This window comes from Lemur catta, chromosome 16, assembly GCF_020740605.2.
Source record: "Lemur catta isolate mLemCat1 chromosome 16, mLemCat1.pri, whole genome shotgun sequence".
Lineage (NCBI taxonomy): Eukaryota > Metazoa > Chordata > Mammalia > Primates > Lemuridae > Lemur > Lemur catta.
The window spans coordinates 16,254,053-16,398,231 of record NC_059143.1 but is presented as its reverse complement, the minus strand read 5'-3'; the positions used below and the strand labels follow the sequence as shown (position 1 = coordinate 16,398,231).

General features: G+C 43.3%; 2 protein-coding genes and 1 non-coding gene across 16 annotated transcripts in view; 1 reads left to right on the top strand and 2 right to left on the bottom strand.

Moving 5' to 3' along the window:
* Positions 1-20,524, bottom strand: part of RIOK3 (RIO kinase 3) — a 24,714-nt gene extending 4,190 nt beyond the window's left edge. The window contains exons 1-9 of the mRNA XM_045527547.1: positions 19,868-20,524; positions 13,219-13,334; positions 11,817-11,962; positions 11,616-11,723; positions 11,302-11,411; positions 9,912-10,055; positions 8,906-9,033; positions 2,986-3,183; positions 1,706-1,865 (exon numbers count right to left, since the gene is read on the bottom strand). Coding sequence (XP_045383503.1) covers positions 1,706-1,865; positions 2,986-3,183; positions 8,906-9,033; positions 9,912-10,055; positions 11,302-11,411; positions 11,616-11,723; positions 11,817-11,962; positions 13,219-13,334; positions 19,868-19,930 — 1,173 coding nt within the window. The 5' untranslated portion in view covers positions 19,931-20,524. The remainder of the gene's footprint in view (positions 1-1,705; positions 1,866-2,985; positions 3,184-8,905; positions 9,034-9,911; positions 10,056-11,301; positions 11,412-11,615; positions 11,724-11,816; positions 11,963-13,218; positions 13,335-19,867) is intronic.
* Positions 20,525-33,896: 13,372 nt separating this feature from the next.
* On the top strand, positions 33,897-142,462 carry TMEM241 (transmembrane protein 241). 14 transcript variants are annotated; one of them, XM_045527533.1, is made up of 16 exons: positions 33,897-34,009; positions 38,828-38,874; positions 42,804-42,881; positions 57,783-57,864; positions 69,210-69,287; positions 75,620-75,645; positions 78,686-78,737; positions 80,220-80,268; positions 81,105-81,150; positions 81,506-81,634; positions 82,322-82,357; positions 86,427-86,461; positions 93,231-93,300; positions 97,793-97,886; positions 131,221-131,285; positions 141,939-142,462. In XM_045527533.1, the coding sequence occupies exons 1-16, from the start codon at positions 33,938-33,940 to the stop codon at positions 141,997-141,999; spliced, it is 1,020 nt and encodes a 339-aa protein (XP_045383489.1). In that variant the 5' UTR covers positions 33,897-33,937; the 3' UTR covers positions 142,000-142,462. The 14 variants fall into 14 exon arrangements, with proteins under 14 accessions (XP_045383489.1, XP_045383491.1, XP_045383488.1 ...); XM_045527535.1 differs by lacking the exon at positions 141,939-142,462 and adding an exon at positions 141,271-141,493; XM_045527532.1 differs by lacking the exon at positions 141,939-142,462 and adding an exon at positions 131,800-131,888.
* On the bottom strand, positions 109,204-109,265 carry LOC123621971. Its single transcript, XR_006729349.1, has one exon. It is a non-coding gene; the product is annotated as a U7 small nuclear RNA (small nuclear RNA).
* Positions 142,463-144,179: the final 1,717 nt, after the last annotated feature.

Genomic DNA, 144,179 nt, shown 5'->3' with positions numbered 1-144,179 from the left:
AATGTCCCATAAAGACCAGTATGTGGTATATACAATTCTAAGGTGAAAAGTACTTCCTGCCAGACATAACAAGAAAGAGATATTTTTTATTTTTATTCTTTTTTTTTAGATACAGGATATAGTTCTGTCACCCTGGCTGGAGTGCAGTGGCCCAATCATAGCTCACTGCAGTCTCAAAACTCCAGGGCTGAAGCCTCCCAAGGAGCTGGGACTACAGGTGTATGCCACCACACCTGGCTAGGGAAAGAGATATTCTTATACATTAAGTGGCATTATATATTTATTATTGATGGTGACTCCCTAGTGTTATAGTATAAATCAACATTAATGCATTTGTTTGCCTGTCTTAATAGAATTAAATAGGAAAAGTGCATCACTACTTCATCTCTTTCCCAGCCACCTCGCCTCCCAAAGAAGCCAGAAAAATGGACTTGATTTTCCTTTCAATGTTGTCCCATTGGAGGCAGGAAAAGACAGATCATCTTTCTAGCCATATCTTTTTTTTTTTTTTTTTTTTGAGACAGAGTCTCACTCTGTTGCCCAGACTAATGTGCTGTGGCATCAGCCTCGCTCACAGCAACCTCAAACTCCTGGGCTCAAGCGATCCTCCCGCCTCAGCCTCTCAAGTAGCTGGGACTATAGGCATGCACCACCATGCCTGGCTAATTTTTTCTATTTTTAGTAGAGATGGGGTTTCACTCTTGCTCAGGCTGGTCTCGACTCCTGACCTTAAGCAATCCTCCTCCCTCGGCCTCCCAGAGTGCTAGGATTACAGGTGTGAACCACCACACCCAGCCTCTAGCCATATCTTAAAAAATTAATTTGATTAACATTTCTATATTCACATTAGCTGCTGCATGACAAGACAGCTTGATGCAGAGACTGCATAAGATGCACATTAAGTTTCTGCAGTGTTCAAGTTGCTGTTTCAAAGCATGACTAGTTTCCTCAAGATTCCTAACATGTGCCTTCCAACTCTAACACTTACACTTCCTACTATTTTCAATTTTCATCACTTTCTTATAATGAGAGCAAATCTGCTTCCCTTCCTTCACTCTTAGAGCCAGAGTATTCAAGAAAGCATACAAACTAATGAGGCACTATATCTGCTAAATGTAGTAACATCAAATTTTACTTAATGAAGTTTTGTGACAAATAGCTTCATGTTCTATGTCACTAATGCTAACAATGAAGCCTTCTCTTGTTCCTTAAGTCTAGAAGTTTTCTAAAACTACTCAAGACACGTACATATTGATATAAAGACAACTCTTCAATGTTTTTTGTTTTGTTTTGTTTTGTTTTTTGAGACAGAGTGTCGCTTTGTTGCCCTGGCTAGAGTGAGTGCCATGGCATCAGCCTAGCTCACAGCAACCTCAAACTCCTGGGCTTAAGCAATCCTACTGCCTCAGCCTCCCGAGTAGCTGGGACTACAGGCATGCGCCACCATGCCCGGCTAATTTTTTTCTATATAGATTTTTTAGTTGGCCAGATAATTACTTTCTATTTTTAGTAGAGATGGGGTCTCGCTCTTGCTCAGGCTGGTCTCGAACCCAACTCTTCAATGTTAACATTCCTTCACAAACTTCAGTTTGTCCTTGTTGTAATACCTTGAAATAGTACTATTAATATTTGAGGACATTTTTTAAAGTTTAGAGGAAATGTTTTTCAAAGTCAGTGTGTGAATGCTTTTAAAGGCACAACTTACATGAAGAGTTTGATAGTAGGCTTCTTTCATTTCTTCACTACTGAGCTTTACTTCTTTTAATTTAGGGGCTGGAACTTGATCATGGCCAATAAAAGACATAACTAAAATGTGTTTCTTGAGTAGTACAACTGTTGGACAAGGAATTCCAGCTCTCTGCATTCTACACAGAAGAAATGATCAAGAATGCAAAGATCAGAAGGAGAATATATGTCATTTATTCAACAAATATCTACTCAGGGCCTGCGATGAGTTGGTACTAAGTTCTACACTGGCAACATGGGAATACAAAGACAGTAAGACACAGCCTCTGCCCGTAAGGAACCCACAGACTGGTGGAAATGACAGAGAAGTGAGGAGACAATCACAGTGCAGTGTGACATCCACGCTGCCAGAGGCATGGCTAGGAGCTATGGGAGTGGACAGCACCCAGGAAGACTTCTTAGAAGAGGTGGGAACAGGAATTAGCCAGATTGAGACAGTGGGAGGAAATGCACTCAAGAGCACAATCCGTTTGGGGAACGTAAATCAATCAATACAGATGGACCTGTGAGTAAGATGAAGGGAAATATGAGTTTAGCCTACAGAGACAGGCGAGCTCCATATCACAAAAGGTTTTTGAATTTACACTAAAGACTATGGGAAGCTGTTGAAGAATTTTAAGAAAGGCAGAAATGAGATGTCAGTAGGAAATTATTCTACTTGGAAGTAGAAGAATTTTGCAACTAATATATATGGATAATTATTTTTGAAAGTAAACATCTTTAGAAAAGAACAAACTAAAATCAAGCTTTTGACAGATTAAGATAATGGGAAGATTTATTAATGGGAAGGGTTATTACTGAATTTCTTCGTTGATAAACCAAATTCTTTGATAGAAAATAAACTGCTTAGAGAATTGAGAAATGAGTCTAATAAATTAAAGCAAAATGCAATTTGGAACCCCCAACAAATTAACAAATTAGGTGTGCTAAACAACATTTTCTGAAACAAAAAAGGGAAATTATATTTTACGCTAAGCCTAATTAGATGCTGGAAGTTTTATTTCTTGAGAAAGACAATTTAAAAGATAGCATATCTTAGGGAGAAAATGCCTTAGTTTCCCTCAAACTTCACTGAGGAAGAAAAAAGGAAATGGCTTTTTCATCATAAGTATGAATTCAGGTTATATACATGGCCTTTCATTATTTCTATACATGAATTTAAAATAAAGCATAGATTTTTTGTCCCAATACAAAAAGGTATTTACCCAAGACTATTTCTAGCACAATGATTTTCTTTACCTTGTGAGATTGTGCATTTCTTTTTCTGCCCACATGCGGATGATCTTACGTGGATTTAGTTTACTGAAGCGATCTTTAAACCTGAAATCATCTTTAATATATTTGTCACGATTCTTAAACTCATTAAGGGTTGTTTTAAATACCTTGATGGCACATTCTGTAGGTATAACTTTACTATCTTCCTTTTCATCCTCCATGCTAAGTGGAAGAAGAAAAATTAAGTCAGTACAAGTTGCCAGCTCACAAGTAAGACAATTTCAAAATAAAGATTTTGTAACACTAAATTAGATCTACCTTTTCTAAGAGTGTCAAGTCTCATCTTTTTTTTTTTTCTTAAGCCTTTAAGTTTTGGATCTTAATAAAACCTTAGGTTTTGGTTTGATTTTTTTTAAAATAAAAGATACTTTCAAATAAATTGTCAACCAGTTTTCTACAGTCCATAACATAATGTTCTTCACTTAATGACTATGGAATCATGCTTGAGATACAATGTAGACATACACTTTAAAACAGGCTACAGTCTACCTGGGATGGTGTTGGGGCAAATTCAATAAAAACAATAAAACAGCTCATTTTAAAAATAACTCTTTTACTCCTAGCAGATATAAAGGTGAGTAAAGGGGTTGCTGCCCTGTGAGTCTATGAGGAGGGGACAGGGAGGATAAAAGCAGAATAGGACGGGCCTGTTTTATTGGAAAGGTCAGGCAAGGCTTCGTGGCGCAGGTAGCATCTGAAACAGAACCAGGACAACAGGTAGGATTTGAACAGTATTAACAAAAGCAGAGGTAGGAAACTGTAGGACATGTCTGAGGAACAACACACACTACACTTAAAACTTGGCTGGACAGAGGGAATGACACAACTTGGAGCCAAAGGGACAGGACAGAGGCACATGTGCGAAGAGCATGGACGAATTCCCAGGTGGTGGGAAATTTCAAGGGCTTCTGGGCATGGCACTCTCAAAGACACACTTCATGAGGATCAAATAAGGTAAGGTCAGGAGGGAAGGGTACAGGGAGAGGCTAAAGGTGTGGGGCCCACTTGGGATACTACTGCAATAGTCTGCCAATAGTGAGATATTAAAAGGCTTGAATCATGGTGGTGGCAGTGACAATGAAAAGGAGGTGAATGGAATGAGAGACAATATTTACCTTTAAATAGCTGAAAGGATGTTAATCTGGAAAAGGAAGGAACTATATATCCAGAGGACAGAATCTGAATCAAACTACCAACCTCTTTCTGTACCATATTCTCCCAGCTGACTCCTCCTCCTCCATTGAGTCTCTCCAGCTGGTTCTGAGACAACCCCACTCCCCAATCTCTTCCTGGGCAATTTCCTTTAGCCCCACGGCTCTAAATACTATCTGTATGTAAATAACTCCCACATTTCTATCCCAGTCCTGACTTTCCCTAGACCTCCAGGCCCATTTATCCAATTCCCACTTGACATCATCTGGATATCTAGCAGGTGTCTCAAATTTAACAAGCCCAAAACGAAACTCTTGATAACTGTACCCTTAACCCTACCCTTCCTCAGGCTCTCACTTCAGTAAATGGCACCACCACCAGCTGCTCTGGCCCAGAACCTATCCTCTCACACCCCACATCCAATCCAATGGCACGTGCTATTCATTCTACCTTCAAAACACACACCGATGCTCTCCTACTCTTCATTTCCATGATCACCTCCTTAGTCCAAACCTCCACCATCTCTCATTTAAACTACCATGATACTTTTTAACTGATCTTACTGCTTTTTCTCTTGTCCTCCTATAATTCATTTTCCACACAGCAGTCTAAGTAATGTTTTGAAAATAAAAATCAACTCAAACCTTGGGTTCCCACTACAGTTAAATAAAGAGCAGACTCCTTACCCTGGATTATAAAGCCCTACCTGATCTAACCTAACCCCCCACTTACTTCTCCAGCCTCCTCTCTTCCCTTCACGTACTCTGCTCCAGGCAGACTGGTTGTCTTTTTTTTTTTTTTTTTTTTAGGTCGGTCAAGTGGAGCAGTGGCAGTGGAGAAGGAACGAAGGAATCTGTAACTGGTTGTGATCAATTAGTTGTAAACACCACCGCACTCGGACCAACCAGACTAGCTGTCTTACATTCCCTCAAAAACACTAACCTTGTACCTGTCCAAAGGCATTAGCACTAGTCGTTCTCTAGTCCAGAATGCCCTTCTACCTGATCTTTGACGTATCCTAGATGTGTCATTCAAATGCCACTTCATCAAAGAAGACTTCCCTGTCCTACTAATCAAAACTAGTTAACCAGTCACTATGACATCACCTTATTTGCATAGCATATACCTGATTTTGTTTATTTGTTATTTTTATTTATTGATTGGTTGAGATAGAGTCTTGCTCTGTTGCCTGGGCTAGAGTGCCGTGGCGTCAGCCTAGCTCACAGCAACCTGAAACTCCTGGGTTCAAGCGATCCTCCTGCCTCAGCCTCCCGAATAGCTGGGACTACTGGCACGTGCCACCATGACCAGCTAATTTCTTTCTATTTTTTTTAGCAGAGACAGGGTCTCGCTCTTGCTCAGGCTAGTCTCGAACTCCTGAGCTCAAGTGATCCTCCTGCCTTGGCCTCCCAGAGTGCTAGTATTACAGGCACAAGCCACCATGCCCAGCCTATTTATTTTTTCTTTTTCTGAGAGCCTCACTCTGTCACCTGGGCTAGAGTGCCATGGTGTCAGCCTAGCTCACAGCAACCTCAAACTCTTGGGCTCAAGCGATCCTCCTGCCTCAGCCTCCAAAACTGCTAGGATTACAGGTGTGAGCCATCGTGCTCAGTCCTTTTTATTTATTATTGTCTTGGAAGTGGGTTGAGGGGAGGGGGAAGCACATTCTATAAGAGCAGAGACCTTCCCTGCACCATTCATTACTGTATCTCCAGCACCTAGAAGAGTACCTGGCACATGGTAGGTGCCCAAATACTTGGTGAATGGAAGACTCGATTTTCAGGGAGACAGACTAGACTCTATACAGGGAAGAAATTTCCAGTAATTTAAAGACATTATGACAGAATAGGATAGATTTTAAAATGATAAGCTCCTTGTCATTGGAATAGTTTAACCATATAGTAGGTGACACCCTATCAAAAATACCATAGGAGAAATTCCTTACTTGGAAGGTCTCTAGCATAGAGTCCAATTTATAAAATTCACCTTGTCATTCTGCTGAAAAACATCCTGTTTCTTAGCAAATGACATCCTGTGTCTTAGCTTCTGCCTGGCTTTTAAGATCCTCCTTACCAATTTCCAGTTTGCTTTATACAGCTTTACTTCCTGTTATCTCTAAACACATACCTTCCAATCTTCTCAGTGCCTAAACTTCAACACTCCCATTCTTAGCATTTTTCTTAAAGAATTACACGTTACAGATAAAGCTGAAGTTCCCTTTGATTATCACCCAGGTAGTTTCATTTCCTATCCCAACTCGCCAGAGGCAATCACTATCATGAATGCTTTATTACTAGTCCTTTTTAAGGATAGATATATAAGTATATATATGCATAAGCATCTATAAACATCCATATACATTATTTTCTATATGTCTTTAAAATTTTAAATAGATGATACACTATATTCTGCAACTAGCCTTTTGCACTCAACACTGGATTTTTTTAAACCTATTTTTAAAATCCAGGTTGAGATCTAACTTCATCATGATGCTTTCCCTGAGTGTGCCTGGCAATGATCTTGTTCTGTTCTCTATTCCTATCCCCTACAAGATCTCCTTTGCCTAACTGTTTTCTCTATTATGTAATTATCTTATTGACCATAAAAAGATTCTTGCTGTAATGTTCTCCTCTTGGCTACAGCATAGGCTCTTTTGAGAGTAGAAAACATGCCTTATATTTTATTCCCTGAAAAATCTAGTACAAGTTACTATTTGAGTAATTGTTAATTGGTTGGCCAACCTGAGAGTAATAGAAACCAAAAGAGTTTTGTGGGAGGCAGAATTATAAGATGGCCTCCAAGATCCCAGGCTCTGGTGTGCACACCGTGTATGCCCCCCTCCCCTTAAGCATGGGTGGGATAGCCACTTCCTGCATTAGGTTATGTTATGTGACAAAGGTGATGGTCTAGTCATTCCCGTGATTACATTTCACTAAGACTCAGTCTTGGGGAGGTGGGTGAGTAAAAAAAAAGACTCAGTCTTATCAGTCTGGAATGAGATTCTCATGCTGGCTTTGAAGGAATGAGCTGGCACGTGAAAGGGTCTGTGAGAGGGCCCCATGGCAATGAACTGCAGGGCCTTGAGGAGTTGAGAGCAGCCCCGGACTGACAGCCAACAGGAAGTGGGACCTCAGTCCTATAGTTGTAAGGAACTGAACAGTGCCAAGGGAAGAGGATGCCAAGCTCCAGAAAAGAACACACAGCCTGGCCAACACCTAGATGGCAGCCATATGCGAGAGAGAACCCAGCCAAGCCGTGCCCAGACTTCTGGTCAACAGAAACTATCAGACAATAAATGAGTGTTGTTTTAAGCTGCTAAGTTTGTAGCAATTTGTTATGTTACAAACAAAACTAAGAAACTTTTTAAAAGCATTTACTTTCAGTTGTAGAAAATGGAAAGCTCTCTAGTTTTGTTAACTTAGAAATGCTGAAATACAGATTACGATACCAATTCCACCAGAAAGATCATTCATTATATAGAATATCATGGGGTATAACACAAAATGGAAAAAGGATAAACGAGACAGTTGATAAGAAATACAAATGGATAATAAAGCACTTGAAAAAAATGTACAACCTAATCATAAATAAATGCACACCAAAATACCAAGATGTTACTTTTCATCTTTCACACTGTCAACAAACATTAAGTTTGATAATACTAAGCACTGGTAAAGATGAGGAAAAGAGGTTCATACTGCAAGTAGTAGTATAAATTGGATAACCACCTCACAGGGCAATTTGGCAATATTTACTGACATGCAGAATATACACAACCTGGGATTTGACTAGCTCATAGGGAAAATGACATTTGCCCTCCTATTAAATGATAAACACAAATTCAAGATTTTGGCCTTTTACATGACATATGAGAAAAAATTTTCTAAATTTTAAAATAAATTTTTAAAAAATGAAAGAAATCAAGAAACATGCTTGCTACAATAGCCAGCTCAGGGGCCCAAACAGTGAGCAAAATCAGCCATCCCTCATTCCATGAGGCCTTCCATTATTTAACAAAAAGAGGGAAAAAATGCATATTAGTCTTTGTCCCAGCAATTCACTGTTAGGAATTTAGCTTAATGATCTATTTGCAAAAGCATACCAAGATGTATGTACAAGGATAGTCCACACAATGGAATGTACTATTTTAAAAACTGGGGTGGCAAAAGCTAGTAATACAGAATATTAATAATATTATAATAATATATTAACTGAAAAAAACTAAGATCCTGAATGTAGAGTATAATCTCTTTTGTATGAACAAAATAAAGGATATATGTGTAAAAAAATTCCTAGAAGACAAAGGACTGTTAATAGTGCTTACCTCTGGAGAAAAGATCTATGAGGTGAGAGTAGGTAATATGAAAGCTATTGCTTATTTTAATCCTTTCTGTAAAGTTTTAATATACCACCATGAATAATCTTTCATTTTAAAATAATTTGTGCTGTTAGTATTTGTCTGGTTTCAGGGAACCCTTAGGTGGGATTTGAAAAGAGGGAAAGAAAGCTTAAAAGAAGAAATAAATGTTTATTAAGATTAATATATACCAGGTACTATCCAATGTGATCTCATTTATCCCCACAAAAATCATATGAGATGAGGTTTAGTAACTTGCTCCAGATCACACAGTTTGTCTAGGTTAGACTTTCCACAGTAACACTCAAAATTACTCTGCTTGCATGCAGCATTATCTTTGGGAAGAAAGGATGGTATCATACTGTGCTCATTTACCTTCCTCCATATGCATGAAAGACAACAGATTCCTTTCCTGTACTAATACAGCCAGTAATTGTCTCCAACATTCCAGAGTTGACCATTTTATACATAAGTAAACGTGTCTTAGGATCAACTGCTTTTTCCTGCAAAAGATAAAACATTGTAAGTGAAAATAACTGTTAATCATAAAACATTTTCTAGACCATTTCCAATGCCTAATATTTAAAACATTTACTTTTTTTTTAAAATACAGTGTCTCGCTTTGTTACTCAGGCTAGCCTCAAACTCCTAAGCTCAAATGATCCTCCTGCCTCAGCCTCCCAAAAACCAGGACTAAGGGCTCGAGCTAGCACACCCAGCTTCAAAACAAATATTTACTTTTTTAACCTTTATTATTTAATTTACCTAGATGTATATATAACAGGCTCTTAAAAGAGTGGTGTCAAGATAAAATTCATACCTATAAATATAACTCTGATGTCTTTGAAAGTGAAAATCTCAAAGAACCATTAAAAGTCACCCCTTAAACACATAAAATTATTGTCAATTTATAAAAGAGTCAGACACTAGCTTAGTCAAAATCAAATTTTATCTGCAGTTTAAATAGTTCTAGTGTTCTTATCGTTAGTTTTTCTAAATCTTTAATAAATTAGTTTATTCTCAAGATATTAGACATGCTCTTCATTAATGTAAAACATTAGTCTATTAAGTTATAAATATGTCAGTAATGTAACAGGAAACAATTTTTTTAAAAATCTGGGAACATTTCAGCTGCAATGTAAATGATATACTCCAATTAACTATGACCACTAAAATATTAGGTTTGAGTAAGTGATTAATAATCAACATATTAAATCTGAAAAGTCAAATAGCAAAGCCACTTGGATTTTATTTATATTTTTGATTTGAAAAGCCAGTCTCATAAAAAAACATCAAACATGAAGTTTTGTTTTTTCCCCAAACATAAAGTTTTCTAATCTGAATCTTTCCATTAAAGAAGAAGAAAAAAAGGAATCCTTACTGCAGTAGAATGTTCCTTTTTCTCATGAAGGCGGGCACTTCGACGTTCTTCAGAGTAGGCATGTTGTTTCAAAGCATTGAAAACATGGTTTGATAGTTTTAAATCCATTCCAATTCCATCTCCTACCTGAAACCCAGGAGCAAACTGCCAAAAAGAAGAATTAGCATGATATACTTTTAAATGGGGACAGTAAAAAACAAACAATCAACAATAAAATTAGTCTTCACTTGGAACAGGTTTCTTACTCAATAGGTGATCATGCTACAAAATCAGAATCCATGGGTACTACAGAGAAAAAATAAAATAACTAACAGAAAGAGGAGCACTGCTACATAAGAAATAGTGACCCAAAGGAAGGCATTTATTCTATGCATAGAATATAGGTAATCACATCTAAAACTAAGGTCTTTCAGCTATGCAAGGTACATATGCTTTGTACCTTGCTTTTACATCAGCCAAAGGATGTAATACTATATTGTAAAGGCTGTATCAAACCTTACCAAAGAAATAAAATTTCATAATTATTTTTGAGGAGTGGGTTAGCATATCAAACTATGCCCATACCATGATAATTATGTTCTAGAGCTGTGCAGCCCAATTAGGCTGCAGGCCAATTAGGCACAGGCCAATTAGCCACTAGCCACATGTGTATATTTCAGTTTAATTAATTTTAAAATTCAGTTCCTCAATTGCATCACCCAAATTTCAAGTGCTCAATAGCAAATGTGGCTACTATACTGGAAAGCAGATATAGAACATTTCCATCATCACAGAAAGTTCTACTGGACAGCAGTGTTCTAGGGTCAGATCTGGAATATTTCTAGAAATGATATAATTTAATAATATGTTTACTGAACAAGATTTGTGTTCTAAAGTCTAAATGTTTTATGTTAACCACAATATTTATGAAAGAGTTAGAATGCTGTATTTTAAAATCATACTTTATTTCTGATTTTGCAGGAATAGTTCAGGAGTAAGATAAAAAACTCAAAAAGCATAAAAGGGCATATAGTAAAAAGTATTTCTCCCTCCCATTCCTATCCCCCAGTCACCACTATTATCTGTTTCTTGGATAGGGATGCTATTTTATAGAAAATAATACGCTGAAGAATGAATGTTACATTCATAAGAACTATTTCTTAATTTTAGAATCAATGTAAATCAAATTAGTTTTTTCAACATTGCTCTAGAATTTTATTCCGAAGTAATTTATATTCTCATTAGTGGCTGAATTTTCATGGTATTGCTATATTGTTATCTAAAGCATCTTTAGAAAGGAAGAAAGATGTTTTCAGAAATTTAAGATACTATGTTTATTTAGAATCTTATGTTTTTAAAACTTATGCAAACAAAACTCTCAATTCAGAGATAGATACTTTCTGTAACTTACATTTTCCATTCTTGCTGTATTCTTTCTCCCACATACTACTTCATCATGTTTGGTGGTGATGTCTTTTCCTTTTCCAATAAAACCCTTTTTGGGAGTGGGAACTGGTTTTGCTAAAGGCGATTAAGACAAGCCAAGTATATAAAAATAGCAAAGACTAAATTGCTGCATTCAACATTGTCTGAAGAGACATTTGAATCTAAGAGTAAATTACCAAACGAGATTCAAAGGAAAATAAAAAACTAAAAGGGTTCATTGGAAATATTAGTCTTCATGTACCTCTATTCTACCCCCCTAGAAAATGAATGCATTGATACCTGGTCGGTAGGGATCATCGCGAGTATCCTGCCAGTCAACCTCATCTTCAGAGCTATCGCTGTCTTCATAAGGATGCACTTTTCGATAATTTTCAAAGGAAATGGAAACTTAAAAGGCAAAAACAATTGAAGATTTCTTTAGGAGCACATTACAAGCATTTTTTACTGCTCAATGAAGTTGTCACAATAAGGTTATAGTACCTTTGCTATCTCCATTAAATTTTTTTTCTTCACGCCTAAGCTGTGCATCATATTCTCTGTCAAATTCCATCTGTAGCATCTGAGCCAGCATTAGGTCACTGGAAGTGTCAATGTTTTCTCCAGTAATAAATGGTCCTTCAGTAACGCTATTCAAAATAAAGCAACATAAGCTTAATATAATGCATTTGTGTAAACAGAGGCTACCAATTATGAGAGAAGGAGGTGTCTTTTCAGTGTTAAAACTGTACCAAACTATGGGAAAGAACTCTATGAAACCATTCACCTTCTCCTGCCCAACTAGGCTCAAGACTAATGGCATGCACGTGTGAGAGCACCAACTAGGACTGAGAGAGCTGGGAGGAAAAAGCTAAAGGGTCTATAATAAAATTCAAACTGAGACCCAGAGTTTATTTGTTCTGTGTTCTAATCATAAGAGAGATAAATATTTATGAAAAGATAACTACAAACACTTGATCAAAGTTGTACCTCATCTAGTTCAACTGCTGTATTAATATGAAATCACTAAAACCCAGAGAATTAGTGGTTTGTCCAAGATAATGAAAACCAATCACAGACTGAGGTCCAAAATTCAAATATCAGTAGACTCCTGGTATGGTGCTCTTTCTACTGTACTGTTTTTCTTTTTTAGAGACAGGATCTCGGCCGGGTGCGGTGGCTCAGGCCTGTAATCCTAGCACTCTGGGAGGCCGAGGCGGGTGGATTGTTTGAGCTCAGGAGTTCAAGACCAGCCTGAGCAAGAGTGAGACCCCATCTCTACTAAAAAAAACAGAAAGAAATTAGATGGACAACTAAAACTATATAGAAAAAATTAGCCGGGCATGGTGGCGCATGCCAGTAGTCCCAGGTACTTGGGAGGCTGAGGCAGGAGGATTGCTTGAGCCCAGGAGTTTGAGGTTGCTGTGAGCTAGGCTGACGCCACGGCACTCTAGCCTGGGCAACAGAGTGAGACTCTGTCTCTAAATAAATAAATAAATAAATAAAATAAAAAGAGACAGGATTTCACTCTGTTAACCAGGCTTCAGTGCTGTGGCATGATCATAGCTCACTGCAGCCTTGAACTTCTGGGCTCAAGTGATCCTCCTATCTCAGCTTCCCGTACAGGCATGTGCCACCATGTCCAGCTAATTTTTTAATTTTTTGTAGAGATGGGGGCTAGCTATATTGCCCAGGCTGGTCGTGAACTCCTGGCCTCAAGCTATCCTCCCGCCTCAGCCTCCCAAAGGGCTGGGATTATAGGCATGAGCCACTGAGCCCGGCCCCTACTGCACTGCTTTTCTAAATGTATTTCTTACTCAGTTGTCATGATAATCACTCATCAAATCCCAAAACTTTGCTATAATAAGGTGCTAGATAAAATAGAAACTTTGTGAATTTTACTTACACAACTTCAGGAAAAGCAGCAGCTTCTTCTTCTAACTGCAATTCTTTGGCCAACTGTTCACTCATTACATCAGCCAAAGAACAAGATATTGTATTTTGAGGAGTAGCCCATGGACACTACACGCATATAAAAAAAAAGAGGGGGGAACAGTTCAATTCATAATAATGAAATACTTTCCAACTTATAAATAATTTTACCTTTTGAGAAATAAACTATGTAGTTAAAAGCCCAAAATGAATAAATAGCTATTTGCAGAAATCATCTCAAAAGTAAAAATACCTCTCAGGTCAAATTTACTCCAGGATAAATGTAAACTAAAATAGCCCAAAGCACTTTCTAGGCTGCTTGGTAGGTATGTGCTTACAGCTGAGGGGAAACACCAGGCTACTACAACAGACAATGAGTTCATATAACTCTCCTTGTCCCAATTCCTTGCTCACCAAGCTACCTTTTGCTTATAATCTGGCTTCCCAAGTAGATTTTCTTATAGGAGTAGACTATATCAACTAGCACAATTCAAAGCCAACTGAGAAGTTATGCCCCATTCTAATTTAAGCATTAAGTCTTCTAAATGTACAAAGTATGTCAGCCCCTCTCAAGACATCTTAGGATATGCTAAAATAAAACCAAGAACAATGAAAATTATATTTCTGAACTTTATAAGCTGAGAAACAAACTCAATACATTTGCCCTTGACTCAGAGTAAAAAAATAAAAGAATACAAATACAGCAAAGAAATATTCTGTGAATTCAGTTGGCCTTTCTCAATGACATCCACTGTCTCAGCCTTCTTGAAATAGAAACTGTAGGTTTATTTCACAATTCATAATTTTTGAGAGGGCAAGCCACTTTACTTAGCAGCAGCAATTGATTACATTTTATAGTCTAGTGATTAAGACCATTAATATTAAGATGTCTAAGCATCTCTTGAACTTGCCCAGCTCTCTCCATCCCTCTTCCGTGATTCTACACTGAAGTATCTGATCACTGGGCTACTATTAGAGCATCCTAACTAATCTTGCTGCTCCCAGTCTTGCTTGTTTTCATTCTCCACACAACACAATGGTTTCTCTAAAATGCAGATCTGATTGGTTCAGTTTCAAAGGAAAGTGAATCAAAATAAATCTCTTATTGTTACCCTGCCTTTAGGATAAAGTCCAAACTCATTCCTTAACTACGATTGAGTGTCTAATTTAGGGTATAGAATATGATGATATCTGTTTTAGCCACAAAATTATTTAACCAAGTTTTAGCCAGTATAGGCTCTCCAGCTGGTCTAATGGCCTTTTGGTCTAAGGGCCTGTTGCTATGACTCTTGGAGACAACTGGGCAAGTGACCTTTGTTCAGGTTACACAGCATGTGACGTTCAGGAATTTACTTGGTTCAGGCTGTTTGGGTGGAGCACCTAAGGGTGACAATTGATAATTATATATTCATGCCTAAATGAATCAGAATCAAGTTTTATCTAGTCTCATCCTGAGTTTGAGGACATGCACCTGACCCCTAGCACATACCTACATTAGCCTATTGCAGAATTGTTCCAGCCTTATATAAGGTTAGGCCTGGAGATAACAGGGAGGCTTCCTGAAGGTCTGCAGTGACTTTCATTCACTCAGAGCTTATCAGCAATTGAGCACTCTCCTGGTGAGATTTTAAGGTCTGGAATCTTGCAGCTCTGTAATCTGGAGAACACAGCTAATCTTTTGGCCACATGACTCTGCTGACTTCCTTCTGTATCCTCTAGGTAGAAGATACAGCCTAGAAATGCTTCATCTGATCAGTTCCGGAAGTCCAGGTTCCAAAAGTCTGTATTGTATTCTCTGACTCAGAATTCTCAATCGATTTAGGCAAATGACTAATAGCCACCTAACAGACATTTGAATATTCACTATATTTAAGTCATTTGGTAAGTATACATAACTTACATAGACTATTTAAGTCACACAACAACTGTGTAGTTGGAAATATCATCCCTACTTTATAGATTTAAAAACTGAGACATAGAACTTTTTTTTAACCCAAGGTAACACTGTAGCAGAAGTGCTGACATCTGAACAAAGGTAGTAGGGCTGGAGGCTGCACTGTTAGCATTTTGACTGCCTAATCACCTCACTCAGGAATGTAAGAAGCAAACCGTCCCACTGTCTGTAATATAAAATCCAAATTCTTCAGCAATGAATGCCCTTCACAACTTATCCTAATTTATCCTTCCAGTCTCAACCTTCATCCTACTCTAGTAATACTAATTACATAACAAATATGGTATGCTTTCAGCCCCCCATGTCCTCACAAGTTCTTTTCTCTCAATGGTTTTTCTCCCTTCTCTATTCACACTAATTAAATGTTAACTCCTCTATAAGGCTCAATGTCATCAGATGGATCCTCTTCTTTGTGTTCCCATCCCACTACGTGAACACTGTTAGTACAGGACCTATCACTGTTATAGGGTTAATGCGTCAGCCACAATACAGCAGGAGCCCACTGAAGGGTGAGGTCTTCTCATCCACAGAGCCCAGCACAGAGCTTCGGACATAAAGAGGGATTCAAGTATTTACCGAATATGTGCCAAAAGGAAACACTGGAGCTACTGAATGGAACTGCCAGGGTGCCCCTTGGCTGCAGAGGCCTGATGTCTTCCTACATCCCTATTCTCCTAACATCCTTTCCTCCATCTTGAAGTCTGCCCTTTTGCCTACCCACTTCTGAGGCTTCTAGTCTTTTGCCATCTGTCAATTAATCCTGCTAAGGTATTAAATAAAGTATTAGCTGACAATTTCTCAGAAGAGGCAAAAATGACAGGCAGTAATTTTTATTTTGAGGCAGATTTGCCTACTCCTTGACACAGTGGATCAGGAAGGGAAATATGAAATACGTAGAGACCACAAATAGCACCAAGACACCCTAACTGCCACTGCTACCAATCTTAGACTCTAGACACCACACTGTCCTGTATACTACTGGCCAGCTCAGCTGGGCCACTTCACACTGAGGAAACTTCCTTGGGAGAGGCAAATAAATAAAGATTTCAGAAAGGTTGCCAACTCCCATACTTTGAAATCAAATCCAAACTCTTCAAACCAGCAGTCAAAACCCCTCCATAAAATGTTTCCAGGCTGTCTGAGGGACAGTTTCTGGGCTGGGGCAGAACCCCTTGTGCCTTCCCTGCGGGCACAAGTGGTTCACCACCACTAGGGGGGCTTAGAAAATTTACTGGACATTCCTGCTATGAACATGTACCACAAGGTGTGTTTAAGGGAATCCTCTGTCATCGTCTTGTGACTCTTCAGTAAACCAAACACTATTTTTAATAGAGAAATTTTATTAAATGTTGAAATAATAACCAAAAAATCTAATGGGGTAGGGAAAAAAGCCCTCCATAATCTTGCTCTATCCTAGCTATTCAAAGTCATTTCCCACTATTCCATTCATCAACATAAACTCCCCAGAGCATCATAATCTGATCAGAAAACCCCACACAGTCCTTTCCAGTTAATTATTTCAAAGGATACCCATCAAGCCTATAACCAGCTCCCTGATTCATTCTTTCCTGTTGCTAAAGAACCCTAAGACTCATGTTTTCCCCTTCTTTGTGAAACTGCCACCAGTGAACTGTGTTCCCTGGGGTTCTTCACGACTACCACATTCTCCCACATCGGGCTGGCTGCAGATTGGAGGGAAATCATCCCCCTTTCCTTCCAGATCCTAAAGATGCACCCTTTGCTGCCTGTCCCACTTTTTACTACGGACAACTATGGGGAAAGAATCAAGTAAAATCAAAAGCACCAAGCATGACACAGGCACATAACAACAAAAATTATGTCCTCTACCTGAAGCGAGTCAACAGAATCATAACTCACAGGAAGGTCCCTCTTCTGACCATGCAGCTAGAATACATAATCTAGGCAGAATATTGAAGTGAGTAATTTTACATCTCAAGACATGGGTCTCTGGAAAAAGTGATCGGAGTCTACATAACATTAATCCATTTTTTAAAAAACGTTTTAGGGTAGTTTTGTATTTACAGGAAAAAATTGCAAAGATAGTATAGAGTTCCCAGATACCATACACTCAATTTCCCCTATTATTAACATCTTGTCTTAGTATTATACATTTGTCACAATTAACAAACCAATATTGATACATTACCATTAACTAAAGTCCATACTCTATTTATACTTCCTTAGTTTTCCCCTAATGTCCTTTTTCTGTTCCAGGATCCCATCCAGGGCACCACATTATATTTAGTTGTCAGGTCTCCTTAGGTTTCTCTCAGCTCTGAGTTTCTCAGACGTAGCTTTCCAACAGAGCTACACACTTCCTTACTTTTGCCTACACAGTTTGCCAATCCTCCCTTCCTGGAATACCCTTTGAAATTCCTTGTCCATCAGCAGTTTGGCATTTTGTAACTGGCACCCTGGTACCCTGGGAGAGGGATCCCCAAGACCCCTTCAGGGAGTCTGTGAGGTCAAAATTTTCATAATAAGACATTTCTGTCTTTTTTACTCTTATTCTCCCAAGAGTATGGAGTTTTCCAAGTCTACATCAGATATAATGACAGCATCGCTCTGACAGCTAATGGGATGTGTTGGGTATTCTTGTTTTCTAAAATTTTTAAGGTGGTAGATTTACGATATAAATGTATATTTTTAGAGATTAACTCAGTCTGCTGTCAGTATTGCTGCTGTGCTCTTATTACCCATCTTCAAATTATACCTCCTATTATCTACATATCTACGAGGATGAATTTTCTTCATATACTTCCACCGAAACTTATGAAAGAAAAAAGGAGAGATAAGAATCCAGCTATCTTCTATTAAGTCACACATTAAAGAGATTTGCAAAAATGTAAAACGATGTTATTCTCTTCACTGATTTTTGTCTTGGAAAATAGTTTTATTTAAATACAAAAATGTTATTTTTGTCAACACATGACTTTTAAATGACTTAAAAATTTTCAATTTCTCAGTTTTAATTTCTGATATGATAAATATCAATAGATATAACCAATGTAAACAAAAGTTCTTTGGGGTCCTCAATGATTTTTAAGAGTATAAAGACATCTTGACTAAAAAGTATTCACAATCTTTTTATTTTTCAAGACCCTCCTCAAATCTCCACATCCTCCATGTAGGCTTCTGTAATCACTTTGGTCTTCCATGAGGTTAAAGGAAAGGATTAAGTAGTATTTTCAGCCTCTTTCTCATTATTTTTCCTGTCGAAACACTGTTCTCCCAATCAAGCATCAATAAACCCCAGAAACATCTTTTTTGTTGAATGATGAAAACAGAATTTGATAGTGCTGATGACGTACACCTAAATAAGAATATGACTGATGTAAAATATGTCATTGTTGAATTAGTGTTTTTTAAAAATTATTTTTATTGTAGAGATGGGGTCTTGCTATGGTGCCCAGGCTAGTCCTGAACTCCTGGCCTCAAGCAATCCTCCCACCTCAGCCCCCCAAAGTGCTGGGATTACAGATGTGAGACATCATGCCTACCCTATTAGTTTTGTAAGTGAAATTTGTTCTGAGTTGAGGATGTATTCCTAGTGAAGTTTGCCTCATTTAACGTTTTTACCAGCTGTTGTTGATACTTAACTGGAGGTCTTTAACATGTAAATATCAATTAGTCACAATCTACTGATTTATCCTTTTATGTCTTATCTTGACCCTGTAAACAAGGCCTTAACAAAAAATGCACAACATGTAGATGTAACTGCGTTTGCCAATGGAATATCTCAGATTCTTCTGACAGCCTATGAGAACTTTTATAAAATTAATTTTCCTTTACTTAAGAGGTGATTATTTACTCTTTTTTCTGTTAAGACCAAATCCGAGATCTATTAAGATTAACAGGCAACCCTTCAAATGGCGCAAATATTCTGTGTGAGCATGTAAAGAACAATTATGAAGCTAAAAAAGCTAGATTCCTTCACAACCTTAGCTTGTGGAACAGAAACCCAATGGAAGCACTCTACTCTCAAACAAACCTTCAATAAAGTGGCAGAAAAGTCTTTTCATCCTTTTAATGAAAGTATCATGAGAAGGAGCAGCCTGGAGAAACCAAATATGAAATAAACGTTTTTAGTTTGCCATTCTAGAAAAAAGTTTAAACGTTAAAGCCCAGGCAAATCATGAACCGTTTTACAGTATGTAGTGTACACTTGAGTATTAGCGTCGAGGGAGGAAGGGTGCTCCTGGGTTTTATCTTTTACCACTTTCAAAACAAGACATTACTGAACAGGGATAACCACACTTGTTAAATTAAGGAAACAGCTTCCTAAACCAACTTTCTGTCTGGCTTTCTGTTTGTTCAGCTGACTCACCTGGCCCGTGAAAACAAGACCGTGCTTGTTCCCCCTGAAATGTCAGCGTCTGTAAGCCAGTCCTGCTCAAATATATGCCACGGAGATTCAGAAGGTAAGGGGAAGAATTAAAAACCTAACCACCCAGGGTGGCCTCCGCAGCCTTTTTCCACTCCCTCTACGCCCACCCCGGCAGCCCCTCAGCCAGTCTCCCACTGCCGAGGTCGCCGGCGTCCCGTCCCAGAACTTCCAGAGTCGCCCACGAAGTCGCCCTCCCCCGGCCTTCGCAGAGAACCAGCATAGGTAGCCAAGACAGGTACGCCATTCCCGACTGCCATTCACCTTGCTGGGTCCCCAGGCCGCTGCCGGCCCGGGCTCAGGCGATGCCACTCCGACCAGATCCATTGGGGGAAGAAGACAGCGATAAGAACAGAGCAGAGAGGTGGCAGGACAGGCAGGAGGCTCCGCCGAGGAGACAGAAGGGGCCGGGGTGACCGGCGGCTAGTGCCGGAGCTGAGGTGACAGATGGCGGCGGCAACGGCGGCCGCGTCCGGAACTAGACCGCTCCTCTTCCGCCCTTACCGCGAGCACAGTCGTTTTCGATTGGACGCCCGCCTCTGGCTCCTCCTTAAGGCACCTTTCCCCGCCCACATCCCTGGGAGCCACTTCCGGTCCCTGCTCTCCGGGCCGGGGCTGTGAAGTCCCGCAGGCGGTGGTTGTGCTCTCGATTGGCAGTGCCGGCAGGGGCTGGGTGTGGCTTCCTCTGGCCCAGGCTCTGCCCTCTCCCCGCACTGCCTTCCCCCTGCTTCCTCCCTGGCAGCCCCAGATAGCCGCTACGTCTAGTTAAACTAGATTAGACTGCGTGGACTATAAATAAACAAACCAGCCAGGCCCTCTGTGTACATTCATTATTTCCCGGCGTAATTCTAAACCGCGATGGTTTGGGAGATGGAAATGGCAGATTTAGAGAAGGGAAAGGGACTGAAGAGGACGGTCGGATTCAGTTGTTAAGAGGTGGGGCGTGGAATGCGGAAATTTGTAAAACGTGTTATGTAACGTTGAGTCCTATTTTTATAGGACTCAATAATAACAGTTTCTATAATAAAAGTTTTGTTTTGTTTTGTTTTGTTTTTGAGACAGAGTCTCACTCTGTTGCCCCAGCTAGAGTGAGTGCCGTGGCGTCAGCCTAGCTCACAGCAACCTCAGACTCCTGGGCTTAAGCGATCCTCCTGCCTCAGCCTCCCGAGTAGCTGGGACTACAGGCATGCGCCACCATGCCCGGCTAATTTTTCTGTGTATATTTTTAGCTGTCCGTATAATTTCTTTCTATGTTTAGTAGAGACGAGTCTCCAACTCCTGAGCTCAAACGATCCATCCGCCTCGGCCTCCCAGAGTGCTAGGATTACAGGCGTGAGCCACCACGCCCGGCCTAATAAAAGTTTTGATTCCTTATTTTGTAGAGAGAGTCTCATAAACTGACCTAATAAAAGATAACTAAGCACTACATTTCACTTACTATTATATATCCATGCACCGTGCAAAATACTTTAACTCTTTAGTCCTCAAAATAACCCTGAGGGGGTAGATTCTGTCATTATGTCAGTTTTACGGATAATGAAGCCGAGGCACAGAGAGGTAAAGTAACTTACTTGAGGTCTTACTGTTAAGTAGTGGCAAAGCTAGTAAGTGGTGAACCCAGGCAGTCTGAGTTTAGGGACTGGCTCTATACTGTCTATATGTTCACTATTCAGACATTCTAGAAGTACCTACTGAATAACTGTTTTTCCTAACTCTCAGTTTTGAGTCAGGATCTCGGCTGTCCATACATGAAAGTCCTGGGATACTGATCCTAATGATTAATGATTGGCATACAATCCCTGCAAGCTACTTTCCTTCCAGGTCAAAACATGTTCTGAATCCTCCAAACACTCGCACTAAAATAAGCCAAACTATAGCTATATGATAGGATATAGACCTATGCTTGGCAAATGTTGTCCATATATGTGAATGTGTGGAAATTGTGTTCCCTCTTAGTGTTCAAAGGATTATAACTGGAGTATAAATAGTTGAGGAAAAATGGGAGTAACCAGAAAAGAAACGGACTTCTCAATTCTGGATAAGAAAAATATAGGAGAGAGGATCAACCAGGAGAAGTTATTGGAAACTCCTATTAAATTAGCCAAGAATTTCTAAAGAAAAGATTAAAAGGAAAAGAGCAGACAAGAAAGAAAGGCTGAGATGCAGTGTATGACAAAAATGTACCATTGGGGGCATATCAGAAAAGGTCAGGAAGTTGAAAATAAAACTAAGAATCTGAATATTCTTTTTAGATCATCTATTCAACAAATTTCTATTGAGTGTTTGCTTAAGTCCCTAACGATGGAGTAACAAATATGAATAAGAATATGCACCTGCCTTCATGTACCTTGAGGTCCTAAACACAGGTACAATTAAGTGTTTAAGATGTTATGACAGAATCCTGCGCACAGCCCAGTGGACGTAAAGGAGGGAGAGGTTAGATCCGCCCAGATGCTCAGGAAAGGTTCCTTATAGTAGATGACACTTGAGCTCAGCCTTGCAACATGACCAGGTATTGGTGAGATGGACTATGAGGTGAGGTGGGGACTTCCACACAAGGGGAGCTGTCTCCAGGGTGCATCAGAAAAGGGCAACGGTTTGGCATGGCCAGACCCAGGGTTCAACGGGACAAAGTGAAAGATCGGGTTGGAGAATGCAGAGAAGGCCAGGTCCAAGTGTTTTTACTGCTAAGGACTTCAGAGTTTAGACAATAAGGAGTCATTAAAACGGTAGAATACTGTTTTCAGATTTTCTTACTAGAAACATCGTTCTGACAGCTGTGTGAAGGGTAGATTGGGAGAGGGTGAGGCTGCAGACTGGAAAACCTGACGGGCAATTGATGAAGAGGGTTTTTTTTTTTTTTTTTTTTGAGACAGTGTCTCACTCTGTTGCCCGGGCAAGAGTGAGTGCCATGGCGTCAGCCTAGCTCACAGCAACCTCAAACTCCTGGGCTCGAGCAATCCTCCTGCCTCAGCCTCCCGAGTAGCTGGAACTACAGGCATGCACCACCATGCCCGGCTAATTTTTTCTATATATATTTAGTTGTCCATATAATTTCTTTCTATTTTTAGTAGAGACGGGGTCTCGCTCTTGCTCAGGCTGGTCTCGAACTCCTGAGCTCAAACGATCCACCCGCCTCGGCCTCCCAAGTGCTAGGATTACAAGCGTGAGCCACCATGCCCGGCCGACACGTTCTTTAAATGTGTTAATACTTTCCATCTAATTTCAAGCCTCAGAAACTCTTTTTTTATTTCTTTAAAACGACTTTCAGTATTCTAACTCTGATCTCACTTCTCTTACTTCCGAGATTTGGTATTGGGGTTTTGGTGCTGGTGTTGGTAGTGCCAGGTGAGGGTAAGGTGGAATGCAATGCAGGCATCTCACTGGGGATCCAGAGGGCTAAGACGATGACTTCTGCTTTCTTTCTGTTTTTTTTTTTTTTCGTTTTGAGACAGAGTCTTGCTCTGTCACCCTGGCTAGAGTGCAGTGGTATCATCATAGCTCACTGCAACCTGTAACTCCTGTGCCCAATTGATCCTCTTGCCTCAGCCTCCCAAGTAGCTGGGACTATAGGCGTGCACCACCACACCCAGCTAATTTTTTCTATTTTTAGTAGAGACAGGGTCTCACTCTTGCTCAGGCTGGTCTCAAACTCCTGAGCTCAAGCTATCCTCCAGCCCGGCTTCCCAGAGTGCTAGGATTACAGGCATGAGCCACAGCACAGCCTGTTTGTTTTGTGACAGGGTCTTGCTCTGTCGCCCAGGCTGGAGTGCTGTGGCATCATCATAGCTCACTGCAACGAAGAACTCCTCTGCTCAAGTGATCCTTCTGGCTCAGCCTCCTGAGTAGCTGGGGCAATAGGTGTGTGCCACTATGCCCCAGCTAATTTTTCTATTTTTTGTAGAAACAGGTCTCACTGAGTCACCCAGGCTGGAGCACAGTCATGTGATCATAGCTCACTGCAACCTCAAACTCCTGACCTCAAGTAATCCTCCCATCTCAGCTTCCCAAAATGCTGAGATTACAGGTGCACACCACCTTACCCAGCTGATTGGTTGTTTCTAATTCAGGTATATACCTGATACCACCAACTATGTACTCCTCTGAAATAAAGATGGAAGGACGTTCACAATATTTACAAATTTTACACCTGTAAATGTTATGAATAGGGAAAGTGCGGTTTACCAATAACATCATTTAGTCCTATGTGATTTCCTAGTGAGCCCGTAAATGAGGTAAGGGCCATTTTGCTGTGAGGTAGAGTAAGCACATATTTGCAGGGTTTGGCTCCAGCTTGTATATCCTGTCATCTCTGCAGATGAACTCACTGGTGCTCAATAGCAACAAAACTATTCGAGAATGTGCTCTGCCTAAACACATGGAATCAGCAGATTCTTTGGTCTCTAAAAAGAACAGAAATAAGGCTCTTTAGTCTTTAATATTGAAATAAATTAAGTCTATTTTGCAAATAACTGTTTCAGGCCATTAATAAATATTTATTAACTGCCTGGGATACCCCCAAAGTCCTGTGGGAGAAACAAAGAACCATAAGGTTATAATAGTTGGGGAGATAACATATTCATACAGCAATATTAAAGATCTGTATTTAATAAGGTTAATACATATTAGTATTTAAATATTTATATTAAGTAAATGTTAATAATATTATACAACACTTCTATCTCAAAATGGTGCATGATTTATTTCCAAGTGACAGCTAGAGACAACAAATGTTTCAGGATACATTGCAGGTTGGTGAGGTCTGGAAAGGATTCATGGCACCAAACTAGGCCCTGGAGGTCAGGGAGATGCTATAAAGCTAGTTTGGGTAGAAGAACAGCAGAAGACAAAGCATAAAAGCAGGATAGTCCATGTATGTTTGTTTAGTGACTTCTGAGTATTTTTATAAGGTTCCTAGAGTGAAATGTTATGAATATAGTTCAGTTAGGGTCAGTTGGGACTCACTGGTTCTTAGGTCCAAACTATTGCCTTTTTTTTTTTTTTGAAACAGAGTTTCACTCTGACACCTGGGCTAGAGTGCCATGGTATCAGCCTAGTTCACAGCAACCTCAAACTCCTGGGCTCAAGCAATCCTCCTGCCTCAGCCTCCCAGGTAGCTGGGACTACAAGCACGCACCACCACACCCAGGTAATTTTTCTTTCTTTCTTTCTTTTTTTTTTTGAGACAGAGTCTCACTCTGTTGCCCGGGCTAGAGTGAGTGCCGTGGCATCAACCTGGCTCACAGCAACCTCAAACTCCTGGGCTCAAGCCATCCTTCTGCCTCAGCCTCCCGAGTAGCTGGGACTACAGGCACGCACCACCATGCCCGGCTAATTTTTTCTATATATATATTTTTGGCTGTCCACATAGTTTCTTTCTACTTTTAGTAGAGATGGGGTCTCGCTCTTGCTCAGGCTGGTCTCAAACTCCTGAGCTCAAGTGATCCTCCTGCCTCAGCCTCCCAGAGGGCTAGGATTACTGGTGTGAACCACTGTGCCTGGCTATATTGCCATTTTTTAATAACAAATATTTTGTTTTGCTTGCTTTACCACACAATATCTTTTTTTTTTTTTTTGAGACAATATCTGCCTCTGTTGCCCAGGCTAGCGTGCAGTGGTGTGATCATGGTTCACTGCCACCTTGAACTCCTGGGCTCAAGCAATCCTCTGACCTCAGCCTCCCAAGTAGCTGGGACTATAGGCAATGCCTGGCTAATTTTTCTATTTTTCATAGAGATGGGGTCTCACTCTGTTGCTCAGGCTAGTTTCAAGCGATTCTCCTGCCTCGGCCTCCCAAAGTGCTAAGGTTACAGGTGGGAGCCACTGTGCCCCCAGCTCACAACATCTTTTTAACTTGATAGATAAGGCTCTGACTCTGAGGGATAAATAAAAGGAAAATAGTTTTTAATAAAAAGTACGTATTTGATTCCACTTACGTGAGTTATCTAGTCAAACTATTAGAAACAGAAAGTGGAATGCTGGTTCCCAGCGGCTGAGGGGAGGGAGGAGAGGGGAGCTGTTGCTCAATGGCTGGCTACAGAGTTTCAGTTTTGTAAGATGGAAAGGTTCTAGAGATCTGTTGTTCAACAATACACATACAGGTAACACTACTGTACACTTAAACATGGTTAACATGGTATATTAGCCAGGGTTCTGCAGAGAGAGAGAATCAATAGAATATATACAAATAGATATATGAGAGGGGATTTATTAGGGGAATTGGCTCGTAAGATTAAGGAGGCTGAGGCTCCCATGGCAGGCCAGCAGCAAGCTGGGGCCCCTGAGGTGCTGGCAGCATGTCTCCAGGGAAGCCAATGGTGCAACTCTCAGTCCCAGGCCAAAGTCCTGAGAACCTGGGTTGGGGGTGGGGGCTTGGGCTTGTGTAAATCCTGAAGTCCAAAGGCCAGGGAGCCAGGAGCAGTTGTCCAAGGACTGGAGAGGAAGAGCATATCCAAGCTCCAGCAGAGCGATGACACAGGACACATTTGCCTTCTCTCTGTTTTTATTCTCTCCAGGTCCCCAGTAGATTGGATGGTGCTGGTACACATTGAGGTGGCTCTTCCCCACCTAGTCTACTCAGACTCACATGCTAATCTCCTCTGGCATCACCCTCACAGACACACCCCGAGATAATGCTTTACCAGTCAATTTTTTTTTTTTTTTTGAGATAGAATCTTGCTCTGTCACCTTGGGTAGAGTGCAGTGATGTCATCGTAGCTCACTTCGACCTCAAACTCCTGGGTTCAAGCCATCCTCCTGCCTCAGCCTCCCGAGTAGCTGGGACTACAGGCACATGCCACTACACCCAGCTAATTTTTCTTATTTTTTGTAGAGACAAGGTCTTGTTATGCTGCCCAGGTTGGTCTTGAACTCCTGACCTCAAGCGATCCTCCCTCCTCAGCCTCCCAGAGTGCTAGGATTACAGGCGTGAGCCACCTCGCCCAGCCTACCAGTCAAGTTGACACCTAACCATCACAGATGGTAAATTTTATTTTATGCGTTTTTCCCACAACGAAAAATATGTATTCAAATATGTAGATATGTCTAAGAGTGGATGTCTTCCATTTGGTTTGGTTGGAATTCATTGTCCCTACTGTATCTGAGCATTTATGCCTTATATTAGTTCTGGGGAAAAAATGCCTCTCACATTCTCTCTATTCTCTTTTTATGTAACACAAATTAAATGTATGTCAGGTCTTCTCATTCTTCCATGATTCTTAACCACTTTTTCATATTTTCTTTGTATCTTTGTGCTATATGATTTTTATGGAAGTAAAACTTACAATATAATTCATATACCATATAATTCACCCATTTAAAGTGCACCATTTAATGATTTTTACTATATTCACTAAGTTGTGCAACCATCAACACAATCAATTTTAGAACATTGTCATCACCCTCATAAAGAAACCCCACACCCATTAGCAGCCACTCTTCATTCACACTCCCCCCTTCCTGCCCCCGGCAACCACGATTTTATTTTCTTTATAACATCTATAGATTTGCATCAATTGGCTTTAAATGCGAGGGTTTACTTTTGGGCTGTCAGTGCTATTCCATTGAACTATATGTGTATCCTTATGCCAGTACCATACTGCCTTGACCACTGTGGCTTTGTGGTAATCTCTGAAATCAAGAACTGTGAGTCCTTTAACTTTGTTCTTTTTCGAGATTGTTTTGGCTACGCCAAGATTGTTTTGAGTTTCTTGAATTTCCACATGAATTTTAGGATCAGTTTGTTAATTTCTGCAGAGAAAGAGAAGTGAGCTGGAATTTCGATGGGGATTATATTGAATCTGTAGAACAATTTGGGATTATTGCCATATTAACAATATTAAATCTTTGCATCCATAAACATGGGATGTTTTACCCTTTATTTTTGTCTTGTTTAATGTCCCTCAAAATGTTTTGCAGTTTTCAGAGTATAAATTTTGCATTTATTTTGCTAAATTTATTCCAAAGTATTTAATTTTTTGATGGTATTTTAAATGGAATTGCTTCTTTAATTTCACTTTCAGGTTGTTCATTGCAAGCATATAGAAATATAATTGATTTTTGTATACTGATCTTATATTCTGCAACTTTGCTGGACTCATTCATTAGTTCTAATAGTATTTTAGTGTATTCTTTATGGTTTCCTATATACAAAATATTGTCTTCTGTAATAGAGATAGTTTTACTTCTTCTGAAATCCAGATGCCTTTTATTTCTTGCCTTAATACCTTGGCTCATGCCTCTGATACAGTGTGGGTTTTTTTGTTTGTGTTTTTGTTTTTGATTCTGAGATAGGGTCTCTTTCTGTCACACAGGCTGGAGTGCAATGGCATGATCATAGCTCACTGCAGCCTGGAACTCCTGGGCTCAAGTGATCCTCCTGCCTCAGCCTCCAGAGTAGCTGGAACTATAGGCTTGTGCCACCATGCCTGGCTAATTTTTAAATTTCTTTTTAGAGATAGGGTCTCCCTATGTTGCCCAGGCTAGTCTTAAACTCCTGGCCTCAAGCAATTCTCCCACCTTGGCCTCCGAAAGTGCTGGGATTACAGGAATTAGCCACCACGCCCAGCCTCCAATACAATATTGAAGTGACAGAGTGGTCATTCTTGTCTAGTTCCTGATCTTAGGGAGAAAAACATTGTCTTTTACCATTAAGTATGATAGCTACAGGTTTTTCATAAACACCTTGTATGATATTGAGGAAGTTCCCTTCTATGTCTAAGTTTCTGAATGTTTTTATCATGAAGTGGTGTTGAATTTTGTCAAAATGCCTTATCTACGTCTATTGAAATAATAATGTGGTTTTTGTCCTTTATTCTGTTGTTATGGTATATTACATTAGTTGGATTTTGGATGTTAACCCACCTTTGCATTCCTGGGATAAATCTCATTTGGTCAAACTGCATATTTCTTTTTTTTTCATCTTTCTTTTGCATATTTCTTTTTGATGCACTGAATTCTTTCTGCTAGTGTTTGAGGCTTTTTACATCCATATTTATAAGAGATATTTATACTATGTCTGTTTTTTTCATAAATCCATTCTAACTTTCCAATATTCTGTTGTTTTGTAAGGGGGATTTAGGGAATTTCAAAAAGTATGCTTCTGCTTCTGACATCTGCATATGTGCTGCCAGAAAAATTCATTATTAAAAAATATTTGTGGCCGGACGCGGTGGCTCACGCCTGTAATCGTAGCACTCTGGGAGGCCAAGGCGGGAGGATCGCTTGAGCTCAGGAGTTCGAGTTCAGCCTGAGCAAGAGTGAGACCCCGTCTCCACTAAAAATAGAAAGAGATTAGCTGGAAAACTAAAAATATATAGAAAAAATTAGCCAGGCATGGTGGCGCATGCCTGTAGTCCCAGCTACTCAGGAGGCTGAGGCAGAAGGATGGCTTGAGCCCAGGAGTTTGAGGTTGCTGTGAGCTAGGCTAACGCCATAGCACTCTAGTCTGGGCTACAGAGTGAGACTCTGTCTCAAAAAAAAAAAAAAAAAATTTGTGGAGGAAAACTCCACAAGGCAGTTTTATCCAAGCATCTATCTTTTTTTCATTGAACATTTATTTAGCATTCATGGATGCATTATCAAAAAATAAATTAAAGTTAATGACCCTGTGGTCTCAAAGATCTCAATGAATAATAAAAGCAGCAGAGTCTTTTCATGTATATAGAAAGTTTACCTCAACCTCACATTAACAGCTTATAGTTTATCAGTGTAAGACCTGTTGATTTTATTTTAATTCAGTCTTAGTTCAGTTTGTTTTGTGGAATGGAAAATCAATACCTCTGGCAAGATCTATCAGCACATTTGCTACTAATGTCAATATCTATTTGCACGATTCTTTACTGTTCTGGTTGTTCTTGCTTGTCAGGCAAATTGTGTCAAAGAAAACAGGTTAGGAAACAACTAAGAAATAATATCAGGTTTTAGTCCGAAAATGTTGGTTCTTGGCACACCCATGGAGGAAGAATGACCAGAGGCATCAAAGTTAGGCAAGCACGAAAATGAGGTTTATTGAGGAGAAAAAGATAGGATTACAGGGCAAGAGCAAGATATAGGTTTACAGAGCATGATACATACACCACAGATGATGACTAAACCCATTGTCGCAGCAAAGAGACAGTTAAAGGAAGGGTGCAAAAGGGACTTGGTTATGGTCTGTGTTGTATTTTAGATTGGGACCTCCTTTGCGGTTCAGAGGTCACCATGGAACCACTTTGATTGGACAGTTGAGAGTCACATGACCTGAGTCTTAACTATGCATGCTGGTTGTTTTAGGTCAATTTCCAGACTCTATAGTACCTATGCTGCTTGGCCTGTCGGCTAGAGAGTCCTCTGCATTCTTTTGCAGCTGGCATGCTAAGTTATGATTGGCAGATTTGTAGGGTATTCCCTCCTCCCCCAGGTATGGCAGTTGCTAGAGACAGGATTAGGGTGTGGCAGGACCAAGATGGGGACAACAGCCCCCACTTTTATCTGTAGGAGACCCGGAATCCCTCCGTATCTACCTAACAATAATAATGCCTGAATTAAATTTGTACTATTGAAAGAGCTCAGGGAAATCTCAGGTAAATACCGACCATTGAGTTCCAGGAAATTCTACTGGACAAAAATGTTCTTCATAAGGAATATTTAACTCTGAAATAAGTTTCCTAAAATAACTTCAAGGAAAAATAACTTTTAAGTTTATTTACCTTTGATGTTTTAATGCTGTTAGAATTTCTGGATATGTCTGGAAACAATATTGATGATCTTCCATGACATATGTTTATAAATACCAGTCAGCTGGCATTTCTGCATTTGATAAGAAACCAATTTCACATTCTGCCTATTTTTTTGAACCTTTAAAATAAAACCAAGTAACTAAATATTACAATCATATATTAGAACTATTCAATTTCTTTGATAACAACATATAACAAAAGTGAGATTAAATTTAATGTAATATGAATAATTTTAATTAGGAACTGAATTGACATATTCATTATTTTTCAGGTAATGCTGTACAAAGCTTGAACAATAGTGTAACAAAGTCGTAGGAACTATCAAAGAACTTTACCAATGAAAATGTTTCTTGGCAATGCAATTTAAGTCTCTCATTTTCTGTAGTTTTTATTTTCTTAATAAACTCTCTAAAGGCAATATCCTGTGAGATTGTTTGATGCCTGTGTGGGATGTTGGTGACTGTACATGTCTTTTGTGTTGTGGATCCCAGGCCTTCTTGATATTGAATATGTTCCATGCTGTTTGAAATTTTTCTTTTTCTTTTTCTTTTTTTTTTTTAGAGACAGGGTGTCACGCTATTGCCCAGGCTGGAGTGCAGTGGTGTGATCATAGCTCATTGTAACCTTGAACCCCTGGGCTCAAGTGATGCTCCTGCCTCAACATCATGAGTAGCTAGGACTATAGGCATGCACCACCATGCCAGCTAATTTAAAAAAAAATTTTTTTTGGAGATGGGGTCTTGCTATATTGTCCAGGCTGGTCTTCAACTCTTGGCCTCAAGTAATCCTCTCACCTCAGCCTCCTAAAGGGCTGGGATTACAATTTTAAAATCCGATTTCTACATCACTTCATTGATGTGTTCAATCTATTGATAGATTCATTTGTCATGCATTTATTGTGTACCTAGTTTGTCAAAGACACTGAGCTAAGCACAGGGGAGCCTCTGCTCTCCAAGAGCTGCCATGTGACTGGGGAGAGAGGGCACACAACACTGGGACTGTAATGCAGACCTTCTCAACTGGTGTGACCAGGCAAGAGTTACAGATGTGCCAGCTGACCTGGGGTCTGGACAGAGCCCTGGGCCCTAAGTAGTGTCAATAATTCACCCTGGGGCTCGGAACAAGTACTGTCATTTTCTATGTGGGCCATGATGGGGAAAAAGAGTTAAGGTGCTAACTGTTGTGGCAGGTATTAAAATTACTATCGAAGAAGAGAGAATAAGTTCTGCCTGAAGTGCTTGTGAAGAGCTGAACCTAGACAGTAAGTAGGATTCCCACAGGCAGAAAGTAAGGGGAAGTGGAAAGTAGTGATTTTTAAAAATGCACATATGCTGTGATTCTGCAATCCCCCTGTTGGGAATCTATTCTAAAGAAATTAAACTAGCAGGAGGTAAAGACATATGTACAAAGATGTTTATTATAGCCTTGTTTATTGTAGCAAAAAACTAGAAACAACACAATTATGTCAACAGCAGAATGGTTGAATAAATTATGGTATATCCATGCTATGGAAAGTCTGCAGCTTTTTTTTTTTTTTTTTTTTGAGACAGAGTCTCACTTTGTTGCCCGGGCTAGAGTGAGTGCCGTGGCGTCAGCCTAGCTCACAGCAACCTCAAACTCCTGGGCTTATGCGATCCTACTGCCTCAGCCTCCCGAGTAGCTGGGACTACAGGCATGTGCCACCATGCCCAGCTAATTTTTTTTCTATATATATTTTAGTTGGGCAGATAATTTCTTTCTATTTTTAGTAGAGACAGGGTCTCACTCTTGCTGGTCTCAAACTCCTGACTTGGAGTGATCCACCCGCCTCGGCCTCCCAGAGTGCTAGGATTACAGGCGTGAGCCACCGCGCCCGGCCGAGTCTGCAGCTTTTAAAAAGAGATAATTAAATCTCTATGTGTTGACCTGCAGTTGTAAAAAAAAAAGTTGTATAGCAACATGTATAGTTAGATTCATTTTTGTAAGGCAACAACTTATAAATGAGAATATGTTGATCTATAAATACGGAGAAAGGTGTAGGATACACTGATCTGTTAATATTGGTTACTTGGGTAGTGGTGGTTAAGGGGGTGGTATTGGTTGATAAATTTTTCTTTTATAGCTCTCTATTGGTCTTGTTACAAGGATCTTTTTTTTTTTCTTTTTCCTCTTTCTTTTTTTTTTTAGATAGGGTCTGGCTCAGTTCCCAGGGTTAGAGTGCAGTGGCGTCATCATAGCTCACTGCAACCTCAAACTCCTGGGCTCAAGTGATCGTCCTGCTTTGGCCTCTCGAAGTGCTAGGATTACAGGTGTGAGCCACCACGTCCAGCCACAATGATCTTTTTAAAATTGTCATTGAAGCTTGGTGTTTTGGAGGAAGACACAAATGCAGAAGCAAGAAGATGGGCGGGAACTGAGTGTATGTTTGTGAAGGGGGCTCCCTTGTAAAATGTTAACTTCTTACATGACTTCCCTTCTATGGAAAGGAAACTTTAGTACATTTAGAGCTTCATCTCCTCTCTCCCTACTCTGTATTTTCCTTTTTAATAACCCAACCTCAGTAAAGTTACATCCACCTGTACACCTTGGCCAGGTGGTTTGAAGGAGATTGAGGTTTAGGACAGGGAGGGAAGGGGTGATCAGTTGACCTCTAACTCTCTGCTGGACCCTCTTGGAGACCACCCAGGAGGCCCAGGCCGAGACCTGCAGAAAAGCTGAAAAGCAAGCAGAGGTGTGGCTTGTGGTGGGACAGTGGAGACGGGGGAATGGCTTCAAAGGGACAAGCTAAGGTCAGCTCTCCCTCAGTGCTGGATGGAGCAGAAAGAAACAGGGCGTGCCTTTCCCCACCCACTGCTCCAGCGTTGAGGGCTATAGTGTAGACTTGTGCTGTGCCTTGAGAGTGAAGGCTTCCTGGTGTGTGAACCTCTTGTTACACAGCAAGTCCATCAGTATGATTTCCTGTATGTTTACTACTATTTGTCAGAAACCTAATTAGGCCAATTTTCCGCCCTAGCGATTAGGAATAGGAGGTAGGAAACTCTACTTTGGGAAAGATTTCTTATTTTATAGACATGTAAACACAGTGGAATGACCTCTTAAAGAAAAAACTATACTCGTTCTAGTTGCTTCCCCTCAACCTTCCTTCTTTTAAAATAACATTTATTGTCGTTAGCTTTTCTGTGTCTAACACAGACTCAATGTAGAAAATTGAGAAAATTCAGTAAAGCACAGGCAACATTTTGGTCCCACGGTTTAGAGATAGCTGGGGACATTTTTCTTTAAACAATAATGGGGGTGTTGTGAACTGTTTTGTAAACTGCTTTTTTTTCCCCCCCTTTTCTACCACTTTCTACATTTTTTTTTTTTTTATAAGGACTATCTGGCGACTTTTCTCCACCGGCGGTCGCAGCCCTGGCCATCCTCGGTTGTCCCTTGCAGACGGTGAGCAGCGTGCCGCCCCTCCCACCGCGAGGCTGCGAGGCCTTCGAGGCGCGGCCCCTTTAAGGGGGCAGGTTCCAGGGCTGGGGGCGGTCCTCGCGCTGATTGGCGGATCTGGGAGCCACGTGGCGGTCTCTGGGCGGGGCGTCCAGCGGCCGGGTTTTGGCTGCCTGTCCCCAGGAAGGGGGTGAGTTGACAGATGTGCGTGAGGAGGTCCCTGATCGGCCTCACCTTTTGTACCTGCTACCTGGCTTCTTACCTCACGAACAAGGTGAGGGGGGCGGGCGCGGGAGGCGGTGATTGCACGTGGGAGATTTGCGTCCGATCATCATTCTGTAACAAATGCAGCCTCCAGCTTTTATCTATTATTTTTTTCCGAAGGGTGATGGAGAGGAAGCCGACTCCGTGTGGGATGCTGCTGCGTGTGGGATCCACCACACCGGCTTGTAGAAATGGGGTTTATCGGACTGTTCTGTCCCCCTTTTCCGTCCTGTAAAGCGCCCTGTACATTTCCTGGGAAACAGAGTTTTTTGACTGGCCATTTCCTGGGAACTTAAGTTTGGGCTGTGTGGACTACTTTGAAGGGAAAGAAAGCAATTGGTTCCTGTCTCTTTGGGGAATGGAGAGACCGAGAAGAAATCAGACACATCCTGCCTTCTTTTCTAAACACGCCTCTGCCCCAGAACTCCGAGGTTCCAGAAGCCTTTAAACAGAAGAGATTAATCCATCTCCCCCTCACACCACTGATTCCCAGATCTATGTTTTATATTTTCATCCCAAATACTTCCAGTATATTTGAGAGTTTTTCATGGAATTATTTTTTTAAAAATAAAACCTAAATTTAATTTTAAGTTTAAAATAATGTAGAACCCTTCTGATGAGGAGGCAGAGAAGCAGTGGTGCCATGTTTTGGTTTTTGTTTTGTTTTGTTAGGAGAGGGAAGCTGGCCTTGGGTTTGGTACCATGCAGGGAAATGTGGGACCCGGTGGGCCTGGGTGGGCAGTCACCTGCTGGCCTGGACTCTGGCTGGCCCAAGTCACACTGGTGATATGGGGCCCTAGACCATCTTGCCCACTGTGGGGTCTCTACTCCCTCTTGCTCCTCACTCTCTCTCTGGAAAAGGACCATCAACAGACAGCATTTCCTTCTCCCTTCTCTCTTAAAGTGAGTGGCTGTCTTTAGTATAGTCAGAGGATGTTCCCAACTGCTTCCTCTCTCCAGTTGATTTTTAGTTATGGTGAGGGCCTTTGAAGATCTGTAAACACTGTCTTGCTGGGAGGCAGTGATGGGTTTACATCCCGGCTCCACTTACCTGGACTTTGGAACCTTAACCTCTCTAAACCTAAGTTTGTTAACTCTCAGATGGAATAGAGAGTTCTCTTAAAAGAGTTATTGTGAGAGTCAGTGGAAATGATGTTTGTAGGGTGGTTGGGCTAGTGCCCACCATCATGGTAAATGCTCCATAAGTGGCAGCCACTCTGGAAGAAAAGAAAGGACAATCTTTTGTTTATGGTGTGACACAGTAATTATTAGCTTTTAACAGATTTGTGTTTTTCTCATGGGGCAGGCAGCTAAATTAAAAAAGATACTTTGTTTGTAGCTCCTACTTAGGAATATGTGAATTTGTGAAATCCTGGATTTCTCAATTTAACTATTCTAATTTTTCTAGTTAACCTGATGGCTATATTGATAAAATTGTACTTTAAAACAGAATAACCATCCTTTTATTTACATATAATTATTAGAAGGGGGCATATTAACATGACTGACATGAAAACCCACAAGCTATGGCATTGGTTAGACAAAAAACATTTTATCCAAGCAAAAAAAAAAAAAATCCAGCAGGCAAACAGCATTCAGTGTATAGAAATTTATTCCCCTATGTACATTTGTATTTGTAGCATTGTTATTATTATTATTATTATTATTTTTTGAGACAGGGTCTCACTTTGTCACCCTAGGTAGAGTGCTATGGCATCATCATAGTTCACAGCAACCTCAAACTCCTGGGCTCAAGTGATCCTTCTGCCTCAGCCTCCTGAGTAGCTGGGACTGCAAGTGCACACCACCATGCCCGGCTAATTTTTTCTATTTTTGGTAGAGATGGGGTCTCGCTCTTGCTCAGGCTGCTTTCGAACTCCTGAGCTCAAGTGATCCTCCCACCTCTGCCTCCCAGAGTGCTAGGATTATAGGCATGAGCCACCATGCTTGGCCTGTAGCATTATTTTTTTATTTATTGGTACCATACACCATTGTATAATTAACTTAATAAAGACTAAATACCTTACATGTGCATAATGCCTCAAGGTGTTAGATATACCAAATTCTTAGGTCCCCAGGAGTATATAATCTGAATAATAGAAATCATAGGTGGTTTGGAATGCTTTGGCTTGGGGCTGCTGGGAAGCGTCAGAGCTAAAGAGAGAGAGTAGGACAGTAACAGCAGAAGGCAGGAAAGAACGGGAGCCAGAGGAGATTGTCTAAAGAGGGAGGAGGATGTGAGCTCCAGAGTGGAGGAGAGGAGATGGAAGGCCAGGTGGGGGTATGACAGGTGGTTGAACGTAACACAGCTCTGGTAAGGAGCTTTGTAACTCTTAGAAGCTCAAACTTTTTATGGCCACTGTTTCATCTTCTCAACCAGGACAGTGAACCTTCCTTCCCACAGCCAAGCTTGCGTGGGTCGGCTTGGACCAAGTAGAGGCCAAATGGGCAGAAATCTGTGCAGTGGACACCCCATAAGCATATCCTCTTGCATCTAGTCTGTCTACCAAAGTAATTTTCTTTGTAATTAGTGAAGATTTTTTGTGTCTACAGTAGAGGATTCTCTCTTTTAGTTTTTCGAAGACTCTGTGTTAGTTTCTTTATTTCCATATCACTCTCCATTAGAAAGAAAATTCTTTTTTTTTTTTTTTTGAGACAGAGTCTCACTCTGTTGCCCGGACAAGTGCCATGGTATCAGCCTAGCTCATAGCAACCTTAAACTCCTGGGCTCAAGTGATCCTCCTGCCTCAGTCTCCCGAATAGCTGGGACTACAGGCAAGCGCCACCATACCTGGCTAATTTTTCCATTTTTAGTAGAGACGGGGTCTTGCTCTTGCTCAAGCTGGTCTCGAACTCCTGACCTCAAGCAATCCTTCTGCCTTGGTCTCCTAGAGTGCTAAGATTACAGGCGTCAGCCACTGCACCCAGCCTAGGAAGAAAATTCTTAAGAATTTTCTATAGCTCATTCTAATACCTTCTACTATTTAAAAGAATGATTGATGTTTGTTTGAAGTTTGAAGCAGCAAGTGTGCTGTGAAAGGAAGCTGCTGTAGGTGCTGAGGGAGGAGAAAGCATCACACCCACCCTTGAGTTCTGGCTTTGGTGGCCTGGGCTGGCCAAACCTGAATGACATGTTCCTCTGTCCTGTGGGAAGTTTCAGCAGTAACCAGGGCCTAGGTAGCCACCTGTCCTTCTTCTCCTCACAGCAATTGAGCCTTCAGCCTGGAGGCAAAGTCCATTCCTGTTCTGAACAAGCGGTTGCCATCCTTTTTTTTTTTCCTTTTTTAATTTTTTGTAGAGACAGGGTCTTGCTATGTTGCCCAGGCTGGTCTAGAACTCCTGGGCTAAAATAATCCTCCCACATTGGCCTCCCAAAGTGCTGAGATTACAGGCATGAGCTACTGCACCCAGCTAGCATCCTTGAAATATAAAAAATGCATTAAATTAATAAGAAGTATACTTAAACCTCAGTGAAAATAAATGGGTAAAAGGCACAAATAGACAATTTACTGAGTCAAGAGATATGAGTGGATAATAAACATGAGAAATTTGCTACGCTCCTTAAAAGGAGGCTCCTGAATTGCTCTTTGTCTTTCCTTGAGAACCTCCCTGCTAGGGCCTTGCTGTTCTGCCAAATAGCATTTTGCTCTGAGCAGCGCTTCCCAGTGAAGTGAGGAATTGCTGAAAGGGGACGTTTTGGGGACTTAGATTCTATTTGTTGTATATTTCTTTTTTCTCTGTTCTTCAGCAAAGGGAGGTAAGATCTTCAGGATCTTTGATCTTCCCCAGTATCTAGGCCAAAACTAAGCACACAATAAACTAAATAAATAGTTGTTACCATAATGACGCTTGTTAAGGGTGTTATGGAACATGACTCAGATGCTCACTTACTCCTGTCCCTTTCTCTGTTTTAGAATACAAATCTCAGGGAAGAGTAGGGAGGAGCATATTGAATTATGTGAGTAAATAGACTTCAGGGAAGAATCATAAATATAGGACAGAGCACAGGCCATCAGCCTAATGGTGGCATTTAGGAGCTCAAACAAGAGGGATGCTGTGTGGGCCGAACCCTGGGGAAAAAGTGGATGTGTAAATTTGCCTAATACCAGTCTACCACATTCTTTTCAATCATGTGAAAAATCAGTAGAGTCCTTGCCTAAAGCCATTTTAGGCTTTTAAAAAACTCTTTAAAGTGTTCAATAATAGGAAAAAATGGAAAAAGATACCCAGAAGGACACAACACAATTCCGTCATGCATAAAGTACTGTAAACTTGATTAAAAGACATAAGAGAAATACAATTTAACCTTAACTGAGTTTTTTAAAAAATTCTTAAAATGCTAACCACAACAAAAATTATGATATCTCTGCAGAATTAGTTAGGAAAAAATCCTTTAGTGCAAAAAATAATATAAAATAAAAACTTAAAAATTAAAGGAGAACAAAGGAAAGAAAGGCTAGGATGCAGTTCTTCTCAAAGAGAAACAAAGAAGGGATTAGATTTTTAGGTAATCTGGACCATAGATGAAGTGGATACCCTGACAACCCAATCTGTATCCAGGGACTTGTCCAGTTTTCTCTGGAGTTGCTACGGTTACAGTGTGACATTTTCTGGGGTCTGGGAGGATGCTGAGTGTTTGAGCATCTCTAGCGGGGGACCCAGATGCTCTGCCTCCTGGGTTTCCTATGATGCCAACTCTGCTCCCCAACTAAGAGGGCCAAGCTTCTGGTGGCCCTGGATAAAAGTAGGTTCACTCTCTTTAGTATGACTTGGAAGGTGATTTGTTTGCCCATTTGAAGTGTCCAATAATCTGGTATTTGTTTTTCAGTATGTCCTGTCTGTCTTGAAATTTACCTACCCTACATTATTCCAAGGGTGAGTATCTTTTATGCTCTTTATACACATTTGTAGGAAATGTCCAACCAATATCATTAAATGTTCTTTGGAATAGTTTTAATGACTGCATAGGTTTTTTTGTCAAATAAACATACTATAAATTACTTGGCCATCCTATTAGTGGGTATTTAAATTGTGTTCCATTTTGAAGGTATAAAAACAATACTGTTACCAGACATTTTTGTGTTCAAATCTGCCAAATTTCCAACTATTTCTTTGGGATACTTTCCTACATAAGAAATTTGGGTTAAATCATGTGAACTTCTTTAGTATTCTTGATTATTAACAGATTCTTTTACCAAAATGTTTTATCAATTTACATCACCATCCAGCCTGTATATGAAAGTTTCTATAATAATGTACTCAAACTGTGACTATTTTTTCTTCTCTGATTTCATGAGCAAAAGATATATTTTTTTGTCTTATAATTTCTTAGATTATTCCTGAAGTTGGACACTTTTCTTATGCTTATCGACTCATGTCTTTTTTCAGTGAATTATCTATTTGTGCCTTTTATTCACTTATTTTCACTGAGGTTTTAGTATTTTTCTTATTAGTTTAATAAATTCTTTATATTTTAAGGATGACAACCACTTGTCCATCATGTTTGTTGGCAAGATTTTTTGTAATTTGTTCTTTGCCTTTTAGTTTGTTTATAATTATTTTGATTATTTAACTATTTTATTTTTATGCAGACTAATATGTTGATTGTTTCTTTTGCTATTGCTTCCATTGCTTTTCTCTGTATTCTTCCCCGTCACAAGATCATTTAGATATTCACCTATACTTTATTAAAGATTTATTCAGTTTTTAATCATTGTCAGTTTATTTTAGTGTATGGTGCAATGTGAGGAAATTGACCCTCCTCCAATACTTAACTAATTTATACTAGCCTCATTTATTGTATAATGCTTTCTTTTGCCTTTGAGTTCTTAATATCACATATATGTATTCCTGACTTACGATGGTTTGACTTATGATTTTTGACCATATGATGATGCAAAAGCAATATGCATTCAGTAGAAACTGTACTTCTGATTTTGAATTTTGATCTTTCCCTGGGCTAGCGATATGCCTTCTGATACTCTCTTGCGATGCTGGGCTGCTGCGGGGAGTGTGAGCTGCAGCTCCCAGCCAGCCACGCTGATGTAAATGTTCTGAGCACATTTAAGGGAGGCCAGGCCAAGCTATGATGTTTGATATGTTAGGTGTATTAAATGTATTTTTGACTTATGATATTTTCAACTTATGATGGGCTGATCGGGATGCAACCCCGTTGTAGGTTTAGGAACACCCGTCTGATGTCATTTTCCTAGGGTCTCTTTTTGGGTACTTATTTGTCAATTTTTATGGAAAGGGACTAGTGCTGAATTGCTTTAATTATTGTGCTATTTACATATGTAGTAGAGCAAGTCATGCCTCATTCTTCTCCGTTAAAAAATAATTCTTTATATCATCATCAATAAATTATTTCAGGTGATCTTTAGAATTACTTTGTCAAGTTCCTCTCTAATATTTCATAGCAAAAGTTTTAAAATATTGTCTGTGATGATGCATATTTTAGTCAATAAAGCTCGGGTATTGTTTTCTCTCTTAGTGAATAGCAAGTGTTTTCTGGCCCTGGTTGTCCTTTCATGTCTCTCAGGTAGAGGGACTTAGGGAACCTAGGTGGGGAAGGGGGTATGTACACCTGGTTGCCTTCCCCTTTCTCGTCCAGAAGTCAGGCTGGATGCGCCTCTCCCATAGAGTGTAAGATCTGCAAAGGCAGGAATTTTGTTTTGTCCATTTTGTCCCTGGAGCATCCCCAGTGCCTAGGACAATGCCTGGTGCACAGGAGGTGCGTAGTAGGGCAGGATAACTTAGTCTGCCAATATTTGTTGGTACTGCTGTAGACACTTGGGGTACATCAGTGAAGAAAACAAAGATCCCTGCCCTCGTGGAGCTTGCTATTAATATTTTCAAAATGGGTGGGTCCCCAGTGTGAAGTCCCAGCTCCTCAGTGTGATTCACGGGGCCCTTGGGGATCAGCTCCCTGTCTCCAGTGTCAGCTCTCGCCAGCCCCTCTCGAAGGCTCAGATGCTAAGGTCCAGACCAGTTGAACTTCTCTGAGGAGCTTTGCACGAGCCACTGTCTCTCTTACCTCTGTGCCTTTGTCCCTTCTTGGTCTTCTGCTTTGAACATGCTTCAGGTTTTTGCTCAAATTTACTTTCTCTGGGAAGTCTTACCTGCTCACTAGACTAGCTTAGTCACCCGCTAGGGTGGCTTGTAGTTCTGGTACTTTTCCTATTAGGGTTCATGACACTTTATTATAATTATTGGTTAATTATCTTACTTCCTGCCAGACCAGGGTTTGTCAACCTCGGAATGACGTTCCAGAGTTGACATTTTGAGTTGGATACTTCTTTGCTGTGGGGGCTGCATCCCTGGCTTCTACTCAGTAGATTCCAGTGGCACAGCTTCCCCCTCACCCCTAGTTGTGACAACCATAAATTTCTCTAGACACTGCCGTATGTCCCCTGGGGGAAAAATTGCCTGACTGAGAACTACTGCTCTAGACTAAGCTGTTTGAGGCACAGCCCGCATTCGGTCTGTTCAGCTTCGCTGGGTCGGTGAAGCTTGACAAAGGAGACGTGCAAGTTGGGTCTTACGGGCTGAGCAGGTGATCACCAACACACAAGGACATGGAAGGGACATTCTGGGGCAAGAGGACAGCACGTCTAGACTCTCGTAGTGTGACATGGCCTGGCACATTCCTGAGGCTGGCGGCTGTTCGGTACGGCTAGGATGTGGCTGCCCGGCTAGGATGTGGCTGCCCACGGCAGACAGACAGGAGCTGATCCTGGAGGGGGCGGGTGCGAGTCCCAGAGGGCTTGTGTGTCACACACACGTGACTTTGTCCTGTAGGCCAGGGGTTTTCAGCTGTAGTGTTGCAACATATGGGTGTGTTGTAGTCACTTCCGAGGCGTTTTGAAATTTATGAATGAGTCACCTAAAATAAAAAAGCAATTAGAGTGAGACTATCCCTCTCACTCACTTGGCGTTTGATGTGCTTCCTGCAGTGGCAGGGGGAGGGGTTGACCTGTGCTGACCCCCACACTGTGCATGCTGAGGGGAGTGTGCCTCACGTGAGCTTCACGACCCCAAGTGTGTTGTGGGCAGAAAAGGGGCCGAGGGCTGCTGCCTACAGCTCCAGGAAGAATCATGCATTTTTAAAACAGGCCAGTAGCACTACTAAATCTGCATTTAGATCAAACCCTTTGACTGCAAAGTAGAGAATGGATGGCAGGGAGAACCTGGAGTGAGGGGGACCAGTTGGGGGACTAATGCTGTGGGCCAGGTGTGAGACACCTGAATTGAGGCAGGGGCAGGAAGGATGGAGGGGAGGCTTTGGATTTGAGTGCTGTGATGGGGTAAATAAAATCAATAGGATTTTGCACATGGGTGAGGGAGAGGAGGGCAGAGGAAGGGCTGGGATGCCATCTAGGTTTCCAGTTTGATGGATTATGGATGGTAGGGTAGTAGGACTTTGGGAGGTTCCAGGTGATGTTTTAGGCACGTGACAGTCGGGAGCTGTGGGAGGTCACTGTGACAGTATCTGGGTGAGAATAGGGGCGTGGGAATCCTCAGGGCAGAGAAGAAGCAGAGGCTGTGGGTGAGGTTGTTCAGGAAAAGTCTAGACTAAGAAGGGAAGAGAATTAATGTCAGCACTTACTGGACGGCTGGACTCAAGGGGAGAGTGGAGGTTGAGAAGGAAAGGTCTGAGAAATGGGATAATCAGGAGAGAGTGGGAGAAAAGAGTTGCAAAAAGGGTGCAAAGTGTCTATTTGTGTCCGTCAGCAGGTTTGCTGGGCTGGATGGCATTTGAGACCCTCACACTATGAAATTCACATTGGCTCTTGTCCTTTCAGGTGGCAGACATTCGTTGGTGGACTTCTGCTTCATGTCTCATGGAAGCTGGGTTGCGTGGAGATCAACAGCAGTCTCAGGTATAACAGCCTCTCTGTGCTTGACTCATGTTCACACCCTGCTTGCTTTTGATACTATTTAATTTCTTTTTTTTTTTTTCAGAGACAGGGTCTCGCTCTGTTGTCCAGTCTGGAGTGCACTGGCATAGTCATAAGTCACTGTAATCTCTAGCTCCTGGGCTCAAGGGATCCTCCCACTTTTGCCTCCCAGAGCGCTAGAATTATAGATATGAGCCACCTCACCCAGCCTGATACTATTTAATTTATTATGGTGTTGCACTGGGAAACACAGATGTTTGAGTTGTTTGGTCTCTTGGGTCCCTTCTAACCTTGAGATTCAATGATTTTATAATCAGAGAAAACTCTATACAGTTTTTATGGTTAATAATGCCACTAATATAATATTAAAATTAATTGGGGCCAGGCACAATGGCTCACGCCTATAATCCTAGTACTTGGGAGTAGGCGGGAGCTCAGGACCAGCTGGAGCAGCACAGTGAGACCCTGTCTCTACAAAAAATAGTGAAATTAGCCGGGCATGGTGGCATGCACCTGTAGTCCCAGCTACTTGGGAGGCTGAGGCAAGAGGATCACTTGAGCCCGGGAGTTTGAGGTTGCAGTGAGCTATAATGACAACACTGTACTTTAGCCTGGACAACAAGGTAAGACCCTGTTTAAAAAAAAAAAAGTTAATGGAGATATACTTTTTTATAATACCATATTAATTTGGCTTTGTTTTAGATCATAAGATCACTATGAATGAGATATATCAACTTTAAATTTTTTTTGTAAATTTTGTTTTAACTAGTCAAGTGCAGTAGTGAGAAGGGAGCAAAGAGTAGATCAAGGAGTTCAATCTATAACTGTGAGCAATCCCTCGAGATAACTCAACTGTAAACTTTTTATTTTGAAATTATTTTCTACTTACAGAAAAGTTAGACTAGTACAAAGAACTCCCATACCTATTACTCACATTCCCCAGTTATTATTTTACCATGCTTCTCCTACCATTTTCTCTTGAAGTACTGTGTGTGTGTGTTTATGTGTGTGTATGTGTGTGTGTGTGTGTGTGTATGTGTGTATGCACTCTGTTGCCTGGGCCAGAGTGCGGTGGTGTGATCATAGCTCACTGCAACCTCAAACTCTTGGGCTCAAGCAGTTCTCCTGCCTCAGCCTCCCAAGTAGCTGGGACTACAGGCGTGTACCACCATGCCCGGTTAATTTTTTCTGTTTGGTAGAGACGGGGTCTCGCTCTTGCTCAGGCTGGTCTCAAACTCCTGACTTCAAGTGATCCTCCCACCTGAGCCTCCCAGAATGCTGGGATTACAGACATGAGCCACTGCATGCACCCCCTACACCCTTAATATTTTGAAATTAAAAAAACAAAATCCGTTCCTATTAAACAATATCTCCCCATTCTCCCCTCCCCCCAAATCCCTAGAACCACTGTTCTACTTTCTATGTCTACCTATTCTAGGTACCTACTATAAGTGGAATTGTACAATATTTGTTCTTTGGTGTCTGACTTATTTCACTTAGCATAATGTTTTCAAGTTTCATCCATGTTGTAGCATATGTCAGAATTTCATTCCTTATTAAGGTTGAATAATACTTGTATGTATATACATTTTGTTTATTCATTCATCTGTTGATATAATTCTTTATACTTTTATTGATTTTTTTTTTTGAGGAGTAGGTAATCAATGACTAGTAGAACTAGTCAAAGATTCTCAAGATTATTTCCCTGGAAGAAGTGATGCTATGACAGTAGAAGTTTGACATCCACTAGACATGTTGTCCCTTGGACTTGATAGTATGAGGCTGGGTTCCACCCATCTCAGAAGATCCGTAGTCACATCCCCTTTCAGGCCCCTAGCTAAAATTCTTTTTTTTGTTCTTGGTTTTTTGGGGGATGGGGAACAATGTCTTGCTCTGTAGCCCAGGCTAGAGTGTAGTGGCATCATCATAGCTCATTGCAACCTCCAACTCCTGGCCTCAAACGATCCTCCCTCTTTGGCCTCCCAAAGTGCTAGAATTACAGGCATGAGCCACCGTGCCCAGCCACCCCTAGCTAAACTTCTTACAGGCCTTTTCACCTCTCTCTCCTGGACTTCTCTAGGTGGTTTCATAGTCACACATATGATGTCAGCTCAGTTAAACTTCTTGTCAAAGACCCCTGTGTCTGGGTTTTTAGTGAATCTCGTGGTTAGTAACTATTGGCACAGCTCAGGATTTCCAGTTACCATGGGCCCTTGGCAAAGGGGTGTTACCAGATGGTTAGCAGAAGGATCCAGAACCAGTGTTCTTTCATGTGTGCTCAGGCTGGGTTTGTGTTTGCTGTGGCTGCTGTTTCCTACTGGGCTTGGTTTTCTGATTATGTCACTCGGGAACTGAAGTCCAGCTTTACTGAGTAACGATGTACTTGTGCAGAGATAGCAGAGGTTTGGCTCTACTAAAAATGGAAACTTTACATCAGAACAAAATTTTATTGTTTTTTATTTTATTATGATTATTTTTTGAGGTAGAGTCTTGCTCTGTTGCCCTGGCTAGAGTGCAGTGTCGTCATCGTAGCTCATTGCAACCTCAAACTCCTGGGCACAAGCGATCCTCTTGCCTCACTCAGCCTCCTGAGTAGCTGGGACTACAGGCGCATACCAAACGCCTGGCTAATTTTTCTAATTTTAGTAAAAACGGGGTCTCTTTCTCCTGCTCATGCTGGTCTCGAACTCCTGAGCTCAAGTAATCCTCCCGCCTTGGCCTCCCAGAGTGCAGATTGTAGGTGTGAGCCATGGCACCTGGCCCCAAACAAAATTTTAAAGAAAGAAACAAAAATAAGAAAAAACATTGGAAATAGCAGGAAGACAATTTGGAGTCCCGGAGGTTATTATGGAGCAGGGATTATAAAGGTAGGTCTGGAGGGTGGGTCCTAAAGTGGCACTGAATAGCATGTGTCACAGAGAACTCATTTAGACTGCCCTGTAACCTGGAGCACAGAGTCCCAGAGTCCCCCTCAAATGAGCCTCAGGACCTGGCAACACATTGCTTATACTGCAAAGAAGCCGCATCTGCTGTGTCTGTCAGTCTCTGGCCATGTCACGTATTGGCTCTACCTAGAGACCTTCTGGAGTCATTCTCCTCCCAGGATGTTTGCCTGGAGACCAGTTGTTGCCACCAGTCTTGGATGATGCCCTCAGAACCGTCTGTCTTGGGACAGATAGCACTGTTTTACAGCCACAGGCGTGTTACCTTGGCAGCTACTGCTGTTGCCAAGCCATTGCAGAACACTGAAGTGATTTTTCCAGCAGATGCTGAAGTCCTTTGCTCAAGGCTTCCCGTAATTCCAAAAAGTGATCCTAAAAGAACATTTGACCTGTTCATCTGACCGGACATCTGGTAAGCACAGTGAGACCATGGAATTCTTTTTGGATTCTGGACCAACTGTCAGGACAGACTCAGGTGTGATTTCTTTGGAGACTTCAGATGTAGTCCTCTAATTCCTGTATTGCCAGGCTACATGTTTAAATAAAAACACTTCAAAAGTAATTTGTAAACTACTTGCCACTTTTTGCCCATTATCAATAAGAGAGCAAATCTTGAACTCTCAAGCTTTTAAAGATGACACATTCTAAGTTAAAAATTCTATGCCACAATACCTTTGTGACAAGAGATTTCCGAGATGAAAAGAAGCCCCCACCCCTTAATTTTCCATCAAGAATCTTTACTGGAGAACCATAACAAATTTCTTTGATAAAACCTACAAGTTAACTCAGCACTGTCCATAAAGAAATGAGAAGTTAACCAATTAGGGTCCAGATTGTAGTAATATTTATTTTTTTAATTAATTATTTATTTTTAGACATAAATTTTATTTATTTTAGAGATAAATTCAGAACAAAATAAGAAACCTGGGTACACGTACTATAGTGAACTTTACAATTCTCTTGTGCCGGCAGGCTTTATATATATATATATATATATATATATATATTTTTTTTTTTTTTTTTTTTTTTTCAGACAGGGTCTCATGCTGTCACCCTGGCTGGAGTGCAGTAGCATAATTGTAGCTCACTGCAGCCTTGAACTGCTCAAGCAATCCTCCAGCCTCAGCCTCCTGAGTAGCTGGGAGTATAGGTGCATGCCACCACACCTGGCTAACAAATATTTGTTAATGGGCTATTATTTCATTTTGAGTGACTTGAAGTTTTATAAAAAGTAATCTTTGCTCATAGACGAAAGTTAGCCCCCAAATTTATGTTTTTGATACTTTTCCCTGTTGTTTTCTCTCCAGAGGAATGCTTTACATATATATGTAGAAATTCCTTTTTGGGGTAATGAAACCAACTTTCAGGAGTTCCTCAGGAAACATACTGAAAGCCACTGAAAGAACATAGTATTGAATAAAATCTGAGGGGTGTTGGCATGGTGATTATGGTAATTTGGGGGAGAAGTGTCCCTGAGGCCAGGGAAGGCAAAAGGATGGGATTTTCTGACCTTGGACATGGGTTAGCTCCTGCAGGTCATGCCTGTGGCTCCCAGGCACAGGAGGTGGCTGAACTCCAGCTTTGTTAATAGACTGCACCTCATGGCGCTGTCTCTGTACACGAAGCCCCTTTCTGGCCTCTCCACAAGGCTAAGTGAATGTGTTAAATGTAAAATTCCTCAGCCCGTGAGCTCACAGGCATTATGTGTTGCCCATTAGCTTGGATTTTCAGCCAGTCATGGCTGTGTACTGGCAAGGTGCTTGTACTGAGATTTCCTTCTTTCTCACCTTTGTTAGAAACAAGATTTGCATCTCTTCTCTCCTGCTTCTCTTACTGTTCAGGAACCTGGGAGACTCATATATATTTTTTTCTTTGTTGACTACATTTCTTCATGCCCATGTCTCCTCTGTTATCCTGTGCTGCGCCTGCATTCTATCTCCTGAGGCTCACTCAGCGACACCGCTGGCCTTGGTCCTCCCGGGGGGAGGGCTGAGGTGCATGGGGTGGCGGCGGAGGGCGACTGCCCTGACAGTGGAGGCTGTGGGGCGGCAGCCTGAACACTGCACGGGGTCAAGGCCTCACCATGTGGTGGGGAGGGAGAGTGGTGGCCTTTCAAACATGGCAGCGGTGGGAGCTGCCAACTGGTTTCTCCGAGACTCTCGCTGGCCCTCAGGGATTGTTAGAACCTTCCTGAAGATGACAAGATTTCCATTTCAGCATGAACTAGATTACATGTGGAGAATCTTGGACTAGGGAATGAAACATGAAGTGGAAGAAGTGATGATTCTCCATGTTTAGAGAGGTGGGAAAAAACAGTGAGGAAAGTGCCCTGAGAAATGGAACTTTACAGAAACCCAGTGGTTGCGTGGGCCTTCGTGTGGAGTCAGGGGCACTGCCTGTGTGTGAAGCCTTGGATACTACAGCTAGTACGTTCTACAGGTTGGAACCCAAGCTGCCTTATCCTAAGTCATGGCAGCAAATGAGCCAGGAGTAAATATTGTAGGCTTTGTGGGCTATACGGTCTCTGTTGCAGCTACTCTGCACAAAAGCAGCCATAGACAATACATGGATGGGTGTGACAGTGTGCCAATAAAACGCTCTTTCCAGAAACAGGCCGCAGGTGGGACTTGGCCCGTGGGCCATAGTTTTCTGTCTCCTGCTCTAAATTGTGTTCTGTGGGAAACAGTATTGTCACAGGGCTCTTGGGTTCAAGTAATATTAGGACTGGACTCTGTCAAGGGAATATGATCCTCCCTGAGTCAGGAGGAAGAGTACAGAGTGAACAAAAAAGTTCCAAGGAAAGCAGGAAGAAGGGAGAAGAGGGGCAATAAGACTGAGGAACACAGTCACCAGACCAAAGAAATGGAATCTAGGGCTCTTCTGTAATTAGCGAGTTAATATATGCACAAGTCCTTTGCAGCTGTGAAGCAAATATTGACTTTCCGGTTGTGCGGTATTACTATTTTAGGCAACGCCGACAGTCAACGTAGAACCTTGGTATCCTGCCCTCATTAGTTCATGTTTGGAAACTGTCTTTCCGGCCACTAGGGGTCAGCGTAACACAGAATGTTCAAGATTTCAGCTCAGGGAGCCCTTCCAGCACCCATGAACAGATAAACTGGGGAGTGTTTTCAGGGAGCAGATGTTCTCTCAATAATGCATGCTCTATTTGAAAAACAAGTGATTTAATTTAATTAGCCTTCATCTCAATAACAACAGTTTTATAATCCGTGCCAACAGACTTTTGTTTGCTTCCTGTAAAACGCTTTGTTCGTCAGGGCTCTTAGGGATGGTAGAGTGGGCATGCAAACAAAAAACAAGCCCATGATTCAAACAAGATGCAGTGTTTGTGTTTATAAATCAGTTAAGAAAAATTATGTATCACCACAATTTTCAAACCAGACCTCTTGACAAATAGTCCTTCGAGATGGTAGGGTCTGCAGTCTGTCAAGCTAGGAGGCCCCATTCCCTACACACACACACACACACACACACACACACACACACACACATGCATGCACACACTCTCTCACGCTCATGGCTCATGGCTCAGCAGCTCCCCGAGGCCCACACACCATAGAGACCTGAGATCCCACCGGAACTACCTCAAGATTTAGTTCCATTCTTGCCTCCTTTGTGGGCAGCAAGACAATGGAAGGATACACCGGCATAGGGGGCCCCTGTGAGTTAGAGGTGGAGAAAGTGTGCATTCGTCATGTTTCCCTAGTTTGTTCCTGATGCTCAGGCCTCTGGTTATCCTAGAATCAGACAGTGTTAGATCCACTAATTACAGAGTCCAGGTCTGTTTAACCTCTCTGGAAGGTGATTTTGTACCCAGTCATAAACTTTAACACGTGTATCTTTGAATAGCAGTTCCAGTTCAAGGAATTTATCCTGAAGATTATGAAAACACTGTGAATATGAGAATACAGTTATCCCTCAGTATCTGTGGGGGATTGGTTTCAGGACCCCTCTCAGATACCAAAATCCACAGATGCTTAAGTCCCTGATGTAAAATGGCATAGTATTTGCATCTAGCCTATGCACATCTTCCTGTATGCTTTTAATCATCTCTGGATTACTTATAATACCTAATGCAGGCTAGGCACGGTGGCTCATGCCTGTAATTCTATCACTCTGGGAGGCTGAGAAGGGAGGATTGCTTGAAGTCAGGAGTTTGAGATCAGCCTGAGCAAGAGCAAGACCCTATTTCTATTAAAAAATAGAAAAAAAATTAGCCAGGCAAGTAAACATAGAAAAAAATAGCTGGGTGTAGTGGCACGTGCCTGTAGTCCCAGCTACTCGGGAGGCTGAGGCAGGATTGCTTGAGCCCAGGAGCTGGAGGTTGCTGTGAGCTAGGCTGATGCCACAGCACTTTAGCCCGGGCAACAGAGCGAGACTGTCTCAAAAACAAAAACAAAAACAAAAATGTAATGCAACATAAATGCCATGTAAATAGTTGTTATGCTGTATTGTTTAGGGAATAATGATAAGAATAAAAGAGCCTGTACATGCAACCATCCTTTTCTTTTCCCCTAAATATTTTTAATGCACAGTTGGTTGAATCCACATATGTAGAACCCACCTTTAGGGAGAGCCATCTGTATATTCAATGGTTATCATACAGCATTAGACTAGTAAAAATGTACAATATTAACCCATTTTTGTTGAAGTGTTCATACATGTGCATATGGCCACCATTTGGAAGGAGACACAGCAAGGTATTAACAGTGGTTATCTGTGGGTAGTGGCTTGATAATCATGTTTTTCTTGATTTTCTGTATTTTAAAAATTTTCTAGTATGAATAGATACTGCTTTTTAATAAGAAAAAGAGAAATAAATTATTATGTAAAGCAAAATAACTGCCTCCCTTCCAAGATTCTAAGTTCATGTCTATTGAAGAAAAATGTGTGTGTTTTGTTAATGTAGTTAGTTTGTAGTTGTCACAGTTCTAGGTTATATGATTATTTATTGAATTGTATATGATTGTATATAAATATTTATTGAATTGTAACTTGTTAAAATTCCCTCTTAGGGCCATTTCAGAGAGAGAGATGTAGGATGTAGGCATTTTCTGCTCTTATTCTTGCTCTTTAAAACCAAGTAGCTGTTAGTACCAGCTGTTCTGCTCAGAGCAAAGTCTCTGAAGGGCTTGAGAAAAACAGAGGAAGAAATGTCAGTTATGGTCATGAATGGATTCTGTTGCTTTTGTTTCCGCCTTATACCAATCTAGAGAGAGAAGGGAAAAATTATTTTAAGTTACAAAAGTAATACCTGAAGATGCATTCAGCAAATATTTGACTGTCTACTGTGTGCCAGGCATTGTTTTAGGCTCTGGGGATGCACAGTGAACAAAACAGATCAAAATCCTTGCCCTGATGGAGCTGCCATTCTGGTTGAGGTAGACAGACAATAAACACATGGAAATGGAAATATATAATGTGTCTGATGGCAGTAGGTGTACAGAGGAATAAAGCCAAGTGAGGAGCTGGGGGTGTGTGTATGTGTGCACACGCATTCACACCAGTGGAGTGGGGTTGCAATTATATGGGGTGGGTAAGAAGGACACACGGATAAGATGACTTTTGAGCAGAGATCTGAATCCATGAGCGAGCGGGCCATGCAGGTATCTGAGGGGAGAGAGTTCCTGGCAGAGCAAAGAATAGAAAGTCCTCAGGTGCTTACTGACCAGCAATGAGGACAGAGGGAAGTTTTATTTCTACTTACTTGTAAATGGAAACATTATCGTAGATAACTTTACCTACATCCAAGATTGTTTTCCAAGGATTAAGTTGTAGAAGTGAATTTTCTGGGTCAAAAAGGATGCATATTTTTAAGGCTTTTGATAAGTATAGCCAAGCGGTAGTACATATGCTCCAGAAAGGTGCCAGTTTCTATCTCATAGCAGCAAAAGCAGTTGTTGGTTTCATAACCCCCTATTTTACATAGTAATTTTTAAAAATTGCTAGTTTCTTGGACAACACCTGATATAGCTTTAATTTAAAGTTATTTAACTTAAAGTCCTTTTATTATTTAGGAGGTTAAATAATTTTTCGTATGTTTATTGGCCATTTGTGTGTCTGTGAGTGTATGAGAGAGAAAAAGAGAGAGAGAGAGTTACCTGTTTGTGTCCACTCAGTGTCTTTTGGAGAGTTGATTTTTCTCTTACTGATTTGTAAACATTTATTATACATTAAGGATACTAAACTCAGCCTGCTTTATATGTTGCCAGTATCTTTTCCCGATTTGTTAATTATCTGTTGATTTTTTTATGGTGTTTTTCGGCCAGTGCATTTTATGTAGGCGCATCTAGCAATCTTCCTTAATGGCTTCTGTGCTTGGAGTTATGTGTAGAAAAGCCAGAAAGAGCACATTCACCGAGTGCTGTTGTTGCTGCTGTTAAGGTGCCGTGCACTGCCCCCAGGTGCTGTGTATTCGTTCTGTCATCTAATCTCAGTAGCCTTCTGAGCGTTTCCACCCCCATTTTATAAATGAAAAAAGCGAGTTCTCACTGCAAACTGGCTTTAGAGTTGGGATATGGATCCAGGTTTGCCTGACCACATTAAAAGAAAAACTTTAGACCAAATAAATTTAACAGAGTTTATTTGAGCAAAGAACAGTTCGTGAATCAGGCAACATTCAGAACCAGAAGAGGTTCAGAGAGCTCGGCTGCAGTATCCTGGCAGTGAACTTTTGTAGCTGAATGTGGAAGTAAAGAAGTTGCTTGATTGAGCCTGAGCACCAAAGGGAGACCCTGTCTCTACAACAAATAAAAAAAATTGGCTGGGTGTGGTGGCGAGAGTCCATAGTCGCAGTTACTCCGGAGATTGAGGCAGGAGGGTCACTTGAGCCCAGGAGTTTGAGGTCACAGTGAGCTGTGATGATGCCATTGCACTCTAGCCTGGGTGACAGAGCGAGACCCTGTCTCAAAAAAAAATGTGTGTGTGTGTGTGTGTGTGTGTGTGTGTGTTACTTGATTGGCTACAGGTAGGCATTTGCCTTGTTTGGGTGTGGTTCACTGGGAGCTTCCGAGTTACAGCCAATTGGCTGGTTGGCTGTTTGTGATTGACTGAGGCCAAGTTTTATTTTTTAGTCAGTTACAAGCAATGCCTCCAAGTTAAGTTTCAGTTTGCTTACACAAGCGCTCACGGTACAGAGACAACCTCAGGCTAATGGCCTCCTTATTTGCTTCAATGCCACAAAGGCCACATTCTTTCCACTGTAGGAAACCCCGTGCTCTGGCCTTGTGCATCCTTCCTTCCCTCCACCCCTAGATGACCTGGCTTGTACTAGGAGAGAGAACACAGCCCTAGGAAATGTGTGAAGTTTGTTCATCCCTTCAAACTACTGGTTAAAGTTAGCGAATCACTGGAAGTTCCTTGGGAGCAGGAGAATTCATTATAATTTCAAAAGATTTGGGCAAGCACATGAATGTTACAAGATTATACTCTCTGGTGTCTAGAACCAGGTGTGGTGTTCATCACTTTGCTGCCGTATCTTCCTAGAAAATAATCCTTAGTTACAGCAGAGCCAAATAGGATTTTAAAATTATGGTTTCTACATCCCTGTGTGGTCTGAGAGAAAGGAAAAAATAAACAATAAAAAAGTAAAATTGTAGTTTCATTTCTTCCTGAAGAAATGATTTTTCAAATATATTTCAAGAGATGACAAAAGCACAAAGATGCACCACATTTGTAGCTCGTGTCTTTACCTCATCTCCACACTACCCAGAAAAGTGTGAAAACCTCAGTTGTCATAAATTTTATTTGCACCAAGTAACTATTGAAAGGTCTGACCCCTCTGTGTAGTGATAGCACATTAACCGTTGTGGAAACCATGTAAGCCTGAGATCCAAATCCTTCTTCCTGAAGCAGCAAGTGTCAATAATTCTTCAAATTATGTAAATGTAGCTGTTGGCTGACTACACTCCTTGCAGCAGGTTCTCTACCCCTCCTTTCCCTCCTCTCTTTCTCAGCCCATGACTGCTGGTTATCGTCTGACTCTCCTACTAGCTTGTAAATTCCGTGAAGTCAAGGGTTTGGTCTGTCTTGTATCTTCACGTATCTTCGTTGACTAGAATATTGGACTATAACAGGTGCTGAATAAATAGATTACGTTTAGTCCATTTGGGCTGCTATAACAAAATATGATAGACTACGTAGTTTATAAACAACAGAAATTTATTTCTCACAGTTCTGAAGCCTGGGAAGTCCAAGATCAAGGTGCCAGCATATTAGATGTCTGATAAGGGTTTGCTTTCTGGTTCATAGATGGCGCCTTCTCACTGTGTCCCCACCCGGTGGAGGGACAAGGCAGCTCTCCGTGGTCTCTTGTACAAGGGCACTAATCCCATTCATGAGGGCTCCACATTCATGAACTGATCACCTCCCAAAGGTCCCGCCTCCTAATACCATCATCAGGGGGTTAGGATTTTTCAACAAATGAATTTTGAGGGGACACAAACATTCAGACCATAGCAATGAAGAATAAGTTTGTGACAAAGTCTTACCAAACAACAGAAGGCTGTTATTGCTGTTAATGAATACAAGGGAGAAATTATGTTGAAGAAAATATATTTGAGTTTTATTCTCAAAAATGAAGGATAAGGAAACAAAAAAATCAAATGTAAGATATAGTGAACAGTACATTTTTGCTCACTCGAGGACAAGGAGGAGAGGGAGGATTCTCAGACTCTTATATCCAGTTGCCTGCTTGACATCTCTGCTTGAGTGTCCCCAAAGCATATCAAGTTCATAATTTTCAAGACTGAATTCATGATTTTCCCCAATCAAACCTGTTCCAGTTTTCCCTGCCTTAATGCACCAGTCCTAAACCCATTCCAAACTACTCTGCTTACTGTAGCCAGAGCAACCATTTCAAAATGCAAATCAGATCAAATTACACCCTCCCCATTCCTGGGTTTATTCCTCCATCTACTGAAGCTACACTTACCTTCCTCCAATTTCTTCTTGCCACAGGGCCTTTGCACATGCTATATTTATGTCTGGAATGTTGTGTCCCTTGTGCTGCTCTACCTGTCTCCTGTTCCCAGTTTAACTCTGGATTTCATCTCAAACATCACTTATTTGGGGAGGGTTTTCCATTCCTCACTGACTGGGTTAGATGCCCTTGTGGTATAGCATAGTTAGTCCTTTAGTCTTCTTTGTAACATTTATCAGTGTAGTATTTATTGTACACTTATTTTATATGAGCAAAACACACACAGTTCCCACCATTATGAAGCTTACAGTATATTTGGGGGCGGTGGGGAGACATCAATAGTATATGTAGAAACTTCCTTAGCTGACTCTATCAGACAGATAGTGGGTGAATTGAAAGTCAGATAAATCAAGGAATCATTTTTTGATGAAACAATCTATTTAATTTAAGACATATAAATGTGCATTAATTTGCCAATCTTGTGGTAAGGTTTTCCTTTGTGTATGGATTGCTGACTGGTGTTCCCTGAGGTCTTTTCTTGCATAAACAGAAGCATATACTATATGATTTTCAGTTGAAGTAGATTCTTAGAAGCGGAAGGAGAACTTGGACACTTTGAAACAATATTCAAGCAGAGTCCTTCTTGGTTTTTAATTTTCTTTTTCTGTTTTGCCCCACCCATTTACACTCGCCTTGCCCACACTTGTTTTGGTAGCAAGTTTTCCAGACTCTCATTTATTTTTCTTAACAGCAGCTACAGTTTTATGTTGGCGTGGTGGAGGAAAGCAGCTGTCTCACTGACGAGTGCTCAGGAGGGCCAAGAAAGGGCTTTGCAACCAGCCACTTCTGCCGGTGTCTAAAGTTCCGGCATTAAAGCATGTCACTTTCCCTGTGCTGGCCCTTAGCAAGATGACTCTGGACAACAGAAGCACCATGCCTGTGTCACAGTCCCATCTTTGGAGCCAGATACTTACTCAGCTGTCCTGTAGCATTTTCCAGAAGTCTGTTTGGTCCAGCTGACCCTGTGTATGTTTTTTACTAGTTATGTCTTTGTGTTTTGGAGTAGGAGGGTTAAAATACAACATGTTCCCTAGGCATGTTTTCTTTTCCCCACATCCATGGCCACTCAGATACTCTGATGTCTCTTGGAATATGTAACTCGGCAGCTTTCTTTGTTTTAAGAGGGAATAGAGTACAAATGTCTGGGACCTCACTGACCTTGCATTCCAAAGTCCTGGGCCTGCCGCCGTGAGCCCAGCTGCTGTTCCACCCAGTGCCCGTCTTCCTTCCTCCTCAGTGCTGTGCCTGCAGTGTGGGCGCTGGGCTTCCTTCTGCTGCACAACAGCCCGTGGGCCTGGATCCCGTCTCCCTTGATCCGTGGGAGCCTCGTGTCAAGTGGGAAAGCCATTTCCTAGAAGAACAGCAATTGGCTGATGTCACTCCTGAGCCATTGTGACAGAAGACGGCACCCCCCTTTCTCTGTTCACCTTTTGGTTGGGGTTTCTGATGTCTGTGATTGCAGCAGGACTCATGATAACAGAGCAGACACCTCAGATTAATTAGCTGCTTGGTCTGCTACCAAAGCAGACTCATGTTGTATTTGCAGCTTATCTATTTGTATATCAGGTCTCCCATTAGATTATGAGGTCCATGAAGGCAAAGTACGAAAGGGTATTTAAAAGCCAGGGCTTCGGGAGTTTGAGTTTGCTTTGAGCTATGATGACGCCACTGCACTCTAGCCCAGTCTGAGCCTGACAGACCTGAATTCACACTCTGGCTTTGCCATCTAGCAATTCTAACTAACCATAGGCATGTTATTTAAACTCTTTATGTATCAGTTTCCTCATATGCACAATGTGGTAATAATAATAATTGCCTTATGAGATTGTTGTGCAGATTTTTAAAAGACACAGGATATAAAACATTTAGCACAGTGCCTGGTTTGTAGCAAGTGCTCAATAAATGTTGCCTGTGATGCTGTTATTAATAATAATTCTCAGCAACCGGTGAGTTGCTGTCGTAGTTGCTGAATGAATTTATACAGCAAGTAAGGTTCAAAGACCCTTACTAGAGACTGGAAACATTTAAAAGCTCAATTTCCTGGGAAGTTGTACAAATCAGGTCTGATCTTGGATGGAGTGCCTGCCCATGCTAATAGAATTAGCAAAGAACATTTCTTGAGCAGGCACCATTCCAGGAGAGCGGCTCATTGAGTTAGTTGGGATTATTATGTTATATCCTGCTGGAATGGTTTCATTTATTTTTGTTCATTATTAGGATAACTCTGGGAACTCGAATTAGTAGATCAAATGCATTTCTAACTAATGGGGGAAACAAGTTGCAACCTCAGAGATATGCACTGTATGTAAAAACTGGGATTTTGGTTCCAAACTGGTATATCACGATTGAATCCAAGAAATGTGCCCTTTGGAAGTCCGTGAAGATCCCCTGAACCAGAATTCCAGCAATGCCAGGGTAATGGCTGAAGAAGTCAGCATATGGCCACCCAGCTTAAGTGCTATTATAGGGTTCTTTTTCTTATTTTTTAATTTAGCCCTTTGATACTGTGGTTCTTTCTCTTGTGAGTCCGTGGGGCTGTTTGGTATATTGCCTAGGTAAATAGCCTTTTCAATTTTTAATTATTCGGCATGGATTCAAAACTTCTAGACTACTTAAAATTCAAAGAGTGATGTTCACTGCCTTTGAAAAAAATCAGATCTGTTCTCTCTCCCAACCTGCAGCAAGGCCTTTTCCATTTCTAACTCTGGGATCAGTAATGCTAGGTAGTCAGTAGATGACAGGGCTACAGGTAGGATGGCTTTGTCCACCTCTGTCACTCTCTCAGTGGATAAAGACCACATCTCACTTAATGGGTCGGTCAGGAATGTTTAGACAAGCTCTATTGCTATAGCTGGTGCATCTGAAGGGTCAACCCTTCCAGCTAGGTCTTATTTTAATATAAGTGGCAAAAGTATTATGGCTTTTTTCCCCTCTTTCCAGATCTAATGTTTTGACATGGCTTCCTGCTTCAGTGCTGTTTGTGGGTATGATCTATGCTGGATCCAGAGCCTTGTCCAGACTGGTAAGTGTTAAAGGTTTGTGGGGGACAACCTCCTTCACCTTCCCCTTTGATTTTAACTTATTGCACCTCAGATCAATAAGCGACAAAGCGTCAGCTTTAATAATGGTAAAGCTAGATTGGAGAATAAACCTTGGGCCTGAGGCCAACATGGGACTTTTTACTCCTTTTGCTGCACTGAAGTTAACTAGATAACAGGGAAGGACCAACGCACAGGTGGAGAAGCAGAAGAGAGAGTAGCAATTTTTTTGTTTGTTTTTTGGAGACTGGGTCTTACTGTGTCACCCGGGCTAGAGTGCGGTGGTGTCATCACAGCTCCTCGCAACCTCAGACTCCTGGGCTCAGGTGATCCTCCTGCCTTAGCCTCCCGAGTAGCTGGGACTATAGGCATGTGCCACCATGCCTGGCTAATTTTTCTATTTTTTGTAGAGATGGCGGGGGGGTCTTGCTCTTGCTGAGGCTGATCTCGAACTCCTGACCTCAAACAATCCTCCCGCCTCAGCCTCCCAAACCTAGGATTACAGGCGTGAGCCTCCGCGCTGGCTGGGAGCAGTATGTGTGGAGCCTGCCATATACAGGGCCTGCTGGGACCACTTCCCCACGGGGATGCCCCCCCACCCTGCCTGAATGCAGACCCTACAGGGAGCAGGAAGGCAGGGCTCAGCCTGCTCCTGGCTTCTGAGAAACTGAACCCTGCCCATTGCTAATGTGACCCCATGATTGATGGGCTCAGTTGTGGATACAAATTCCTGGCACAGAGTTGACGCCCTGTACGTGGGGACACTAGGACTCCAGTAAGAGAAGCTCTCTGTTCTGCCTTCCCCCTTCTTCCCCTCAGGATTGAGCTCCTCAAGTGCAGGAACTGTGAAGAGCAAAGCTACTTTCAGATATATTATTTGGAACTGCAAAAATTCAGTTATTTTGTCATCAAAGAGAATCCATTAAAACTACCATTAACAGAAGGCGACTTAAAAATCAGGAAGAGCATTAATGCCTCCTCCTGTCTCCTAGCCTGACAGCTAACTCTATTTTATTAGGGAATGGTTGTATTTTGACTTTTGGAAAAATGCAGCATTTGTAAAACAATTTAGTCTTTTTATATAAAATTTGTTGTTATGCTGATCCCTTAGATCTCAGATACAAAAACAGTAAAAACAAACTAATAAAATCCGCCTAACTGGATAACAATGTTATTGTTAGGACAACAACTCCAAAGCTGCCAAATAGCAGTTGGGAATATAATTTTGAAATTAAATTATCATTTTTCTTTCATGATTCATAAGCTTGAGTAGCTGGGATGATACGTACAATGGGGCCAAATCTTCCCGGGTGGGCCTAAGAACTGACCCACAGTGCATGTTGGTGCTCAGCCCAGAGCACAAGCCTTGCACTGGCTCTCTGCTGCCTCTTGGTCCTGTCAGGCTCTTACTGCCTCACTTTACACCCTTTGGCCTGCAGAGTGTAATTCCTCTCCTGCACCATAGACTACAGGATTCAGTAAAACCAATGTGTTGCTCAAAGGCTTTTAAAATTTTTCTAGGGTCTGGATAGTTATGCATGCCAGAATTTGGAAGTTTGAATAAGTAAGGTGTGCTCATAATAATAATACTTTCTGTTTGCACAGTACTTCTTCTTAGTTTTCCAGAGAGATTTCCTTTGTATCTTTCTATGTGATTCTCACAGTCACCTGACATGTGAGGGGTGAGGCAGATGCTAATCACTTGACAGAGGAAGAGGCGAAGGTGTGAAAGTCTTGCTAACCTGCCTCTAGTCCCAGGTAGTGGCAGCTCTTCTGATTCCTCACCTTTTGCTTTTCAGGTTTGTTTCTTTAGGACCAATGCATTTGGATTTCAGAGTGGGCCTGGGGTATAGTAGTCATGTATAGCCTTAGACTCTTTTACTTGCAAGTGTTAGAAAGCACAAAAACTGCTCTAAGCAAATGGAATATTTACCGGTTCATATAACTGAAAAGTCATAGGGTAGAAAGAAACTTCAGGCATGGCTTGATCCAGAGGTTCCAATGACATATTCAGAATCCAGTTTCTCTCTTTGCTTTTCACTTCTGCTGTCTGTCTTTACCCTGTTTCACAGCCAGGCCCTCCTTTCACGGGTATTGTTAACTCCAGGCTCACATCCTCATACCTTTCATAGAAAGAGACTGTCTTCCTGGTAGCTCCTGCAGGAATTCCAGGCATCACTCTGCTTGGATCAGTCAGGGCCACTGCCCATCCCTAGTCTGAAAACAAGCCAGGAGGATGGAATTATGTTGATTGGCCTGCCCTGAACCATGGCTTCCCTGAACCATTCACTGTGGTTGGAGAGACTTGGAGCCCTAGGTATATAGGACCCCCGCTCAGATCCCATAGACTGAGAAGAGGGTGTGGTGGATCTTCAGTATTGGGGTGCTTTACCATAAAAGGGATATGGATACTATGTGGCCAAAATCCCTCTAAAGTCCATTGTAAATGTCAATCTAGCACATTCTCAGGCAGGTGGGGAGTTCTGTAACCTAGAACAATGTTTCACAAGCGGTGATTCACAGGTGTGCCAGTCTTTGAACTCTTTGTTACCTGTTCATGAGATCAACTTCAACACTAACCATACTGTTAGTTGAGCTGGCACATTATTTTCATAGCAAGACTTTTTGAAGAAGAAAGCAATGCATTGATTTACATTCTCTTGCCAGCTCCGTATTTTCTCAAGGACCAGCACTTTGAGTGGCATTGACCCAGAATACAGCTGCCCTTATTTATTTGAGAGACAGGGTCTTGCTCTGTTGCCCAGGCTGGAGTGCAGTGGCAGGATCCTAGCTCACTGCAGCCTCGAACTCCTGGCTCAAGCCATCCTCCAGCCTCAAGCCTCCCAAGTAGCTGGGACTACAGGTGTGTGTGATATACCACACCTGGGTATTTGTCCTGTTTTTTTTTTTTTCTTTTTTTTTAGAGAGGAGGTATCTCTACGTTGCCCAAACTGTCTTCAAACTCTTGCACTCAAGCTATCCTCTGGCCTCAGCCTCCTCAGTAGCTGGGACTACAGGCACATGCCATGGCACCGGACTTAGAGCACAGCCTTCTTTAATAAGCGAAAAGAAGCTGTTGCAATTCAAACTCTTTGAACAAAGATAAACAACCAAAACCAAATATACACAATTAGAGTGGGAGGAGGGCAGAAAGGAGATAGTTATTATTGTTTTTGAGTAAAATAACTCAACCCAGCATCTTTTCTTTGTTTTCTGAGCGTTTTGTTTTTACATAGTTGCTTAGAAATTCATAGGGGGGATAAATACATGAGGCGCTCGCTCGTGCAGTCTGTGTTGGATAGAAAACAGGCATCAATATGCTGGTGCCAAGCTGTCAGTTTAATGAATCCATAAGGTATTGGGGGGAAATGCTCAGTTAAAACTGGTGGATGTGTTGTTATGCAAAACACTTTCTGGGTAGCTCTGCTCCCTAAAGGCCTCCTTTATCTGACAAGGCCTTGAAGTTCTGTTCTCCTGATGCGCAGCTCCTGGGAGGAAGCTAAGTTAACTCTGCAAAGTTGTTATGGGAAAAGCTCTCGGTTGATTTTTCTAACTGAAACTCACAACCGAATGATATACTGAGTTAAGGGAAAAGAGATTTTTCTTCTAGCTCTCCATTAAGCAAATATTTATTCGGGACCTACTATGTGCTGGGGGCTTAAAGACAAATAAGACCTGGTTCCTGACCTTGAGGAACTGAAAGGGATTGGGGGGGTGCAGTGCTAGACACACAGCTCACCATGGGAACAGCCGCTTTGAATATTCAGTGTTAAGCATGTGCTGGCCACTTTCTGTTGCCAATCTTGATGACATGTGAAGGTGGACTTGCAGTAATATAGTCCCTTCTATTTGGGCAGATTCGGGCCCAGCTTTTCTACACTGAATAAGGTCACAGCGATGATCGCTCTGCTGGCATGAGTGTCAGTCTTTGGAGGGACAGTAGGACTTTGATGGGTCGTTATTACTCTTGTTATAATTTCCTGGTCTGAAGCCTTCCCAGCTAGACAGGATTGTCTTACAGCCTGTGCTGGCGCCTGTTCAGAACAGATGTGCAAATTCATGCATTAGTGAGCGTGCTGGTGAGAGGCTGTCCTGGTGTTGGTGATTTGCTCAAACCGTGCAGTTTTCTTGCTTAGGGGAGGCCAGGAGCAGCAGTCGGAGGACTCTGTGAATCTCAGTTAAGGCATCTTGACAGGACTGGAATTGGTTTCCTTGCTGAGCTCTTTGATCTTGGTTCTTCGTAACTACTTGTCATGGTTTTTCTCTTTCACAAGCAAAACTTTCTTTCAGCATGTTGGAGGTGGAGATGGGATGGAGCTTATTGGTGAGAAAGCACGTGGATAATTAAACCCACGTGGAACAAGTTACTCAGTTAAGCAAAATGGGACCTGCGGGTCCCTTCTTCCTTTGCTGGGCTCCGATATCACAAAGGAATTGGATCCACAAAGGAGGAGAATGCAGGTGTTGGTGTAGAATGGAGATTCTGCCCCTAATGTTCCAGTTACTGCTGATTAGAGGCAGCTGTCCTCTTTTAATGTTTTTTCTTATCACAGGTGATCAGAGTTCAACTAGAGGGATTATTTTTTTAAATGTGGGCTTGGTGGCAATATAGTAAACCTTTCCCCAGATTTTCATTATCTTCTTACTCCATCTAAAAATGTTTCCTATAACTCTTACAAAGTGGCTTGTTAAAATTGAACTCCTCAGGGAAAAGCTTCATGACATTGGGTTTGGCAATGATTTCTTTGGATAGAACACCAAAAGCACAGGCAACAAAAGAAAAATAGACTAATTGGACTTCATCAACATGAAAAACTTTGGTGCATGAAAGGACACTATCAACAAGGTAAAAAGGCAGCACATAGAATGGGAGAAAATATTTGCAAATCACTTATCTAATGAGGGATTAATGTGTAGACCTTATCGCGAACTCATAAAACTCAACAAGAAAAATTCAAACAACCTGATTGAAAAATGGGCAAAGGACTTGAGCAGACATTTCACCACAGATGATATATAAAGGCTCACAAGCTCATGAAAAGATGCTCAGCGTCATTAATCATTAGGAAAATGCAAATCAAAACCATATGAGATACTACTTCACACCCATTAGGATGGCTATTATCAAAACGACAGAAAATAACAAGTGTTGATGAGGATGTGGAGAAATTGGAACCCTTGTGCGCTGCTGTTGGGAATGTAAAATGGTGCAGCTGCTATGGAAGACGGTATGGCAAGTCCTCAAAAAATTAAAAATAGAATTATCATATGATCCAGCAACTCCACTTCTGGGTATATACCGAAAGGAATTGAAAGCAGGGACATAAAGAGGTTTTTGTGTACTCATTTTTATTTGGCTATTATTCACAACAGCCAAAAGGTGGAAGCAACCCAAGTGTCTGTCAACAGATGACTAGAGAAAGAAAATGTGGCCTATACATATTAATACAATAGAATATGATTCATCCTTAAAAAGAAAGGAACTCCTTCACATGCTACTACCTGGGGGAAACTTGAGGACATTATGCTAAGTGCAATAAGGCAGTCTTTTTGTGACTGTATGATTCCATACTGTGTGATTCCACTTAGATGAGGTACCTAGAGTAGGCAAATTCACAGAAAGTAGAATGGCGGCTGCCAAGGCCTGGGTGGAGGTGGAGAATGAGTTAGTGTTTAGTGGGTACTTTCAGTTTTGCAAGATGAAAAAAGTTCTGGAAATGATGGTAGTGATGGTTGCACAACAATGTGAATGTAGTCAAAGCTACTATACTGTACATTTAAAAATGATTAATGTGGTAAATTTTATGTTATGTATATTTTACCACAATTTTTAAAAACTAAAAAAAAAAAAAGAAAACCTGAGTTCCAGAAGTTTTCTTGAGGATTATGTGAAAAGGCAAGGGTGACAATGTGTTCTTACTTGTCTTACTCAGAACTCCTTTGGGACGCCGTGGGGTGTGCTTATTTAGCTTCACTGAATTCAGGTCTAGGTACCTGGGTAACAGAGTGCGAAAAACAGCGTTTGTTGAGAGCAGGCGAGTCTGCCCACCGTGCCAGCCTGTGCGTAGCTGAAGGACCGATGCCCCACTTAAGCTGTTTCTTATTCCTGGGCATCTCTCTTAGGATTAGCATTTTGCCAAACAGGAAGAGCTCCTGGTATTGTAAGATATCTGTTTTTCATACGACAAGGCTCCTAGACACAATTCAGCTGCTTTAAGTGATGTACAGATGAGGAACAGAGATGGCCTCCAAGCTTGTACTGGAGATGGGGACAGAGGGCACTCTAGTCCTCTGCCCTCAAGGAGTTTGCCATCTAATGGCAGAATAGTAAGATTAATGTAAATAAACACTTAAATCTATTTCACGCTAAATCAATTTATGAATATTCATGTATGTATATAATATGCATATTCAAATACCACACCATCTTCCAGTTTATAAAAATAATCATGATTAAAACAAGCACTTTTGGCTGGGCGTGGTGGCTCACGCCTGTAATCCTAGCACTTGGGAGGCTGAGGCGGGCAGATCGTTTGAGCTCAGGAGTTTGAGACCAGCCTGAGCAAGAGTGAGGCCCCATCTCTACTAAAAATAGAAAGAAATTATCTGGCCAACTAAAAATATATATATAGAAAAAATTAGCTGGGCATGGTGGCACATGCCTATAGTCCCAGCGACACGGGAGGCTGAGGCAGGAGGATTGCTTGAGCTCAGGAGTCTGAGGTTGCTGTGAGCTAGGCTGACGCCACGGTACTCACTCTAGCCCAAGCAACAGAGCGAGACTCTGTCTCAAAAAAAAAAAAAAAAAAACCAAGCACTTTTATGAAGAGAATTTTAGAAGAAATCTAGGTAAAAGATAATAGAACTAAAAAAAAAAAACAAAAACTAGAAGTAGAACTAGATGAGACCACAGAGAGATTTAGTGCCCAGAAATTCATACTGTAATAGCTCACAACATAATGACAGTTGGGTGGTGAATTCAGGTTTCAGCATTCTGAAGCCGAATAAAAAAGTTAGAAGACTGTCAGTGCTTGTAGGGTAAGAGCAGAGCCATTGCTGAAGAAAACCAAAGCTCTTCGTTGCTCTCAGGTCTGAGGGGGAGTTTCCTGACTGGGTGACTCAGTGGGGCAGGTCTTCAATAGCAGCCTTAAACACAACAGCCACAGTGTCTAGGATTCTTAGCGCATTTGGAGGCATAAAGACATAGTACAGTTCAGTAGGAGCGTTCTCTGGGGGTAAAAACCACATATATCTGGTTATCTGGCTCCATTCAGGCGTAGGCAGTTTACCCTTAGACAATCCTCCAAGAGCAGTATTTCTTACCTGCACAATTTTGATAAAAATTGCTCAGCCGACAGTTCAAAGTAACTTTCTTTAGCAACGACCTAGAGTGCGATTATCTGTATTGTAGATTAAGGACACACCTCTGTATTCCAAAACGAAAAGTAGGATTGATCTTCTTTTACAAAAATTAAGAAGGTGACCCAGGACTTGTGCGTGAATAAGGGAGTCATTCACACCTCTGCAGAGTGTCCCAAGGGGCCTGTGGGCAGGGCCAGGGATTTCCATGGAAAACTGTTCTAAATTCCAACACCTGCACAAATAACAATCAGGCTTTCAAAATTCCACTCTGGGAAGCATGGGAATAATGAAATATTTCTAAGTAATAGTTACCAATTTCTCTTCATAGCCAAAAAAAAAATTTCAATGGTATGTGGATGAAATGTTGAATTTTAAACTAATGGACTCTAAGAATAAATTAGTTGCAAATTGTGCCCTTAAGTAATTAAACTAATTGCCCTGCAGTATAGTTTAATTTGGTCAATGACATTTTGACAGACTTATATCTAAAATGATGATTTTATGGTCGTTGTGTTGGGCCGTTTTTCCTGATGAAAGATGGTAGGACCTTTTGTTGTTGAGGCCATTCCTGGAGTTTTGACAGTGTAGAAGAACATAACTTATTTTTCTGTTTCTCTTTAGCAGCAAGTATATATCTAGATCATCCAACAGTGGTTTCAAATGATGAAGAGTCATATTAAAAAAAAAAAGACCCAGAACACATCCCTCAGTTTTCTCATCTGTATAATGGGGATGTTAATAGTATCTGTCTCATAGAGTTATTATGAAGTTTAAAAAGCAGTTAGAACAGCGTCTGGCACATAGTACTTAATATATCTTAGCTACTATTATTGCTGTTATCATTTCTCAGAATATTTAACAAAAGTAAGTCCTGCTAACCCTACCTCCATAGAGATAATAAAGGGCAGGTTTTCTAGAAGAATCGGTCACTAGACGATCTCCTGAACTAATGTAGTACAGTTCAGACTGGGGCTTGTGCGGAGTTAGAGGTCAAGGAAGGATGGTAATTAAAGTTACAAACTGTCTTAATATTGTTTTTGCCAGATTTCTACACAGGCTGATAGAGTGTAACTGGTCAATTGTAGAATAACGGTCTCTGATGCCTGCTAGTTTCTCAGTAGAAAAAATGGCTTGAGAAATTCAGATTTAAAATTTTTTAAGAAGTAGAAGATAGCCTTTTTAAGAATGGCTTAGGTTTTACTCTGAGTTCATCCATTTTAGTTCTTACCAGTTTTATTACTGGAGTCAGCAGATGGCCAGGATTTGGAACACACTGGTCATATTGAACTTTGAACGGTTAGATGTTCAGGAAGTTTTCACTGGGGCTTGACATAATTTGGTATCATACTACTGAGGCTGAGAGCATGGGTTTTTCAGTTAGATAGGCCTGGATTGGAGTCCTGGTTCTGCCCCTGAACTAGCTGTGAGCACTCAAGCAAGTTACCTCATCTCTCTAAGCTTCATTTTCCTTGTCTGTAAAATCAGGGTAATTGCATCCACTAACAGAGGTGCTGGGAGGAGGTTTAAATAAAAGAATGCAAACAAAAGAATTAGCACTGTTCCTAACACATGTTGGCGGTAGCTATTATTACTGTACTTTAAATCAATTCTACATTTATAGGTAGATCCTTTTCCAGAATCTGATCGGAGAAGGGCCTAGGTCAGGAAGATTGAGAAAACTGTCTGCAGGTCATAAAATTGAGAAAATTAAGCCTCCTTCAAGTCTAGAGTTAGGGTCTACAGTTCTGTGATCTCAATCCTAAATCTGATCTCATTACTGATTTTAGAGCCAAGGAGGCAAAAGCCATTTTAAATAAGGTCCTAATTTGATAAGATCCAATCCATCCTTTCATATTCGTTTTCATGTGCCATATAATTAACCCGTCCAAGATTTTTTTTGCTGTCCTTTCAAGCCAAGAACTAGAAGGCTGGGGCCCAAGTTCGCTAAACGTGGGCCTAATAGATAAAGCCAGCTTTAAAATATATATATAATCTATTTAATAATTTTAAGAGATACAAAAAATAGCAAGAACTCAGAAAAGAGCTATATAAAGTTATAGATGTTTAAAAAACAAGGTAAAAATATATCCTCTATAAAGATGAAGAATAAATCCATGTGGAAGTAGGTGAGCAGCATACTCTTGAAGCCGGTCCTCTACACTGGAGTGATTTACCCGGGTTGGTGGTCGGCAGAGGCTGCAGAGGGCGGGGCCCACAGTTAGTGACACTGAACCTTCGGGCAGTGCCTCCGAGCCTCTCCTCCAGGTGCTTCACCTTCAGTATTTCTGCCATCCCGCCCAGCAGCTCCGGGTGCTGCGTATTGTTCTCCCTGCACCACAGGGGAGGAAACTAAAGTTTGGACATGTGCCTTGCCCCAATGGCAGGTCTGAAGCCTACCCTGATGCTAAAACCCTTGCACTTATTCTTTATGTTTTTCTGCCTCCTGAGAGACACCACTAACATCATCAACAACAAAGACAATAACAGAATCCCTTGATCCTTTGCCCTTCCCCTCACCTGGTCAAGATTACCTGTCCAGCTAGGAGAGACTGCTGTTCTTACCAAACAGCCCAGCAAGAGGAAATGGGTGTATAACCCACTGGAGGGTTACATTTGTCTATTTTCTCCTCCAATTTTTTTTTAATGGAAAGTTGATCCCACTGATTCAGATATTTAATCTCAGGTCAGTCTCCTAAATATTTCCTTAATGTGGCCACTTTTTTCTGTCTTCACTGCCACTACTGAGTTCAGGCCACTCTCTTGTCACTCCTTGTATTAGTTTCCTGTGACTGCTTTAACAAAACCACATACTTGGATGACTTAAAACAACAGAGTGTATTCCCCCACGGTTCTGGAGTCCGGAAGTCTGGAGTTAGTATCACTGGGCTGAAATCAAGGTGTGGGCTCTAGAGGGTAATCTGTTCTTGCCTCTTCCAGCTTCTAATGGCCACCAGCATTCCTGGGCTTATGGCCACATCACTCCAGCCTCTGCCTCTGTGGCCACGTTGCCCCTGGTCTGGGTGTGTCGGATCTCTGCGTCACTCTTACAAGAATGCGTGCGATTGCATGTAGGGCCCACTGTATGACCGGGATAACCCCTCCATCTCAAGGTCCTCATTTACTCACATTTGCGAAGACCTCCTTTTGCCATGTAAGGTAACATTCATAGGTTCCAAGGATTAGGAGGTGGATATCTTTTGGGGGGCCACTTTCAGCCTATGGCACCCCTAGATTTTGCAGGGGTCTCTACCTCCTGTCCTTTACCCTGCAGCCCAGCTTCCTTTAACCATGCAGATCATGTCACAGGCTACTTTAAAACTCTTCAGTCATTCCCTCGGGCCCTTGGGACCATTGTTCTGATTTCCTGATAAGGCCGGAGAATACCTTCCACCCTCCTCTCCCCTCCTTTTCCCTTCACCCATGCTGTACTTCCTCCAGTTCCTTGGCGGAGCTGGATTGGCACTCTCTATCGGGCCTTTGAGTGCTCCTCTGACTGTAGCGCTTTCCCACCTCCTCACTTTTTGTTTGGCTCGTGCTAGTTCATGATCCAGTTCCCACTTAGATTTTGGACCCACTTCCTCCAAGAAGACTTGCTGGCCCAGTGTGGGGTTAGGTGTGCCTTTCTGTGTGGGCCATCTGAGCTCTCACGTGATGGGGACAGGCTCCCTATCTCGTGTCCACCTTGCTCACAGGATGTGCACCCTCCATCCAGCACAATGCCTGACACACTGGAGATTTAAGTACTTGTTGATGAGGCGACCCATAGGAGGGAGCCTCTACATCCACCCTACGGAGAGGAGTAACCGCAGCAAAGAGCGCTAATCCACGGAGAAGTCTTTGCTGGAGAGATTGTGCCTGTGAATGCCAGAAGTTCCCACATATCTTAATTTTTAAGCAAAAATCAAGAATCATGTGATTATGAGATCGAAGAAAATATTTTCACGCTTTTTATTCTGTTTTCTTTCAGGCCATTCCTGTGTTTCTCACTTTGCATAATGTAGCTGAAGTTATCATCTGTGGGTACCAGAAGTGTTTTCGGAAAGAGGTAAATGATCATGCAAAATGCTAGTTTTACTTCCCTTGCTTTAAATTTCAAAGAAGCACTTTTCTTTCTATGGCCCCAATTAGTGTCTGTGTTTTCCTGCCACCAATTTCCAGTTAAGACTTCCTGACCATGGTCACTGATTTCAAGGAAGACGGTTTTGACGTTGCTATAGTTCACCAAACAGAATGGGAATGCTTGTTGATGTGAACAGAACTCAGCTCCAGTCCAGGGCTGAGCTAGACCTTCAAGGAGACAAGGAGGACTTTGCTGTGGGCTGTGGGGAAGCTGTCCCACCCCCAGCTGACCCCAGTGCCACATGGAAATGTGTGGCAGTAAAGGCATGGCAATTTCACACAGGGCATGGGAGTCCCAGCCCGCCTTGGGGAAATTTGCTTTTTTTTCCAATTGCAGCGGTACCTTGTGCCAGCTAGAGCAAGCTCCTTCACCCTCTGGGCCTCCGTCTCTGAAAGTCGACACTCACAGCACCCAACTCACAGGGTTGTCGGGAGGACACAGCAACTACACGTGTTAAGTGCTTCCAGCCGATTCCGGCATGTCAGCTCTGATTATTAATGTTATTAGTGGTGGTTTTAATTTTGTCCCTCTTTTAAGAGTTCCTTTTTTCTGAAATCTGCCCATTTGGTGTCATATCAGTTTTTGGAACTTTTAAAATACAGAGAGGGGCTGGGTGCGGTGGCTCATGCCGTAATCCTAGCACTCTGGGAGGCTGAGGCAGGAGAATCACTTGAGCTCAGGAGTTTGAGACCAGCCTGAGCAAGAGTGAGACCCCATCTCTACTTTAAAAAAATGGAAAAAATTAGCCAGGCATAGTGGTGTGAGTCTGTAGTCCCAGCTACTCGGGAGGCTGAGGCAGGAGGATTGCTTGAGCCCAGGAGTTTGAGGTTGCTGTGAGCTAGGCTGATGCCACGGCACTCTAGCCCGGGCAACAGAGTGAGACTCTGTCTCAAATAAATAAATAAACAATAAAATACAATACAGAGAGGCTAGCTGGCCACCTGAGGCCATGTGCTTCTTACAGGTGTACAGGAGAGAGGTGTCCTTCCCATGTGCTGAAGTTGCAGCCACTTGAGCGCCCCTGTCATCCCACCACTCCACGGAGGTGGCCCCATCGGCCAACTCTCCCCGCTCCTGTGTGAGCCTGTCCCTCGCTGCTGGCTGCTGTCCCTGGGCCCATAACCATGCTCGGTGCTGTCAGTCTGCCGAGGAGAGAGTGGGCTCTGGGGGACTCGCGCTCACCCAGCCCTGGAAGGTGTGTTTACAGAAGCGGCCCCCACATGGAAAGTCTCCCGCGCCTCTGGCCGTGCTGCCCCAGCTCTGCCTCGTCTCATCCTTCCCCTTCCCGGCCACCCGCCCCAGACAAGGCTGGGCTTGGTGCTGCCCATGTCCCCTTGTCCCTCTCACCCCACCCACTCCTGCTGCTTTCCCCACAGCTCCCCTGAAGACCGCTCTGGCTGAAGTCACCGATGGCTTCATCCGTGTGGCTCTTCCTCAGCTTTTTACACCATTCGCCCCCTCCCCTCTTCTCTGGAGCCTCAGGGCCCCCTTGGCCTTAGCGCCCACTCCCTGCCTGCTTCTCTTGCCGAGTCCCGGGCTCTTCCTCTGCAGCTGACTGTCCTTCTCTTCCATGTCCTTCATCTGCCTCTTCGGGACAGCCAGGTAGGGCCTGCGGTGAACAGCCCTGGGCTTAGACACTGTCGTTTCCTACGGGGGTGGGGAGGGTCCCACGGCAGAGGCTGGGAGGTGGATCTCCGTGCAGGTAGAGGGCTCCCTGGTTTCTCAAGGAGGACGAGCAGCTTTCTCTGACATTTTACTTACCACACTGTCTTGTAATTTCCGAATTTCATGAGTTCTAATGTGCTGCATATTTTTCATATTTGAATCCATTTAAATTGGGGAGGTTCTTTTTTGAGACAGAGTCTGGCTCTTTTGCCCTGGCTAGAGTGAGTGCCGTGGCGTCAGCCTAGCTCACAGCAACCTCAAACTCCTGGGCTCGAGCAATCCTCCTGCCTCAGCCTCCCGAGTCGCTGGGACTACAGGCATGCGCCACCATGCCTGGCTAATTTTTTCTATATATTTTTAGTTGTCCAGATGGTTTCTTCCTATTTTCAGTAGAGTCGGGGTCTCGCTCTTGCTCAGGCTGGTCTTGAACTCCTGACCTCGAGCGATCCACCGGCCTCGGCCTCCAAGAGTGCTAGGATTACATGGGGAGGTTCTTAAAACCAAAGTGTTCTGGTGCAATTTTTTCTTTCTTTCTAGTACGTAAAATAAGGGGAAGTTTTATAACCAGTGGTGTCTCAGGTCCAGTGAGATATGGCACTGTTTTCCCTGTGTCTCCGGCCTGCTTCCTCGAGCCCTCCGATGGCAGGGACCACATGGCCATTCTCTTCGTAGCCCCTAGCGCAGCCCAGAACTGGTGCTGCGCTAAACAGCCATGAGCTGGTCACTGAGGGTTCAGGTTCAGAAACTCCTGAGAGCTGCTCAGCTCCAGGAGCCTGACTCGTGCCACTCAAATTCCAAAAAGTCTTCGTATCCATGAAAGGGGTACTTTCTTATGAATTTAGAAATGAAGATTTACTTGGTCTATGGATGAGATTTAGGCATTTCCACAGTTTTGCTTCCTGATGGGCAAGTCGGGTCCCACACATGAGGGTGAGCATAGGACTCGGGCTGGGAGTCCTCCAGGGAAGTTTCCATCTGGCAGGGGACCCCCCCCTTCACTCCAGAGGCCAGGGCGGATGTCGGGCTGAGGGGACCTGTCCTTGGCCATAACCAGATGAACACCATAGGGTCCATTCCATCACTAACACAAACATTATTCCTTGTCAGGGCAAATTAGAAAAAATTGAGTAGGTGACATTTTTCTTTTTAGTTATTAAAAAACACCTTTCTTTCCTTTATGAATGTAATAAAATGTAAGAAGTTGTAGAAAATAGAGGAAAAAAGGCCTGTTGCGAATGCTCATGCCTGTAATCCTAGCACTCTGGGAGATTGAGACAGGTAGATTGCTTGAGGTCAGGAGTTTGAGACCAGCCTGGGCAAGAGCAAGAGCCTGTCTCTACAAAAAATAGAAAAATTAGCCAGGCGTGGTGGTGTGCACCTGTAGTCTCAGCTACTCGGAAGGCTGAGGCAGGAGGATCGCTTGAGGCTGGAGTTTGAGGTTGCTGTGAGCTATGGTGACAATACTACACTCTACCCAGGCGACAGTGAGACTCTGTCTCAGAAAGAAAGAAAGAGAGAGAGAAAAAGAGAGAGAGAGGGAAGAAGGAAGGAAAAGAAGGAAGGAAGGAAGGAAGGAAGGAAAAAAATAGAGGAAACCACCCCTGCCCCAGAAATCAACTGTGTTTCTGTTTCCCTAAGGACGCCACTCTATTCTTTCAGATGTTTTTCTATGCGCATACATATATGTATTTACACGATGGTAAAATACATCCTGCTTTTCCATTTATCAATTTGTCAGGAATCCCTGTTCGTGTCTTTGTTCTGTGCTGACCGGGTCCTACTTGTAGACTTGTAGGTGCTTTCCAGCAGTTCGGTGTTAACATCTGCTCTGTGATCAAGGTTGCTGTGATATGTTCTTGATGAGACTTACATTTCAGAGGATACAGCTGGGAGCCTTGATGAAATGATCCCGTGAGGGACACAGTTACACAGACTGTTAAATGTTACAATGAGGGCTATTTTGTCTATTCTGTGTAGATTTTCCTAGAATCCATTTTGGACAGTGAAATTGACCTCCTCATGACTTCATTCCCAGATGATGAAAATAAACTCTATCTGGAGCCTGTATTCATTTTTACCATCCACAGCTAGTCCTTTGTGTGCACACACACACATGCACACACACTCATACACATACAGTTTGACTATAAGGTAATGCGTGGCTCGTGGAATTAATCTTACTACTTTGCAGACTTATTTATTACAGTTTAATATTGGAATACTGCTATGCATTTATTAATTCATTCAGTGTTTATTAAGTAGATCATGTCAAACATCATGACAGGCCTAAAGCTGCAGAGATGTAGAAGACACATTTCTTCCCCTCACAGAACTCAGAAGTGCATGGAGGAGCTGACCTGTAACCTCGGGTCATGATGCCCATACAATGTCATATGGGCTGGAACAGGGTGGCGGGTGGACCAGGCGGTGACCACCAGTAAGTCTGCTTGGAAGGGGCAGGGAAAGCTTCCCCAGGGGCAAGATTTGGGCCGAGTCACATAGGACGGGTAGGGATTTTCCAGTTGGACAAGGAGCAAGGACATTTCCAGGCAGGTAGAGGAAGCAGCAAATGAAGGCCAGTGGCTTAAGGGGGCCAGTGGAGGTGTCACTGCAGGACTGGCAGGTGGGCTGTGGGCAACTCTCCTCATTTCTCAGTGCCCTGAGTGCCCTCATCTGTAACCTTTAACGCTTAACTTAATTAACCCGTAATTAAATGAGTCAATAGCTGTAGAGCCCTTAGAATAGCACCTGGCTCAGAGTAAGTAGCCCTCAGAGTAAGTTAGCTATTTATTGTCATTTTTGGCCCTGTGACTGACCCATTCAGAACCGTGAGATATCATCAGGACTTATTACTGGGTTATTTTTGGACTAAGGGGCCTGGAAAGGTGAATGTCCCGACATCGTCTCCTCAGTAGTTTTCAGAGCCCTGGGGGAGTGGAGCTAAGTCATGAACACGTTGCTTGTTTTCACTCCCGGAATCTCAGGTTCTGAGCTCTTTTAGTCAGAAGGAGTTTAAAAGAAAAAAAGAGTCTCGCCTGTAATCCTAGCACTCCAGGAGGCCGAGACGGGAGGATCCCTTGAGCTCAGGAGTTCAAGACCAGCCTGAGCAAGAGCAAGACCCCGTCTCTACTAAAAATAGAAAGAAATTATCTGGACAACTAAAACTATATATAGAAAAAATTAGCCGGGCATGGTGGCGCATGCCTGTAGTCCCAGCTACTCGGGAGGCTGAGGCAGGAGGATTGCTTGGAGTTTGAGGTTGCTGTGAGGTAGGCTGACACCACGGCACTCTAGCCCGGGCAACAGAGTGAGACTTTGTCTCAAAAAAAATAAAAAAAATAAAAATAAATAAAAAGAGCATCTCCTCCGTGGAAAGGGTGAACTCTTTCAGGCACTGGATTGATTTGTTGCCCTGCAACGTAAATCCTGGAACAGTTACTGGGTGAACATGTTATTCATGGGAGAGTTGGAACATCCTTTTGGTTTCTTTTCTCTCTGTTTCTACTTCTCCACCAGACTGTTGAGAGTTTGGTTATATTTAGCCCAGAATCCTTTAATAACACATTTTACGATCATGGGGGCAGTTATGCAGGTATCACCTTTGCTCTCATCCTTTCTGTACTTAATGGCTAACTTCTCACCAGGTGGCAGTGCAGTCACACGTGGCCTCCAGAGGCAGGGCTGGACAAAGCTCAGAGATGAAAGACTTGAAAGATGCAAGCCACAGCTTTGCACACAAACAGGATCTGTTTATTAAAACAGTAAAAACTTAGTTATTTAGTAACACAGGAAAACTTAAGACAGCCTTCGTAGCAAGCCACATGTTTCTCTCGTCAGCCCTTCACTTCTCAACAATGTGTTTGTACTTTACCTGAACTGGTGTCAAAATTGTAGTTTGTCCCCAACTAGCAAAATAATCCTTTTGCTATGTTCAGGATTAATGTGTGTTAACAGGTACACATTAGTCCTCAATACAAAGGACTGATTTCCTTAAACTAATTAAAAGGAGTCCAAACTATAATAAAATTTCATCATTTCAGGGAGCTTTAAATGCCAATTTTGTATTCCCTCAGTCTGCCCTTTTTTTTCCTTCTGCTTAGGGTGGAGTGAAATGTCCCTTCTCCTTTTTCCTATTTCTTAATTTTCATGTCATACCAGATAATTTATAGGATTTCTTAGAGACAGAGCTGGATTAATGAAAGGAATATTTAAAGAGACAGAACTAGAATAGAAGTTGAACAAGAGCTTAATTGCTTTTTAAATACAGGTTACATTGATTTTTCTCTCTCTCCTTTTCTTGGTGCGTAAGATTTTTGAAGGCTTGGCCGTGATGTCGTTTTGTTTTTCACGGGTAAACATCATTCTAATGGTGAAAGTGCTTTGCCCAAGTGACTCAACTCTGGAACTCTGAGTCATCCTTCATTTGGTTCAAGCAGAAAAAGCTTCATTTAATACTGAAGTGCAGCTAGCTGTTAAGCCCCCTAATAAACTTACTCATGATTTATTTGCTTCTTGATCTAAATGTTTTCTTTCAAGGGGAAAAAAAAAAGAGTTTTGAAAGTCTAATTATAGGTCTCTTTATTTTCATACAGAAAACATCTCCTGCAAAGATCTGTAGGTAAGTTAAAATAAAAAAACCTCTGAAATATAAGATTTAATCTAATTTTTACTTGAATAATAAACTGTTGAAGATTTAAACTCTGGGAGCTGACAGGAATTTATTATAAACATGCCTATATCCCTAATTTGTGTCTTATTCTAAAATTTCCTTTGTCTCTCTCTTTTTCTGAAATATTTTATTTTTAAGGGAAAAACAAAACCAACCCACGCTAGATTTCGGTTGTTGGTGCCCAAAACGTCACTAATAATTGTGCAATACTGATGGAGAACAAAAATGAAAAACATGGAAATGACTTGAAATTTTAAAAATAACGTTTGCAGTTTATTGGATCTTTAAGATTTTTCCATGGTGGCAAAAACACTAGCCTGTGAGTCCTGGGTCATGGGCAGGTTTCCTCAGCCTCTGTGCCTCAGTCTCCTCAGCTGGACCATGAACCAGGCTGTCCTCTTGGGCAGGTACCTCTGCCTCCGGCATTCTAATTCTAACCCGGGTGCCTTGTTCTCTGACTGCTTCCCGCAGTAGCTGAGAAGCTCCTAGACGTGAAAATGCTGTATTCATTGAAAACCGACAGAGATGCTTTGATAGATGGATTTAGGACTTTTGTTTCAGATACTTCTGGGCTTTCTTCCAATCCCTCCCCCTCTTCCTTTTTGCCTTTGTTATAGGCTGCCACTTGAAAGAGAAACAAAAAACAAAACTTCGGGACTCATTTTCTTGTTTAAAAAGAGATTAGCAGGTGTTCAGACATTAAAACCCACTAATACCTAATATAATTAGGTATTGCTCAAGGCCCGGTGTGGTGGGAAGCTAGGCAGCTGTCCCACCCGTGGGTGTCCTCTGTCTCCCCCAGTCCCTGCCCCTGCGGTTGTCTGTTTGAGGGTATCTCTGGTGCTCATTCCCTGTGGATGGGGAAGCTTTTATATTCTGCAAAGCGTTTCACTATAGGTAGGTAGATGCCAAATCCATTGGGATTCTCCCCTCCTCCCACCTAAAACCTGCCTGTTCCTGCACAGTCCCAAGAAGCCCTCCTGACACTCTCCCCTCCGCTTACCCCACTCTTTGCCTTGGGTTCTTCTCCAGGTCATGTGTGTGCGCGTTGTAAGGCAAGGCTACAGGAGTGTGGTGCGCTGGGTTGGAGAAGTGTCCTGAGCCTCAGGCTGTTGTACTGACCTTCCCAAGGCTGTGGGGCCCCAGCTCCAAGGGTTTCTCTGTGCCAGTCCTCCTGCCTGTGGCCTAGCTGGCCCTGCTGGGCTGTCAGGTACAGTAGACACCTATGTGTGGTTACGGCAGTGAGGACTGTCAGAGTTGCATAGCATCCCTGTTCTCAGTGCAGTAAGATTATAAATATTAGGTTGCTATATGTATGTGTGTGCATATATATATGTGTGTGTGTATATATATATATATATATATATATATATATATGAAGCACATAGTTTATATATGGAATATATATTGATATGAGATGGCATATGACAAAGTCCCCTAAAAGTAAAAACGCTGTATTCAGTGCTTTCACGCCTTTGATCCTTTGCTGTTTGCTGCCTGATGGAATGTTCAGTAGAGATGGGGCCCAGTGCTATATATGGTGTTGCATCTATAAAATGGAAATAGGAGAGCGACTAAGTGATGGTTTGGGTTTTGTGCTTTCTGGTGCCTTCTTTTACTACAAGAGGATGATTGGGGAATGCTAGAGGCAAGATTTTTTGGCATATGAAACCCAAAAGAGATATGCTAAACCCAGTGATAACCAGCTCCAAATCGACTTTCTAATGAATGAAGATAGCTTCCTGAAAATATCTGTGATTGGCATTGTTACTTTTTTGTGCAAGAATTTAAAAAGTTTTATGTGGAAATTTCTAAACTTATATAAAAGTAGACAGAATAGGCCTGGTATGGTGGCTCATGCCGATAATCCTAGCACTCTGGGAGACCGAGACAGAGGATCGCTTGAGGTCAGGAGTTTGAGACCAGCCTGAGCAAGGGTAAGAGCATGTCTCTACTACAAATAGAAAAAATTAGCCGGGCATGGTGGCACACTCCTGTAGTCCCAGCTACTCGGGAGGCTGAGGCAGGAGGATTGCTTGAGCCTGGGAGTTTGAGGTTGCTGTGAGCAAGGCTGATGCCACGGCACTCTAGCCAGGGGAACAGAGCAAGATTCTGTCTCAAAAAAAAAAAAAAAAAAATCCCTCATACAATCAAAGTGCAATGATTAAATTTAGGAAATTTACATATGATGTGATACTATTATCTAATATTGAGTCCATGTTCAAATTTTGCCAGTTATCCTACTATTGTCTTTTATAGCAAGTTTCCCCTCAAAGATGTTGTGTCTCTTTTATATCCTTTAATCTGGACAGTTCCTCAGCCTTTCATTGCCTTCACAATTTTGAAGAATACAGGCCAGTCGTTTTGTGGACTGTCCCTAAATTTGGGTTTGTCTCAGTGTTCCCCCAGGGTTCAGTCTAGGTTCCCCGTGTTTGGCAGGAATACCACCGGAGTGACCTTGCCTCCTGCTGAGTGTGTACTGTCAAGAGGCACCTGGTCAGACCTGTCCTATTACTGGAGATAATAACTTTGACCACTTGGTCCTGGTGGCGTACAAAGGCTTTCATGTGCTTTCCGTGGTGTTTTCATTTTTGTAACTGGGGTAATTGTGGTCTGATTGCCCAATTTTCCACTTGTCTATTTTTTGGGATGTGTAGTTGAAAAAAAAAACTCCTTTTATTAGATGTTTCACAGGCACACGGTTTTTCTCAAGTGAGCCAGCTGTGGTTCTGCAGATGTCCTGCAAACGCCTTTCTCTGGGAATGGCTCGCTGAGGCCCGGAGGAGGGAATGTCTGGTTGTCAGCAGAGCACATAATAGAAAACTACAAAGGTAGTCGGTTTCCCAGAGGATGGACGGGGAACTGGGTTGGTCGCACAGGATCTCTGCCTCATCCACACTCCAGTGGATGCCTTTCAACCTTCGCACTGTCTGGGAAACGCTTTGATGTCGGGAGGTGAAGCTACAGCGTTTTATCTCCCTCTCCACAGTGCCCTCTTCCTCCTGGCCGCGGCGGGGTGCCTTCCCTTCAACGACTCCCAGGTAAGTGCAGGTGAACTCGTTTTGCCTTCAAAGTCTCTTGTACTCTCTGAAGCCTGTGTATATGACCAGAATTTCCTTGTCCTTCCTTTTGGAATCAGGACAACCTGGCCTATGCAATAGCATTTTAAAAGCTTTCAGGCTGGGTAGCTTTGGGCCTGGCCAACACCTCTCCCCCAGGCTGTGGCCCACACAGCTCTGGCCCCGGGGTGCTGCGGTGCGTGCAGTCTGTCCTCCGTACGTGCCTGGTGGACTTGCAGGCCAACACCCAAGCTGCCCCAGCCTCAGGCATTGAGGCAAAGTTGATTTTTCCTCTTAGCCCAAGGGCCTCGTCTTCTGCCGAGTGATTTTCATTTGATCGTACTGTGCCCAAGTTGCCTTTTCTCTGGAGGCACTGCAGACCCGCCCCCACCCCAGGAGTCCCCTCACTTCTGGGTTTCCTTTCTTTCTTTTCCCTCCCTTCTTTTCTCCTTCAGCATTATTAGGTCCCCACCAAGTGTCAGGCACTGAGCCAGACTCTGGGGACACAAAGAAAGTCGGTCTTTCCCCAGGCAGAAGTTGAAGCCTATTCAGAGCAGAGGGGAGGGAAACAGATGAGTAAATAGATGATTATAACAGGGAGGCCAGGGCCAGGTCCGGGGGGCTGGGAAGCACCTAGGAAGACTTGGGGACTCAGGAAGGAGCCACAGCCGACAATGACAGGGAGCCTGCTGTGTCCCAGGCTCTGTGCCAGGGCTTTATGTGCCTTATTTTATTTAAAATCTCACCACATTTCTTTAAGGATAGGAACTATTATTATCTCCGTTTCATAGCTAAAGAATAAGGAGGGCCAAAGGTCACCAGCTAGCAAATAAGTGTGGATTTTAGAATTTAACTCAGAGCTCTCTGAGGCTCCAGCCAAACCCTGTGTACTGGGCCGAAATCTGCTAGATTGAGGAGTTGTTAGCCAGGAGAAGCAGCAGGCGAGGGCAGCATCCCAGAGGTCATGAGTGTTCTGTGATCCAACTTCACTGAGCACCTGCTATGTGTCTGCCCCGTTCCACTTCCTGCCCTCCTGGAATCTGCCATCTATTAAGCCCTATGGAGAATAATAAGGGAGGGTAGAATCAGAGGGTGTCCCTGGGTTGAGTTGAAGGGGGAAGCATTCATGCTTGGGAAATGCAAGTCATCTGTGTTTTGGAGGGTGGGGGGCTGTGGATGCACCTGGATGGGTTGGGGGGCTTGGGTGTCAAGAGCCTGGATTTGAGTGCAGTGCCATGGCAGCATGGAGAACGGGGTGATGGAGACAGAGAGTCCTGTTGGGAAGATGTTGTAGGCAGGTGCATGAGAAATGAGGAAGGACTGAGGAACTGACTTAAGGCCCCAAGGGCCCCATTTGGGGACCTTGCTTGGCACTGTGCACTGAGGACTAGGGTTTCTGATTGCCACACTGGATCCTGTTCATACTTAGAGCCATTTTTTTCTGTTTTTATTCCTGTGTTACAGTTTGATCCGGATGGATATTTTTGGGCTATAATTCACTTACTCTGTGTAGGTAAGTTTTAAAAGAATACTTGCTTAAATAATTGAGATTTATGATTTAGACCTTATTATATTTAATATATCCACTTTTTAGTGTCCCTGGACAATAGGAAAATTAAATCCAAGGTATTAAGGTTAAAATTAAATGGGCATTTTCTGGGTTGGTTTTTCTATTTTGGAGTTTTCTTCAACTGTTTCCATTTCCAATATAATTTCCTTTTTTTCTTGATGAACATTAACTAACTCACCGTGGCCCGGGTTCTGCTGGCCGAAGTCCGCTTGTGAAACACTGGCTGGTCTTCCCTGAAAATGGTGGGAGGATAACTGGAAGTTCATGTCAAAAACATTTTCTTTTCAGTAGTATACCCCAAAAAATTTAAGTTAGTGAAATAGGACTATCTGATTTTATTTCAAATCATACATTAAGTGTTTGTATTTTGTAGTCGTGGGGGGAAAAACAGTGCCCTGACTTTATTAACACCGTTCAGAAATGTTCAGAAATCCAGAGGTGCTTCTCTTTCTCGCATGCATCACGTAACGGAAGTAAAACCTTCCTGTGAATTGGGTCCTTCTGTTAATCACGACACTTTCCTTGCCCGGGACTCTCTGTGGGCCACTGGAAGGACTGAACTACATTGTCACAGAGAATTATCCAGTTTGCATCCTTGAAACACTCCAAATCTTGTTGGTCTCCTCCTGTCAGCTGTGTGGGACCCTCGCAGGGAAAAGGGGCCCAGCTGAGGCACCTCTGGGGCCCTTCTCCAGGCAGATTTTGTGCTTCCCTGGAAGTGCAGGCAGCTCCTTAAGCAGAATGCCGTGTACCAGTGACACATGTTGGTTCATTTTCAGGGGCTTATAAAATACTACAGAAATCCCAGAAACCCAGCGCATTAAGGTAAACTCTTAATGTTTGGTGAGTTGTCGTTTGGGTAAAGGAAAAGGGTGAGACCCATGGTGTCAGTGAGATTCTTCCACGGGTCCACGGGTCTGGGTTGCGGTGAGGGCAGTGGACTCAGCCCTCGAAGACCTCTTTCCTCTTGCTGTTTGGGCCACCCCAGGCTGGGTCCACCAACAGCTGACACGTGTCAGCTTTTAGCAATGTGTGCAGAGCCGTGGAGTCTCACTCTCCTTCCTTCAGGGGCAGCCACTTAGATGGCATTTTACGGAGATGTATGTGACCGGCCGCTTTGGGCCCCCATTGTCTATGCCCAGCTCAGAGGGACAAGGCTTTTTTCTTGTTTCCCCGGCAGGCCCCTTCCTGAGTTAACTCAGTCTGGACGCAGAAGTCTTCCCCAGTTACTAGCTCTGCTCTTGGGCAAAATGAGGGCTTTGTTGCTGGCAGTCAATGGAACAGCCTTGGTGAATGGAACTGAAAGAGGGTGAGAATTCAGGATCCCTAGGCTGACTGGCGGGCCTCTGGGTTGTGGGGGGTTGCTGAAGGCCTAGAGAGAAAAGGTCTGAAGGTAATGACTCCCGAGAGAAGGTCACCGCCCTGAGAACGTGGGGCTTTCACTCCCCAGAACACCTTCTGTTCTTCTAATAAAGTGGTTTTGCAGCAAGAAGCCAGTGGATTTGCCAGTTGAAATACAGGGTGTCCCTTTACATTTTTCAGATAAGCATTGAATCACGTTTTTAGTTTAAGTATGTCCTATGCAATACTTGGAACATACAGTACTGATGCTAAAACATTACTCTTTATCTGAAATGCAAATTTATTTGAGTGCCCTATATTTTTATTTGTTAAATATGGCACCCCTAAAAGCCAGGCTAGTGGCCTGAGATAGTTGACACAGCTTTGAAAGTGGCATGTGTACGTATATAAACAATTGGCCCTGGGTGAAAATGTGTGTGATAGTATTATACTAGGAAATGTTTTTTAAACAATGAACCAAGAACTGGTTTTTAATATAAAGTACTCTTCATCCTATTTGTTGACAATTTACAAAAGCAGTAACTTAAATAGATGGGTAGAATGTATTAATAGAGGATAATGACTATTTTATGTATTTACAACATTTTTATTATTTAACATGTTTTATCTTTTTTTCCTCTCTCTCATTCTTTAGTGACATTGAGCAGCAGTACATAAACTATATATTCAGGTAAAATATAATTTATATTTTTAAAGAACAAGGGATATTCTTGTACAGCTAATGGATTTTTATTTTTCAGTAATATTTTGATTAAAGAATTCTGAGCCAATGTGCCTGCTAGGACGGCAAGTTAAATTTGTGAGATGACCAGGATTGAGGAAACCAAATAGTTGTTCTGCTCTTAGACCAAGCAAGAGGGGCCTCTGTCCGGCCTTGAACTTCAGAGGGCCACAGCCCTCCCCCTGGGGCATGGCATCTGTAAGGCCCAGAGCCTACACCCTCCCTTCAGACTGTGCCTTAGAATCCCCTCTCCAGGTGGCTCTAGCTCAGTTCCAGGGCCTCCCTGGGTCTGTCTTTCCAACTCAGTCCCAGGCCCAAGGGGTGTCCAAGAAGGCTGTTAGTGGGAGGGGGTGTCGAATGAGGGCGGCCTTGCAAACTCAGTTGTCCACACACATGTGTGAGGCCCTCAGGCTGCAGGTTGGAGCCTGGGGTGGAAAGAGAAGGGAGTATTAATACATTGGCAGCTGGGAGCCAGAGGCCACATGCTGACACGAAGCACCAAGGAATCTAAGAGTTTTCAGTTTTAATCTAGACCTCAGGTTATTTTAAAGGGCTATTTGTTAAGGTAGGATCAAGTGTGAGGCCTGATTTACAACTTTTAAATATGGTAAATGGACTTCTGTTTGTACCTTTGCCCCTTGCCAAGCAGAGAATGGAACTGTTAAATAGAACAGCTGGGGCTTGTTCTTGGGTTTTAGTTGTCCCAGACAGAGCACGACAGGCCCCTGATTGAGAGACAAAGTGAGTTTTGCTGCTGAAAGCCCTACCGCAGTGACATCCAGTGAAGAGGACCAAGGTCGGAGGCGTCCCTCAGCGTTTGGTTGCGCTGATTTCTGGAGGAAGTTACTTGGCTTAAAACGTTCAACGTGAAGTGTATTCTTCATTTGCAGGCAGAGCTCATAAATATCTTAGTATTTATTAAAATGTCTTTTTGAAAGCAAGATTCACCCCAAGCATGGCTATGGGCCTCTTTTGTACTTAGCTGCAAACAATCATTAGTTCCACCCTGCTCTGACCCACCAGCTGTCTCTCAAGAGACTTTTCTGGAAACGCAGGAGGCTCTTGGGGTTTCAGATGTTTCTGTGACATTGGGCCACTTCAGGCAGTTCTTCTTCTGCACAGAAGGGATGGCCACATCAGCAGCAAAGGACTAAGGACCATGGGAAAATGAGCCTCTGTGACCCAAGCCAGTTCTGTCCTCTCCTCCAGTCTGGTCCTTCACTGGGTGTGAGGGTGTTCATCGCCTGTGGGCCTGATGCTCCCAGCTTCCTGGCTGAGGCTTTGGCACAGCCGCTAAAGCCACGACTCTGCTTCCAGGTCTTTCTTTTCAGTGCATGTGATGAAGTGTATGAATCAGAATGAAGGCCGCTATTCGATTTCCCCCTGGCACTGGACGCTGAGCGATCGGCATCCAGAAACCTGCAGTCTGCTCGGGTTTATGGGTTGTCCTTGTGTGGCCAGCCCAGAGCCCTGCCTGCCAGGGCAAAGGATTGGTTTGAGCTCTCAGTTTTTTGAGACAGGCAAGGAGTTGAGTGGTTTTCTACCTTTAGCACACACTCCTGTTTGCTCCCTGCCCCTGACTTTTGGTGTTTCTAATATAAATATAGGTCTAAGGCACAGGGTAGGGGGAAGGATGAAGGAAAGAATAAAGGAGAAGGTTGGATATGGGGCTGAAATGAAGTGGAACTTCTAAAAATGGGTATAGCTTTGATCTGCACTTGGGGGATTTAGGTAATGTATGTGGCGTAAATATTATGGATGTACTGGTAACACCATTTCTTTTTTACATGAGGCACACACTAGTCTCTCCTGGTCTATTAAATAGAAAATTACCATAGTGTTACCTGTTCATACGCCACCTCCTTATTTTGCAGATGTGATTTCGTGTGTCTCTGTCAAAGGGAAATAGGTGGGTATTCTCTTTAGGATATGACTTAGTCAAACAGAAACAATGTACTGGAAATGCATATCAGGCCTCCAGCTTGATCCTACCTTAATAAATATACCTGTAGAACAATCTGGAGCATGTAGAGATTATATTTTCCTCATATTTTCTCATTTTATTTCCTGTGAGAATAGAGATGTTTCCTATTTTGTTTGTTTTATAATATTCACTGAAGTATTCTCAGACATTAGAAAAGTACCTGACATATATTAGGCACTCAATAAATATTTATTGAGTGACTGGATTAAAAAAGTCTGCTGTTTGTCTGATATGAAATGCCTTTTATATTAGTATAGTCTCCCCATTAGAGTTTACATGTAATTTACAATCTTAGAACTATAGGGGGCTTCAGATTATATTTCTTTTCACACATGTTCCCACCACAAATGCACCTAGATGTGATCAACTGCATTCAGAAGACATATTGAGCACCTGCTGTATGTAGGCACTGCTGGGTGCTGGGGATCCAGAGATGAATAGAATATGGTTCTTGTCTCTGAGGAGGTCACAGTGTAGGAATTAGGAGTGGTTTAACGCTGTATTTGCAAAATTCAAACAGGGAGTAGAGAACCAACTCTTTCATTTAATTATTTCTTCTTATTTCTACCCACTATTATTTTATTTTAGGTCACCCTTTGGGGTGATTCTGACAGTGGGACTTGGGGTACCATGGCAGACCCTGGGAGATATTTGGGGATGGAAAGAGGTCCCTCATATCCTGCCATGGGAGCAATAACTTCTTTTCCTGAAGTTATAACCAGAAGAGGATCTAGGGAGATAAAATAATGGAGTCTGTACAGGTTATGTGTTTTCCCAAGAAAGATGACATGGCGAGCAAAGACTCACAGAGCCCGTGCGAGGGACTAATCACACAGACTCCAATCTCGCTTGCAGTGTGTGTGTGTTTACAGCTGCACGTAAGCCCGGTCACACACACACAGCCTCTGAGTGGCTGCACGTGTGGCTCTTCTCCACTGCCTTTCCCCCAGATCTCCTGTCCTCCAGCCTCTGCCCACGCTGCTGCTGCTCTGGGGCCAGCAGAGAACCTGTGCTTTAGGGGAAGAGCACAGGAAGAGCCCAAGAAACACAGACGTGGCGCAGGGATGTAACCCTAGAGGCAGGGCAGGGCACCCTCCACGCTGCCTGTGGGTCAGCACCAGCTAGAGATCCCTTGGGTGGTTCCCAGTCCGGAGCACTTTAGAGGCACTGGGGCCATAACAGAGTAAAACAACCGATGCCTGCGCCCTACCCTCAGCATGCTGGGCTATTCTGATGTGCAGCCGGGGTGTAGAACCAGAGTAGGTCACCAGCACTTTAAAAGGAAAATTCCCTCCCATACTTAGATAATGAACTTTATTCCTAACCTCTGGCTGGATCAGCTGCCTCGATGGCGCAGAGTTTTGGTAGAAGAGGGTGCAGAGGGTAGGGGATTGGGCCCAGGACAGTAGGCTTCGGGCAGGATGAAGGCGCAGCAGATGGATGATGGGAGAGGTGAGGGTGCTGAGGACAAATGTGGCTCACATCAAAGGAACGCTCCTCTTCATTCTTCCTTTTATCCTTTCCCCTGTGTGGCACCAGGGGAAATCAGTCCAGGTCATTTTCAGCCACATGGTGGATGGCATGGATCAATTTGTGGGGTAGCCTCTTGGAAATGTAACTATCTTCTACACGGTTAATTTTGTGGCAGAAAATATACTTAGTTCACACTGAATAGCTAGCTTTTCGATTGCAACCTATTTGTACTTTGGAGTTTGCTTTTTTTGCTTACAAATACTCTTGGTAGATTAGGTGGGCATGATAATAGGGTCAATGAGGGCCAAGAGAAGTGACATGGCGGACCCTCAGGTGGGACATGGATTCTCGCTTCTCCCATGTCTGTCCCAAGAGGCAATCCTCTTGCCAAAACATGAGACAATTCGAGCGATTCCAACTCTCTCTGAGGAGTTGGATTTAGGCGGAATGAGACCCGTCAGATAGTTTGCATTTAGGCAAATCTAACTATTTCCAAGTAAAATGGATGGGAATTTATGGTTTGGGGGTGCTTTCTTGACTGCTTTGCTGTGTCTTTTTCAGTGTGGTGCTCCTGGCGTTGGCATCTCATCCCACAGGTAAAGGCTGCTCGAGTGTTAACTTTGTTTGTTGCTTTTATGTTGCTCATTCCACCCAGCGGGCTTATCTCTGAGAGATGTTTCGTAAGAGAACACGGTTGAACGGCCCACATATTTGAAACTGCTTTTATTAACCCCTTATGGATTTGTTGCCAAGGAATTTATTCTTATCTCTTCTTGAATGTTGTTTCTGTTTTCATCTGGTATGATCTCAGATACAGAGGCAAGTCTGTCACCTGCTGAGTAAATGTGCTTGTCTTGCCCTACTCTAAAATTCCTTCTCCAAGCATCCGGAATTGCTCTTCAGTTCCACGGCCAAAGGATTTGGTGAAAAAGTTCAAATTCACCCTATTTCCAGCTGATATCATTTTGTAAATTTTTATAATACGTCGCCATCCAGTTTTCATAATTCCAGATTAAAGAAGTCAGTTTCTAAAACTTAATCTTCACCCTGTTGCTGCCTCGGTTACTCTGTCGTTGCTTTTCAGATTCATGAATAACCCACAGCACTCTATTCCACTGTAGTTTTTCACTTTGAAAGATTTTGAAGTTGATGCCAAAGATAAAACAGTAATATCTGTGTGTGGCATGGCTGCAAATGCACGTTTTATTGGTCATGCTCTTTGTGGCTTAGTGGAGTGTGGTGGAAAGAACACTGACTCAGAAGGACTGGAACTTCTCTGGGCTCCCTCACTGAGTGGCCAGAAGACTGCTTTTTAAAAAAACTAATGTTTACCGACTACTTGCTATGCATAAGGCATAGCTTAAGGTCTCAGTTTTCTCATCTATAAAATGAAGAAAGGGGACTGAGTCCTTTCTAAAGCCCCTTCTAGCTCTCATCCTGTGCTCAAGGCCATGACAGCTTTCTGTTGGTGTTTTTAGCTGCTTCAGACTCTCTGAGCGAGTATCTTCAGGGAATTGTCAATAGTGACTCAGGAGTGATGTTTCTAAATAGTGTAAAACATATCTGAACCCATGTCTCAGAAGGATCATTTGAATTACTCTAAATGCATTACTCTCCACTTGCCCACATGGAAGCACATCTCCTATTGTCTGCCCACTCCTGCGGCCCAGTGACATCTCAAAACCCTGAGGGTCAAATGCCCTTTCTGCCATCATTTGTTAAAAGTCCACCCCTTGTAAAGTAAAGAGTCCTACAAAGCCATGCTGTTAACCCTGGACAGCATCTGCTCACCCCTACTGCTGCGCGCCTGCCTTTAAGCCGTGCTGCCGTCGTTCCTCCATGCAGCCTAGCAGACATTGAAGAGCCTCCGGAGTGCCCTCCCCTTTTGAAATATGCTTTTGTCAAAGGCCTTTGCAAAGTTATGTTCACAGGTTCTCCTTGGTTTATGTATTCATTCACTTCCTGAATTATTTCTAGTGGGCTTGAGTGAATAATTTTCACCTAAAGAAATCACTTGGCCCTTTGGCTCTTAGGCTGTGCTTGTTCATTTCTGACATTCATGACGATCAGAGCCAGAAGGCATCTAGTGATTATCGCAGGTGCCACCAGATTTTACAAATGAGGAAATTGAAGCCCCAAGGAGTTCGGTGATGCGACCAAGATGATGCTGAGTAGGTGAGCAGCAGAGGGAGACTGGAGTTCAGGTCCCCTGGCCCTCTTCCCACGTTTTTCTGTTTAAATGCCACTTGTTCAGTGATCCTACACTTTATTATAAGGTGTCCCAAGCAAGTGAATACTTTTGTTTGATGTTCCTAAATTCCTTTCTGGAGCTTCTCTTGGTCTGTGGGGCATTTTAGCCACCAGTTTCAAGCATGGTATCTGCTGGTAATAGTTTGTACGTTTTGAGCAACAGTCCAACATTGTACCTTGAGTTATTGCTAAACTTTTAGGTCATGCGAGAATGAATAACTTTGGGCACTTAGTTACTCTCTGGGCACAAAAACTAGTCACGGCCTAAGATTTTAGAATGGCCTGGGCAGAAGAGTAATTTAAAATAGGCTTCAGTTTCTTTATGAGGTGATGAAAATGTTCTGGAATTAGATAGTGGTGATGGTTGCACAATCTGGGAATGTACTAAAAACCATTGAAGTGTACATTTTAAAAGGGTGAATTTTATAGTATGCAAATTATATCTCAATAAGAAAACATTATGTGTAGGGGGAAAAAAAGAAATCTCTCTGATTTGAGAATCTGTTTTGGAGCATAATTATGCCAGAAGAGGATACTTGCAAAGATTAATTTTCCTTCGAGTTAAAGAAAAATTTAACTTTTAAATTAAAAAAAAAAAAAAAAGAATGGACATCAGATGCTCGGCTCCCCTTCCTTCTGCAGACCTTAGTCCCATGGTGTGGTAAGTGACCGGGGACCGGCCTGCGGTGGGCGGCCCATGTGTGGCGGAGCCTGTGGGATTCATCGGAGAGGGCCTTGGCACCTTGATCCTGAAGGACTCCTTCTGCGACTTTGGTTTGTTACGGTTTTGTGCCAGCTGAGGTGGTGGCATTGAAGGGGTCAGGTACAGAAAGTCAGGCTTACGAGAAGGGTTTTGCTGGGCTTTGACCCTGGCTGTGCCTCTCATGTCAGCAGCAGAGGTGGCCTCCCTTGCTGGAAGGGACGACTCTTACTGGGTGGCTCTAATTCCTGCCACCTTGTTAGCTTTCTCATTGGACCCCTGGGTAGTCGAGACCATTTTAAAGCTAGAACAACACTGTGTCTTTCCCAGCTGCTTATTACACGCTCCATCTAGAATGACTGTGGCCCGGAGAGCTGTCTTCCCGACTCCCCACCTGCCGCGGTTAAGACACAGCCAATCAGCCTCCATAGATCAGTCTGTTTTGAAGGATCTGTTAATACTTTCTGACATTTTAAAGGGGGGCTTCATTCTTTTTGGTTTCTTCTTACCCCTTCTTTTGTTACTTGTATCTGAATTATTTGGTAGTACTTTAAAAATATTTTTAAATTAAGATATAATTTACATGTATGAAATAGATATATGTTAAATGTATATAGTTTGATCAATTTTGGCAAATGTACACATCTGTGTGGCTCACACCCCTATCAAGATATTGAACATTTCTGTCACTATAGAAAGTCTCCTGTCCCTCCTTAGTCACTCACCCACCGAAAAGCCCTCCACTGACCTGATTTCTGTTACCATAGGTCAGTTCTATCTCTTCTTGAGCCTTGTATATAAATGGAAGAATCAGTGGTCTTTGCATCTGGCTCTTATACACAGTACAGCATTTAGAGACTCATTCATGTTGTTGTGTATATCATGATTTGTTCCTTTTTGCTGTTGAGTACGGTTCCACTGTATGAGCATACCACAGTTTGTTTATCCATTTACCTGTTGATGCTCACCTGGGCTCTTCCTAGTTTGTGGCTATTGTGAATAGTCAAAAAGCTGCTATGAACATTCTTATACACAGTTGTTTGTGGCTTATATGTTCATGTCTCTTGGATAAATACCTAGGAGTAGGATTACTGGGTCTTAGAGTATATGTGTATTTAACCTTCCAAGAAAGTGCCAGTTTTCCAAAGGGTTTATACTATTTTACACTCCCACCCCACAGTGGGAGAGTTCCAGTTGCTCCACACTCTCACCAGCGTTTAGTGTTGTCTGTCTTGTTTTAACTATTCTGGTGGGTGTGTGATGCTTTGACTGAGCTTCCCTCCTCACTCACGGGCAACCAGAAAGATGAGCTTCCTTGCAGATGCACCTTTGGGGTATGCTGGGGTGTGGTGCTAGAGAGACAGTTCTTCATGCCCTAGGCCAGACCTCGCCACAGAGTTTGCTTCTTGGCAGGTGGAATCCACCTTCCCTCTGGCCTATCAGCCTCACGATTCCAAGAGTCTTGGAGCCTTCCTTGAGTACCACGTTTCCCCTCACACTGTTTGAAGCAGTAGTAGAGAAGAGAAATTTTCCCCATGCTTAAGAGTTTGCAGTTCCTGTTTGGATGGGGCCGCTTAGCTGTGGTGTTCGAGAGAGAGAGAGAGAGAGAGAGAGACTTTCAGGGAACCAGAGGAGCAGGGAGACCCACAGGAATCTGACCCAGAAATAACCCCGTTACCTGATGTGTCTGTTGCTCATGTGTGAGATAAAACAAACAGCACTAATTACTCCTTGGAACTGACCTCCCATTTTCCTGCCAGTTCTGAGGGCAAAAATGTGAGAGGAAATTCTCTTCATGTTCAAATATCAATTAGTCTTGAATGTGGCAGTACTGTGCCACACTTTGCACCGTGGCAATTTCATGCTCTGTTATCTTCAGAGAAATGGGATTCATTCCCTCACTCGGAGTCAGTGGAATTTTAACTGTGGAACATGACAGTGAGGGCTCAACCCAGACTTTATTTTATAAGCCGCCATGTTGCTGCCACAAAACATGTTTACAAAGCTTTAGCCGCTTAATCTGCACTTAAGTTGTGCAGCTCTGCACTAGATGGTGCAGGAGTGTTGTCTTATGAGCATCTTTACACGTTTTTTAGGCTCCTGGATCAAGTTCTTGTGTGGTCGGGGCCAGCCCACCACACACTGCAGCCTTCCCTGAGGGTAATTATAGCACAGTCTCCAACATTTGCCGTTCAGGGGTTCTGTGCACCCCTCTGTTTGAGAGTGCCACCTTAGCAAAAGAGAAGGCAGATTGATGGCATCAAAGGGGAACATTTGGGGTCAACTTAAATTGAGGATGGCTTAGCCAACTGGAAACTGGAACATTCCCTCCAGGGAGAGAATGAGGGGGTCTTTCAGATCTTCTCAGCTCAGCGGTGCTCGTGTGTGTGGGGTGTGGTGGTGACACCCAGTGGGTACAGGGATGAGTGAATAGAGTCCCAGCTCTCAGGATTTGATAGTTCTAGGAGGAGAGACAGCTGTGAAGTCAACTGCATGCTACATGAGAAACGTGAAGGTTTTAGAAATGGTCAAAGGTCAGGGAAGCTGCTCCCTTACTTTCTTATGTCTCTCTCAGTAATTTGTGGAATCGGTTTTCAGGATTTGAGTGGGGGTTATTATTTAACTGGTAAATTACCTAGGACCCCCTTTTTTTCTTTATTTCCCTCCCTCCCAGCCTTCCTCTGACCATCGCTCTGTTCTTTAGACCCCCCCCAAAGCTTGGCTGGGCTATAAAAGTCGCCAACACTGCAAGTCTATTTCACGCCCCCTGTAGCATTTGGGATGGAGGGCCGGGTGCTGAGAGGGAGTCTCAGCATCCCCGGTTTCATTGCTCTCCCTCTGCCAGTCCTCATTGTCACACTGCCCAAGCTGCACTTTCTCTCACACTGAGAGGGAAATTGGGAAGGGGCCAGGAACCAACAGCTGCCAGAGAGACAGACCGAGTTCTCCCTGCGCATGGACAAGTCCTCCCCTCCCCCTGCCCGAACGGGGGGCTTTGGCCACTCTCTAGGGCTGGGGTCTCCAGGGTTACCTCGGCTGTCACTGGCGTGGGGAAGGGGACTGCCAAATATGTCTGTGCTCTTCATGCACTAGAAGACTGAGCCTGAAGTCATTTACGAATTCCTTCCACCAACATGGGTCCTGATCAGACAGTAGAAAGAAAACAAGAACTCGTAACCTCTTATTGGGCTACATGAAAACCAGATGCCAAGAAACCCTCTCCTTGTAGTTGAACACACACGTGCATATGTACAAATGGAACAAACAAACAAAAAAATTACAGTCATGATAAAAAAACAACCCTCCAGAGAAATAGAATTCAGAACGTTTCCTTCCCTGTGGCTGGTTGAATCATTTGAGATCATTCAGGTCCCTGAGGAAGTGTAGAAACCCATTGTGTCTTTTTTTCCAGAACGCTTGGTTACTAGGTGTAGCGTGAAGCGAGTGCTGCCTGGGTGTCCCACTGCGTACCTAACCTACTGCGAATGCTTGGGAAAATCAGCCCTCTCCTTTCCGTTCCCAGGAATGAGAGACTGGCCCAGTCCCAGGGGTCTGGAAGACCAGGCTTTCCAGGGGCTCAGAAACTCCAGATTTGGAAGGATTAAGGTATCTGCTGTGGAAATGCTTAATTCCTTTTCTCTGGACATTTTTGGAACACTTTCTGCTGTTTTAATCTCCTGACTTCTTGTTTGTGACCAAGTTCAAATTCCAGAGATGGAAGCAGCCAATATGTGTGATGACTTCCGCTTGCACCAAGTGGAACTGAAAGAATGAGCTTACTTCACGAGAAATAAATGTACCCTTTGGACCTCAAACTAAAATGAGTATGCACAAGTCAGTCTGGTGCAGTAATTAAACACAAAAATGAACAGAGATGTCAGGGCCATGGATTCATGACCTTTTTTTAGACATAGGCAAAAAGGAAGAAAAGATTCTTTAAAAAGATTCTTTTTTTCCTGCACGTGCCCTTGTGCAGGGCTGGCTGCCTGGTGAAGAGGACAGATCCTAGGGTTTGGATTGACTGGAGTTCACAGCCTGGCTCTGTCGTTTAAGAGTTGTGCAATCTTAGACACATCTCTTAACTTCTCTGAGCTCTGGCTGAAATGGGGATAATAGAACATCACAGAGTTGCTACGAGGCCCGAAAGAGATGAGTACATAAAGCTTTTAGCACAGGGTCCCGCACAAGGCACGCTCTCACTAAATGATCATTATTATTATACTGCTATTATCATTCTAAGACAATGCCAGTAACAGAATCCCTAGGAATGCCAGAGTGAATTCGGTGCGAGGCAACTCAATGCACAGAGGACCCCCATGCTACAGATCCTGGCCTTGAGGTTCCCAGGGCAGCTGGGGGCAGAGGGCCGTGTGGGGCCATGTGGGCCATCGTTTCAGCATTTCTGTGCCCCTCAGGTGATCTCTTCAGCGTCCTGGACTTCCCGTTCCTGTATTTCTACAGATTCCATGGCAGCTGCTGTGCCAGGTAATCTTGAACTCACTCGTTTGTGTGTTTTCTCTGCTGTCAGCTGTGTCTTCCTCTCTGTGAAGTCCACGGTCACCGCCAGTGACCTGAATGAGGGGCCGGAGAGAGTGGGGGTGGGTGCAGGCGAGGACACAGCTCGGCCACCAACAGGCTGTTGCTGAGCACGTTCGGGCGCTTGGGACGGCCTGGGCCCCGTGAGGACCCCTGGCCTGCGGAAGTGCCTCAGCGAGGACCACGGTTCTCAAACTTGCTGAAGAGCTAGGATCCCCCACCTTTTCCCCCTCCACAAGCAAATCTCACGCGGAGCTTCAGGATATAAAACTGATGAAACTCATTCTGTTCAAGGGAAGATTTGGGTCCAGAATCCCACCCTCTCAGCTTCCACCTTGGGCTCTTCTTGCTCCTGAAGGAAACTTCCAAAATAACCTCCACTAAACTCTAAGGCCCTGAGAAACAGGTTTTGGAACCAATGACTAGGAGATGTCTAGACAACAAAGTGACCATCGGTATTTGGCCTTGGGAAGGACTCAGGGATGTAGGCCCATTACGCGGATACATGTAAACACAGAGAAGTTTACACCCACCCCTCTCCCTTTTCCTGCCACGATCGCCACTCTGCTTGACTTTGTCGTGCTGAGACGTGGAAAGGCCGCTGCAGACACTCTCAAAGCGTGTGTGGTGTTCCCATGTGGTGGAGAGGCCAGGCCTGGGTGAACCCAGGGTTGCTGCTTGCCAATAATTGTGTGGCCTTTGGGAAAATTCTCCAAGTTCTCCCAAGCCTTAGTGTTCTCATCTGTAAAATGGAAATATAATACCAGTACAGGGCTGTCATGTATGTTAAGTGAAGTATATAAAGTCCTGAGCATTGTGCCTGGCCCAGTAAATGGTGGCCATCATGATTATCCCTTGGGCTGACGGTAAATACAGTGTCAACACATCATGAGCGGTGGCCATGTGAAAATCAGGCCATGTGTTCCCATGCATGTATTCATAAAATAGCGCCTGTGAAGTGGTGATTCTTCCCAGGGCTCCACAGCTGCTGTGCAGCTAGGCACTGTCCCTGCTGGGGCCACGTCATGCTCCTCATGTGTGCTAGGGAGAAAAAAAAAATCAATATTATAGAGTTTGTTTCTGCATTTGAGCCTGAGAATGATTTATTTATCATCCTCAGAAAAGTTTCAGGGCGACATTGACAGAATTCGCTGTCCCAGTTCCTATCAGTTTGATCGGGCTTTGTTCCCCTGCCCGTCAGCTGGAATTACACAGCATGAGTCTCAGAGCTGCCCAGTGCCTGGGACTTGTTTCCCTTTGAGTCGGGTTGTTTGGCAGCACCGGCGAGCAGGGTGGGAGGGAGCGCGGTTGTCGCGTGTTATGTGGAGCAGAGCAGCACGGCTCTCAGCCCATTGATGCCGGCTTTGTGGGGTGACCTCCGGGCTCTGCTTCTGCCCCTGTTAATCTGTAATTCTCTTATAACACAACATGATAAATGTTTTTTTTTTTTTATTTTAAAGATCTGGGAATCTCTATTTGAATTGATTTAACTCTCTGTTATTAATACATTTCACCCCTTGCTACAGAGCTTAGGCTCTTTAGTCATTTCAGTGGCTCCTCTGTGACCACAGATGAGACTGGGGGGTCCTGGGGAGCAAAGGAGGGGTCACGGAGACCTGGGGGGACACTGGTAGCTACAACCTGAAGACCCCATGACCAGGGAGTCTCTGCCTCTGTAGCAAGGGGTGGAAGAGCTGAGAGTGGAAGAAGACGAGGGATCCGTGAGTAATTTAGAAATGACTCACAGACATACAAGTCAAGCGATATGAAGGACTTCTAGATGTTTCCACAAGCATGTTGGTCACAGACTGCACTGAGCTTTTCTTGGCCCTATGCCAAGGGGACAGGTAACATGGGATCATGCCCTTCCTTTGGCTGGAGGTAGAGAGGAGAGGAAAAGACCTGCGGGGAAGGAGGTCTGGGAGACTGGACAGGCACCTGAGAAGTTGTTACTTCCTTGGGTGCAGGGGTGGGAGCCACAAGAGGAGCCGGTGCACTGGCTGCCTCACTTCTCAGACCCACCCTCCTGGCCACAGGCGCCTGGGACATCTCACTATCTATCTAGCTGGCCAAGAACACATTTCCAAGACTGGGCACAATGGCTTGTGCCCGTAATCCCAGTACTTTGGGAGGTTGAGGCATGAGGATCGCTTGAGGCCAGGAGTTTGAGACCAAGCTGGGCAACGTAGCAAGACCCTGTCTCTACAAAAAAAAAAAAAAGATCGCCTGGGTGTGGTGGCACGCACCTGTAGTCCCAGCTGCTTGGGAGGCTAAGGCAGGAGGATCGCTTGAGCACCAGGAGTTCAAGGTTACAGTAAGCTATGATTGTGCCACTGCCTGCACTCTAGCCTGGGTGACAGAATGAGACCCTGTCTCTAAGAAAAAGACAGAAAAAAAGAAAAAGAACACATTTCCTTAGTAAGGAAGAGCCATGGAGACCTGGATTCTAATTGTACCTGTGCCTGTTTCCTTGTTAATCAAGTGAGACTTTGGGGCTAGGTAACCTTTCTCTTTTAAAAGTCTCTGGTCTCTGTGGCCAGGCGCAGTGGCTCACGCCTGTAATCCTAGCACTCTGGAAGGCAGAGGTGGGAGGATAGCTTAGGCTCAGGAATTCAAGACCAGCCCTAGCAAGAGTGAGACACCATCTCTACTAAAAATAGAAAAAATTAGCTGAGTGTGGTGGCACATGCCTGTAGTCCCAGCTACTCCGAAGGCTGAGGCAGTAGGATCGCTTGAGCCCAGGAGTTTGAGGTTGCTGTGAGCTAGGCTGACGCCACGGCAAGACTCTGTCTCAAACAACAACAACAACAACAAAAAGTCCCTGTTCTCCGTAAGATAAGATGAGGACTGCTGTGCTTGCTCCTACTTTGAGAACACTGAACCTAAGACAAGAAAAGGGGGAGGAGGGATTTGGATACGGCTACGAGGGTCAGTGAGCACAGTTACAAATAGAAATCCAGGTCACCTGGTCTGACTGGGTGAGCCTGTTGCTTGCCCACAGGGGCCTCTTTGCCTTTTGGGTGTGACTTGATGTCTTAAGCCATAACCTTTCAGTCTCCCGAGACGGCAGACGCAGATCTGGACGAACTCTGCAGGCCTTCGGGGCCAGACAGGCTGAGACGTACACAGGGGAAACCTGACGCCCGTCTCTGTCCAGCCCCAAGAATGTGGCTGTGAACTCATCTATCTAACAAAGCGAAGGTCCACATCTCTATCACATGTGGCCTTGGCCTGTTCAATTTAACTCAACCTGCTTCCAACTCAAGTAGACAAACATTTATTTAATACATGCTGTGACTGAGGCACCATGTTAATCTCTGTGGGGGAAAATACAAAAAGCAGCCCAAGATGGAGCCCTGCCCTCTTAGAGCTTGTGATCTGCGTTGGAGCCGCACACCAGTGCCTGTAATACAGGTCAGGCGGACGTGTGACACTCAAGCCTCGAGGTGCAAATGAAGGACGACTCACATGACCTACTGCTCTGGCTTGGAGTACAACTGCAATCATATCTCTTTTTAATTTTCAGTTTCAAATCAAAGTCACACTCAAGCCACCACCTGCACACGTATGCAAGAAATCAGCCTCTCCCTCTCTGTCTCTCCCTTGCAGTCTCTCTGCCTCTGCTCTTCCCCAGCTGTCCTGCCTCCATGTGCCAGCAAGAGTTTGGACCCCCTTTGCTTTGGCCCTGACCACACAGTGGTTCCAGCACAGGCACTACATCCCTGTCCACGGCTGTGCCAGTGCCCTTGCTGGTCCAGACCTGGACAGCCCCGTGATGCTCCTGCAGGCTCCCATGGTTCACACACATGCATAGGCATCGTTTCCAAAGCGGACTCCTGGCCTCAGCTACGTGTGTCACTGCAGCCAGCCTTCCACTTCAGGTCTTACCTGGAGCCCGGGGCCAGTCAAGACCCTCTCTTCTCCCATCCAAGTACTGACCAGGCCTGACCCTGCTCAGCTTCCGAGATCAGACGAGATCGGGCACGTTCAGGGTGGTGTGGCCGTAGATGGGACCCTCTCTTCTCTTATTATGAGTTTGCCTTTGGAAGTCTTTTCCTGCCAGTTTGTTTTGTTTGAAAAAATTGAAGCTCTACCTTGGTGGGCACCAAAACTCCGGAAGTGATATGGGAAGGAACAGGAGGTGTTATCCTCCACCTGTTTTTGTTTTTTTTTTTTCCTTTCTTGATTTAGCCAGAGACCTCACCGATTTCCATGCCCCCCTCCCACTGCCAATGAAATGCTCCCATCATAGCTCCTTAGAAAAGCAGAGGAAATAGGTTTTTAAATTTTGGTATTATTAGGCAGAGATCACTAGAAAACACAGGTGAGTTAGAAGTTTTGTAATAATTCAAAATTAACTGGTAAAATGTAACATCAACGAGTCACCTATTGGCTAGAAGATGACAAGCCTCACTAATAAAATAATATTTTCTTCTTCCAGTGGATTTTTAGGATTCTTTCTCATGTTCAGTACAGTGAAGCTAAAAAGTCTTCTGGCCCCAGGACAGTGTGCAGCCTGGATTTTCTTTGCTAAGGTAAGAGAGAGGGGAGGGGTGTGAAAATCTCTCGAGAGAGCTTGTGCACCCAGCGTTCTCAAAGCCTGGGTGATGTGAAGTTTGGTCTTCATGAAACCATTTCTAGGTCCTGCCCCTGAGCCTGATCCTTCATTCATTCTGATGCCTTCTGTCTATTTTATCAGCAGGACATATTTAAGTTTTATCACATCCTGGAAGGTGATCATGGGTAGGCCCCTTAACTTCCCTGTGCCTTAATTTACCCATCTGAAAATGAGAAGTTTTGCCCTAAAACCTCTAAGCCTTCTCTAGCTTTAAGGGTTTAGACTCCTGGATGCATGGGGCAGTTCTTACTTTCCTTTCTGGGGGCTGGGAGGGTGTCCAGAGCTCAAGTGACTTGCCCAAGAGGACTCAGCCTATTTGAGATGACAAAGAAATGAAAATAGGCAAATGGCCAAGTTGGGACACTTCGATGAAGCCCAAGAATGGCGTTTGTGTATCTGAATGACCATGGTTGAAGCATAAGATACAGCAGGGGGGAAACTATGAAGAAGCAGAAGCAGCAGGAAAGTGGCCGTGGGACGCACACCCTGACCCAAGTGCTTTGGGACCTTCTTTCTAATTGGTGCATTTCGTTTCCCTAATGTCTGCGAAGGAGTCAAGTTTCAGGGCCCTGGGTGCTGCTTCCAAAGAGTGAAGTTGTAAAATTTAATCTGATGAAATCATTATTTAAACTTGGGCCTTTAGTTACCTTTATGGTTTTGTTTGTTTGTTTGTTTTGGGGTTTTTTTGGTTGATTTAAAAAAAAAAAAAAACCCAAACATTTTCCTTTGAAAATCAGATTTCATAGTGATACCTTAACTCACATGGTCTACTTTTACTAGCATTAATAATTCCAGTTCCAGCAGAATACAAAGAGTGGTTGAGATATTGAATTCTAGCATGGCAGAGTGAGGAGGCCGATGAAAACTGTTCCCAAAAAGCAACTAGAAAACTGGAAAAAGACTGTCAAAACATCCCTTTCAGCTCTCTAACAATTGACCAAAGGCATACAACAAACTGAGAAGCATTTGTTCATGAAAACTACTGAACTTTGGGTAGGAACAGGATGAATTTGTGGCATTTGTGCCTATTGTCATTCCCATTCCCTCCTGCTCAGCGCTGTCAGTGTGATCGCTCAACCAGAGTAGGGCAGGCTGTGGAAACCAGAAACTTTGCAGCTGCTTCCAGGAGGGGCTCACTCTGTTTGGAGGATTGTCTGTCAAAGTGGCCAACTCGGTGGCAAATGAACAGGAAAGGCCAGTGGCTTTGATAGCTTGAATTTATAGTCCTCTTTGGAGAAAGCAATGGACCAACGATCTAGCTGGGGACTTCCTAGGTGGTTCTGGGAGGGGAGACAGCCATCAGGGGCTTGATGGCTCTCCATAGATCCCAGATTGCTGCTAGTCTGTGTGCCTGAGCAGCAGACAGGGAGCAGGCTCAAAATACCCAGACAGCCCTGGCCAGCAGGGCCTGTGTGCACACACAGAGGACGTGTGAGAGAGCCAGCAGAAAGCAAAAGCAGGGACAGACATAAAAACAGCCTGAGGTTTGCATGTGCTCCCCAGCCCACACACAGAGTCAGGCGCAGAGAGAAGAAGATTTTTTGGCTCAAGCTGTTGGAGCAAAACCTCTAACTAGTCTTTGCCAGAACACTAAGCTATGCAGACAGGGGGATGACCCCAAGAAGCCACATTTAAAAATAAAAACAGGAAAAAAAGTTGAGTAAAGAAATCAGCAACTGTACCTTTTATCGGACAGATTTAGTCCAAGAATATTACTAATTAAGCAAAACAGCAATAATGACCATCCTTGTGGGGAAAGTCAGCATTCAGAGTTGCTGCCATATATTATCTAAAAGGTTCAGTATTCAACAAAAATATTAGCGATATTCAGAGAAGCAAAATGTGATTTATGTGCAGGAAAAAAGCTGTCAATAGGAACTGTCTCTGAGTGTCTGTCCTCAGATATAGTATTCAGCTGAAAAGGACTACAAAGCAGCTATTTAAATATGTTCAGAGATCAGGAGGAAACTGTGTTTAAAGAAATACTCAGTAAATACTGAATCTGAATAGAGAGATAGAAATTTTTTTTTTTAAAAAAGACCAAATGGAAATTCTAGAGTTGAAAAATACAATAACTGAAATAATAATTCTCTAGAGAGACTCAACATTTGAGATGGCAGAAGAAAGAATACGTGAATTAGAAGGTAGAGCAAATGAAATTATTCCATCTAAAGAGAAGATTTATTCAAAATTGAAGTAATGTAAACAGAGCCTCAGATCTGTGTGACATCAAGCGCATCAATATATGTGTAAACAGAAAAAAAATTGAAAAAATATCTGAAGAAATGATGGATCAAAACTGCCTTAATTTGATAAAAACATTAATTTACAGATCCAAGAAGTTCAGTGAGCCCCAAATAGGATAAACAAAAAGAGATCTATACCTAGACACATTATAATCAGACTTTTGAAAGACAAGAAAATTTTGAAAGCAACAAGAGGAAAATGATTCAGCACATATGGGGGAACAAAAATACAATGAATGGCTTACTTTTAAGTAACAGTGGGACCACTGGGCATGGTGGCTCACACCTGTAATCCCAGCAACTCGAGAGGCTGAGGTAGGAGGATTGCTTGAGGCAGGAGGATTGCTTGAGGCCAGGAGTGTGAGACCAGTCTGAGCAACATAGTGAGATGCCATCTCAATAAATAAATAAATAAATAAAGTGTCCATCTTTTGTCATTTTCTTTAAAAAAAAAATTCTGTGAAGGGGGAGTTGTGAAAAAAAGAAAACAAAAACAGTGGAGACCAGAAGGCAGTGGGATGACACATTGAACATGCTGAAAGAAAAACTTATCAATCAAGAATTCAATATACAGCAAAACTGTCCTTCAAATATGAAAGAGCAATAAAGACATGCCTAGCTAAAGATGGGGATATTTGTTGCTAGCAGCCATATCAATAATTACATTAAATATGAATGCAATAAATACCTAACTCAAAAAATAGAGATTATCAGATTGAATTTAAAAAAGCAAAACCCAACTATATGCTGTCTATAAGAGACATACCATAGAGTCAAAGACACAAATAGGCCAAAAGTAAAAGGATGGAAGAACATATGCCATGCAAACAGCAACTATAAGAGACGTGGCTAGAGTGGCTACATTAAAATCAGACAAAATAGACTTTATAACAGGAAATATTGCTAGAGAAAAATAGGGACATTTGATAACGATAAAAGCATTAATAGACTAGACTGACCAAGAAAATAAGAGAAAAGATGCAAATTATGAAAGTGAGAAATGTTAAATTTGACTGGCTTAAAAGAAAAAAAGTTGGGGGACTTAAACTACATAATTTGAAAATTAAATACAAAGCTAGAATAATCAAGACATTATGGTATTGGTATAAGGATGGGCATTTGTGGTCTATTGGTTTTCAACAGAGGTGCCAAGGCAATACAATGAGGAAAGGGATGTCTTTTCAACAAGTGGTGCTGGAACAATCAGATATCCACATACCAACCAATCTACAAACAAACAAAAAACTTAGATCCTTGCCTCACATCATTAACTCAAAATGAATGATAAATCTAAATGTAATGCTAAAACTAGAAAACTCTTAGAAGAAAACATAGGAAAAAACCTTAATGGCCTTGGATTTGTCAAAGAATTGGTTATGACACCAAAAACATGGGCCATAAAATAATTGTACTCCACTGGCCAGGCATGGTGGCTCACACCTGTAATCCTAGCAGTTTGGGAGGTTGACGCAGGAGGATGGCTTGAGGCCAGGAGTTCAAGACCAGCCTGAGCAAGAACAAGACCATGTATCTACAAAAAATAGAAAAATCAGTCAGGCCTGGTGGCGCATGCCTGTAGTCCCAGCTACTTGAGAGGCTGAGGCAGGAGGATCACTTTAGCCCAGGAGTTTGAGGTTGCTGTGAACTATGATGACGTCACTGCACTCTAGCTCAGGAGACAGAGCAAGACCCTATCTCAAAAAAAAAAAAAAAAATTGTGCTTCATTTAAATTAAAACCTTTTATTAATACAATTCAAAAGACACCATTAAGAAAATGAAAAGGTAAGCCACAGCCTAGGAGAAAATATTTGCAACTCATGTGTCTTATAAAGGATTTGTGTCTAGAATGTATAAATAATTCTTATACCTCCATGAGATGACCTACAACCTAGTTTAAAAATGGCCTAAAGACTTGAACAGACATTTCACTAAAGAAGATATATAGATGGTTAATAAGTACGTGAAAAGATGTTCAACATCATTAGTCATTAGAGAAATGCAAGTTGAAACCGTGAGATAATATCACACACCCACCAGTATAGCTATATTTAAAAAGAAAAAGACAATACCAAGTGTTGGTAAGGATGTGGAGAAACTGGAATCTTCATAAATTGCTGGTGGGTACGTATACAGCCACTTTTGAAAACAGTTTAGTAGTTTCTTAAAAGGTTAAACATAAACTGACTACAATCCAGCAATTCTATTCTTAAGAATCTACCCAAAAGAAATGAAAATATATGACCATAAAAAAACCTATACATGAATGCTCATATTAGCATTATTCATAATAATAAAAAATTGGAAATAATCTTAATATCTGTAAACTCACATCTATATAAACAAGACTCAGTAAATATATGTATTTATTTGTATTTATATACACACAGTGGAATACTGTTCAACAATCAGAAGAAATGGGCTATTAATAGATTTTGCTACAACATGGATGAATCTCAAAAACATTACGCTAAGTGAAAGAATCAATTCACAAAACGATACATATAGTATTATTCCATTTGTGTGAAGTGTCCAGGAAAACAAATTTATAGAGACAGTATACTAATAGTTTCTTAGAGGAAAAAATTGATTGCAAATAGACTTGAAGGAATTTTTTTTGGTAATGGGAATGTTCCAACAACTGAATTGTGGTGATGACTGCACAGTCATTTAAATTAATTTATTAAATTTACTCTTTAAAAACCATTGCATTTTGCATTTATAAGAGGTGAATTTTATGGCTCATAAATCATCCCTGAAAGCTATAAAGTAGCAGTGCTCAAAGCATGGTGCTTAAATCTTCTTGTTTAGGATTTAGAAGGACCTTTTCTCTGCGTATATGGCTTTTCCTATTTGACCACCAATTTCATGAGTCTTCGTTTTATTCAATTTTTCTTTCTAAACTCTGAAGGAGGTTCATAGCTTCCTCTTCAATAGTTAATTCATAAGAGGGAGGATTTTTAATTGGTTGCTGTGGTTTAATGTAATCCTTCTTAAATGTGGAGGATTGGATTAGATGAGCCATTAAGGTCTCTTGCAGCCTCAATACATCAAGTAATCTCTCTCTCCTGTTTTGTTTTGTTTTGTTCTGTTTGAAAATAAACTCTGTGATCCTCAGTGGTAGAGTATGTATCCATTTTTTGGACTACCTGCACATCAAAATGTGCTGACATTTGAAATACAACGTGATCGTACTCAGCAATACAGCATTTCCCCATGATGTCATTGTAACTCTACTGGGTGCCAACATATTCAGAAAGTAACTCAGAAGGATGTTCCCTTGGTGCCAGAGGAGAATCTGGATTCTGTGAAGACTCAAAAATACACAGGGAGGGAGGTCATTGAGGGGAATGGGGGTACCTTCTTCCTTGCTCCAAAAGGACCCACTCATGGCTGGCCATTTTCCAAGGAGATGTCACATGAACTTTGTAACATCTATGTTGACAGAAAGTGTCCCTGTCTCCCTCTGGTCATCACCTTTTTCAGTGTCTTCCTCAGATCTAAGAATGTTTAGCATGGGGAAAAAGTGCCTTCTAAGTCATTTTATATTGTTATCACTATTGTTTTCCTCAAGGGGAATTTGAGAGACATTTTAAGAAACTAAAAATAACGGAATATTTAGCAACCCTTAAAAAAATATTCCTCCTCTTGGTAAATTCAAGCATGTGAAATCCAAATGCATCTTCATAAAATATTGGGATCCCCTCTCACTGGTAATTTAAAGCACTAGTGCAAGACAAAGTGAATGAATTTAAGGGAAAAGCAATGAAATGTGTAAATATACATGGAAGATGTGGTATGAGTTTATATTTTTCTCCTAGTCAGTTTCTCGAGCAGATTTAAGTCCTCACATGAGAATTCTTCCTGGATTGAGTAGTGCCTCATTTCATCCTTGTTAACTTCAAACCGACTTGAGTTCTCAGTGTCACTGGGAAGAAGCAGCAGAGGTCAGAGTGAGTTTGTGTTCAGGATGAGCCGGGTAGGAGAGGCGTCCTCAGACAGCAGGCTTCACCCTCTTGGGGCCCGAGACTCCAGCATTTGCTCCCCCTTCCAAAGCTGTGTCCATAAGAACACTTTCTTCCTTGAAAGCCAGTGCCATAATTACTGCCACCATTTTGTGTCCTGAAGACAGTGACAGACCAGAAAACCAAGTCTTAGCCTGTACTTCCTATGGCCCTAGGAAAATAATTTTTCTGTAGCTTGCTTTGAATAGGTCTCTTGATTTGGTTTTGTTTATTTTTTTGATTGTTAGAGTTTCATCTTTCGTGCATGCAGTGGCCTCACTCTCAGGGCCTTACGGTGCTGGGTCAGCACCTGAAAGTGAACAGGCATCTCCTTAAATGTGTAACCTAGGTGTCTTGCTTGCCTTCTCTAATCCCTTCCCTAAGCCTGTGTTATAATTTTCTGCTTCCTTGAAACAGCTGCCAATTCCTGGGATTTAGGATATAATAGATTCTTAGTGTTTGGCTGGTGTTAGAAGTTATATCAAGCCACATGGTCTCTCTGAATGGCCCCCGTTTTGGACATGATGCTACTAGTCAGTCAACATTTATTTAGCAGAATCTTTGGAGTATCTGACTGTTGTGGGGATGTGGCAGGGTGCATTAGTCATGTGCAGTGCCTGCCTAAGGCTGTAATCCAGAAGAGGAGGGTAAAGGAACAAGGGTGATGCTATTAGAGGATGAAGTTGAGCTGGGTGGTGCTAACATCAGGAGCTGGGAAAAGGAAGAAGCTCTGTGAGCAGGTGGAGGCAGGGGAGCAGCTGGAGCTGGCTCTTGCAGGCCAAGGTTGCCTGGGAGAGGTGGAACAGGAAATGAGGGCCTTCCAGGATGACTAGCAGGATGCTGAGGTGGGATGAGCAGGTGGAGAACTGTGATAAATAAATGTGACGAGAGGAGGAGGAGAATGTGGAGGTGTGGGGGGAATTAGGGCACAGAAGAGTCAGAGAATAGGAAGCCCTAAAAGCTGTTCCACAGAAACTGTTGTGGACCTCTGAATGGCTGACTAAAGGAAGATAATGTTTGAGCTGGTTCATATGGCAATGGTGTGCAAAAAAGATTGGAAATGACTTGCACGTATTTAGAAGGGAGGTAAGTCCAAGGTAAGAATAAAGATGAAAGGTCAAACTTGATTGCCCAATTTGAAGGAAAATGTATTTTAATCATTTAATTTATCATATAGTTAAATATGTGGCATTTTAAAAGAATTAGATAAAAGACTCCAATCATTTTAGAACAGATAGGGGATGGGTAATGATAGTTTGGACATAAGGAGTGTTGGGTGGGGAAGATCAGAGATGGCTCCAAGGTGTGTAGCTAGAGACATGAGAAATCCATGGCATGACTGACAGAAATGGGGATGGTTATGAAAGAGTCTGTGGGAAGTAAAGCTGGTGAAATACACTTTAGACAAATGCATATGGTGCTAAAACATCTAAATGGAGCTGTTTTGAGTTGGAGATGTGCAGTGAAATGTTGGTGAGAACTCAGGTCTTTGTCCATTTGGGCTTTGGCTACAGAAATGGAGAAAATGAATCAATAGATAAGCTTGCTGGGAGAGTAAGAGGATGTGGGGAGAGAACAGAGGTTGAGGACTTAGCTTGGGATATACGTAGATGCCAGGGACCAGCAATGAACAGGAGAGAGAAGTAATAGCCAAGACATAGAAGGGGAACTAGGAAAGTTCAGTGTGGGGAAGTGCAAGGGAGGATCCTAAGGAGTAATGCAAAAGTGCCGCCCAGAGGTCAAAGAGATCTGGTTGAGGAAAGACCAGAGCAAGGACATTGCTATCCTTCGAGGACACAGTGTTAGTAAACGGCAGGGCAGGGAGTGGGGCAGAAGATGCCTCATAAACACTCAACAAAGAGGTAGGTAGAAGATTGTGACTGGACATGGGCAAGGGAATAGCCAGCTCTCGTGAAGGTGGCGCCTTTTCTAGGAAAAGAAGGACTTGGTGTGCTTGACTCTAGGAAAGAAGAAAGCCATTTACAAGAGATTTAAAGATGCTAGAGAATGAGGGGAAATGGGGGGAACAAGTTTCAGTAGTCCATGGAAGGGGTAGCGGGGCTAGTTTTAGAGAAAATGGGCCACCTTTCCCTGAGCTCTAGCAGAGGGACAGGGATAGGAGGAGGCACACATGGTCTTCCCCAGGAGGTATGTAGTAGAGGGATGGGATTTGGGGGGGGAAAGCGAAGGAAAGAGTACTCACTGCTTGACTTGGGTCACTATTCACTGAACCCCTCTGCTCTGGTCTGAATGTTTGTGTTCCCCTAAAATTCGTAGTTGAAATCCTAATTCCTAAGGTGACGATATTAAGAGGTGGGGGCTTTGGGAGGTGATTAGACCATGAAGGCAGAATCCTGATGAATGGGATTAGTGTCCTTATAAAGGAGGCTCCTGAGAGCTGCCTTGCCCCTTCCACCGGGTGAGGGCACAGTGAGGAGGCGCTGTCTATGAGAGAGCAGCCCTCAGCAGACACCGGATCTGCTGGCGCCTTGACCTTGGGCTTCCCAGCCTCCAGAACTGTGAGAAATAAATTTCTGCCATTTGTAACCCACCCAGTCTATGGTATGTTGTTATAGCAACCCATATGGACTAAGACAGCCTCTAATCCTCAGTTGTTTCATCCATAAGTCAAGTAGTATGGACTAGAAAATAACTAAGGATGGCTCAGAAACATTGTGATTCTAATGAGCTCTAACAGTGTCGACTGTATCTGATATTCAAGACTAAATACTGATGTCGTTTACATTCAATTACATTCAATTGCAGCATTATGTAATGATCTGCTAGGAACCATATCATTAATGATCAGTGGCTACTTGATAAAACATTTGCCAGATGTAAAAATTATTTAGTAGACTTATCAGAATAAAGTAGGAGACACTAAGCAGTCTGACCTTCTGCCATCCAGATCACCAAAGTCCATCTCCTCTTGTGGAAGATTGTGGTGTAAATGCTACAGGAGGTTAATTGAAGTGTTTGTCCTTCTTTTTACTTAGTTTGGACAGTCAAAATTCACACTTCTAGAATGAGATTTCCCTTTTCCTTGCTCCTTAGGATAGAATGTTGCTCACACGGTCCAGATGGATGGTGGTCAAAGCCTTCTTAGACGTGGTTTCATGTGAGTCCTCAAACCTGGGGTGTGTTGTGGGTGCAGAAGCGGAGCAATATTGCAAAATTAGAAAATGCTAGAACCTGGGATCCTAAGTGTTTCAAAGCAGAATATATGAGATCATGTGTGTGAAAATAGGGGGTGACAAAGTGCTCTGCAAACAGCATTATGTGGAGTCATATAGATCTAGAAAAGACTTATTTTGGCCTAGCTTTGAGTCCCAGGTCTGCCACTTTCTAGATATGTGAATAATTTTTCTCATCTGTAAACAAGTATAATAATAATGTTTACCTCATTGAGAAGATTAAATGATATGCAGACAGCCCTGGATTAGTGAGAGCCAGCAGTTGGCAGGTCCTTCTTGATTCTGTCAAACCACTAGTTTAATTTTTTCACAAAATTAACTAGTGACTTCCTGAGTCTGAATTTCCCACTTGTACTCACTAGTTCTAGGTAGCGAATTTAGCTGTGGACTGCCTGCTCCAGACACTGTTCAAAATTCAGCATCCATGAGAACAAGATCTCCGACAGCATATTTAATCAGACATTGTCTAACAAAAGAAGCAATTGATGCCCCATTCACAATGTTTTTAAACCTATATAAAGAGTCATTGATTCAGAATAGTCGCTCTGCATGTGAAAATGTATGTTTGGAGGTTTCCATGGAGACCACCCTGCTGGCTGTCCTGTGATCACTCACTAGCCTTAATTACACACTGGAATTGCCAGGGAGCCTTCAAAGCTGTCTCCATAACAACACCTCCTTGTGGAGTAACATGACCACCATCCTGGGCTGTGTTTCCCATACAGGAGTTTTCTCTTGACAGGCAAGGTGAGTCTGCTGATAAATTTCAGCCTCTGATTTATTCTTATGGAGAAATCTTAACTGCATAGGAATTTTTCTGAGTTTCAGCTGCGTGTGTCTGTCAGACTGTTTTGCCAGGTTTCAGAAGCTTCAGTAAAGATAATAGCAGGTCCTAATGTCTTTCTTCAGTGACATGTTGACATGCCTCTTGATCTATTGCCAGGATATTGAACTAAGAAGGAGTCTTGGTTACGTCAGTTTACTAGATAAAATTAAACCTGTTTTTAACATAGGATGAACTCATAAAAATGTTGTCAACAGATGCTATTAAGTTTTGATGTTTGAAATTTTAAAATGCTTCCAAGACCACTGATAAAACTATTGCTGTTTCTGGTGGAATTAAAAAAAAAAGCTGAGGGGTTTTTTTTTATGTGAAATCACTCTGATTTTATAACTTCTAAATAACATAATTTTTAACTGTCTACCTAATTGTTTTGAGATACATTTGTAGGGAAGTTCCAGGGCTTAATATAGAGTTATACCTTCAACCTCTGAGGAGGTGACAAGTAAATCTTTCTGGTTCTGTAATCTGTAAGTAACTGTAATTGCCGTTCTTACAGGTTTAACTTCTGGCTTGCACACATGCATATGCACGTGTGTACACACACACACACACACACACACACACACACATAAGAACAAGCTACAGAAGAAATCTTAGAAGTGTAGTTACGATGCCCATCACATTTTGCTCATATAGGTCAAGTCTGTGTGGAATTGGTTAGTTCTGTTCCTTTTTCTACTTTGTATTCTATTATTACTGTTACTTCTTTTTGTTCTAGTCATCATCATTGTTCTCATCCTGATTATTGCTGTCCCTTGGGTAGAGAGCCTGTTGCTGTCTTTCTATACTTTCTGGATGGTAAATGGTAATCATAGAAGAGGAGCCCACCCCACTCCGTTCCCTACCTGTAGTTCTTCCCTCTCAGTTTCTGAAAACTTCTTACCCCTCCCTCCCTTCACATTTCAGAGCTCACTTGAATATATAACTTTCTGTTTTGGGGGAGGGCGTTGAGGTCTTCTGGTGAAAACCGGAAAACCTGTTAGACAAATTCTAAAAGAGCTAGAACACTGAATATAGAACTTTCTGGTAGCAGTTTACTATTCTTTTTCTTTTCTTCCTCCAGTACCGTCCCATATTCTGGAATGATCTGATGCAAATAAATTGTGAATCCAAATGAAGCCGTGCTGTAGTGGAACTTTTATGTTGAAAGAGTGTGCTTGAAAAATCTAATTACGCCTGTTTCCTAATTAAATCATTTTTCTTTTTCACTAGTCTAAGCGGGTATGGCAATGAGAATAATTTTTCATGGAAAATTAAAACCTAGCGGTAGCAGCATAATTTTCTTTACAGTCTCTGGCTTGGTAATAATAACAGCATGTCGTAGTCTTTCCATGACATCACTGCCGAGGCGACAGGAACATGAAGTGGCAAGTCAGGGAGCTGCTGTGCAGACAGTCAGCAAAGAAGTCAGTTATCTGGGAATTATTTGTGTATGAACAGTGTCTGCCCAGAGGGCACGTGGGAGGGGAATTACAGTTTTGGATTTGAGAAAAATTTGGAAATTCCATTTCCTATTGTCAAAATAACTCATAGAGAAGCGAGTGGTGTGAATGGACAGTTTGCTATTTTGGATGAGGTTGTTGTTTTTCTTGTTTCCAGTTATGTGCTCTTCATTTTTTCTGTGCTATTTTGAGTACCATTGATCATCACAGTGTTCTGTGTTGCAAAAATATGATAGCAATTCTGTTTCACAACTTTTGGCCTAAGTGAATGTGCTCATTTATCATTTGTTTATTTACTGAGGCAGTGCCCTTAATTTCTGTAAATTTCCTGACTGTAAGGTTTTTATGGGTGCTGTTAGTATCTCAGATAATTTAAAATAACTAAAGTGATTTTTGCATTTGCAACATAAAGGCCAGTTCATTGGGAAAGTTTGCCAGGCCTCCCCTAGGGGATGAGTTGATGTGTACTTGGTTCACTGTAGGATAGTATGGAAAAAAATGAATGTTGAGTGAGTGCTTAAATAAACTGATTTTATTCTACACACCGTTGCAGGTCTGTGCACTCATATCAGGAACAGAGAAAAATGGAATTCTGCGTGTATCTAGGGGAGTGATTTCCATTGTCCCATGCTCTTGTGATACACCTATTCCTTTATTTGTGCCATTTATTGTTGGGGTTCACTTCTCTTTGCATAGACCCTCTGTCTGTATCCTCAGTGCCCCAAGGTGTGGCTGAACATAGGAAGAGCACTTTGAGCTCTGCCGGTACCTCGGCCAGAGAGTGGGCTACGCCAGGCCTGAGGGCTGTGTCAGCAGAGAGTGAGCTGAGTGGTCAGAGCTGATAAAACAAAACTGTTCTTGGGATGTCTGAGCAAGCAGACATTTTTTATGGGAAAGCTAAGTTTGGACATGTGAATGTCAGAAAGGAGAGACATGTGGATTTGAAAGACTTTTAGTAGATATTTCCTGTTTAAAATTTCTATTTCTGTCTTCTCTTACAAAAAGTAGTGCAGACTTGCTTTTTTCCCCTTCTTGACTCTACATCAGCCCTTTGCACCAACCTGGTCATCCTGTAGGTTTAGACTTTTGATGTTGTGTTTGTTTCTATATGAGTAGACTCGTGTCTGACTTTGAAGCCAGACAGTTAAGTATAAGCAGGTTGTGCCTGTTTACATGACTCTAAAGTAGCCAGTCCGTTAGTCAAGTATGGGAGAAGAAAAGTGTTTTAAGTCAACAACTAATTGCCTTGTACCATGTAAACACAAGGAGCTGTGAGACTGAATTTGTAATTTTATCTGCTTGTTTCTGTGCACTTTGGCCGGGGGTGTTGAGGGAGACAGTTGTACAGGGAGCAGGGTCACCTGGCCGCATTTCCACGGCGGTCTCCTGTTGTACGAGCGTGGGGGTGGGGATGAGGGCTGCTGCACGGTGGGGGGCTGGGGGTGGGCCCTTGGGTGCATCTGTGTTCAGGAAGAATCCTGTCTTGTTTCTTCCCTGCCTCATCCCAGGTCTTTATTCCCTTTGTGGGGCTTTGTGCATTCTCTGCACAATTTTCCAGGCATGTGGTTATATGTGGAGTAGAATATAGTAGGTGATCGGTCAAGATTTGATAAATAAAATGCCACCACTTTGCCTTATCTCCATGTCAGGAGAAGAAAAGTAAGGGTAAGACTCAGGAAAATAAAAAAAATAACAATGTTAATCAGGTAACTGTACCTCCCAGCAACTCACCTGCTGTATGGAGGTGGGTTAAGGATAGGTAGGGCACACCTTACTCAAGGTTATATTCCTAACACCGAGCGTGGCACCCGGCACTTTATAAATATTGGCAGAAGAATGAGTAAAGGGTAGTTTTTTTCCCCAAATGCATAATTTGAACTGCAGAGGATTTGGTGACTTTTAAAGTACTTCTAAAAATTTGTAGTCAAAATGGAGTTAGGAGCCATTATTTTAAAGTCTCTGGGCCTGGTGCAGTGGCTCATGCCTGTAATCCCAGCACTTTGGGACGCAGAGGTGGAGGATCATTTGAGTGCAGGAGTTCAAGGCTGCAGTGAGCTATGACAGTACCACTGCATCTCAGCCTGGGTGACAGAGCAAGACCCTGTCTCTAAAAAACTAAAACAAATAAATGAAGTCTCTGGTTAGTCCTTTGTACAATGACCATCCCTCCCCCTCCAAAAAAAGAACAACAGGCTTTACTTTTTTCATCCTGTGTTAGATTTATCTTCTTGGAATTTGAAATCTTTGGTTTCAATGACCCAAATTGTGACCTGTGCTTCACCTCCTGCCTCAAAAAGGAGGATTTTTCATATGTGAAAATTTATTTTTTCTTCAAGTGGGAGTAGAATATTCTCCTAACTTCAGGCCTTGCGTTCCCACCTTGCCAATTTTACTGCGAGCAGCATTGGTCCTGCTATTGCAAATTGCCAAACACTTGCTGCCACCTGGCAGTGCCATTCAGAGCTCTTTATTTCCCTCTGTGCACCCTTAAACTATTAGGAAGCCAGAGCTCAACACATTGGCAGGGAAGGTTTTGGCAATTATTAAACTTCCTCTTTCACTGGAGTATGCATTTTATGTTTTGCCCTTCACAGATAGCTAGAACACTCGAGAAATGAGAAAAGTTGTTCATTCCAAAGCACTGAAAGAGTAAGTGACTTATTGTATCCCCCACAGCAGCCAGCCCAGTTTTGAGCCCATAGTCAGTGACAACAGATGCAACTTCGATTGGAGTATTCCCTGCCCTGGCACCTGAATTGAGCCACTACTATGTGAACCACCCAGATCTGATCAGTACTGATGATTTGAAGCCTGCACCTTCAGTGAAGGTGGTCATGTTTATTATTGTTTTCTTTGTGTTCTGGTTGGGTTGTTGATGTTCACCGTAAGAATTATACAACACATAACCTGGATTTCAATACTCATGCTTTTTATGAGGGTTTTCTTTTCCCCGAAAATTTTTTTCAAGTTGATTTGTAGGAAGATGTTCTATCAGCAGATTTATTCAGCAGAAGTGTAGAGTAACTTATTCCAGGCTAGGGGGATGGGACAGTGGAGAGTGTTGACAAATAGCCCAGTATTACAGAGACAGAAAGACCTGGGTAAGAATCCCACTCTGGCAGTGTGACCTTGCAGAGATCAATTAACTTCTCTATGCATCAGTTTTCTCATCCATACAATGGGAATAACTGTATACACTTCACAGGTATGTTGTAAGAATTATATAAAATAATGTGTTAAGCAGTTAGCACTAGCTGTTTTCTCAATTTTTCAAGTGACTCCGGGGAACTGATTGGTCATTTTGTCTTACATTTTGGAAATGCTACACTGATGTTTATTTCAAAGAAGGAAAAGAAAAAATAAGTGTCATCCCTAACGATTGTTGGATGTGTCCTTGGTAGGGAAATTGAAGCTTCAAGTTTATACTAGGTTGGTGGTAAGAGAATGGGGAATTGAGACAACGTGGTGTTAAATCTGATGTGGAACTACACACCCACCAGAATAGTTACAGCGGAAAAAAAAAACTAGCAATACTAAATGTTGGTTAGGATGTGTAATGACATTTCTGGCTTAGAAAACACTAAAGCTAAACAACGTCTACATTATAACCCTGGAATCCCACTCCTAAGTATATACCTAAGAGAAACGAAGACGTATATCCACAAGGAGACATGTTCAATGTCATGGAATTGGATAGTGGTGGTGTTTGCGTAACTCTGTGAGTATGCTAAAAATATTGAATTGTACCCTTCCACAATTGAATTTCATGGTATGTGCATTATATCTCAGTAAGTCTGTTATTTTTTAAAAAGGACATGTTCAAGAAAATCCATAGCAGCTTTATTCGTGATAGCCCCAAACTGGAAGAAATAACCCACACATCAGTCAGGAAGAAATAAATTTCATCTATTTATACAATAGGATCCTGCTCTGCAATAAAAAAAGAGCTGCAGCCGCAGGAGCGTGAGGGAGCCTGGGGAGTTGCTGGGAGGTGCCTGTTTGCGGAAGCAAACATTCAGCAAGCTGTATACTTGAGATCCGTTCACTCCATGCACTTCATGGTACTTATTGTTAACTAAAAAAAAATAACCAGGTTTATAATTTGGAAAAGAAGAAGAGCTCTATTTTTTGCAAAGGGCTTACAGCTGGTGGTGGCCATTCCAGCAGGCTGGGAAACAGGGCTTCCGGCCGCAAGCCAGGAATGTGTCCTTCAAAGGAGGGACAAAGGGAACAGGATTTTCTACTGAGCAGAGTGGCTAAATATACATATTTAACAAGCTATAGGAGGAATCCTGATATTTATGCAGAGAGAACTCTGCGCCTGCGCATCGGTCTTTCTGTCCTTTCATGGGTTCCATGTTTAAAAATGGCCGCCCTCTACAGCCAAAAGGTGAAACAAGGACATGAAAACCCTCTTTGCGCATGCAAAGACTGTTAAAACCGCTTGATGGTTGGTGGTCTTTTACCAGGGAAGAATGCTGCCTGGCTCTTAGGAAATAAGTCTGATGCCCTTAGCAAAATGGGGGTAAGATGATGTGTGTCTGACCTCCCGGCTCGTCATGGCTGGGAACTCAGTTGTAAGGTTTCTCTGGGTTCATTCAGCCTGCACAGGGCTTAGGATTTTATTTGCAGTTCACATTATGTGATACTTGGATTTTTTAACAAATCAGAAGTGGGTGCTGTGAGGGTGCCATGCTCAGCAGGCACGGCCCGCTGTGCTGCCCCCTCCTCCCGTGGGTGGGCTGCTGGGAAGGCACGGAGGTGCCAGGCCACAGCTCCCCGGGCAGATCCCTGGAGCCTCTTGCTCTGACGTTGTCTTTGGGCTGCAGGTGGTCTCGGGCTTCATTTGCCAGGGAAAGAAAGACCTCGCCAGGCTGGTGCCTTGCTGTTCTGGGCAGTGGCCACCATTTCTCCTGGCTGGAGAAGGTTTCTAACAGATCTTCAGCTCAGCGCCAAGGGAAAGAAGGTGAGCTCCGACTTCCGGGGGCACTGCAGAAGGGCTTATTGTTTTGCTGAAGCCGCACAGGTGAGGACCACGCCCTGTCTGGTGCACTCTTCCTTCGGGGGCTGTGACTAATTAAGGAAAATGGCACACCTGCCATTCTCTCAGGCCAGGAGGTTTAATTACATGAACACCATTGTTCCGGGGCTCTGCTTCTTCTGGGCACTCCTGCTGGGCGTGGGCTGGGAGCCTGCCTGGTGGGCGCCCTCAGGCTTGCGGAGTTGCTCTCCCTTCCCCCGGCCTCTCAGGCTCTCCTGAGCTTTCTGGCTTTGAGCTGGGGGCTGGACATGTGTTAAACATACTCTCCAAGTTGGCGACTCCCTTAGTCCCAGCATGTCAGAACGTACATATGTTGTGGGAACAGTGGTGTTGAGAGGTGCCCGTGTCAGATTTTATGTGAGAGTGGGGAAGAGATCAGACTCCTGAGGGCCTGGGATGGTGACCAACCCAGGCAGGCCTGAAAACTCACTCATGCTCCGTGGCTAGGGCGCATCCCACGAGCTGTTGACTCCTGCTATACGGAGGAGGTGACAGGGCTCCTTAGCTTCCCTCTGCTCTGCACTTGTTCCCTAGCAAACAGAATGCCTGATGTGACAAAAATACAAAGAGTGGTCACAGATAACACTGAGTTTGCATTTACTGTGTGCTCAGAGGTATGGTAGTACTTTGATGGCACATTTCTTATTCTCATCACAATCTTGTATGGTCCAAACTATGTGCTTTTCTCTCCCTTTTAGATATGAGGAAACAAAGGTGTTACATAATTTGTCTAAGCTAGAATAAGGGAGCTTGGACTTGAACCCAGGTCCAGACTCCAAAGCCTGCGTTCCTTCTGGGGGCCTCCTTTGAAAGACTCAGTGTTAGTGGTTCTCCCCTGCGGTGTGGGTGATATTTGAGAAACTGACTCTGAATGTGACTGTTACAGCATTTTTTATAGGAGCAAAAGAGACTGAAAACTATCCCGTATTCATCAATAGAGGCCCATGGTCCATCTGGCCAGTGGAAAACTGTAGCGAAAACATTGAGGACACTCTCTATGTGCTGCCAGAGAAAGATCCCAAGAGATACAATTGGTCCCAGACCTATGATGGTTCAACCTACTCTATGTTGAGTTTATTGGGACATAACCCCATCATAAATTGAGGAACATCTGCATTATTAAGTGAAAAATGCAAGGAGTAAAATCGTGTGTAATATGCAAGCATTTGTGTAAAAAAAGTATCAGCCCCAGAGTCTGTATTCATATTCACTTACATGTGCATAAAGAAACCTTGATACATAGAAAACACGATGGCCCGTGGCAGGAAGTGAGACCTGAGCAGACATGGGCTAGGAGGGGAGAGAGACGCTTCACTGTATATATTTTTGTAGTTTTTTGTTTTAAAATTATGATTATATTGCCTATTTAAAAATGAAATTGGAAAAAATAAAATAGGTTTCAATATGCTACCCCCAATATGTCATGAAAATGGTTGTACCTTTGTTTATAGAGAGCTTAAACCTGGGCACGAGAGTTCTGCACCAGAAAGAGTTGATTGATCACTAGAAACCATGTCTGAAAGGAGGATAATGGAACTAGCAATGAGGTGGGTCTCATTAGGGGAGAGAGAGCAGTGTCCCAGGTACAGTGACCTGAGTTGAAAGGGTGTGACCTCTAGGCCACTAGGAAAGAGGACCACTCCCTGCAGGTGGCTTTGTTAGGGGCAAGCTGAGTGTCCCCTGGCCTGTCGAGAGGCAGCTGTGAGCACTCTGAATGGGAGTCCTTCAGGGACGGGGACCACACAGCCTGAGTCCTGGCATCACGCAGAGCAGGAACTCGATGCTTTGTCCAGAGCAGATGCTCAGTCGATGACCCACTGAAATGGTGGCAGGGCCATCCCGGTTATTGCTGGCCCCCTAGCACTTGGGAGATGGCAACAGCCAATAAGGCAATGAGCAAGCAATTCTTTCCTTATAGATGCATAAACTGAGTTACTTTGGGGTGCTGCACGGGGGTGCTGAAATATGCACTTCTTTCCTTCACAGTATTTCCACGTGCCTAGGTCCACAGGCCTTAATGAAAAGTAGTCACTGGTGGACATTGTCCTCTTCTTGATTGAGAGGTACACTTGATGGGCTCCTGGCTGCACCCAGAGGAGTGGAGGAGTCACTCCAGCAGCCCAAGTTTCTTTCATGGGACCCAGGGGAAGGCCACAGTACAGATTTCTGAAGGGGGTGTACCTTGTGAATCAGAGGGGACAGAATAACGCATTTCTTTGCTCAGGGTCTTTACCTTGGGCCTTATTGTGGCAGTTGACCAATTTATTAAGTTAAAGGCTCTCTGCTTTCTTTGGAACATACACTTGAATGTCTGTAACAACATGCTCATTTTAAACTTAGAGAACAGACTAACATTAAATGGCTTCTCCCAAGCATTGGTTTGCCTGCATCTTAGGGACACTGTATGCGACTGACCATGTACCTTCTTTGCTTTGGCTGCCAGGAAGCATGCAGCCGCACTCATGAGCTCCCAGCTATCCATGCATGCAGACGGCCCTGGTGTGGATTTTATGTCAGAGACTCATCTCTGCCTCCCTGTCTTTGTTTTTTCCTTTCCTTCATGGTTATCTAGTTCTAATTGATATCTTGTGTCTGTATCAATTGTTTTTTTAAGCTTCTTGAAAATCTCACCGGAACAAGTCAGGGAATGAATAAAATCCTCCTGCCTCCTTCAAAGAAATATATTAAGTGAAAAAACAAAATGTGGTCCCTGAGCAGTACTTTCTAGACGGTTCTTTTGCTTTATAGAGGAGGAACCTGAAATCCAGAGATGGGGGTTGGTCTGCCTGAGGTTACATGACAAGTTTGTGACCAGAAGCAGGGCGCCCAGGACTCTCCCTGCTGGCTCTCTGCTCTCTCACAGACATAGGCACGAGGACAGACACACATGAGATTGGGAGAAGCTCTTTTACAGTCCACGTTGAGGATCACCTCTGGTCTGCTGATAAAACTACACACCCAATCGTCCTGAGACCAGCTGCCTTTCTTCTTTTAGTGGATAAGATTCTCCGTGGGACTTTATAAATACCTTGCTAGGAAAAGGGGGTTTCTAGCTATTGATTTTTTTCACTGTCTTCAATTTTCCTATGGCTTTAACAGTGAGCACTACCCACCCCACACTTGGCATTTCTGTTGATGCCCAATAGCTTAGAGTTTGCTGACCTTGTTCATGCTGTTCCTTCTCTGTAGAATGCCCTTCCACCATTCCTCACCTGGTAATCCTGTTTCCCGTCAGACTTAGCACAGGCGTCATCTCTATGTGGGGTTTGTTCCTGTAACGTTCAGAGTATGCCCATACCTTAGCACTTACCATATGATATTGACGTTATTTGCTCAGTAACCTCTAGAATTGGCTGGCCGAGTGTGGGGTGCTCGAGGATGGGTCTTGCCTTTCATGTTGCCGCTCTAGTGCCTCATATGGGGCTGAATAAACACGATTTGGCCTCAACTTCATCCCAGCAAAAACTGGAAGCTATTTTTCTTTTTCATGTCTGATTCAATGAAAGTGTCTTCTGAAACATTTTGTCTTTTTTTTTTTTCAATCTTTCATTTTTTGAACTGTCCTAAAGAGCAAGGAAGGGTATTGTAGTCAGCTCGACTGCCATAACAAAATACCACAGACTGAGAGGCTTAAACAACAGAAATTAATTTTCTCACCATTCTGGAGGCTGGGATGTCCAACACCAAGGTGCCAGGCAGGGTGGCTGTCTTGCGAGGGCTCTCTGCATGGATTGCAGACGGCTGCCTTCTCGCTGTGTGCTCACATGACCTCTTGTTTGTGCACTGAGGGGGCTGGGAGGAGAGCAAGCTATGGTCTCTTCTTATAAGGGCACAAATCCCATGATGAGGGCCCCACACTCATGACCTCAACTAAGCTTAAACACCTCCCAAAGGCCCCATCTCTAAATACCATGACATTGGCAGTTGGGCTTCAACATAGGAATTTTGGGGGGACACAATTCAGTCCATAGTAAATAGGTTGTGTGGCAAGAGCTGGAAGGTCTTCGTGGTTTGTATAAATCTTTCAAGTGGAACTCTGCTGGTGGACTGAATATTGTGCAAGCTTTGCCCATGTCTAAGGAGTTCTCACTCTCTGGTCATGTGAAGTGGAGTGTGAGCAGACTTGGAGCCACGGTCCAGTCCTTGACATCATGCAGAGCGCTCACTTCTACCAACTGATGCTCCTTCTAGAAGCATTTTTGCTAAGTGTAACAGTAGTGTGAATTGAAGTTATTGTTTTATCAAAAAGAGATGAACAAATCCTCACAGCCTTAGAGTAAGTATAATTATGGTGCTTTTATTTAAACCTTCTTTGAGCTTAAATTCATCTAATTTCTAAAAATAGTCTGCAGAGATTAGATCTGTGCTTTGAGTGAGTCAAAACAACTTAGAAAATAAAACCACCTAAGACACATGCCCTTCCTTTGCAGAAGCGCAAAGTACTGCTTAACCTGAGAGAGACTGATAGAACTTTTTAATCAGCAGGACAAAAGTTTAAAAAGTAACTGGCAGGAATCCATCATTCTAAAAGTAAGTCTGACAGTAGATGAGTACAGTTACTGAGTAAAATGAAACCAAGAAAGTGAAAGGTACTAGAATGAAGAATCAAGAGATTGTACACCAGGCTGTCACTGATTTTGAAGGAAAATTAGGGTAGTCTCAAATTCTTCAATTGTCTTCTACAATTGGATACTCTACGTTTGTCTACGTTATTTGGCTTTTTATACTACTCAGAAAAGAAGAAATACTTGACAAATTTATAGCCCTTCTATTTAAAGAACATTGTAATAGCAAATAAGACAAAGAAACAACCCAGTCACATATTTTAGGACAAGCTCAAGTGGAATGCCCAAAGAGAAAGATGAAGGAAGTAGCCCCCCAAAGATACCAGAAAAACCACTTCTGCAGACTTGATATTAATATGGCTTTCCGAGAAATATGGGTACCAAAGAGAAAAGTCAGACCCCCAACCCAGGGAAGAGCTAACACCTTTTGTGTAACTGTGCCAGGAAGATTGCAAGCCCAAGAGAAAAGATCCATGCATTTCTGAAGTTAAGCCTGTGTTAAAGAGTTTAAAGTTTTGGTACTTGAGTTCTACTAACCACCCCTCCTCCTTTCTTGGAATATAGACCAAGAGAACACATGAATAAGGAAAAGTAGTCAAGTGGGAAACAAAGTTGAGTTAAACACCACCACCACCAACAACAACAAAAACCCCACCTCAGTCCTGACTGGGAGACATAGACTTTCTGCTCCCTATGGGAGGCATGGCTTCCTTTCCATCTTTTTCCCTCAACCTCAACACATGGAGACAGAGAGTCAAGAGGATTTTATTGCATGGATTCAAGAGAAGAAGGAAACCTTGTGGAGTCTGGGTTCCTGCCTTTAAAGCACTGGAGTCCCACGAGCCAGTATAATGAGCTCAGTAAATGTGTAATCTGATGAACAATTATTCCGCTTGGAGTGAACTTGGAAGACAATGAAAGGATAGAAGTGAAGGCAGAAGAGTTTCCTTTCCCGTGGGCAGAGATGGAATCACAAGGAGAAGGAATTGAGTTTTCTTCTCTCCTCTGACCTGCCATAGTAATCACCATCTGAAACCGTATATCTGAAGAGAAAGACTGTGCCAGTGAGAAAGTCCTGTTTCCCCAGGCTGGTATGTACAAAATCCTAAGCTATGATTTAAAAAAGAAAAAAAAAAAGCTAATTAAAATTGTCACGATGAGTTGATAAGATTTTTGCTGATCAGGAAGTTGTTCAGTATAAATCAAATAAAGCCTCCTTACCTTGCCTCACTATGCCATTCAATGACTCTAGGGAAAGAGTGGTTGGCTAAGTGGTTTGAAAACCAGTGGCTTAGACTATCTCTCTGAGTCTCAATTTTCTTATGTGTATAACAAAAGGAAACCTTTCACTTCACAGTAGAATGTTGTGCCTTGTAATAGGCCAACATTTCTACTGAAACAACTAGGGGGAAAAAAAAACAAATAAATTGCAAAAATCATATTTTTAAGGAAATTGGAGAGCTGTAAAAATAATGAGAGTGAAATTAAATAAATTTCCAGAGAGGGAAGAACATTTCCTAGGTATACTGTGTAACACAAGCTGTTTTCTTCATGGTAAGGGGCAAGAAGAGTGGGAGAATATTTGCTGATTCTGTGTGTGGGCTAAGGATCTCACTTGGTCCAAGAAAAGGAAATATTGTGAGTGACAGAGAAACCAGCAGAGCTTTTGTTGGTCACATGGAACTGGCTTCATGCGTTGGAAACTAGAGGAACCCCAAAGGCACATCCAGTTTCCCTGTAGGACATTTGCTGAGTTCTGAGGGTGGTGCAGGAGGCTGTGGGTTGGCCCGGAAAGGCAAAGTCCAAACTCTCATAGTTTGGAGGTATTTAGGAGACAAAGTCCTGATGGAAGGAGGGGCCTGCAGCAAATGCACAGTGAGTCTTCCCCTACAGACAGTTGCCAGATTTTGAATCTGCATGAGATAGGAGGCTAAAAAGCTAAGGTCAAAATCTCTCAAAGGTGATCCACCAAACTCTTAAACACAAGTCTAGGAGGGCCACAGCTAAGGCACTAGATGAAGTATAGGTGGACTAAATTACTACAGCTGCAGCCCATTCCCGAGTCACTTATTTCCTTGAGTGGACTGAGCTCATCACCATAGTAGAGGAAAAAGGGAATGCTTCCTGCTAGAAGCTATCATTTGGAGCCTCTACAGTTCTTTTATACACAATGTCCAGCACATAATCAAAGATACAGGCACATAAATAGGCAGGAAAATGTGACTGATAATCAAGTGGGAAAAATAATAGGAACAGGACTATAAATGATCCAGATATTAGAGTTAGCAATAACTTTAAAATGACTGCATAATATGTTAAAGAAAATAGATGAAAAGATGAATAAAATGATGTAAAATAGGAGTCTGTTTTAAAAAATCAAATAGTATAAAACTGAAAAATATATCTGAAATTAATAATTTATTGGATGGTCCTAAAAGCAGACTGGCCATACTATAGCAAGATTGGTGAACTCAAAATCAGTATAAAATGCTGAAAGTTAAACATGGAGTAAAAAAGAATGGAAAGACCAGAACAAAGCATAAGAGATGTGCAGGAAATGTTAAAAAAAAATCTAATATATCTGTAATTGGATTTCTAGAAGAACGAGAGAGATTGGGCAGAGCAATATTTGAAGGGATAATGGCTGAGAATTTTCCAAAACTGTTGAAAGACATCAACCCCTGGCCTCAAGAAGCTCACCAAACCCCAAAGATAAAATACAAAGAATACCATATTTAATCATATCCTAGTCAAACTGTTGAAAACCAAAGATAAAGAGAAAAATCTTAAAATCAGCTAGAGGAAAAAGACATTACCTTAAATTGAAGATGTAACCATAAGGCTGATGGCTGACATTTCAACTGAAACTCTGAGTACCAATAGACAATGAAATGACATCTTTAAAGTGCTGAAATACAGTAAGGGGAGAGATTAGGTCATCTCAACATATTCCTACTTTAAAGAACTGGTCACCAACCTCTTCAAAATTATTATGAAGAATTTGGAGAATTACTACATGAGGTTTTTAGACTCCTTCATTAAATGTACATGCTTATTAGATCTCCTAATCCTCAGATTTCTACTGTATCATAAAACCTCAGATTCATATGACATGGCATGATACTGGCTTCCTCCCTAACATTATATTGGGAACTCATTATAAATCAAGTGCAGTAGTACATAATTTGGATAGACTGTGTTCTGCAATAAAATATAAATATTTGAAGATAGAATAAATGAATGGCTCTATAAAGAAGGAAATCATGATATAACTGTGTGATGCATGTATTGTTAAGATGTTGGATAAAATAGTGATTTAGAATTCCTTGCTTCTTAAAATGTTACCATGACACCAAAAGCACAAGCAACAAAAGAAAAAATAGGTAAATTGGACTTTATCAAAGTTAAAAACTTTTGAGGACCAGGCGTGGTAGCTCATGCCTGTAATCCTAGCACTCTGGGAGGCCAGGGCAGGAGGATCACTTGAGGCCAGGAGTTCAAGACCATCCTGAGCAAGAGCAGGATCCCATCTCTACAAAAAATAGAAAAATTAGCTGGATGTGGTGGTGCTGGCCTATAGTCCCAGCTACCCGGGAAGCTGAGGCAGGAGGATTGCTTGAGCCCAGGAGTTGGAGGTTACAGTGAGCTATGATGATGCCACTGCACTCTAGCTGGGGCAACAGAGCGAGACTCTGTCTCAAAAAAACAAATCAGAAGGACACCACCAAGAAAGTGAAAAGACATCCCACAAACAAATCATATATCCAATATGGGACTTATATCTAAAATATATAAAGAAGTCTTATACCTCAATAATTAAAAAGACAGATAACACAATTTTTGAAGAGGGAAAAGGATCTACATAAACAGTTCTCCAAAGAAGATGAACAAATGGCTAATCAGCCCATGAAACACTGCCTAGTGTCATGAGTTATCAGGGAAATACAAACCAAAACCACAGTGAGAAACTACTTCACACCCACTAAGATGACTCTACTAAAAAAGACAATAGGGCCGGGCGCGGTGGCTCACACCTGAAATCCTAGCACTCTGGGAGGCCGAGGTGGGAGGATCGCTTGAGATCAGGAGTTCGAGACCAGCCTGAGCAAGAGTGAGACCCCGTCTCTACTAAAAAAATGGAAAGAAATTATCTGGACAGCTAAAAATATATATAGAAAAATATTAGCCGGGCATGGTGGCACATGCTTGTAGTTCCAGCTACTCGGGAGGCTGAGGCAGAAGGATCGCTTGAGCCCAGGAGTTTGAAGTTGCTGTGAGCTAGGATGACTCCACGGCACTCTAGCTCCGGCAACAGAGCGAGACTCTGTCTCAAAATAAATAAATAAATAAATAAAATAAAATAAAGAAAAAATAAAATAAAATAAAGAAAAAAAACATATATAAAAAAGACAATAACAAAGATCTGAAGAAATTGGAACCCTCATACATGGGATTGTGAAACGGTACAGTACATGACACCTGCAGTGACAATAGGGATGATAATAGTGATGATGCCTTGTTTTACCAGGTTCTGGTCTGTTTCGTCAATGTTACAAAGTGGTTCTGTGATGTTTGGCAATTTTGTGGATACTTTTACTCAAACTACTAATATGTCAATAACCAGGGATTCAGCCCTGTCTTCATATGAGAACTACAAGGAAATCTTTTTTAAAAATGGTGATACCTGGGCTTCATTCTAAGAAATTCCTGTTTGATTGACATGAAACAGGATATTAGTGTTATTTTTCTTTTTAACTTCTCACAAGATTCTGAATGTGCAGCCGTGATTGAGAACTACTGAGCCAAGTCGACATCTCCAGGATATAGCACAGCCACCGTCGAGGGTTAGTGTGAAGTTGGAAAAGGAGGACTCAGAAGACCTAGGTTTTAGTCCCAGCTCTTCCTTTGTTACACCTGCCTGCTTTGAGCAAGCTATTTATCTTCTCTTCATCTGTAAAATGTGCTAAGCACCCCCCTGTGGAGGGCTGTTGTGGGCGTCACCTGAGATCATATATGTGACTCTGCAGAGCCTAATGTCTGGGGCATGTTATGCCCTCATTGCATTTGGTTACTTTCTTCCCTTACCTTCTATGAATTAGATATTCGTGTTACATTTTTCTAATTTCATTCTCTTGTTTCTTTTCTGTGAAATGTAGGGATTTGTTAAAATTTACCTAAGATGTCTGTTGGTTTAAAACTGATCCTTTCCCCACAGAAACCTAATCTCTTTTTGTTCCTCATCTATGTTCTCAATCCCATTGTGCTTAAAATAAATGTTGTTCTGATATTTGGCAAAATTAATGGTTCATATATTTTAATAAGGTGATACTAAAGACTATTAATAACCATGCCTGGAGTTTAGCATGAGTTGTTGCTCATTAATAATTACACTGATTATGGTAATAAATCAAAGGATGGGTAATAAGGGTTAATTGACTATTCTAAAAATGCCAGAATTCTCAGCCTAAGCTGTGATTTCTATCTGGTGGACTTAGAATAGTTCCCTGAGTTCTAGGAGAAAAAGAGAGCCTGCTCTCAGATTATAAATTTTATATTAGATTTACTCTTTAACCTAAAAGGAAGGCTGGGTTAGTAATGTTCATATGTGAGTCTGCAACACAGACAGACTCCAAGACCATCTGACATACACCTCCAGCTCTGTGGTCTGTGGGAGAGGTGGAGTCTGCCTGTCCCTGGAGAGGTGACAGCGCATTGCGTTCACACACCAGCTGGACAGAGTGGTTCTTCAGCCTTGTTGCTGGAGTTGGAGGGTGTAGAACGGAACTCCACACATTTTAACGTGCATGCCTGTCCCCTGGGTGCTTGTTCCAGTGCAGATGCTGTCCAGCAGGACTGGGGTTGGGCCCGGGATGCTGCATTTCCTACAAGCTCCCAGGTGACGTGGATGCTGCTTGTCTGTGACCACACTGCATGGCAGATGGCCACAAGAGATCTGTTCTGTCTGCCAGCACTTTCCTTGCCTTCCTCTAGGAAAACGTTCCTTTCTATTTCCAACCATGAAGTTCAAGAGTAAGTGTTCATATTCTTATATTACTCTGCCTCCCAGGGCACAATCAGTTGGTCCAAGAGCCAGTCAGAATCTTTCCTGGCATTTTGGACTTGGAGCCAGAGAGATACAGTCTTAGATCCTCTCTGTGGAGCTTTTTCTAGCCCCATGGAGGTAATTGGTCAAAGACGAGGGGCAGAGAGAGTGTCCCAGCGCTTCTCAAGTCCTTGGCTCCAATTGTCTCTAATATATGATTTAAAAGCAGTATTGTGGCCGGGCGTGGTGGCTCACGCCTGTAATCCTAACACTCTGGGAGGCTGAGGCGGGCGGATTGTTTGAGCTCAGGAGTTCAAGAGCAGCCTGAGCAAGAGTGAGACCCCATCTCTACTAAAAAAAGAAAGAAATCATATGGACAGCTAAAAATATATATAGAAAAATGAGCCGGGCATGGTGGTGCATGCCTGTAGTCCCAGCTACTTGGGAGGCTGAGGCAGGAGGATTGCTTGAGCCCAGGAGTTTGAGGTTGCTGTGAGCTAGGCTGATGCCACAGCACTCTAGCCCGGGCAACAGAGCGAGACTGTGTCTCAAATTTTTTAAAAATAATAGTAATAAATTAAAAAGTAAAAAAATAAATAAATAAAAATAAAATAAAATAAAATAAAGTAAAATAAAAAAATAAAAACAGTATTGTGACCTTAGGGGTTATTTTACCAGCTCTCGTGATCTAGTGCAGTTATGTAAAATATATCAGGCACCTTAGCACATGCAGGTCTCTATTGCTAGCCCTGGACAAGATGAGTAACACACACTGTGACTGGGGAGACCACGTATTTCAGCAGAGTGTGGCATGTGCCATGGCAAAGGGATCGCAGAAGCCCTGAGAAGCACCTGATCCAGTTGGGGGTGTGGGTAGGGGCCAGGTTCAGGAAAAGTTTTCTAGGGATGGAGTAGGAATTGTGTGGGCAGGCCTATGAAATTATTCCCGATAGTGGGAACTTGCTGAGCAAAAACAAGATGATGATAGGAAACTGTGTTTGAAAAACTACAACCCGTTTTAACTGGGGTGAAGAAGCAGGCAGTGGAAGGCCTTGTATGCATCACTTTTTCCTTAAGAGTCACATGCATTTAAAAGCCAACGAAACAATAAAGCTGTATTTCTGATTCTCCCCCAGATACCTATCTGGCAAATTCCCACTCACAACCCTCCCTCCTTTACTCCCTTAAACAGAAAATTTATCTTAGGATTGAAATGAATGTTTAAAAAAACAAAATCAATCTGCTTTAAATACCAAAATCTGTTTAAATAACACAGAGATTGTGACATCCGTTGACAAAGCCAGGAAGTTCAAAGCCCGGCGGCCGACACGTTGTACTGAGTTCTGCTGTTGTTGGCATCCCTCGGCCTGTGGCAGGTCCTGGTGTTTGTTATGCAGGTCTGCGTGAGTGAAGGAGACATTCCTCAGATGACAACATTCTTATTTGAGAAAAATCTGTGTTTTGGAAAATGCTTTTTAATAGCGCAACCATTGGTGGGCCAGGTAATAGCTATTTCTTAGGTCTTCTTGAATGGCAAGTTGCAAGAGTAATTTGAAGTTTTTTTTCCATGGGCAGATTTTAGCCATTTTAAAGTTTGTTTTTTTTTTTTTGTTTTTTTTTTAATGTTTATGCTTTTACTGGATTTTTTTTTTTTTTTGGAGAGCAAATGTAATGTATTTGAGAGACTCTTCTGCCTTGGGCAATATTATCACACTGAAGGTAGCTAGAGACGTTGAAGGGGTTGGCGCACCTGCTGGCCCCTGGGGTAAGCACACTGCAGTAGGCTTGGTAACATCTGGGATCTGGCTCTCAGCTCGGGGGTGTTGGGAGTTGATCTTATCCGGTGACCCTGGAGTGAGATGCACTGGGATCGATTTCTGTTGCGTGAGCAAGTGGCATCCCCCCTAAAGCCTTGGAGCATGAAGCCTTCTGCCCTTTTTTTGAGGCTGAAGACAAGCAAAGAAGGGCCTTGGTTCTACTGCTCACTGCCCCACGCCAGCTGGTCTCCTGGAGCACGTCACACACCGTCCCGGGAGCACAGTCCCCCTACCTGTGAGCTGAGGTTCCTTCTACCTCTTCCTTCCGCCTCTCAGGTTCTGCCCCCAGGTGACTGTGCGTGGGACCTTCTGTGCCCAGACTCGGCACGCTCAGCCACTCCTGTGTCCTGCTCCTCCTCATGGAATTAGGGGTGCAGAGGGGCCCTTGGCATGAGCAGATTTAACACTTGCACTTCCAGGTGTTTTCGCGCAGCCCCGAAGGCCCCTGGTGTACAGAAAGTTGTCACTCTGCTGAGACGTGAATTCAGACCTCACCCCTGGTAAGGGCAGCGTGTGGTGGTGAGTCCCTCAGCGGGAGCCAAGCTGGCAGCCACCCAGCAGCCGCCTCTCTGAGAGGCCTTGTCAGCTGCTACTTGTCCTTTCTTATGAAATGACTTTTGTGAAGTGGTAGAACTTTGGTGACTCTGTGTGTGTGTGCGTGAGAGAGAGAGAGAGAGAGAGAGAGAGAGAGAGAGAGAGAAAATGCCTCCAAAAAGAGATGAGTGCCGGGGGCCAGCGATGGAAGTGAAGGAAGTGGAGACGCCTAAGAAACTGATGGTTCTCACCAGATAGATTAGGAAGTGGCCCAGCGACCCCCCAGCAGCTCTGCAGAGTGCAAACGACTGTGCTATACATTCTCTGCAGAAATATGACAACCCGATTTGGAAACTTTCCATGAGCATCTTAGCCAGTAGAAAACTTACTCGCTGAGCGATAAAACTTTGGAGGAGTTTGAAAAGGTGGCTCGAGAGAAAGGCAGGAGGCTGTACAAACATTTCCAGGAAGTAGCAGATGGCGAAGGCACCGGCGTGGCTGCTGAACCAAGCTTATTTTCGAGTAAGGGCTGGTTTGAAAATTTTAAGACGTGTTTTTCTTGGCAAAAGGTGCAGTTAGTGGGAATGAGCAGGCCAGCTGTCTATCTCACGGCAGACAGGAGTCCTCCTCAGCTAAAGAAGCTCACGGAGGAACAGAGGCACAAGTCCCAGGCTGTGAGTGTTGCAGGGCCTGGGGGCCGTGTCCCTCTTTGCAGCTGGACTAAAAGTCACATGAAAGGGGCTATCGGCGAATAAGGACAGATCCCCACCAAAGATGGCCTTGCAGAGCTGGTACAAAGGGGCAAAGGAGATGAAGACAATGGTGAAATAGAAAAGGCAAGTTGAGTCCTTCACAAACCCAGTGACGTGTTCCATCACGCCCAGCTGCCAACACGGCTGACATCCATCAGCGGGATGGAGCCTTTTCAGCAAGTCCAAGAAATATGTCCCCGTTGGCACCATCCCAGGAAATTTCCAAGAAGTTGCAAAAGGAAAGAATGATTAACAAGACAGTTGACTTCCGTCAAGACTAATGAAGGAAAAACAGAAAAGGAAGAGAAAAATGACAATGAAAATAAGAATAAAAAGGAAAGTAACAAAACCAATCACAAACACTATAATATTTCCCCAAACAGCTAAATGTTAATGAATTAGGAAACCTAGATGAAATACATTTTTGGAAAAAGTGAAAATGGAAAACTTGCAATAAGGAGAAAGAGAAGGCTTGATCAAGACAATGGCCGTGAAAGGCCACCTCCAGCTAGAAGCTCCAGGTCCAGGACAAGTCAGGGTTAACTTTCATGGTCAAGATCGTCCTTATTCTTTACAGGATAATAAGCAGGGAAGCTGATGAACTCACTTATGTGGTTAGTATAACCTTGTTTCCAAAACCAGACAATGGTATTGCAGGGTAATAACATTTTAGGCCCACTTCATCTTTGACGATAGATGCAGAAGACCTAATTCAAATGTTAAATTTTTAAAGAAAAAGAAAATGCGGCAGTTGTCATTCATCATGCACTTTAAGAAAAAAAACCTGGCTGAGACAGTGCTCACACCTGTAATCCTAGCACTCTGGGAGGCCGAGGCAGGTGGATGGTTTGAGCTCAGGAGTTCGAGACCAGCCTGAGCAAGAGCCAGACCCTGAGTCTACTAAAAATAGAAAGAAATTATATGGACAGCTAAAAATATATATAGAAAAATTAGCTGGGCATGGTGGCTCATGCCTGTAGTCCCAGCTACTTGGGAGGCTGAGGCAGTAGGATCGCTTAAGCCCAGGAGTTTGAGGTTGCTGTGAGCTAGGCTGACCCCTCTGCACTCTAGCCGGGGAAACAGAGTGAGACTCTGTCTAAGAAAAAAGAAAAGAAAAAAACACTACCACTCACCACTTTGAGAAATCTCTCTCTTTATCCTTTGTGTTCTGCTTTGTAATTGTCTCTCTGACCCAGTTTCTACTTCGTCATTGTCCCCGAAGACAAAACACAGGTCTTTTCTGTACGAGGTTTTTGCTGCAAGTCAATAATGACAGGCAAACAGAAAGTGACTCCAAATGGACAAACTACAAAGGTTTCAAAATCTCACAAAGTTTGTATCCTGAATGCTCTGGATTTGTAGTTCCAGACTTCTTTCAGAGATAGTAAATGAGTGAGGTCAAGGTTCTTCACACATACTCCTTCCTTCTGCCATTTGCTTGCTGCCTTTCCCTGGCTGGGAGACCCGAAGAGTCCTCCAGGACAGCGCAGGAAGCCCTTGAGTGAGGTGGCAGTTGGCATTTCTGAGGCCCTCCAGCCTGAGTGTCCCTCGTCGCAGTCCCAGTGCTGCTTGCTGCCCCTTTCCAATGGCAAGACAGCAGGTCCTTAGGGTTACCTTCCTCATAGAAGCTGTATTGACCTGCAGAATACAAAATTCTTTTTTTTTTTTTTTTTTGAGACAGAGTCTCACTCTGTTGCCTGGGCTAGAGTGCCATGGAGTCGGCCTTGCTCACAGCAACCTCAAACTCCTGGGCTCAAGCGATCCTCCTGCCTCAGCCTCCCGACTAGCTGGGACTACAGGCATGCGCCACCATGCCCGGCTAATTTTTTCTATATATGTTTTTAGTTGTCCAGATAATTTTTATTTCTATTTTTAGTAGAGACGGGATCTCGCTCAGGCTGGTCTCGAACTCCTAACCTCCAGCGCGATCCACCCGCCTCAGCCTCCCAGAGGGCTAGGATTACAGGCGTGAGCCACCGTGCCCGGCCCAAAATTCTTGAAATAAGAAACATCTTTTCATAAGCAGACATTTCAAGCATGGACAAAGTTGGGTGATTGGTTCACAAACACTCTTTGTGCCGACTGTTGAGAGGCACCTCTGGAGTCTGAGTCCTGTGATTGCCATTCCTAAGAGACTTTGCCGGAATTTCTGGCTCTGAGAGATGTGGAGGTACCCTCTTTCCCTCTTCTTTGCCTTCTAGCTATTTGCAAAGAGCTAATGATTTAATTGCTCCCTTCCCCAGGAAGCACCTGGTTTCCTAGAATGTGTGTCCTGGGCTAGAAAGATGGGGCAGTAGGAGAGGTGGGACAGGCAGTGTGTTGGACAGAGGCAGGATGTCAGGTAAGTTTTCATCTGGAGGATTCGGTAACAGGTTAACAAGTGTGCCTGACCTTGGAGATGAGTTCTGCACCGCTGAGACAAGATGGAAACGGGTATTCTTAATGTTCCCCTTCCCTGGAGAGAGGCGAGGGAGATGCCGGCTGTGTGCCTCCCCTTTTGAAGAGTTTGGAAGTTTTTAATAAATGCTTCTTTGAAGGTTTCCACCTCTAAAACAGACTAGGACTTAGCCTTTTCTACACCAAATGCTTTGCTCAGAGGCAGCACTAAAAACAGGGGACGAGGAAGCGTGTGGGGAAAAGGACACGGAGTGGGAACCAGCAGCTAATGTCAGGGATCTGGAACTAGTACTAAGAAAGCTTGTGCAGAATGACTTTGGAGGTTGCTGGAGTCCTGCTGCTCTGATGACCTTTTGCTGGAATTATTTCTGCAGGTGCTCACAGCTGGCTTATCAACACTGCTGTTCGATGCCATCCTGACCCATGCAGCCGTGGGATGGTAAGTCTTTTGCATAGAGAGGAAATGCAAATTAATTGTTTGGGTTTCATCGGGATACTAAATTTTTTTGTTTGCTTTAAAAATTTTTTTTTAAGAGACAGGGTCTCACTCCGTCCCCCAGGCTGGAGCATGGCACTATCATAACTCACTGCAGAGGACACTGAGTTTTTCTCTCTCAAATGTTGAAGAAAGGGAGTGTGTGTTGGGTGTATGTCACCATCCAAATGTAAATCCATATTAGTAAAGGCCTCTTTTTTTTAAAAAAAAAAAACCTCTTATCAGTGTATAAATACACATTCAGAAGAATGCATATATTATAAATATACATTCGATTAATTTTCACAAACTGAACATTCCATACATACTCTAACCAGTATTCAGACCAAAAAACAGAACATCACTAGTACCTTTCAGCCACTCATCCTCACAGGAGGATGGGTGATAGCCACTGCTGGTGAACCACTATATGTATGTGTGTGTATATGTGTATAAACCACTATTTTTGTATATACAGCCAGCCCTCTGTGTCTGTGGGTTCTCCAGCCTTGGATTCAACCTCGGATCGAAAACGTAATTAGACCTTGGATGGTTGTGTCTGTACTGAACATCTATAGACTTTTCTTCTTGGCATTATTCCCTAAACAATGAGTGTAACAATTGTTTACGTGGCACTTACATTTTGTTGGTATTGTAAGAAATTTAGAGATGATTTAAAATACATGGGAGGATGTGCATAGGTTATAGGCAAATACTACATCATTTTACATAAGGGACTTGAAGATCCCCGGGTTTTGGTGTCCGCAGGAGGTCCTGGAACCAGTCCCCTGCGGATACTGAGGGGTGACTGTGCGTATATATATTTCTATAGAAGGAGAGAGGGAGGGAGAGAGTGTGCTGTGTTTGGGTTTCTTTCCTTTTCTTCGATGCGTCCATTCTTTCTCTTAGACAAGCCCGGGATGATCCTTGTCTGGAATGCAGCCGCCCTGTGCTTTAGACAGCACTGCCTTTCACTAAGGCGTTCGAGCAGAGAGAGAGCAGTGAGGGAGTGAGCCATGGGACGTGGGGACGACAGCAGGTGCTGAGCCCCAGAGGTGGGCGTGTGCTTGGCCTGCTCGTGGAGCAACGTGCCTGGCGCAGTGTGACCAGGGGAATTGTGGCACAGGCCAGAGCGGGGGCAGCTGCAGAGCAGGGGCAGGCGCGTGGGGCCGTGAGGCCGCGGTGTGGGCTTGGCCTTGCCTGAGTGAGACGGGAGTGGTTCCAGGGTTTTGAGTGCAGGAGCCACGTGCTCCCGTGTTAAAAATTCACCCCTCCGTCTGCCACGTGTAAAACAGCAGTAGAGGGGTGGGAGGAAGTCGACCGAGCAGGAACTCACTCTGCAGTGACCTAGGCGCAAGGTGACAATGGCTAAGCCCGGCTGACAGCAGTGGAGGTGGTGGGACATGGCAGGATGTCTGAGGCCATAGGCTAGAGAGGAGGAGGAGTCCAGGATGCCGTCTAGGTCTGGGGCCCAAGCATTTGGATGAATGAGGTCGCCTGTCATGAGGGATAGCGGGTGGGGAGCAGGGCTTGGCGAGGCGGCAGTGGAGAGTGTGGGGCGCTGGTTTGGATTTAGAAAGGCCGTGGTGCCTTCTAGACCTCGGGGTGGAGAGAGGAGTGGGTTGTTGGCCAAATCTGGCTGGAGGTCCGGGAAGGGGAGCCTTTCTGCGCCTTAGCCCAGTGCACACATCCCTGCCCCAGAGCCTTTGGGCCCATGCACCCAGCCCGCACCTGCCTCCCGCTTCCAGCTGGCCCCTGACTCTTCATCCCCCAGGCCTCCATATCTAGGTGACCCTGGAGAGGCTTCCCTGGCCACACCCTGTGCATAACGCACTAGCTCTTTCCTGTCGCTTTGCGTGTTTCCTCCCTGACTGATCTGACCGTCCTGACCGCCTTCCTTCATATCTGCCTTAGGGTCTGTCCCCCTCCCAGAAGGGCTGCACAGGGCCCTGGGGTGTAGGAAGAGCCAGGGAGGAGGGGGAGGGTGTTCGGCAGGGCAGACGGGGGCAGGTGGGCAGGTTAGCAGGATGGCTGAGGCGGGGGGGGGGTGGGGTGGCTGTGGGGAAGGCATGCTTGGGACCTGGTGACTTGCTTTCTGCAGGACCCCAGGAGGGGGGGGGGTGGCAGTTGTGATGGTTGCTCAGGACACGCCTTCTGGAGAAGGCCACACAGCCCTGCCCTGCAGCCGTCTGGAGCCTCCTCAGAAGAGGGTTGGGCCGACTAGTGACACAGGGTGTGCCCTGGCTGCCGAGAAAGGCTCGGCAAACAGGACCCCTGAATTTATCGGGGCCCATGTGCCTCTGCTTTGAGGGCCAGTTGGTCGCGACCCCATGAGGACCAGAATGAAGCGATCATGGGGGTTTTACCTCTGAACTGTCTACGCAAGGCTGTGCTCACTGGAGAGTTGGGAATCTCATCCGTCCCAGATTACTGCTGTTCCAACCAATAGGTCCGATCCTGAGGGTTTCGCGTGTGGTCTGCAGGGGAGGCGAAGGCGAGGGGAGAAGTGATGAGAGTTTAAACAGCTGAAACTGCTCGTTGCAGCCCTCATCAATGGGCTTGGTTTAATTTGGAGAAAATACACATGTGCGTTTTTAAACACTAGAGTAATACATGCTGTTTGTAAGACATTAAAAACAATTCAGAAAAGCATCGAGTAAAAGTAAAAGTCTCTCGTCCTTCACTCTGTCACTGCTCTTGCCAGACGTCACCACGGTGTGGTGTGACGGTGAGGACAGTGCCGTGTTTGGTCAGGGACCTACGTCCCAAGTGCGGTGGACGCTGTTCACTGTAGGGAGGGAGCAGATCCGGGGGCCCAGCCACGACAGCGCTTCTGAGATGAAACCACGTCGAGTGTGGCCTCGCGCGCATCACCCACGACCTGTTCAGTCCTCAGTGGGTCTTCGTGTGGCCTCCGGGCTGGGGACACAGAGCTTCCCTCCCCTGTGACCGGGGACTGCCCGCCCTGCCTGAATCAGGGCTGCGACACGTTGTATGTAGAATAATTCATGTTTGTGGCTGCTGTTTACTGCTCTCCTATTCTTTGTTTTAAAAAGAAAAACAAGCCAGGGCCACTTAAAGATAATCCTTATTTCCATTCCGGTTTGGATCGATTGTCTGGCAGGATTCTTTCCCTCACAGAGTAGCACTATAAAATCGAAGTTTTAGAATAGGTTTTTCCATCTCTTCACCAGTATTATCAGGAAAGAAAAAGCACATTATTGCTTAGCTTTGCTCAAGTAAAGCCTGGTTCTAGAATATAAGTATTTTTTCCCCGTGCCTGTGATCAGAGAAATCCTAATAGCTGGCCCCACCTCTCCCTTTTTTGCATTTATTTGCAAATTAGACCTGCTGAATTGTCACCTGTTTGACTCAGGGACCACCGCGCTGGCTGCTGGTGCCCAGGTATGCCCAGGTGTGCCCATGTCTCCCAGGACTTCTTGTGGGTAGTACCCCTGGAGGCTGTCGCAGCCACAGGGACAACAGTGTTATTTATAAACATCAGCTGGAGAGTCCTGTGGGGTACATGTAAGGGGTAGGACCAGCAGCCCTGCAGAGTACATGGCAGGGAGTCCAAGAGGTGAGTTTGCAGCTGTGTGGCCTTGGGCAGGAGAGGCTCATTCCATGCACAGATATTCACCAAGTGCCTAATATGTCCCAGGAACCATTCTTGGATAAAAGTGAAAAATCACTGCCTCAACGGTGTCTGTAGGTGCTCATAGCCCTGCTTGAGTCCATGTCTAAATCATCCCATACTGACAGAAATGAATATTTTTTGCTCACTGCACTCAGAAAAAGGGATTCTCAACCTCTCTTAGGAGCTGCTAATGGAGATATTTCCTGCCTCAAGAAGAAAAATGGAAGCAAAAGAAAAATTAAGAAATACTTCTACACCTTCCTCTTCCTCCTTCCACTGTATCCTCCTCTTCCTTTTAATGATAATAACCATTTATTGAGCAACTACTGTGCTTCAGACATTTTAATGTTAATATTATCTCATTTATTACAATCCTCCAAGTTATCCACATTTTAAAGATGAAGGCACTGGGGTTCAGAGACATTAAGCGATTCTCCCAAGATTTTCCAGCCTCTAGGTGATGGGACCAGGACTCAAACCTAGGTCTCTGTGTGCACGAAGGCTGCTGACCTGCTCGAACTGACTTGAGAGAATGTACGGGCAGAAGCTCATGAGGGCGCTGCAGGGGAAATTGGCCTAAGTGTTCCTGTTCCCACCTGTGTGATCCTCTATAAAGAGCATCTAGATGATTCCACAGCGAAACCCAAGGAGCGTTACCCACAACAGGACAGTTCTAATTCCTGTTCAGGGGCTGACTCTGCAAACCGGGAATGTCCAATGGAACATTTTTAGGAGAAAAAAATCTCACTGTCTTAGATTTTTCATACTATAGCTATAATTCTATCAGTTGGTTAAAAATATTTATTGAGTGACTACTGTATGCAAAGTATGTGGAAGGAATTAAGAAGTATAAGATATCATCTGACACATAAGAGGTTTTCAGAGGAAAGGGAAGTCAAAAAGATAATTCGTGGGATGGATTGGATAGTAACGGAATGCCCAGTGGATGAGACGATGGAGGCAAGAGGACAGGAGCACTTGGAAGGACGGCCCTGGAAGTGGCACGACTGGGCCTTAAGCAGAGGAGAGAGGGTTAGCGAGGCTCAGGGCGGGCAGGTGGGAGGGGACTGGGCCCTTCTCACCTGGGGAGACAGGGCAGCCAGCGGGTGCCAACAGTGAGACTCAGTGACTTGTAACCAGAGCTGGGGCCTGGGGGGCAGGGAGCTGATCCTGTGCTCGCTCCTTCTGGGGAGGGGTGACATAAACGGTAGGCAGGTTGATGTCCCAAAACACAACTGCCTAGAGAAAAAACATTTATGTCCTGAGATATTTAAATATGTGATATAAATATGAATATATTTATATTATTGAGACTTTTCCCCCAGTTTCTGTATCCTTAACCGTCATAGTGTTAGTCTAAATTCTTGACAGTATTTTTCTTTCTTACAAATGAGCCTTCATTGATCATAATTTCAAAATGAACCAAAGAGACCAGGGAGTTGAACTGAGCATGAGAAATAAGAGTGAGGACTGAGAGGGAGACAGGGCTCCAGTGCAAGGAGGTGCCACGGCGGCATGTCCGGGAGGCAGCAGTCTGCAAGAGGCCGTGTCTCCCGGCTGCTCACTCACACCCTGTGCACTTTATGGTGTGCCCTGAACAAAATGGAAAGACAGGCTGAGTGTACCGAAATTAAGGAAACAGAATGTGTGATTATTGCAAAAGGAACCTTGACTTTGGAATTTCCTGGTTTTTGAAACCTCTTGAGGTTAAAGATGGTGTGTTTTCAGCCTCAAAGAATTTTCCAACCACAAAGTGAACCACCAGAAGAGGAACACACTGTGCTTCGGATTTTCTGTCCTGCACAGAGCTGGTCTGCCCTGTCCAGGCACTGGGCGTGTTCGTGCGTGGCCAGGTGACCAGCTCTCAGAGCCTGGGCAGGGGTGGCTGGTCCCTGTCACATGGGAGTTTACACTGATTAGAAGTCACACAGGGGCAGCAGGCGTGTTTTGTTTGGACCTACTGTGTTTGCCTGTAGAGTTGTTGTTTCTTGTGTTTTGCTTTTCAAATTTTAAATTAGTCATCAACATTTAGAAATCGAGTGATTTCCTCATACAAGTCCAGATTTCCAGATTCTCTGGAAAATGTGGAACAGCTGCTCACGTTGGGCCTGCACTTGCACACAGCGGCAGTTTCTGGAATGAGTAGAGGCTGCCTGCTCACGTGGGTGTGTGCTCCAGTGCAGCCCGGCCTCCACCACCCCTGGGCTGGCTGGGACTAGGGGACCCTGTCCCAGCTGATATCCTGGCATCCATTTGTTTATATTTTCATTCATTCCACAAAAGTGCAAGGCTGGGCTCTGAGGCTACAGAGGTCAGACCATCCCTGACTCCAGTGACATCACCATGTAGAGGATAAGTATTCAAATATATGTCATGTCCTCCTTTTGGGTGGGCAACAACTTAACTGCACAGAACAGGCCATCTGAACTAGTTTTCTCATCCCCAGCACTGTTGATATTGGGGGCCAGGCAGTAACCCACTAGGTGTGAGGAGCACCCCCTCTGTTGTAACAACTGCACTTTGTCTCCAGACATTGCCAAATGACCCTGGGGAGGGGGTAGGTAAGAAATCACCCCCAGTTGAGAATCAGTGATCTCAAGTTCATGGGGGCTAGTGGAGAAAATACCATTGGAAATTGCTGCCAGATCTTAAGGAACTTGCTTATCTCCTAATGAGAGATGTGGATCTGCTCACGACTCAGTTCCTCAGCGGTCCCTCCCTTCCCCTCCCCTCAGTGTCTGTGTCCGGCTCTGTAGGTGCTTGCTGTGCTGAGTGATGGGTGGGTAGGTGTGCAGGCTCCATCTCGTCCACCAGGCTGTGAGCTGCTCTAGGAGAGAGAACGTGTTTCATTCACCTTTGTGTCTCTAGGCTCAGCACCGCGTACTTGCCCTCAAAATACTGAGAATACTGTATTGCACCAGGCAAGGTGGCTCTCACCTACAATCCTTGCACTTTGGGAGGCCAAGGCAGGAGGGTCATTTGAGGCCAGGAGTTCAAGACCAGCCTGAGCAAGAGCGAGACCGTATCTCTGCAAAAAAATAGAAAACTTAGCCAGGTGTGGTGGCTCGCACCTGTAGTCCCAGCTACTTGGGAGGCTGAGGCAGGAGGATCACTTGAGCCCAAGAGTTTGAGGTTGTAGCGAGCTATGATGATGCCACTGCACTCTAGCCAGGGCAAATGAGTGAAACCCTGTCTCAGAAAAACAATACGAGACAAAAAAATGATTATAAACTTCACTACCCAATGCTGGTCAATTTTTAAAGTCTTTAATTAAAAGCAACTACTCTTGTCCAGCCAATTATTATAAAAATAACCTATTTCAAGCAGAGTAATTTAAATATCCAGATTCATATTTAATTATTCATTTTTTAATTAACAGTTTTGTGGTATATATTAATTCACTCTATTTCAAAATTTCAGCAAAGGAGATTCAACACATACAAAAGATAAAGGTTCTGACCTGAGAGCAATATCCCTGTTAAGTAGAATTAGCTGTGGTGCCTCCTCTGTGAATCCCCTGTTAGAGACTAGGAGAGTCACCATTCTTTTTGGAATAGTGCAGGTACGAGGAGAGAAAGGAATAGCCAAAAAGCAGCTTCCTTATTCTAAGGATTTCATGATCAACTTCCCCCCTTCGCACATCATTCACCGAGCCCGCCATTGACATAGTCTGTCAACCAGGTTGATCCTAGCATAGACCTCACCAACACCAAGGGCCTTTAGAAAATGATCTTATATAACCTTTGAGTATAGATGTCTTATCCCTTTAATTTTAGGGGACTTCATGGAGACTGCCCAAGTCTACGTATAGGAAGAATGAATTTAGAGATGGAAAAAGAACTTCCCCCAACACACTCCAAAAAGCCTGTAGGTTTAGGATCACAGTGTCTGAAATTGATCAGTTTTGTGTTTGAATTAAAAAATGTGAATCTTCCTCTTTATACTGCTATCTAAGAAAGGCCTTCTCAATAACTATTGCTTATTACCTCTCAGATTTTATCACAATTTATCAGATTACAAACTGTCCCTCAGCAAGGCCCCGAGGGACATTGGGCAGATACGTTTTGGTGAGGAAAAGAGAAAAAAGCAAAAACAGTTTGGAATATATAGGTGATAGAAGGGCGAGCAAATATAACAAAAATTCAGTCATTCATTGGATAAATATTTATTGCATGCTGCGTTGGGTGTGGGGCCCACAGCCAGGACAGGGCTGCAGTCTCGTCCTTTGTCTAATGGGTCAATTGGAATTAATTGAATAACCACAATAATACAGGTAACATTGAGATGGGGCCTTTGGTCCCCCACAGGAGAAAAGAGAAGAGGTCAGGAGACGCTGAAAACAAACCTCTGGAAGAGAAGCCAGTGACAGAGACTCCTGGCCGTGTGTGCTCTGCAGTCTGATGTTTATGCCTTGGTTACATGAAGTTTGTTCATTTCAGGAATGACGGGGATTACGAGATTTGCAAACAGTTCAGTCAAGCTCTGACTTAAATAGTTGTAATGCTATTAAGATTTCTGGAGCCCGTGTCAGCGTTTCCTGCTGTTTAGAAAACAACATCAAAGCTCACCTCCCTGGCTCTCTTAACAGTAAACTGAACCAAGGTTTGTTTTCATTTCAGCATTTACTAAGCTGCTTTGGTGTTTCATAAAAGAGCTCTGCCAAGGGATGAAATGCAAGGTTATTACACTCCAGCATTGTTCCGAGGCTGTGGGAGTGAAGTGGCAAGGGGCCAGCCGCGCCCCCGCGCTCTCCCTGGTGATTAAGGAGGATTAGTGGAAAGTGTGTAAAGTGACTGAGCCCCCGGTTACATCTGCAGAAATAAAACCCTCCAAACCCAAAGCTCCGGGCAGCCCTTGCATCCAGGCATGGCGACTCCGCACTTGCCCAGGGACGTGACAAGATGGCATATGTGTTCTCGAAGGGACATTGAGGGAAAGAGGGGTCTGCTTAACAGGAAAAGCCAGGTCTTTAGAAGTGAGCCGTCTACAGAAAGAACAGCCTGCCTGTCACAGGCATGTCTTTTCCAAAGAGAAGAGGCCTAGAACCCTTCAGCTCCTGGGTCCTGCACCAGACCCCAACTTCACGAAGAGGCCGTGTTTCTAAACTCAGTCTTTTGGAACAATTTCTCACAGAAGCAATGCCATCCGTGATGATTATAGATTTAGGAAAGTCCTCAGACATGTATTTAGTTCATAGCGTAGACATTAATTGCAGCTACATTGTTGTGAATTAAATAGAATTGATCAATTTAGTATCACTATATGTTCTGTAGGAAAGAGGAAAGTACATTCCAACATGGCGAGGCGTCCATGTCCCTGGTCCCCCTCTCTTCTCCCTCCCAGCTGCTAGTGGGTGAGGGACATCCTCCTAACCCTTTGCTCCCCCACCCCGTGACTGGCTCCTTGACAAGTGTCTTTCGCTGCCCTCCCGCAGAGGAGAACCTGGTGGGGGGTGGAGATTTTCCCAGTTCTAGGGTGATGAAGATTTCTTCTCTCTTGCTTTGGGAAGCAGAACTTGGCCTCGCAGCTGAGGTTCTAAGAAGCCGCTGCAGGGTCAGTGTGAGGACGGGCTAGTTGGTCAGTGCGGGGAGGATCCTTGTCTCAGTCTGTTCCCAGCCAACCCCAGTGGCTTCCACCGGTGACACGCCCGTGAAGACTCACGGGAGTCCAGCGGCTGCGGCCATCATCAGTGTGTGTGCTTGCTTTGCACAATGGCCGTGCCTCACTTGACGTCTTCAGACAGAGGTTGGGTAGCCAGCCCTGAGAACCACTGAGGAGGGGGTTGCTGCTCTGGGAGGGAAGTCCACTAGCAATTAATCATATTTTATTGACTGTCCATTGTTGCTTCTGGTGCATTATCTCTAAGCTTCACAGTGACTGTCAGATGTGATCAGCTCCCGTGGGGTAGATGGGAAACAAAGGCTGAACAACATATACAGGATTACCTAGCTAATAAATGCCCGAGCCAAAACTCACACTCAGGTCTGCCTGATTCTAAAGTTTAATGCTTTTATATTCTTATACGTAGTCAACTCATTCCTGTCCTAAAAGTGGAGAATGGTACAAGTTACCTATATCTCAGGGTCACCCACGTAGAGGACATTTTTTACCGGGAATGGAATGTGAACAGCATATGTGTGTTTCAACATTCAGCCCCCCAAACATGCTAGAAACACAAAGGCACCGTGGCCAGAATGGGCTGTGAGTGGGCACAGAGAAGGCCTGGGGTGGTGGGTGGGTGCGAGACGACAGGAAGGAAAGGGTCAATTGAAAGGGCTGTCGGCACCTCTGAAAAGGGGCATTTCCCATCAGGGACCCAACACCATGATCCCGTCGAGACGGCCCAGCCCCAGCTCCAGAAGAATGACAAGATTGAGAGAGACACCAGACTGTCTACTGAGAGGTTTAAAATAGCAAATGGAGAGACCTTTGATGTATTAAATTTTAGGCATGTTAAAATATTCAGCTCTTCTTTTCTCAACTGTCTCCAGTTCTCCCACTACTTTTTCATTTTCAAAGCACTGACCATATTTCTTTCTGGGCTAGTGGGAAATTCAGAATTCCTCATTTGTATTTTCACCTTTAAATGTTCTATCAGTTTAAATGAAATGAAAAGATTCTGAGATTGTCACCTTCGTAATTTTAAGATTACGGACACCTGCATGATTTCATATCCATCAACCCTCCTTAGCAAAAAGCATCAGCCGGCTCTGCAGGAAGCCTTGGCCCGCGCATGTCACCCCCACCCGGCTGGGGTGAGCGGGACATGTCACCTTCTTCCCTGAGGGAGGGCTCAAGCCCACCTCCCCGCCCTCTCCCCTCCCCATGTACCTGAGGTTTGCCCCAAGTGACAGGGCGGTTCCCGGGCTCAGTCGCAGAACGAGGCACGGCACCCCTTGCTTGCCCTGTTGTATGAGGGTCCCGGGCAGCTCAGTCGGCCCCGAGGGAGCGGAAAGCTGACCTTGTGCTGTTGTTTGCAGCCTCCTGCTCAGCGGACTTGGAGAGGCCTTGCTGGTTTTCTCAGAGCAGAGGGGCTTCTGAAGAAGACAGTCAGGAAAAGGAGACCCACAGGTTGCCACTGGGGATCACAGTCCCGGACTCACAGCTCCCTGTTGGGTGTCGCAGAAAGAGGAACGCAAGGACAGTGAATCCAGGTGGGCAGCGCCATTGACCTGTTCCTGCCCCGACCCGGTCGAATGTGCTGGTGGGGATGCAGAGGCCACACCGCTTCAGGACGCTGCAAGGAGAGCTCTTCCCCGGGGTCTCCCGCTGCCGCGGAGGAACAGGCTGTGTCACGTCTTCCCGTTTTGAGAACCTCACTCGACTGTGTTGCTGGGATGGCTCCGCTCACCTTGGCTGAGCCGCAGCCCTCTGGATACCACGCACCCCCCACCAAACACTGCCGTCAACCCGAAGTAGGGGGCTCGAGGTGTTTTGCTGTTGTTTTTTTCATTTTTGAAAAAATTTATTTTATTATTATTATTTTTTGAGACAGGATCTTACTCTGTCGCCCATGCAGGAGTATGGTGGCATGATCAGAGCTCACTGCATCTCAGATTCCCTAGTAGCTGGGACTGCAGGTGTGTGTCACCATGTCTTGCCTAATTTTTTTATTTTTTGTAGAGACAGGGTCTCACCATGTTGCCCAGGCTGATCTCAAACTCTGGGCCTCCAGCAGTCCTCCAGCCTTGGCCTCCCAAAGGGCTGGGATTACAGCTGTGAGCCACTGTGCCCAGCCTTATGTTTATTTTTAAATTGACAGATAAAATGGTATGTATTTATCACGTACAGCATGATGTTTTGAAGTACATATACATTATGGAATGGTTACATCTAGCTAATTAACAAATGCATTACCTCACATAGTTATTTTTATGGTGAGATTTTATATTTTTTGTTTCGTTTTGTGTTTTTACATCTTTGGAGTCTCCTCCGGGGACATCCTTTCCTTGCTGTCCTGCTGACTTGCCAAGAGCCCACCCCCACCTGGGTACAGCACACAGAGAGTTGCTTGTGAGGGCCTCCATTTGGGGCAGGGACAGAGAGGGAGGCTGAGTGGGAATTCTGAAGCATTTTCTGCTTCTAAACTTCTCTGGGTTCTTGTAAACGTGGCAGGATATGGATGGTCTTGAATTCTGCATGCACTTTTTCATCCACCATTAGTTTAAGCTGGTACTAAATGACCACCAGCGGGAATAGGGTTTATAAGCACTGATGGATGTCTCCCCCAGGCCGGTGAGAAAAACAAACAGTACATAACGTACACACACACACTTTTATATTTATATTCCTTAAGGCTTTTAATCCATTTAATTCCTTGATATCTTAGAGGAGGTTTCAAATCATTGAACATTAAAGTATATTTTTCAGACCAGATTAAAAATTGAATTAAAACCCTGTGCCAGCTGGGCACAATGCCTGTAATCCTAGCACTTTGGGAGGTTGGGTGGGAGGATCGCTTGAGGCCAGGAGTTTGAGACCAGCGTGGACAACATAGTGAGACCCTGTCTCCACAAAAAATAGAAAAATTAGCCGGGCATGATGGTGCTCGTCTGCAGTCCCAGCTACTTGGGAGGCTGAGGCAGGAGGATAGCTTAAGCCCAGGAGTTTGAGGTTGCAGTGAGCTATGATGACACCACTGCACCCTACCCTGGACAACAGAGTAAGAGCCTATCTCAAACAAGCAAACAAACAACAAAAAACCCAAAACAGGCCGGGCACCGTGGCTCACACCTCTAATCTTAGCACTCTGGGAGGCTGAGGCGGGAGGATCACTTGAGGTCAGGGGTTCGAGACCACCCTCAGCAAGAGTGAGACCATGCCTCTACTAAAATAGAAAGAAATTAGCTGAGCAACTAAAAGTAGAAAAAATTGGCTGGGCGTGGTGGTGCACACTTATAGTCCTGGCTACTTGGGAAGCTGAGGCAGTAGGATCGCTTGAGCCCAGGAGTTTGAGGTTGCTGTGAGCTGGGCTGATGCCACAGCACTGTAGCCCAGGCAACAAAGTGAGACTCTGTCTCGAAAAAAAGAAAACAAAAAACCCAAAACAAAATAAAAAACTATACCTTGCCTCTATAGGAGTCAAAAGAAATGAATTTACACAAAATGATCATTTGAGTTTGAACCCACTGAGAAAGTTTAAGAAAATGATTACTAACTCTAAATATTTCTCCTCATAATAAGTTTTTCCAATATCTTACTACTCAGCCAGGTGTCAGAGA

What these genes read in the sequence shown, in the direction of transcription:
- TMEM241 (XM_045527532.1), top strand. Translation starts at nt 33,938, where the DNA reads ATGTGCGTGAGGAGGTCCCTGATCGGCCTCACCTTTTGTACCTGCTAC. An exon ending in GAGATCAACAGCAGTCTCAG is followed by an intron (nt 42,882 to 57,782) that starts GTATAACAGCCT and finishes CCCTCTTTCCAG; the next exon opens with ATCTAATGTTTTGACATGGC. An exon ending in CAGAAACCCAGCGCATTAAG is followed by an intron (nt 81,151 to 81,505) that starts GTAAACTCTTAA and finishes TTTCCCCGGCAG; the next exon opens with GCCCCTTCCTGAGTTAACTC.